General features: G+C 46.9%; 6 protein-coding genes across 16 annotated transcripts in view; 5 read left to right on the top strand and 1 right to left on the bottom strand.

The window, feature by feature from the left end:
* Positions 1–10,758: 10,758 nt before the first annotated feature.
* On the bottom strand, positions 10,759–32,614 carry LOC310683312 (CYFIP-related Rac1 interactor A-like). 7 transcript variants are annotated; one of them, XM_083453155.1, is made up of 13 exons: positions 32,236–32,612; positions 24,319–24,403; positions 21,011–21,091; positions 18,677–18,756; positions 16,535–16,656; positions 16,121–16,226; positions 15,512–15,648; positions 15,140–15,217; positions 13,644–13,760; positions 13,285–13,364; positions 12,544–12,670; positions 11,936–12,006; positions 10,759–10,989 (listed from the first exon to the last, which is right to left on the bottom strand). In XM_083453155.1, the coding sequence occupies exons 4-13, from the start codon at positions 18,747–18,749 to the stop codon at positions 10,926–10,928; spliced, it is 975 nt and encodes a 324-aa protein (XP_083309281.1). In that variant the 5' UTR covers positions 18,750–18,756; positions 21,011–21,091; positions 24,319–24,403; positions 32,236–32,612; the 3' UTR covers positions 10,759–10,925. The 7 variants fall into 7 exon arrangements, with proteins under 7 accessions (XP_083309281.1, XP_083309283.1, XP_083309285.1 ...); XM_083453157.1 differs by lacking the exon at positions 32,236–32,612 and adding an exon at positions 31,327–31,514; XM_083453159.1 differs by lacking the exon at positions 18,677–18,756 and having other exon boundaries at positions 32,236–32,614.
* On the top strand, positions 27,201–67,067 carry HPCAL4 (hippocalcin like 4). Of its 3 annotated transcripts, none has more exons than XM_083453177.1 (4): positions 27,201–27,344; positions 62,487–62,656; positions 63,155–63,370; positions 63,749–67,067. In XM_083453177.1, exons 2-4 carry the CDS (start codon positions 62,495–62,497, stop codon positions 63,944–63,946), a joined length of 576 nt encoding a protein of 191 aa, XP_083309303.1. In that variant the 5' UTR covers positions 27,201–27,344; positions 62,487–62,494; the 3' UTR covers positions 63,947–67,067. The 3 variants fall into 3 exon arrangements, with proteins under 3 accessions (XP_083309303.1, XP_083309301.1, XP_083309302.1); XM_083453175.1 differs by lacking the exon at positions 27,201–27,344 and adding an exon at positions 49,079–49,303 and having other exon boundaries at positions 63,749–64,948; XM_083453176.1 differs by lacking the exon at positions 27,201–27,344 and adding an exon at positions 56,764–56,916 and having other exon boundaries at positions 63,749–64,948.
* A 7,136-nt stretch (positions 67,068–74,203) lies between these two features.
* On the top strand, positions 74,204–90,907 carry NT5C1A (5'-nucleotidase, cytosolic IA). Of its 2 annotated transcripts, none has more exons than XM_083453148.1 (6): positions 74,204–74,754; positions 84,672–84,839; positions 85,639–85,768; positions 86,252–86,374; positions 87,188–87,372; positions 88,711–90,907. In XM_083453148.1, exons 1-6 carry the CDS (start codon positions 74,599–74,601, stop codon positions 89,074–89,076), a joined length of 1,128 nt encoding a protein of 375 aa, XP_083309274.1. In that variant the 5' UTR covers positions 74,204–74,598; the 3' UTR covers positions 89,077–90,907. The 2 variants fall into 2 exon arrangements, with proteins under 2 accessions (XP_083309274.1, XP_083309275.1); XM_083453149.1 differs by lacking the exon at positions 74,204–74,754 and adding an exon at positions 81,591–82,077.
* A 5,128-nt stretch (positions 90,908–96,035) lies between these two features.
* HEYL (hes related family bHLH transcription factor with YRPW motif like) lies at positions 96,036–106,340 on the top strand. Of its 2 annotated transcripts, XM_083453376.1 has the most exons (5): positions 96,036–98,367; positions 99,204–99,258; positions 100,191–100,274; positions 102,394–102,475; positions 103,519–106,335. In XM_083453376.1, exons 1-5 carry the CDS (start codon positions 98,258–98,260, stop codon positions 104,265–104,267), a joined length of 1,080 nt encoding a protein of 359 aa, XP_083309502.1. In that variant the 5' UTR covers positions 96,036–98,257; the 3' UTR covers positions 104,268–106,335. The 2 variants fall into 2 exon arrangements, with proteins under 2 accessions (XP_083309502.1, XP_083309503.1); XM_083453377.1 differs by lacking the exon at positions 99,204–99,258 and having other exon boundaries at positions 98,263–98,367; positions 103,519–106,340.
* A 721-nt stretch (positions 106,341–107,061) lies between these two features.
* PABPC4 (poly(A) binding protein cytoplasmic 4) lies at positions 107,062–122,089 on the top strand. The gene is made up of 15 exons (XM_083453375.1): positions 107,062–108,668; positions 111,873–112,066; positions 112,468–112,583; positions 113,022–113,161; positions 113,979–114,073; positions 114,621–114,758; positions 115,387–115,482; positions 116,412–116,684; positions 117,033–117,120; positions 117,701–117,820; positions 118,684–118,811; positions 120,090–120,183; positions 120,872–121,002; positions 121,113–121,211; positions 121,729–122,089. The coding sequence occupies exons 1-14, from the start codon at positions 108,476–108,478 to the stop codon at positions 121,197–121,199; spliced, it is 1,893 nt and encodes a 630-aa protein (XP_083309501.1). The 5' UTR covers positions 107,062–108,475; the 3' UTR covers positions 121,200–121,211; positions 121,729–122,089.
* A 3,175-nt stretch (positions 122,090–125,264) lies between these two features.
* The window catches only part of PPIE (peptidylprolyl isomerase E), a 7,595-nt gene continuing 1,695 nt past the window's right edge, over positions 125,265–131,164 (top strand). Inside the window, exons 1-7 of the mRNA XM_083453163.1 lie at positions 125,265–125,372; positions 125,477–125,575; positions 126,989–127,032; positions 127,679–127,705; positions 128,143–128,224; positions 128,371–128,471; positions 129,026–129,149. Coding sequence (XP_083309289.1) covers positions 125,291–125,372; positions 125,477–125,575; positions 126,989–127,032; positions 127,679–127,705; positions 128,143–128,224; positions 128,371–128,471; positions 129,026–129,149 — 559 coding nt within the window. The 5' untranslated portion in view covers positions 125,265–125,290. The remainder of the gene's footprint in view (positions 125,373–125,476; positions 125,576–126,988; positions 127,033–127,678; positions 127,706–128,142; positions 128,225–128,370; positions 128,472–129,025; positions 129,150–131,164) is intronic.

The following is a 131,164-nucleotide window of genomic DNA, read 5'->3' as shown; positions in this document are numbered from 1 at the left end:
TCTCCCTCCAGATGTAGCTTGACTCCAGCACCCATCATCCTTGGCCATTGGCCATGCTGGTTGCGGCTCATGGGAGTTGTAGTCCACCAATATTTGGAGGACACCAGGTTGGCAAAGGCTGACTTAAAGGGTTTGAATGTGCCCCCATGAACTGAAACAAACACAAGCATAGCTACAAGCTTCTGTAGTCAGTGTGTATTTCTCATTTAGTTGTATCTTTTTGTAGCATTGCATGTGGGAACAGCTTTCCTAAGTAACTACAAAATACTTTTTTGGGGGGACGGGACCCGTCATCTTCTTCTGTTTATCTCCTCATGCAAGTTGAACACATAAACAGAGCCTTTTTTGGGTGGTTTTTTGAAGGGTTTTCTTGATACTACTCAGGATTTTTTCATGGCTGGAAGCTTACACAGCTGATGATGTTCCTCCCACAAAGTGTATGCAGATTTTGGAGGGCATTTCATGTTTGGGCCTGACATCTGAATACCCTGTTGTGGTACTTGGCTAGTATCTGGACTGGGTTCTGGATGGACTGATGAGAATTGCTTGATCCACCTGTATCTTTAAAATGCAATCCTCTTCTTCTGGCCCTCTCCTCCAAACCCTCTGGCTGTAAAGGGAGATAAATCTCAGCCTATGATAGGATTCCTTCTATGTGGGTTTTTCTAACTTTAAAAACCATGGTTCCCAAAAAATTTTGGGCCCCTGCCCCTGTGCTTCCATAAACCCATCCCCAGTGCCTCCCTCCCAGTGCTATTTTTCTAGAAAAAGAGGTACCAGAACTCACCATGAATGCCTTCCTTGTTCTGTTTGGCAATGGTGCCCACCTGAGAGGTGCCAGAACTGAGTTCTGGTGAGTTCCAGCTGGGGAAAAACCCTGCCCCTACCCTAGAAAAGCTAAAGGACCCCTGACCGTTAGGTCAAGTCGGCGCTCATCTCGCTTTATTTTATTTTATTTTTTAAAATAATATTTATTAAAAGTTTAAAGATTACAGAAAAAAAGGAAAAAAGAATAAACAATACAAATCAATACATTACAAACATAAAAAGAAAACAAAAAACACAATACATCAAAACACAAACAAAAACAATTAAAAACACATCCAATATTTATCATTATCTTTCATTAACTTATTTCCTCAACCTCCTCACACCTCCCTTTTTTGTGTTCTAGTTATTAATTATTTCAGCAAATCCTTTCCATCTTTCACTGCTTTCTGTCATTTAATTATCTTAATTTATTTTAACCGCTCATCTCGTTTTACTGGCCGAGGGAGCCGGCGTACAGCTTCCGGGTCATGTGGCCAGCATGACTAAGCCGCTTCTGGTGAAACCAGAGCAGTGCCCAGAAATGCCGTTTACCTTCCCGCCGGAGCGGTACCTATTTATCTACTTGAACTTTGACGTGCTTTCGAACTGCTAGGTTGGCAGGAGCTTGGACCGAGCAATGGGAGCTCACCCATTCACAGGGGTTCAAACCGCTGACCTTCAGATGGGCAAGCCCTAGGCTCAGTGGTTTAGACCACAGTGCCACCCGTGTCCCCTACGCCCCTACCCTATAAAAAGCATTATTCGGGGCAGCAGTTTACACGACCCACTAAGGAAGATAATCACACAATAAAGTTCAAAACAGCAACAGTTAATTGCATATTTATTCAAAACCCAGTTAAATCTAATTGGTTTAATTAATTCAACAAAAGCAATGAGCTTGATCCAGTGATACTAGCTTTTCAAATTCTGATAGTCATTCCCACCTCCAGCACCCCCCTGTCGCCCCTTTGCCTCTTAGGGCCCCCCAGGGAATCCCCCACCCAGGGGGCAGTACTGCCCACTTTGGAGATCACTGCTTTGAAAGGTTTAGGCCTTCCTGTGGCTGCTGGAGAAATGCTTAATGGGGTCGAGAATGGAGATCTGCCCTCTTGGGAGCAGGCTTTGTTTCAAAGAGGCTTCCACCTGGGGACTGGGAGGGAGGGAGAGAGTTGTAGGTCTGTGGAGATGCAGGGAGCCCTTTGCAGAGCAGTGCTGTGTCAAGGCTGGCACAGTGGCCTGGTGAGGGTAGTTTAGGCAAGCAGCTGTGCTGCAGCAGGACAAAGCTGTGTGAAATGGGAAGCCTGTTTGTGCCCAGACCAAAGACCAGAGATGACTCTGTGCCCAGACAAGGCCTGGCCCAGAGAGGGGGCAGATTCGGGGTGCCCTTAAGAGAGAAGTGCCATGATCTGTGCAGATGTCTCCGTTGTGAGTTAAGGGGAGAGTTTGAGCTCCTTGCCTTAGGCACCCAAAGGTCTTGGAGTAGAGGAAGCTTCCTTTCACCTGTGGCCCATCCACCCCACATTTTCTACTGTGACTGACAGGCAGGGAATTTCAGCCCTTTCTGGAGATGCCACTAGGGATAGACGCTGCATGGAGAATCTGTAGGTCTGCCTACTGAGCTCACAAAGGTAATATCCTTCCCTGCCCCTTACAGAAGAAGAAACAGCAAGGATCAAAAAGCCCTCTTGCATTTACTCCCATGGGCACAATCACCAGTTGTACTTTCTCAGGTTTGGGGCTGTTATTACTTGGAGTCCGTGTGTGTGTGTGTGTGTGTGTGTGTGTAAGAGAGAGAGGGAGAGTAGCGAGGGGGTGGGGACTAGGAAGGCCACTTAGCTCCATCTGCCTACAGCTAATCCGCAGACAAATGCCAGCCTCCCATCTGGCCGCCCTGTGAGCCCCCCCTTTCTTTCCTCCAGCCACTTTAGCTAAATGGCTTGGGCCAAAGATAAGGTCATTAATTACAGTGGGATTAAAAGGCAGCACAAGCCCACCATCACTGTCCCTCCCCTCTGTCTGTATCTTTTATGCAACCCTGTTTTACACATGCACTGACCCCTCAGCCATCTTCACCGCAGCCTCCCTTGTTGCAAATTGGGGGGGGGGGGGGTTCAGTCTGAAAGTTCAACTGTACAACCTGCCTTGAATTTTTAAAAAATGTGGCGTAAAAGGAAGCAGAATGCCTCTGGGTGTGTGCAGAGTGGCCGTCCCTAAGTAGCCACTTTTAGCATGCAGAAGAAGGGAATTAAAGAGAGATGGGGGTCTCTGGCTAGCAGCAGCTATGACTTTTGTGACACTTATGCCTTGCTTTTCCTAAAAAAAAAAAAAAAAAAGGCACTCAAAGCAGCATACAGAGGCACGTCTAAAAGGTGTGGGTTGTTTGCTAAGTTGAAAGAGGCAAAAGGTACCTGAGACAGTTCCCCAGATTAAATCTCAGGATGGTGTATAGGTGGTTGGACTGAACATTTGGGTAAGCAGAACAAAAAGCTCTGAAACTGTGGAAGGAGAGGTGGATAGTGGTTGTGAGAAGGAGGCCAGTGAAGTGGTGTAGGATAGATTTGCCACCCCAAGAACCCGAACCTGGTATTTGGGGACTACTTTTCTCTATCACTGCATTACTGTCCCACTGTTTCTCCAAGGAGCTCCAAGTGGCACATACTGTTCTCTCCTCCTTTTTTACCTCTCACAACCCTGTGAGGTAGGTTAGGCAGAGACTGATGGTCTTCAAACCCCGGCTTCACTGGTCTGGACTGTTAGTAGTCCAAAGCATCTTGAGGGCACCAACTTGGAGAAGGCAGGTCTATAGGAACCTCTCAGGGATATGGGACAGGGGTTGACACTAGAATAGGAACACTTTGATTTTTTTTTTACTCATTTACAGAAATTTGGCACAATTCAGAATGACATTTCGAAAATGTTTTTAAGTGGAGGCGTACTTTTAAATCTTGCTGATTCTGCGTGCTTAGTATTAACTTCCAATGGCAGGAGTTGCCCCTGCAAACAGGTTGCAAAGTTTTGCAGCTGTGCAGCGATGGCTCACATGCTATCTAGTGCTCCTTCTCTCTCTCTCTCTCTCCCCCCCCCCCACAGCTGTTCTCCCCAAACGCTGCACTCCAGAGTGCAAAGCAAACACAGGCCCCTCCAGGAAGCATAAAGAGCAATTGTGTGCATTGTCTCAAGCCAGAAGTTTGAAAGCAAAACATTCCAGCTGGCTGACTTCAAAGCAGCTTTCTACAACCTATCTGTTTTGGACTACAACTCCCATCAGCTCCGGGGAGGGGGTCAGGTGGGTGGGAGGAATATCAGGAGAGACACAAAGGAGCTATTGCAGGGGGAGGGGCTGAGTTGCTTATCGAGGAAGCTGCTGGTTTGAATCTGACTTCTGCGATTAACTCACAAGGTGGCCTGATGCCAACATCTCTCATTTCCTTCTTTCTCCCAGCCTGCCTTTCAGGGTTAGCTGTAAGGATTCTAAGCAGGTAAAGGATATTCAAGAACGCATTATAGCCCTGCCTGGAGATGCCATTTGGGATTGAACATGGGACTTGCTGCATGCGAAACAGATACTCTCTCCCCTGAGCCACGGCCCTTCCCTGCGTGCATGTGTGGAGAATGTCCTGCCCTCCCCGGCGGCTGGCTCCAGGCCCAGCTCAACAGTTGGAGAAACCACCTGCAACAAAGAGTTCTCTCTCCCTTCTCCCTCCGCTCATGCTGGCCCACACCTGCCACGCTTTCCCGCCGTCTTCAATTTCCTATGGCTTTCCCTACCATTTGACGGAAGCTTCCCCCTAGCAGCCGTCACTCCCTCCCCCTGCCTGCCCTAACCCCCTCCACCAGTGGGGCAGGTCCAGTTCCCAATTGTTGCCAACTGACCTTCTGTCTGCTCCCAGCAGCCCAAGGGTCTAGTGAAGGACCTCATGATCTGAGGCCACCATGATCTGAGGCCGTTCTTGGGCTCTGGGTTGTTGCTTGGGCAAATGGGGCACTGCCCCGCCTAGTCCAACCTGCCCTCAGCCAGCCCCTACCTGCCTGCTTTTTGCCTTGCAACCTGGCCATGGGGAGGCTGTCAGCTTCCTTCTCCATTTCACTGCTGTCCTTGTAGAACTCAACAGGGTGGAGGGAAAGCTGGGATAAGTTGGCTCTGCCTGTCATAGGTTCTGGTGCAACCGACTGTTGGGCTCCCTGCTTTCTGCCCTACCAGGCCCAACAGGCACGAGCCACCACTGCCTTGCAGTCCTGCCCTCTGCAGCTGGAAACTTTCAGATGGTCTGCTTGGCAATACCGTCCCTTAATCCTGGGAATCTGCAGTTTGGTCTGAGTTGAGGGAAAGGCAGTCTGCAGAGGCCCAGGGTCATCCTTTGCCTTATTAGCTATACAAATTGTCCTGGAAAGAAGGGGAAAGTGCAAGTGGGTCTGTCTTTTGAGGAGGATTGGATGGTTTTGTAGTCCCAGTTCTCCAACACCAAGTTCACAGGTTAAGCCTAAGCGCTCAAGGTAGGCTCTGGAGCCAAAACCTGGCGAGACCGGGCTCAAATGCTTTAGAAAAATAAATATTGATGTTCTTGTCCTCCTGGGACTTTTAATTAAAAATAGGTTCTGGGGCTCAGCCCACACTCTGGTTCAGACTTGCATAAAGATGCCCCCAGAGATGTTGGTGGCTTTGGTTTGGGGCAGTTCCAAGGCGAGGTGCTTGTTGTGTCAAACCAACGACAAAGATGCAAGAGAGCAGCTCCCTGGCGGGAAAGCCTTGGAGGTTTGGCGGCAAAACTCACCCACTGTATTTGTTTTGCATGCACGGTAAATGCAACCTCTCGGAATTTGGACTTTTGCCCTTCTTTGAAGCGGAGCGGGAGAGTGGCGGTTAGGAGAGCAAGCCGCCTGAGACCAGGAGGCCTCGCTTTGGGCTGGCTGCCTGGAAAAGTTTGCCGTTGTACACAGTGGAGTGTGTGCACTTTAAGGGAGTATCTTGCTTAGCTTCTCAGGGGAGAGGTGCTCAGGGCTCTGGGGTCTCGGGAAACCAAGGCCTTGTTCCCTGGAAACCCTTCTCCCACATCCTGCTCATGTCCGGGAAGATGTCTGCGAGTGCCACCGATAAGTTTAGATCAGGGATTTTCCAAATACGTACTGTGGTACCCCAGAGAAGCTGAGTTATGGCAGGCAAACCTTTTGGAGAGTCAGCTCTCGTCCCCTGCACTGCACAACCACAAGGGGGGCCTTGGGTGGGTGTAATCTGTCAGTTGGCTCAAGGCAGCAGCAAGGAGCTGAGCATGACTCAAATGCATACTATGGGTGGTCATGTCCCAGAATCCTTTGCAATGGACAGAGGCCCCTCGGCAAAGAAATTGTCGTGGAAAGGTAGAAAATGTGAGAAAGATGAACATCCCTCATTGGGTGGTCCTTGAACTTTCATATGGTCCAACACAGTGGTGGGTCTTTCTCCTGGGCCTGTGTGATTGGAGAGGGGGCAGGGCACATTTTCACTTGTTTCTAGATCTGCCTACAATATGAACGAACAGTTGCACTGATTAGAATGTAATATTTTACTTTGGAGATCCATCCCACATCTTTAGTGTAGGATGTTGTTATTCTTGTTGGTGGTGGTGGTATACTGGCCTTCATCCAAAGATCTCAGGGCAGTTTGGTAGTCCAAAACAGCTGGAGGGCACCAGGTTGGGGAAAGCTGGGCTTGTTTGTAAAAATGGTCTAAGGGCCTTTTGACACATGACATGAAACCCAGGTTTGCACCAAGAATACAATACAACACCAAGTACAATACACATGTTTGTGCAGGCCTAGAGCACAGCTCCAGTTTGGGCAAGAGAGTGCCACAGTCGAAGCAATTAACCAGCTGTTTGTGGTACCCAAGTGCCCCCTTCCTGCCAAGGGAGGCAAGACAGGCAACTGGGCTGATTGAGCAAAACAGCGCTTGTAGTCATAAGCCACAAACCGGCATGGCGGCTGGTGCCCATTGGGACTGGTAGAACGGAAGGTGGGAATCCTGACAGTAGGTGGCGCCAGAGCCAATAACAAGTAGAGACCACTCATGCTAGTTTTGTCCCCATCCTCCCAGCCATGTTCTACAAGGGCAGCACTGAATCGAAGGAGGAGGAGGAAACTGGCAGGCAGGTCCACCCCCTGGACTAGTTGTAAGCAAGAAGGCAGACAGGTATGGGCTGGCTGAAGGCAAGCTGAGGTTGGTGGGGCTGCCTCTACTACACCACAGTGTTGAGTTAACCACCACAACCTGATGGGTGTGAGGGTCCATCTTCTGACATATAGATGGCTCAGGCCACTGGGTTCTGCTGGTGGGGCCATTTTGACCATACCATGACCTACGGAGTCCTATCTGTGGGGGTGTGAAGGAGAGCCTTCTTCGCTGTGGCACCTGTCATGCAAAAGGCTCTCCCTGTTGAGATCAGGCTGGCACCACCTGCAAGGTGTTTCCCCCATCCATTGGAGACATACATACTTGTTCACCCAGGTGTTCCCTGACCCTTCGTATTGTTAATACCAGGCATTGTGCCGATTATTGTTTATCAGCCATTGAGTTGCGTTCTACTAAGTTTTACTCAGAGTAGTCCCATTCAAATGAATGGCCATGCATAACTTGGACCCATTGATTTCACCGGGTCTGCTCTGAATAAAAGTTAGTTGACTGCAACCCTTTGTTGCTTTGTTATTGTGTCAATTACTTTGGCATTTCTTTCTGTAAATGAAAAGCAGTATAGAAACTTTTCAATAAATAAATAGACCACAAGGCAGGGGAAGCTTGTTGCCCTTGTGCCCGGATAACAGTGGCATGTCAGTTAGTGGCTGTGGCTAATGGTGCCCAGTTGATTTTGATCGGATTCAGTGTGATTGAGCTTTAGCCAGAAGAAAGGTTACCATCAACCAGTATTACCAAAATATTGTCACTCTTTATTGACATAAATCAAGTGTCAGTGGAACAATGTGGCTGTGTGTTTTGTATCCAGAGGAAGCATTTGGAAATCCAGAGTTTCCCCTCCCTCAAGTTGTGGCTCTAGCTTAAAACAACAAATAAATTACTTTTTTATTCATAGTCCAGTAGTCTCATGTAGCCTCCCCCAACCAGGTACCTTCCACATGCTTTGAACTACAACCCCTGTTGGTCCCAGCTGGCACAGCAAAACATCTGGAGAGCACAATCTTGTTATTGATCAGTGGGTGGAAAGGGGTCTTTAAAGCCATTCATAGGCCATGATGGGCATTGAAAGAGGTGAATGGCCTTGAGATGCTAAATCCACTAGTCAACAAAGGGACTGGTAATATTGTTTTGTTTTTTAATCAAGAGTCAGAAATTAAGGAAACGTGGACCGTGCTCTGAAAACTCTGAAGGATGAGTTTCCTGATTTGAAATAGCAGATGGTGAAGATAATATTGAAACACATCTACATTTTTAATCTTATTCAGGTGTGCGTGTATGCCCATACATTGCCCAGCTACATGAGCTATTAAGGCTTGATTTAAGTACTGACAATATTTTGATTATGTATAATATATTGATGTGAACCCTTTTTTCTGTTGCACTATTATTTTGGATAAAGGAAAGAATGTGGCTTTTGTGCTCAGATCTGTGGGTCAGATTACACAACCACTTTACATCTTGTCACTTTCTTCTCCCTATCCACCTAGATTACTCCCTACTCCTGACAAACATGGCTGAATAATGTGTTTGTGCGCACATGCACACAAATCTCACTTTTGATCACCTTTGCCCAAGCCTTGTTTGGAACATGAAATAATAATAAAAAGGGACCCCTCTGAGCATGTGCATTTTGCCAACATAGCAAAACAGACAACCAGACAAGTCTCTCACACAACAGATTATTTTTTTCTTTTTATTTTATTTGACACAAAAATGTACAAAATAACAGGTGAGTGGATTTTAATTGTTTATATTAAAAATCTAAAAGGTGTGACTGAGCCATTTTGAATGGAATCAGTGTTGAAGATTTTAATGATGATGTCCACCATCATCATCATCCTGTATCAATCATCCTAGTCATTCCTGATCAACAGTCATTTTCCAGACACATTATTTACATCTTAAACAGGAGAACATCTCTCCATCTTTCTCACTTAGCCCCCCACCCTCCTCTGGAGTCTGGGCTAGTTCAGGAGATCCATCTCTGGACCTCTCAAGAGTTTAGGAACAGACCTGGTTCCAAGATGGTGGTTCAACCTCTTACCAGCTTGGGCCAAACCCTGCCCCCTTTGTCCCTCCTGAAGCTTGGTTAGACTCGATGTCAGCCTTTCAGGGCTGAGAACTAGACATGTCACATCAACATGGGTGGGACTGGGACTGGAACGGTGAAGAGGAGCGGCCTTGCCAACATGGCACTTCTCTGGCAAAGCTGCACTTCTGCCAGAGTTGAACATGGAGTGTCTTGGGAGATGGGACAGATTGGCACTGAGCTGGAAGGATTATCTCTCATAATTTTATATATATATGTGTGTGTGTATGTATGTGTGTGCGCGCATATATATATATATTTATTTGTTTGCTTTCGTAGATTTTCACGGGTACAGGAATGCAGGTTTTGGTGTCCTCGGGTGTCTTCCCGTGTAAAAGTTGGGGTGTCTAGGCGACGTTTCGACGAGGTCTCACTCGTCATCTTCAGGCTGGTGCTTTCGGCTTCTTGTTACTGGAACAGAGCAGGATCTCAGTGTTTGAGTTCCTATAAATACTGTTGAGGAGGTGTGGTGTATAGCCTCCAATGTTCTGGGCAGAGAGGAGGTTCCCAGGCTAGTGTGCCTTTTCTTCTTTTGTTCCTTAATTACTTGAGGGATATCTTGAGTGATTTCTTGAGTGATTTCCTGAATCCCACTTAGGTGGGTCATTAGGTGTGGATTAGTTGCTAAAGCCTTCGTGTCTTGAACTCTTGAACTTTGTGAAGAGTTTTTCTGAGAAGATGGCTGTACTGCACTTGGTTGTGCTCTGGCTTGGCTTCGTGTATAGGGGCGAGCTGTGGTTTTGTGGCCTGTGCCAGCCAGATCTGTGTAGGGATTGCAGGGGGGTGCAGCATCCGGAGGTGCCACCCTGGTTTGGCTACTGGATGGTGTCTGTAATTTATCTGTGGAGAGGGTCTGGGTTTGGGTCTGGTGTGGTTGATTGGTGATGGCGTTCTGTGTGCCTCTGGATCTGGTGTCAGATTTTGTGGGGAGGGCTAATTTCCAGATGTCTGGCAAGCGGGATGTGTCGTCACGCTTGTTCAAATTAGCCCTCCCCACAAAATCTGACACCAGATCCAGAGGCACACAGAACGCCATCACCAATCAACCACACCAGACCCAAACCCAGACCCTCTCCACAGATAAATTACAGACACCATCCAGTAGCCAAACCAGGGTGGCACCTCCGGATGCTGCACCCCCCTGCAATCCCTACACAGATCTGGCTGGCACAGGCCACAAAACCACAGCTCGCCCCTATACACGAAGCCAAGCCAGAGCACAACCAAGTGCAGTACAGCCATCTTCTCAGAAAAACTCTTCACAAAGTTCAAGAGTTCAAGACACGAAGGCTTTAGCAACTAATCCACACCTAATGACCCACCTAAGTGGGATTCAGGAAATCACTCAAGAAATCACTCAAGATATCCCTCAAGTAATTAAGGAACAAAAGAAGAAAAGGCACACTAGCCTGGGAACCTCCTCTCTGCCCAGAACATTGGAGGCTATACACCACACCTCCTCAACAGTATTTATAGGAACTCAAACACTGAGATCCTGCTCTGTTCCAGTAACAAGAAGCCGAAAGCACCAGCCTGAAGATGACGAGTGAGACCTCGTCGAAACGTCGCCTAGACACCCCAACTTTTACACGGGAAGACACCCGAGGACACCAAAACCTGCATATTTATTTGTTTATATATATATATATTTATTTAAAATCTCCCCCCTTCTTTCTTCTACTTCTTCTTCTTCTTTTCTTCTTCTTCTTCTTCTTCTTCTTTTACAAAATGACGAATATGATGGCCAATGGTTATTTATAGCAATATGTCAACATTAAAATTTCTGCTGAAGGTTCCATGGAGAAATCCCCTTCTTGGGTCTCTGGTGAATGCCCCCCACCCCTCGACTGCAGGGGGTGCTCATTGCAGCAAGGCCCGGATCTGCTTGGATGTGGTGTCATCATTGAGGTGTCGGGTGGTGTACCTAGGAAGAAGAAGGGAGGCAGTGGGAAAGGGCACACCAGTAGTAGAGAAAAGAAGCCAATTGTGCTGGCCGCTGTGGGAACAAGTGCAATGCACGTCTAAGCCCCTGATCAAAGGTAAAAATGTGGGATTTCTTAGTAGGGACTAGTTTGGCAGAAAGGAAGCGTGGATATAGGGGGAGTTTGCCAGTGAGTAGAGGGTAGGAACCTGAATGCCCAGGTGTAGCCAATAGCTTAACCTCCAGGTACTGTTGGACATCAACTCCCACCAGGCCCAGCCAATATAGCCAATAGTCACGGATGATGGTAGCTGTAGTCCATCAACATCTGGATGGCCAAAGGCTGCCCACGCCTGGACTAAAAGGTAGGTTTCTGTGATGCTGGCCAAAGCAATTAAAGTGCCAGTTGTTGGGGACAGGGAAGATGCAGTATACAGTGGTCTGAGTGCTGAGAAACTGCAGCTCCCTTGATACCAAAGCACCGGCTGGTGGGCAGGAGCGAGTATGGAATCCAGGACTCAGGCCAGCCCCTCCTGTGAGATGCGCACTGGAAGGGCTGCTGGCCTCAACTCCCCAGCTGTAAAATGGGAATAATGGTCTGTCTCACAGGGTAATTGTGATGTGAGGGCAATGCACGAGGGAGTTCCTTCTGTGAAGCCAGGTCAATGGTCATTTAGTAACAGTCAACTTCTCCAGTTCCTGCCACAGCACTCCTTCAATAAGAACTGCTCATGTCTACAAAACCAATTTCAGTTTCTGAAAATCCTTCCATGCTATCTGTCTTCAACTCCAGCACCTGCCTAGGCTGCCAAAGTCAACCCAGTGCAATCCTGGTGCTTGTGCAAGGTGTGTGTGTGCATGCGCTTGCAGCTCTTTTCTGAGAGTTGCAGCAGACCTTTTCTGGCTGCCAAAGCCCATTTCCTCAAAGGTGCCTCTTGGGCTGCCTTACCTCAGTGCATTCAGAAGGCCTTCTGTGCTGTTGGAAGGCTGGTCTTTCAAGACCTTGATACATCCTTTCATCTACCACCATTAAAAAAGAAAAAGAAAAAAAAACCCTTGTTAGTCAAATTTCAAAGGGGGGAAATGTTGGAAAAGTGCACCCACTTATACTGACGACAGTCCCTTTGTCTGTGAGCAGATTCACGAGATTTGAGAAAGGCAAAATAGGGTCTTGTCTTCCAGAACATGTGGATATGGGAGGTGCAGCAAGAGAGGGGGAAAACCCCGCATTTAAACTGGAATGGAAAGTCCCACCCAGCGTTGTTCTTCTGATGCTTGGTTGCTCCGATGGATCTTTGCTCCTCCTTCCCTTTAAAAGCTAATTGAGGATCAATTGTCACTAAAAACACTGGGGGCTCCAGCGTTCCCCTACCTGGTGCCCTCCAGGGGTTTTGCACTACAACACCCATCAGCCCCAGTAGTTAAGGCTCTATTATTCTGAGGCTGCTGAGTTGTAGTCCAAAACATCAAGAAGGTCAAGGTCATCAAAGGCTGGCTTGTCAGCTCCTTGAGTTTCTCTGATTGATGTTTCTATATGAAGAGAGAAATGTCACTCACGTCAATTTTGGAGGTCTTGGCGAAAGCCCCCACAGGATGGACATGGTCATAAAGAATGATGACCCCCACCATCACCCGCATGCAGAAAAGGAGAGTTTCGGTGTTGGTGAAGCGGCTCCGATATTCCCTGGTGCAAACAAGAAAGAGGTTCATGAACAAGCCTCCTTGGACCAGCTGACATGCCCCACATTTCCTTCCCAGCTTTCCTGGGGAGCTCATACCATGGAGCTGCTAAACACAGCCTAAAGACTCTAAAAAGATGTGATTTCCGGTATGGGTTCCTTAAAGTCATCTGATGGGTGGGAGCTTGCTACAAATGCCTGGCCCAGAGGTCAAAATGCTGGTGACCAGGAACAGGGCCTTTGTAGTGGTTGCCCCTCTGATGTGGAATTCCCTCCCTAGAGAGGCTCACCAGGTAAGTAGCTTTGCGGCATGTAGAAGGCTGACCAATCCCATTGTACGATGACCCTTGGTGACTCTTTGTTTACATTTTTGCACATTCATTTGATAATAATGATAATAATAAATGTGGCCCCGGTGGCCACTCCCAGTCACCAGTCTAGCAGCCACATTCTGGATTAATTGTAGTTTCTGAGTAACCCCATATTTTTAACATGGGGTCTCAGTTTAGTCGGGTTTTAATTGCAATTGTCCATTGTGTGGCTTTTTAGACTCTGCTGTATGTGTGCAACCCTGAAGGCCACTTTTCTCAGCCTTTGGGGCCTATAATCATGTACTCACGGCGTTTCCAGCATCACCCGGCAGACACAGGCCATGGTGCTCAAACAGTCAGTCGTGTCCTCAATGGGAAGAGTTTTGTTCTGAAAGGAGACCCAGTTTGCATGCTGATTACCCCCTGTTCTTCCTCCCCAGGGAGAGAGCAAGCTGAATATCTGAAGAGAGAGGCAGCCCCAGTCCCTGTGCCACCACAGCACAGATTCCTTGGGGTGGATTCTGCCCATCAACCCACCAGCCAGTGTGCAGTGCTAACTTTGCATGAACAACCAAGCAAGCCTGGACTTTGCAGCAGGCTGTCATGTTAAGGTGGTCTTGGCAACTCTTGCCTCTGTCTTCTTTGCGCCTTGGGAGGCATCACTCACCTCTGAAACAAATTTGGTCGTGGCATTGCTGAGAGTCTTCAGCATTGGGGTGGCCTCTGCGTAGAAGAGGGACATGCGGTTGGCCATTTCGTTGTTCACCTCACTCTCAGCGTCTAACTGCAGGGCAGGAATGGAGATCAGTTGCAGCAAAATGTTGCGGCATAGAGGGCTTATAGAATCATAGAGTTGGAAGAGACCACAAGGGTCATCGAGTCCAACCCCCTGCCAAGCAGGAAACACCATCAGAGCACTCCTGACATATGGTTGTCAAGCCTCTGCTTAAAGACCTCCAAAGAAGGAGACTCCACCACACTCCTTGGCAGCAAATTCCACTGTCGAACAGCTCTTACTGTCAGGAAGTTCTTCCTAATGTTTAGGTGGAATCTTCTTTCTTGTAGTTTGGATCCATTGCTCCGTGTCCGCTTCTCTGGAGCAGCAGAAAACAACCTTTCTCCCTCCTCTAGGTGACATCCTTTTATATATTTGAACATGGCTATCATATCACCCATTAACCTCCTCTTCTCCAGGCTAAACATGCCCAGCTCCCTTAGCCGTTCCTCATAAGGCATCGTTTCCAGGCCTTTGACCATTTTGGTTGCCCTCCTCTGGACACGTTCTGTTTAAGGTCTCAGCAACTCTACTCCATCAGTTTTTCATCGCCTTCCCACCAAAATCAGCCAACATTCCATGCCCACTGGGCATGCTCAGTCCTTACTAGGTTGTTTCTGTTGTTACTTTTGTGTGTGTGTGTGTGTGTGTGTGTGTGTGTGTGTGTGTGTTGGTGGTAGAGGGTGGGCACCATGTTGCCCAACCCCAGCTACCTTAAAATGTTGAATTTCTATGTTTATTTCTATGGACAGCTCTCATTGCCATCCCTGGGGACATTTAAAAATAACTTCTCAGTGTGAAACAGGAAACCACCTATCCAGACGAGATAGTTCATTTTCCTCTTTTTATATCTATGTCTCTCTCCTTTTCCAGTCATTCCGTTCCATTCCCCCTCCCACTTGGCTTTCCATTATTCTTTTTCTTGACAGAGCTCATCCACACTTTTGCTTGACCCCTAATTTGATTGTGTTGTGTGCTGATTAATTCTCCCAGATCCGAGAGCTTTTCTCACTGTGTCTTGCGAAAATCCGATCTTGCCTGCTGAATCGGATATGCAGAAAATCCAAAGAGTGATTTTGCTTAATTGAGCTTCAGTTCAGCAGGTAAGTTTGGATTTTTGCAAGGTACAGCCATGGGAGAACAAGAAACGCTCTTGGACCTGAGGGAATTAATCAGTACACAAGGCAATCAAAATATGGGTCAAGAGGAAGTGCGGATGAGCCCTGGCTCTCAAGTGAACATACTGTTTGCTCTGGAATCTCTGCACATTTCCACTTGCATGGCAGCTTCAAGTTCCCACCATTCCTTTGCCATTAGAATTTCCATTCATTTTGCCCAGCCTGGGTTTTTACTCTGCCTCCCAGCGAAAGGAAGGAACCGTTCCTTACCTGCAGGTTGTTGATCCGGTTTCGACTGATGGTTCTTCTATAGTAGCTAAAATCATTCTGGATGGCAGGGTTGGTCATCTGGGAGACAGAGAAGGGAGACTTCATTCATGGAGAAGATGAAGGAGAAGACTTTTCTCCACATATGGGAGGGAAAGGGATGGTGATGGTGTGTGTGTGTATGTGTTTTGCAGGCTACATCTGCACCTGTGCCAACCATCCAGAGTGGGTGCTGTGCAAAGTGCCTAATATTGTTCCACAGGAGCAAGAGTCAGAAGACCCTATGGGAGGTTTTTTACTTGTTATTATGCTCAGATCAAATTCCCTGCTGCCGCTGGACCAACCACTGTTGGCGGCTGCTCCTCCCGCACGTACCTTGAGCTCGTCAAAACTGAGGGTGAAGTGTAAGATTTCTGCAAACTGTTTGGCGAGAGCCTGTTCCCTCTCCAGGTGCTGAGTCGGGGCGTAAGGTGGGCTGGTGAGAGCTTCCAGCAAGCTCCGCAAGGCATTCTCTGGGAGAGACAGGAGGAGGGAGATGGTTAAGTTGGGCAGCAGCCCCCTCACCTGGCCAATCCCTGCACAGCTTGCAGGATTAGCGCAATTTACAGTTTAATGTGAACCTGCCAAAGCTTTGCTTCTGGAACCAAAGCACAGCTTCTCCTTCGAAAATTCACACCAAAAATGTTTATAGTAATGAGAAGCGCATGCAGAAGCAAGTATTTTCGTGAAATCATCATAAAGAAATGCATTGTATTAGGGACAAATTACCTCTTAAAAATGTATATGCTAAACAAAGTCATGTACCCAGATTGGCATATTAGGAAGAAAGACATTTTCATGTGACACTGTTTCCTTATGTTAAAAAAAAAAAAAGAGAGAGAAGTTTGCAAACTAATGTGGAAGTGGGTCGAACTGGACTGAAGATGAGAAGAATGAGAAAATGAGAGAACGCCCCCTCTTGCTGGGATGTGGGAGGGCACTTACCAAGTCTAAGAGAAAACTCATAAAAACGCTTCAGCTTTGCCACAAGGGGACACACGGCGTTCCATGCCTTTTCTTGGAGCTGCAAGTCACTGGGGTTTTGGATTGCCTGTGATAAAATAACACAAGCTGCTAAGTTTTCTTCCTGAAAGGTTAGCTTTGCAAGAGTACAAAAATCATTGTGGGGAGAGGGGGAAAAAATCAGACCACTTGCTAGCATTGCTCCTAGCTCTGGGATATGAGGGTCAGCTTTGGGAAGGGCTCAGGTCATACCATGACGGTTATGCTCTGCCCTCCACAGTCCGAGGCAGCAATGCTTCTAAATACTAGTTGCTGAATAATCTGGTTGGCCACTGTGAGACCAGGATGCTGGACTGGGTGGGCCACTGGCCTGATCCAGCAGGCTCTTCCTAGTACCTCTCTGATCTCTTGCCCAGCTCCGGTGTAGGACTGCAGTTCCGCCAGAATGGTCTGCGCCTCCTCTAGGACAGCGTTCACCTGGTTCCACACAGCTGTCTCGGCTTCTGTGGGCTGTGCATCTGCAGCGAACCCCACCCAGAGAGAAAGGGAGAGGTCAGGACACTCGTGCTGCAGGACACTTTCTCAGCCCAGCCCCAGGGGGAAGGGAGGGAGGGACATTGGGATGGCTTGCTTGGAATGAGGGGGTCCAAGAGCTCCCTCGGCCTGGTCAGGGGTTGGGGGGAGCAACCCAAGGAATGTCAGGGGGACCAGGCGAGTAGCCATTTGCAACCAGAGAGTTCTGCCTCCCCCCAAACCCCTTGGCATCATGGGCAAGGCTTGTCAGGTGTACCCAGGTCACATTGTGCCTGGGGAGGGGATGAGGTCTTGGACTGCCCCCAAAGAGCACTGGGAAGCCATGGCTCGGCCTGTGAGCTGCAACAGAGCCCCTCTCTTGCATGTTTTTCTCTGGGAAGCCCACAGACCACCCTTACCATCTGTAGCCCTCCAGACATTTTGGACTACAGCTCCCATGAGCCTCAGCGAGGGCTCATCCACAAATGTCAACTGGGTTTTCCACGGATTGACGTTTGCTCTGATTCAGTGGTTAAAGAGTGGGTTTCCCCAAAGAAAGCGGCCCAGCAAACTGAAAACCACTTGGACATGTGCCTAGAAAGCAGAAAACCTCCCAGACACGTACTTCCTAGGTACAGAACAAACGTAAAAATGGACAAACCCTGACTCATATAACCATGCTGGCTGAGGCTGATGGGAACTGTAGTCCAAAATATCTTGAGGGCAACAAGCTGGGGAGGGCTGCCACAGACCTTTGGCCCTTAGCTATACCGGGAAAATATTAGAAAATAAATATACAGGAGGACCAAAAAGAAACCACAAAGTATAAAAAACAAAACTCTAGGAGGCACTAAGCCAATGGCATCCTAGGCAGTGAGCTGCCCACCACTCTCCTCCCCAAAGCAGGGCTCCAGGACTGTTGGCCTGCCTGCCTGCCTTAGCTAGCGCTAACTCGTCTTCCATGCCTCTCTCCCCAGACTGCATACCTTCAGCAGCCCTAGGGCCCACCAGTTCTCATGCACACCCTATGAGAGCTTGAGAAGGGGGAGGGGGTCAGGCACACAGAGCCCACCTACAGCAGTCCAGGTCCAGGCTGGTGTCTGCTTGTGAGGAGGTGTGGCAATGTGCCATTCAAACCCCGAAAGTTAATTGTTTGGCAACGCTGCCTGGACACCGCAGGGCTGCTAAATGCCTCTTCACTGAGATGCTAGCACAACTCTAACAAATCCTGGAAATGTGGCTGCAGCCAGGCCATCACTCTGGAGGAGATGCAGACTGCTGCCTATAGGACGTCTCCAAAGGTGGGAGCTTCTGAGCGCTTTGCTGGAGGAGAAGCCTTACTTTCTGGCCCATCACCCTCCCCTTCAGAAAACAACTGTCCACTATCCAGGGTTCTGAGAAGGTCCACCAATCTCTTCCCTTGCCCCACCTCCTTTGCTCTCAGTGTGATTGGCTACTGCCCTTTCCCACTGCTATATAATTATCATCTTGCCAGAAAGAAGGCATTGCACCTGCAACAGAAGCATATTTCTGCTGTGCACAGCCCAGCAGCCATTATCTTGTCTGGTTGCTGATTCCCTCCTCTGCCTCTCTAGGTCTCACCCTGAAGCTTCTTGGGGAATTCCACACGGCAGTTTATTGCTGACTCGGTGCTGCTCATTCAGTAATGTTTTTGCAGCATCCACATGCTGTCCCATATTATTCTCCTTTTTTATATGGAATTTTTGTTTTGTTTTTTACCATTTCCATGGGAAATCTGGCAAGTAAATAACTTGTGGAAGTGGTAAATCTGGATAGGGATATGGGATGGCATTTTGGTGAGGTCAACATTGTGTGGCTGCTGCAAAAAAACCATTTGTATGCCTGAGCGGCACTGAATCCACAAGAAACTGCCCTGAGGATACAAGCCCTTGCCTCTACACCTCCACACAAAACGAAATAAATCAATTTTAATCATGAATTAAATCAATGAAAGTAAGTCATGAATGAAAACAAAGGCAAAAAAATAAAAAAATCCCTTCTCACGTTCAAAGTCAAGGAAAAAATTAGGGCCTTGGTCAAGCTCGTTATAAGTCAACACTTTAAGAAGGTTCCCCATGTGCTACCTGCAAGAGAAGAGACAAGAGGGAGAAAAGCATGATGGGTAGTGAGGTGGGGAAGGAAGGAGAGGTCTGTGGGAGAATGTCACTGGGAAAGGTGTCCCTTTCTGGGTGGCAGGAAGAGTCATTCAGCAAACAATTTCTACATTCAAATCGGACCACTAACCAGACGTTACGGCTTATTTGGCTGCGAGTGCTTAGTGATGAGGTGAATATGCCCACAAACTTTGTAGCATTCAGAGATATGTTTTAGTCAGTTCTCAATTAATTGGACCAGTCTCTGCCAGCCTGGTTCTTTCCTGGTGTACTGGACTACAACTCCCACTAGCACAATGGAGTAGTAGCCCAAAACACCTGAAGAGAACCAGGCTGGCGAAGGCTAGACTACAGGGGAAGAAAATAAACAACTGTTGGTGGTCCACGTTTGAGTATAGAGAGGCCCACCCCACCTCTTCCTGCCCCTGAATGGAGATGTGCATTGACTGATGGGGAGGAAGACCAATGATAAGGAACAGAGGAGGACAAGAGTCACTGTTCTCCAACCAGATTTGGGGGCTAAGGGGAGTGTGGTTGTTCAACAGGACCTATGGCTGGCAAGTTTGGGAGAGTCTCATCAAAGGTTGAATTTATATGGCAGCCAAAGCATTTGCCCACATAGGGACTCCATTTAGCCATCAGGCCTTCATTCGGCCCACACATTGGCACAAGTGTCGGTCATGTTTGCTTAGCAGGACCCAATAGCCTTGGCGGCCATAGCAACAGGCCAGAAATGCTGCAGGGCCTTTGTGAATCAGTCCTTACCTCTTTGGAAAGGAAACAACAGACTAAGCCCTGCAACAGCTTTCCCCAACCTGGTGTTCTCCAGATGATCAGTCCCAGTATCACACAGATATGCTGCTGGGGCCAGTGGGAGTTGTAGTCCAAAAAATCTGGAGGCACCAGGTTGAGAACACAGAAAGGGCATAAGAACAGCTGGCACGAAATGGTTTGCTGCTGCCCAGATCAGAGGCTGCCTTTTCTTTTCCCTCTTTGATGAGTCCAAGATGTCACTGACCCTAGAGTTTGGGGATTAGACCAATGAGTTCAAGGCCCAAATCTCTCCTTGGCTATGAAGTTCCTTGAGTAGTTTTGGACAAGTCTCTCAAACCCTGCCATTCCTTGCAGGTGTATTGTTTTTAAAATGCTGTTGATTTTGTTTCTGTGTTATTGATAATTATTTTATAATGTATGCCACTTAAAGATTTTTATTATTATTAGTCAGTCTATGAATTTCTTCTGAAGAGAGAAAGAAAGATTGTGAAGACAGTCAACTGTAAAACACTTGGCACATGTTTAAAAAGTTGTGGAAATTGGCCCTCAGCTAGAGAAAGATATTTCTTTCCAACTCCTCTTGGAAACAATAAAACTTAATATAGTCCTTTTAAGTACTCAGTGTGATTCAGATACACTTTCGCAGTAATCCTTTAACTGTCTCTTTCAGATAAATTAATATCCACATATTACAGATGGAAATTCCAAGGCCAATAAATAGTGGTCTGAGTGCGGTGAACACAATTTGAAGGAGGGACTGCCCAGTTCTCAATTCACACTTTAGTTATCACACCTGACTGGGAACACCAGGGCATGATGGATGTTGGACGGGCTGGTCACAACTAATATTCATCCTATTGCTTTTAACAGGAAAAGTGCAACTTAACTTTCTATGCAAATAATAATAATAATAATAATAATAATAATAATAATAATAATGTATTCATATTTTCTTCCTAAGTGCCATTTTTGCAAGGTTAAAGTTCTTCTTAGGCTGTGTACACATGACTGTCTACTCTGGCCCTAGTGCGCTCCCACTGCTGGTGTTTGAAGCTGTGTACACATGATGTTAGCCACAATCCATATCTATTCTGAAGTTTCCTGTGAAAGACTGTGGTTTGATGCATCTCCCCTCAAACCAGCTTCCACCCCATTCACTTTATAGTTCAGCTAAGACAGCTGGGGGGGGGCAGTTCCCAGGAATCTCTGGGAGCAGCCATGGCAGCTAAATTGCAAATCTGTAGTGTAGTTATGCCCAGTCTGTTACAGTGTCTGGTTGTCACTGCCTGCTGCTTCCCAACAAAGTCTTCTTTTTAAAAAAAAGTATATTGGCACCACCTCAAATATTTATATAGTAAAGTATGACCCCCAAAATTTGTGGAGAACAGCAACTCCTTCTGCCAGTAATCACAGACACCACCCCCGTCCCTCCTTTGCGCATGGGACTTACTTTCAAAATCCAGGAAAAAATGAGGACAGTTTTCTAAATCTTTGCCCAATACCTTTATCAGGTTGCCCATGGCCAGCAGACCTGAGCGGGAGAAACAGAACAGAAGATGGAAGAAAACAACCGAGGTAGAGAGAAAGAAAGAGAGATTGAGAGAGAGAGGAAGAGAAAGGCTGCAAGAAAGCCCCTCTGAGCACAGAGTTCCTCTAGAGGAGAAGGAGCAGCTCATGTGGTACCTTCCAGGTGTGGAACTCCAACTCCCAGCAGCCCCCATAGCCAATGGTCAGTGAGGGTGGGAACTGGGAGTGCGGGAACTTCTGGAGGGCACCACACTGGCTTCCCCTGCTCAGAAACACTGGTCTTCAGTTGAGGGGTCGGAGCCCACGATTGGGTCACATGGCCTGTTCTAAGGTGGGTGGCAGCAGCACCACTTCCGCCATGTAGATGTATGGTACAAAATTCAGAAATGGGTGTTTGAGTTAAAGGTGTTTACTGAGAGCCCCTTTTCCAATGGGGTCCCTGTCCATAGCCCCTTTTTGGCCCAGTGTAGACCCTCCTCCTCCTCAATGCTTCTCACCACCACCTTTCTCCTTCCTAAACCATCCCGCCCACAGCACCCTTGGGAAAGCAGGACCTCCCAGCTTACCTGCTTCAGAGAGAGCCCTCTGTCCTCAAACAGGTCCTCTCTGAAGGGCTTGAGTGAGTGAAGAGGACACGTGTCACTGCTGCTGCAGGCAGCTCAGCTCTATCTGTATATCTCATTGCAGCCTTGTCTGTGTGGAAATCCCACAACCACTTCTATATTTTCTATTTTGGACTCCCAGAGGGAAGCAGAGTGTGCTGTGTTGCACCTCAGACTTCCTGTGAGAGCTTTCTGCGTGCTTCCAGAGCCCTCAGCCTCCACTGGACTTCCCCTTCCTCCCAGCTCAGCAGCAGAACAACCGTACCTCAGCAGCTTCAGTTCCACCACGCAATGCCTACAGCAGGGCTGAGGAGCCTGTGGCCATAGACATCTTTGCTGGACTATGACTCCCATCATCCCTGGCCATTGGCCATGCTGGCTGGGGCTGATGGGAGTTGAAATCCAACAACATATGGTGGGCTACAGATTTACCCACCCCTTGACTAGGGTATGAATGGGCATTCGTTACCAAGGAGAGACCATAATCTGATCCTGGCAGTAGCCACCCACTAGCCCAATTTGCTCTCCTAAAGCTCTCTACTGGGGCAGCTCTAGGTTTCAGGTAAGGCACTTTCAGTGGGCCCTCTCCTCCATAGCATGTCTGCCTGCTCACTTTGTCCTCTCTTTCCAGGCCCAATCCATACAATCACCCAGAGGGAAAGCACAAGGCAGCGCTGAGGGTGCTGCTGCTGCTTGCATGCTCAGAGGAGGCAGGTGACAGCAAAGAAGAGTTGCAGCAGGGCTAGGAGTCTCCAGAGAGTTGCAGTGGCTCTACCTGCAAGTGTGCGGGCCTTGGCAAGTGCCCAACAAGGTCTATCCCTGACACTGTACAGGGTGATGTGAAGCCTTTCTTGGCATTACTAACAACATTGACTCTTTTCAGTTCCTTGTGACTTTGTGTGAGTTGAGCCTGGCAGTCATCGATCAAGACCGGCCTGGGACTGGGAGAAGGGTCTGTTGTACTTGGGATAAACAGTGAGCCTCTTGGTCAATGACCTGTCCTCCTGATTGGCTCTCTGCTCTCTGCTTCCTTGCTACTGTGCACCAATGAATGCTTTGTAAGCCTGACCTAACCATACAGTGAATGAAGCAGTAAAGACTTGATGACTGCAATACACTCAATGTGGGGCTGCCCTTGGGCCTTGTCTGGAAGCTCCGGCTGGTGAAAAATGCTGCAGCTAGACTGTTGGTGGAGACAGACTATTGCCAGCACATAACTCTGATGCTTAAAAGCTTGCACTGGTTGCCCATATGCTACCAGACCAAGTTAAAGGTTATGGTGTTAATTTACAAGACCCTTAACAACTTGGGCTCAGGACACTTAAAAGAGTTATAACTTTCCCTGATCATGGAGGTCTTTGGGGGAATCACTGCTAGCAACCCAATGTAGTAATTGGTAATTACAGAGTTAAATATTGTCTCCAGTTATTATGGGTTGGTGCTAAGATTCAATCCTTCAGTTTCTTCTTGTGGTTACTTTCATTTTCCTGTGTTAGCCAGCTTGTGGATAAAAAGCCACTTGTTTTGGGCCTACAAGGTGAGTATCCTTGCTTTATCTGTCTATATACATAGAAATGTAAAGTGTTGTCACGCTCTGGAGTTTGCGTGGCTTGCCAATAGACAGCCACACCAACCAATGGGCCTGCAGCAAGGTTTAATGGAGGACAGGAAACACTTCACACAGCAGTTTAGCAAGCTGCTCTATGAAGCACTTCACTCTCCTTTAAAAGGTGGTGGGGCCTGGGGTGAGCTTGGGTGGGGGGAGGGTGTGCAGAGTGAGCTGTGAGAGGGCACAGGCAAGGGCATGGGTGAGGTGTAAAGCGAGAGGGGGTCAAGTGTGGGGAAAGGTCTGTTGGCAAAGGGGCAGGTGGAGTTGGCAAGTGGAGTGAGCAGGGGAGGCAGCCCCTAGCATTAAAGAAGAACTTAGCACCACTTTGGCTCAGATATGCATGGCTTGTGTCTCCTAAGGGCCAGGCAGTCCATATTGTGGGCCTGATTCTGTGGAACTCCCCACTAGTTGAGATCTGACAGACCCCTTCTCTACTGGACTTCAATCAAACACATCTCGAGGACCTTTCTATTTCAGCAGGTATTTAAATAATTGTACATTATTCAAGTGTAATTGTTCATTTATTCAAGTTATGTTTTTATCTGTAATTTTGGTTTGTGTTAAACTGATATACGAGGAAGTGTTTTATTGATTTTTGCGTAAACCGCTTTGTGACAATCTGTGGTGAAAGGCGGTCTGTAAATATTGCAAATAAATAATAAATAAGTTGTGATGTGGCAGAATGGATGGTCATAATTTCAGATTGCAAATTTCAAAATGCAGGTGGGGGAGGGGAGTTGTCACATTTTAGAAATACTTATTTGCACCCCCAAACTCTCATGTTTTGATTGCAAGTTCTTTACATAAGAGTATTTTTTTTATTAAAAAAATATTATGTTCCATCTGATGTGGCACAGTGCACTCCGTTCCCTCAGGATTCTGCCACCTTGTTCTGCTACATGTTTAGAGGAAGACCTGCCTTTACACTTGCTTTTCTAGGCCTTGCCCAGCGCCCTCTGAACTCTAAGACTGGATAGGTCCCTGCATCACACAAGCAGCAAAGGGGGCTGTATTTTTTACCTCAGTTTGTGATGCTTCGGTAACCTCTACAGCAAGAAGCAGGCTTCTGTAGGGTTCATAAAACACTTCATTAACTGGGAGAATCCTGCAGCATGAGAGAGAAGGGGGCGGGGGGAGAGAAAACGCACCGTTAGGCTTCCAGATTTAGACCATTCTCATGAGCTAAGCAATTCGCCTTCAAATTGCTGATCGAAGGTGCCTGAAATGAAGCTGTGTCCTTGGTGGAAACCTGGAATTGTGAAAACTGAACCCCATGCATGCGTGCCAGAGATAGAGAGAGAAAGTATTCACTTCATCAAGTGCATCGCACAAGAAGGAATGGAGAGGGTGATGACCAAAGGCCACAGTGTGGCTCTTTGACCACAGAACAGTCATTTTATTCCCTCACATTGCCACACGGGCCAAGGCAAGCATTATTCAGTAGAAGCATGAAGTACTTCTTCCATTCCTGGAGTTATTCTGCCATGGTAGTTCATCCCTCATGACTATTTGGACACAGTCCATGAGGAGGTCCCCCACATCACATGCCCCATTGAGATGAATGGCAGGTACCCAGGGGCTTGATATAAAGGGCCGAGGCCTTGTCTTTTTATCTGTTCCTAAGGGCCTGCATTGTCCATTCCAGCAGGCTAAAAGGCATTTGCTTCCCAGCAGTAGCATTCCCCTAATCTCTGATGTTTTGAAGCCAGCTCTAGCTAAGCAGGGGTCTTTATGCATTCAGAAAGGCACTGTTGTCTATATCCACATGTCTAGAGGTAAAACAGGACAAGGGGAGAGGAAGGCTGAGCAGGGTTTTAATCCACATTCACACAACAATATCCAAAATGCATACGTATCCTGTATTACAAAAGACTCTTGTTTGGTGCCCTGTTTCTCAAACTACCTTCACACTGATCAGAGCCCTTAAGGTGATCCTGATTTGTCTCTTACCAACAACTTTGTATAGGGTAAATATATCCCTGCCCCCTGCCCCCCTCGCTTTGCCCTAGTGTGTACACAAACAAAAACAAATTGAAGCCATGTTGATGTGAACAACTAGCAGGGAAATTGCTGTGAAATTCACCCCCCATCAAACTTCAGTGCATTATCACCCTCAGTCTACTGCTTCCCACCCCCCTTTGCTTCTGGCTGGCAACATTTTCCTCACCTGTTATGAAGAGCTCATTGGAACTGTTCACTGTGGACTCAAGCTGCAACTTTCCATACAACTGTTCAGCCTCAGGAAGCACAACATGGGCACAACATGTTGTAGCGAACAGTGAATGCTTGAAGAAGCCACTTGCTGTAAACTCCGGACCAATCCAGGCTGGGATCTGTGTTTGCTTTACCAGGCTAGCACCACTGCACAGCCATTTCCTCTTTCTTAACCATGTCTATTTCTCCTCTGAAGAACTTTGAGATTCCTGAGCCTCCCCTTCCCAGATTCAGTAGCCTTCTCCTATGGGAGCAGCTGTGGAGAGGGCAGGAGAGACGCACTCTGCAACCCACTTGAAGTCCTGCCCTCTCTCTTTCTCTTTGGGAAGTGCTGGAGGACAGAGGCAGAGTTTTATCAAGCTCCCCACCTGCAAGATCATGGCTTGAGTGGGAGGTTAAGCTCTGACCACCAAGCGGTCCTTCTGAAGAAGAAAGTCAAGAGCTTTGTCTACTACATGCACTGAAAGGTGCCCGTTCTCCTGATAATGTGTACAGCTACTGCTGCTGCTAACATCACCAGCAACAAACCCAGCCACCTTGCCGGGGTCCCAGCAGTTTAACAGAGCAAAACAGAGCTTTAGAAAACTACACACACATATGCAAATATTTATGCAAACACACAGAGAGAGACAATTCACAAACCATTTGTAACCACTCAAACCACTAGGATTTCAGAGGTCAATTAAGGATACTGGGCAAGTGTATCAAAAGAGAGCTGTCCTACGCACCTGGCCACCCAACTTTGTGGTACATGAGCTTGTCTTCTGCTCTGTGCACCCCCGCTTGCAGTGTGCAGAATGGTGTCTAAATCTCTCTCCTGATTAGTCTGCTCAAGAGCTCTTTGCTGCTACTTGACCTACTCAGACTGAGCCGCTGCTCCAAGGCAGTCCCTGCGAGGCCCACCTTGGAGGATTCCCAGATGATGCATGGGAATGTGTGCACAGACAGGATGGACCTGTTCACAGCATCTGAAGGTCCTTGACTGCAAAAACCCATTTTGACTGGTTCAAAAAGGCTTCCACTGTTTCATACCGCAGAGCACTTGCTTCATGAACCTCAACCCTTGAACTTTATCTGCAGCCTGGCTGAAAGTTAGCTAAGTCCTTCCTGGCCTTTCCTGAGCTTTTCTTCAGCTTTTGCAGAAAGTGGTGGTGGCAAGGGTTGGTTGCTTCTGACACCATGTTTCAGTAACTGAGCAGAGGCAGGTCTCATTTTTCAAACTGCTTTATTTCTAGGCTCACAGACAATGCTGTCCCCTTCTGATCATTTCTTTCTCTTTTCACATTCTACTCCAGACCTCTTGTTGGTGTAATGTAGTATTGATGAAGGTTACTGGCAGGCAACATCCATAGAAGTCAGTGGGTCATAGCAAATATCAGATTAAAATCTTCTTTTCTTTTTAAAAAGGGGGCAGGGAGAAAAGGACAGCTAGGCCCAGGGTAGCGCCAGGTCTTCTTCCAACACATTTTCGTAACATTCTTTTATGCAATCAGTATCAGGAGCTGCGAGGCTTGAAGCAGGTCAGGCACTGGCTCCATGGGTTGGAGGAAGGAACCAGAGGTAGCTCCAGTGGGGGCTATGCACAACGTCCCAGAATCCTCCTGGGCCAGGGAATCAGGTGACAACTGAGAGCCAATCCACTGCTATTGCTACTTATAAGTTCCCAGTTCTTCTCATTTCCCTGAGTCTGGGAAATTCATTAGCAATGTGAGCAACTTCCTTTTTCTCTGCAAGGCTGCTGGTCTTCTTCAGCCTCCCGTTTCCTGAAGGTGTGTGCCCTGCAGTTTCAGCACCTAGCAGCAAACTTGTAAGAAAGACCAGTAGATGAGGAGGTAAGCCCTGGCTGCAGGTTCTTCACAATTCTTTGTAATTTTAAAAAAGAGAGGGCTTGTCCAAGGGGCCGAGTGGTGTTCCACTTGTCACATGCTTTCTAGGCATGGCTCCGAGCAGTTTTGCCATTCCCCTGATGCTTTGCCCTGGAAAAACCTGTTCTTTAGTACTAAATCAGAGCAAATGTCAATTTCGAGAAAACCCAACCGACGTTTGCTCCAGTTCAGTGCTAATTATCAGGTTTTCCCAGGGAAGTGTGGGTGAGCCCAGAGAGTGTGGAATAAGAGGGTGGGGGAAATTCAGGCTAACACTTGGGTAAGGATGACATCTTGTGGACAATGCAAAAAGGCATGCACACCTAGGACACACAGCTTTAAGCTGCCGTGTGAACTTAGCCCTAGACGTGACTTAAGATCTATCCTAAACTGCCTCTGCTGCAGGGTGCAGTCACTGAGGCTGGTGGCTTGGCCTGCCTTTCGTTCCCCCTCCCTTCTGCACAAGCAGTGTCTCTTGTGAAAGTTGCACAGTAAACTAATGGTCAGTTTAATTGCATTGTTTTACAGTGATTTAACTGACTTCAGGGGCTTGTGAGGGGGGAGAGTGTCTTTAAACGTGCCATAAGGCCAGACATGCTCTGGTGAGTCCTTTGTGGTCCCCCTTCTGAAGGGCACAAGGAGGGCTTTCAAAATAGAAATTTGCTTTGGTTTTTCAATTTCCTGCATCAGTACAAAATGGAGGGGAGCTACACAGACCCGCATTATGCATGCTCAAATGTTAATGGTTCTGTGCTCCTAATTATGCCAACTTTTAGGGGGGGGGCTTCCGAAATGCTTCCATGGTGCAAAATGAGCCCACTGGCAATCTTGCTCATGAGAAAATGGTGTGAGTGGGAGCTGGACGTGAGAGGGAAGGAAAAGGTACTCCGAGAGAGGTGCTGGGGCTTATGCTGCTTCCTAGCCCTCAGTTCCAGTGCATGTGAGCAAGCCAAGTGGTGAGACATTTTGCACATGCTCAGAGCACTCTTGTCATCTGAAAAGCGGAAACAGAGCCAGGAGCTGCATGCTGGTGTTGTGACTTGGTCCCAGATCTCTCCAGTGGGGATGCCATTGATAATTGCTTTGATCAGGGAGAGACGTGGCTCAGTGGTAAAGCATCTGCTTTGCATCCAGAAGGTCCCAGGTTCAGTCCTCAATGGCATGTCCAGGTAGGGCTAGGAGAGAACCCTGCCTGACAATTTGGAGAGTGTAGACACTACTGAACTACATGGAGCATTGGTCTGACTCAGTATAAGGCAGCTTCCTGTGCTCCATTTTGAGTCAGGATTGACAACGTGGACGTTATTGTGACCCCTTGAATTCACTAAAATTTGGAAAGGGATATCCTGACAGCCTCCCTAGTGAGAAGGAGGACTTACTAGCTGCACCTGTGACCTTTCAGGTGAGGAGTCTGACTCAGCCTCTCACCTGTTCATCAGATTCCTGCATTGCCGCCATAATTCATGCTTCTGTGCCAGTTTGCTGTGCCTGTAAATGCTTGGTGGCTTCCTTTGCAGGGCACCATCTATGGGGATTTTGTGAAGTCTCCTTCTGTGCTGCTTGGGATGTCTCCCTTCACCTGCACTACCCAGTTCTGACCAGCTGCCTGGAACCTGCTACCTTGCTCTAGATCTTGCCCTGCTTCTGGTTTTACTCTGCGCTATGTCCACCTTCTCTAGACTTTGCCAAATACCATCTGGGCTTTGCAAGGGGTGAGGAGATGCAGGAGTCAGCCTTTGGGAGAGGAGAACCAAATGTTTTGATCCAGGTAGGTAAATTCTGGAGGAAGCAGTCTGTCCTGAGAGTTGGGTAGAGGAACACAATTCATGGTCTCTGCAGGGGCTTCTAGATGGGGACAATATTGTAAACTGGTTGTTCAAATATCACAGATGAGTGACTGGAAACAGGTTATGGTTTTGGTTTTAAAAAAACTTATCAGATTTCCCTTCAAAAGGGTGATTGTGGATTAAATGGGGTGGGGATACAGGCTGGCATTTTGATCTGACGGTGTCAGGTGGAATGCATGAGGAGCAGACATCCCACAACAAACCCTTGTCTGGAAGCACACCACATCATAGGTTTTATGCCACCCAGGTTTTTTTGGTCTGTTTTACACACACACACACACACACACACACACACACAGGCACACACCTTGCCTCTGGCAACCAGCGCTGAGATGGGAGAATGGCTTGCATTGCCTTGTCGCCCCTCTGCTTCTCCTTTCCTGCTCTGCCAGGGAGGAAGGGAGTGTTTCATCCCAGAGGCAAATAAATTCTGCAGGTTCACACCGAAGTGGTTTGGGAAGGGGGTGGGTTGGAGGAGCAAACTGGCTGCTCACAGTCTGAGACCTTCCCAGTTCACTGTCACCGTGCTCTGCAGCCAAATCAGGCAAGCCTACACTTTGCAGCCGCCACCTTCCTGCACCTGGTGCCCTCTGCAGCTGTGCTGGCTGCGTTCCTTTGCCCATTGGGGCAGCAAAACATTTGGAGGGCACCAGGATGGGGGAAGAAGACTGACCTGTGCCATAGGCAGCAGCCAAGATGGTGCCCTCCAGATGCTACAATTCCCATCATCCCTAATCATTAACCATGCATGGATTTGGACTCTGAATTGTTTGGAAGGGAACCAGCTTTGGAGAAAGACTGGTTTCGAGGGTGAAGGAGGGACCTGGCTCTGGGAAGAGGGGAAATGGCATTAGTGGCTTGGATCCTCAAACCCTGGAGATCCACTGCCAGTCAATATGGACAGTACTAAGCTAGATTGGACCCGGTTTAAGGCAGCTTCCTCTTTTTCTATTAAATCAGCCCTCCATTCAGAATCTTGAGTTCCACCTTGTTTGATACCAGGAGGCAAAGGCTCCAACTCCAGGCCCACCAAGCAAAGCCTGGCACTTTCCTCCAATGTGTCGTTGACCAGCCTTTGCTACTACCTCTTCATCCCCATCTAGGAGCACATGCTTCCTCTGGTCCAAGATGTGCAATCAGGTTTTGCTCATTGGGGCATCAAAATCCTTTGCATATGCTGTTGGGGCCATTTTGCTTCTTGTCTGGGAAAGCGCCTAGTGCCCCAGATCTCACGTAGCCAACACCAAGCCTGAATCATGCACCTTGTTCTTCTCACCATATCAAGCGAATGCATGAAGGAGACCAGAGTCTGTGATTCTGCTCTTATTTCCAGACAAAGAATGGAAGAGGGGGAAACTACAGAGGAGACCACTCACAGCCTTCAAGAGGTTGTGAGAAAGGAGACACAAAGCTGGCTGTGGAAGGAACACACTCATTCAAGTTCCATCAATGAGTGACCTAAATCAACCCCAGGCAGGCCTTGGATTTTGAGCAGATCTGTTTCCCCCCCTTTTTTCCTTAATGAGTTCTCCCAAGAGAAGCTCCCATAGTGTAGATTTCACTGCAGCATCTATAATTATCCTCCCAAACAGAATCCACTCCAGACATCCAACAATTATTGAGTGGTTACGACCTATTCCTAGGGGCAGTTGCCTGTAGCCTTCATCCAGCTGTGAGGGAGATGCACCTGGAAAGCTCTTTGCACATATGAACATGAGCATCCAAACGACCTTAGCAACCACCTGGTCCAGCCTCCGGCCTCCAACAAGGGACAGCTCAATGCTTCTAAGGGTATGGAGGCAGCTTGCCTATCCCCCACACTTCAGAGGAAGTCTTCCTTCTAGGAACTAGTAAAGAGTGCTGGGGGGGGGGGTGCAATTTGACAAGGGAGACCAAACCTGAATCTTCATTCATTATTACAGAATAGACAATAGACTCTCTATATCTATCTGCTCAGTATCCCAGGAGACTTTGACCTCTGTCTGGACCAATGTCAGTGGGAGGAAGACAGAGCTGTACAGGTGAATTTAGATGCTGACACACACTGATAAGTCCATCCCTATCCCAGGTTGCAATAGTCACCCTTGCCCATACACACTCACCAGTCAGCAGCATCACTTGCAAGGTAACCAGCACCTTGGACCACCTGGGTACCGATTTATGGGCAGAACTTCTGGACAAAAGCCCATTGCGCTCCAGCAACCAGGAGCTATACCCTTCCTTGGCCAACACACACAAAAGAATCTCACTGAGCAGACCCAGCTATTTTTTAATCTCCCCCCCCCCCCAGAAGAGGCAGAGAGAGCCATGTGCTGCCGCTGCCGCTGGCATCTCATTTCCTGCGACTGCAGGCAGGGAGGGGGGAAAGAAAATTCCGCAGGGGGCTAAGGATGAAGCAGCGATGAGTGCCGCCTTGCAGGAGAGGGGTACAGGCACAGCACATCTCCCTGCGCTCCACCCATTTCACAGATCAGAGAGAGACCGAGACCCTGGCCTTGCGCGGCACAAAATGGGGAGCGTGCTCTTGCTTCCAAAGGCAGCGGCTACCCCAGCGCCGTCCCTGCCTGCACATGGGACACGGAAGGGGACCAGAGCGCCTTTGCTCAGCGCCCGACGGCAACAGTAAACAGGGTGTGGGTCGGGAACAGAGCGCTGAGGCTGTGCAACCCTAGAGCGAGATGGTGCCCAGGTTTTCAGCATAGAAAGCCAGTGGGCGAGCAGGTGGCGACCTGCGTAAAGAGAGCTCAGAAAATCTACTGGGGAGACCCTGACCCCCACCCAACTCAGCAGTTCTTCCCCCCACCCTCCCTGTCACTGTGTAGAAAGGGTGCCCCGGCCACCAGCCAGGAAGATTCATGAGAAATCCTGTTTTGGACTGCCCTGGAAATACCAGGTGCTCATATGCATCTTTTGTTCTTGCAAAAAAAATAATTAAAATCTCTATTTCAGTTCGTCTGATTCCGTCCTCGCACCCCTCCTCCTCCCCACTTGCCAATGGAAGAGACACCCACCTTTCTGCCGAGGACGACAAGGCAAAGCCAGAGATCTCAGAAAGACACGCTGGGGAGGATGCAATAATATTTCTCCCAATCTTCTGCAGATCCTTGCTTGTGCCTGGGAAGAGTAGCCCCTTTGCAGAGAGAGCGAGAGAGATTGCAGAAGGAGCGCTGCCCTCCCTGTGTGTGTCAATCCAACGAAGGGAGCTTTGCTGGTGCAGCTGCTGCTATCAGTATAAAATGCATCACAAAGACCACCATAGACCACTACTCGGCCCCCTCCCCTCCTTCTAAAACATCTGTGACGTCTGCAGTGCAAGGAAGCCAGGGCAGATTAACCCTTGCCTTGCTGTGCCAGGCCCTCTTTTCCTCTCTCGCTCTCTCAGTCTCAAGAGCCAGGCAAGGGAAGCCTGGGTTCAGGATATGGAGAACTGGAAGGCACCCAAGAGGTCATCCAGCCTGTCCCTCCTGTCCCAGACAGGAGCTGTATGCATAACAACCCCAAATCAGAATCTTGGTTAAAGGCAGATCTGTGGCCTGTTGTCAGTGTTTCACTTGGGGTCCATGGGCATAGCCAGGGTTTTTGTTGGGGATGGGACAGCCCAAGTTGTTGAGTTTTCTAGGCACAGCTCTGGGATTTAAAGCTCCATGTCCAAACAATTTTCTTTTTTGTCCCAGTGCTTTCCCCAAGTAAAACCCATGTTTTACTGCTGAATCCAGTCTTCTGTATATTGTCATTTTCTCCTATTCAGCAGTAAAGAGCAGGTTTTCCCAGGGAAAGCACCAGGTCAAAATAATAAAAATGATCAGACACAGAGTGCGAACCTGTGCCTGGACAGTGTGGCACAAAAGGAAGCCTGGATGAGCCTATGTCTCATTCATTACTTATATTTTTTGGGAAGAACTGCAGCTCAGTTGCTTCTGACCAAAGAAGGTCCATTTAGGTCTCAGAACTTTTACTTTTCATGAGTTTGTCTAATTCTGTTCTTTAAACCACCAGAGCCTGTTCAAATGGACATGAGATAGCAAATGAAGTGAGAAATGAAGCAAAATCAAGCACAAGTCAATAAAAAGCAACTTAATTAAAACCTTGTAGGTGACCCAACAAAAGGAATAATTATGAGATCCATCTCAGCCAATGATGGGCCTGGATTAAGAATTCCGACATATTCACATCTTCAGAAAGTAACTATTAAACATATTAAAACTTGTCCAGAAGTGTCTTCACATGCCACTGCCACCTGCCATGGGTAGCACCATTGGGAATTCACGAGCTCTGAATTCCTTGTCAAAAAGAAAAATTATTGTTGGCACAATTTTTAAACAGATCCACGTGATTCCTCCCCCCCACCCCCACTCCCTTGTGTCACTGAACAATTGAACAGACAATGTCAAAGGTCCTTGACCTTGTCTCATCTGTAGTGGCAGAGGCCGCAAATTGCCATGCGCAACCTGGTGCCTTCCAGGTGTTCTGGACTGCAACTCCCATAAGCCATGCCGACTGGGACTGATGAGAGCTGTACTCCAAAGCACCTGGAAGTTAGGTAAAGGCTGTTGCAAGACGTCTTTGTTAACATTCCTTCATTCTATGGCAGCAAATTCCATATTTTCTGTTTCCTGACTAGAACCTTCAGAGCCAGTCACAAACTTTTTGCTGCCTGAAGCAAAAGACAAAATTTTGCTCCCTGCCCATCTAGGTACAGAAACCGACTGGATTGCCAGTTAGCTCTTATTTCAACACTGTTGATGGGACAGCATCCACCACAGCAGGAGGTGGGTGAAAAGAAGGTTAATTTAAGGTAGTGTAGGCAAGGCACACCTCAGCATCCCCCTGGCACTGCTGCCCTGCAGCATCTGCCGCCTGAGGCAGCTGTATTACTCTGCTTAATGGTAGGTCCGGCCCAGTGAACCTGGTGGTGGTTAAGTGTCAGTGGGTGATCCTGAGGTCTGGTTTAATGCAAGTGAGGAAAGAAGATTACTTTCTTCTCCCACATTTTTCTCCTATTTCTAAATTGCTTGAATGCATTCCCTCCCGCCAGGCTCCCAGCTGTGCAGTCTAGAGCAAGAGCCCTCTGGACACACCCTGGTGATGATGACAACAGCTGTCTCTGAAGGCAGTTAGGGATGCTCAGCTCGTGGTGGGCATCCGCTTGGAATGAAGGCAGCAGGAGGAGGAGGCCGGGTGATCTGCAGAGGCTGGAGTTTTGCTGGCTCATCCATTTGGGTTGCAAATGCCACGAGGAGGGAGGGGCACGGAAATCTGGGGCACAAAAGCTGCCTGCTGTCGCCCAGAGAGGGAAAGGGAAGCGTCTTGGCCCCATTCCCAAAGCACGATGGTCGAGGAGGGAACGTGGTGGGGAGGGGGCTGTTTCTGCTTCTCCGGGCCTGACATGAATGCATTAGCCTCCTGAACCAGATCTCTCATCTTAGGCAAGTGGCAGCCCAGGTGATGCTGATCGGCACTGACAAGCAGCCACTACTACTCTCTCTGCCTTTGAACGTAGCTGGCGATGCAGAACGCATGAGTTGCCCCACAGCGAGGAATAATTCATTTCTCTGGGTAGGACAGAAAGAAGCATGGGCTAAGCCTTACAGGGTCTGACTGTAGGATGTAGGGCCAGTGGACTGGATCCAAGATTGCAGATTCTGAGGAAGAGACAAGATGGCATACCTCCGACAGGCCAAGGAAGCAGATATCTAGGACTTGAATTCCCTTGCTGAAGCTCCAGTGCTGATTTTAATTAGATATAAGAACGTCAGAAGAGCCCTGTCAGATCAGACAAAAGGCCCATCTAGTCCAGCATCCTGTTCTCACAGTGGCCAACCAGATACCTGTGGGAAACCCACAAACAGGACTTGATGGCGGCAGCACTCTCCCCTCCTGTGATTCCCAGCAACTGGTATTCAGAGAGACGTGCTCCCTCTGACAGTGAAGGTAGAATCCAGACACTGTGGCTAGTAGGTACATATATAGCAAACTCTGCAACTGGGCATATCAGACTACCTGGCCCTTGGTCTGGATTCTATCTGAAAAATATTGAATGGTGATTGATGCAGAGTAGGGTGTAGTGAAGGACCCTTTTGGGTAGACCTGGGACAGAGACCTTATTTGCAAACAGGGCCGAGTCCCGGAGCTTGTGGCACAACCGCAAAAGTGAAGTGGGCTTTCTCCACATCACTCGGGGCTCATCCAGACGTCCTTTTGTGTAGCGGTTTCTCGGCACAGGTCCGCACTTTAAAGCTCCATGTCTGAGTAGGTTTATTGTTGTTGTCCTGGTGCTTCTCCCAGGAAAACCCACTTTTTACCACTGAATTGGGGCAAATGGCCATCCACAGAAAACCCTGGGGAGAAAGGAAACTACCTTTCCCCAGGTACAGTGACCCCGTCCACTCTGCCACTCCCAGGAGATGCACTACTGCAACCTCTCTGCAGGTGCTCCACCAGGATCCTCTCAGGGTTGCTGTGGGTGGTGGGAGCCACTGTGAGCCCTCCAGTCTGAGAGCATCCTTCCTTTGCAGCATGGCCACAAGCATCAGGCTCCTCCAGGTAACTATTTACAGAGCATCCATCCTGATCTGCTTGCGCAAAGCTTACACAGAGGTTAGGCTATGTCTGACCTTTGGTGAGCATTTATTCATGCCACATGTTTCAGTGCATTTTTCCTGTCACATTCCTCACCGCAAAAGGTCTGGGTTGTGTGTGGTGTTTTTTGGGATTTGCTGCCTATTGTCTATTTTAAACTGGAACTCCCTGCCTACTAAGATTAGCAGGCTGTACTCTTTTTGGTGCCTGCTAAAAACTCTTGTTTAGACAACCCAGATGCTTAGGAAGTTGAAGTAATTTTAATCTGCTTTAGTATTTTAACTTTTGCATGCTTTAATGGAGGGTTGTGAATTTTTCTCGCTATTATTATTTTATCTTTTTGTAAACTGCTTTGAAGTTGTTGTTTTTACTATCAGGCGGTGTATAAACTTTATGAAATGAATGAATGAATGAATGAATGAAATGCTTTGATCCTCTTTAATTGTGCAAACCTATATCTGATATATGCTTGAATTCCTCTTGCAAAATAGTGGCCGTCAGGAAGCACTCATTGATACCCTCGGGCACCTCTCTGGCACGCACTGTTTAAATCCAGATACTGTTGCCCTCAAACTGCTACTTGTATTGCTTCTGTCCATAGTCAGAGCACGCCTTCCTCAGGATGCTTCCCACACACTTTCTTGCAGGCTGCAGCATCCGACTCACCTGAACTGAGAAAGGCAACTTTCCCCTTTGCCACACCAGTCACAGACCCCCTTGCTTGGATGCCCTGATGCATCCTTGCAAAATGCATCTGCCCCCTTGGAAAGGCACCAGGCAGTCAGGCAGGGTGTGACTGGCCGTCCTCCGTGCCTTGCTCAGCATCTCTACCGGTGGCTCGGTCAGTCCTGTATCTCCATGGAGACAGCCAATCATGGGCAGACATCTTCTTTTCTCTCTCCACCCTGAAATTCATCACTGCTTGGTCCCACTGGAGTGTTTAAAGACAAAATGCAAATTGTTGCCTGTGCTGTAATTATCGATGTGAGGTGCAAAGGGCTGCATTTCTAGGGACATCCTAAGCTCAGCAGTGAAACAAACAAACAAAAAATTGGGAGGGTGTTCAGTGTGGGAATTTCAAGAGGGGATAAGGCATAAAAGATTATGCTCCTGTGCAGAGGACATTGAAGGAGATGGAGGGCAACATGATGGGCAACGTGGTCCTAAGTCAGCCTTCCTCAACCCGGTGCCTTCCAGATGCTTTGGGCTACAGCTCCCATCACTCCACAGGCTGAATGAGGTTGGGGCTGATGATGACTGTGGCAGATGGGAATCCCAGTCCAAAACATCTGGAGGGCACCAGGTTGAGAGAGGCTTCCTGGTCCTGTCTCACTTCAGTGAACAAATGTGTTACTCCTCTCTGTTTTCAGCCTCCAAAGGATGAATGCCGCTGGGCTTTCACCTGCCTGAGCCTGCTCCCTGTCCACAAGGCAGAAAGGGGTGACTTTGGGAGACCACCAAGTTCTGCCTTGCCTGCCTAGCACACTCCCTTTTCCTGATGCCCACACTGCGGGTGCCCCCTTACTTTCAGCTGTATATCTCAGACTAGGAGCCATGTGGAATGTGATACTGTGGAGGGGGAGCAATTTCAGTTTCTAGGAGGATGAACTGCATGTTATGGGCTATGAAAGGTTAACCACTCTCCATTAATGTGTTGTGATATTTGCACTGAACTGGAAAGACCGCTAGTACATGAGCATTACTGTAAGGACATAAGGTGAGCCTGTAGCAGGACCAGGCCAATGGCCCACCCAGTCCAGCAGCCTAATTTTGCAGCAGCCCACTCAATACCTGTGGGAAGCCCGCAAGCTGGACCCTGCCCACCTGCTATTCTCAGCAACTAATATTCAGAAGCATAATGCCTCTACAGTGGAGGTAGAACAGAGCCATTGCGGCTAGTAGCTGTTGATTGCCTTGCGGCTGGTGAATTAGGAAGGCTCCCCAATCAAATCTCACCCTCCCACCTGCAAACCCACAAGGTGGCCATAGGTAGGCTAGCACCTTCCATATTCAGCCTCTTAAGATAAGGATATAAGCCTGTTTTGAAGGCTTGTTGGGACGCGGGTGGCGCTGTGGGTTAAACCACAGTTCGAAACCCCGCAACGGGATGAGCTCCCATTGCTTGGTCCCTGCTCCTGCCAACCTAGCAGTTTGAAAGCACGTCAAAGTGCAAGTAGATAAATAGGTACCACTCCGGCGGGAAGGTAAACGGCGTTTCCATGCGCTGCTCTGGTTCGCCAGAAGTGGACCTAAGTCATGCTGGCCACATGTACGCCAGCTCCCTCGGCCAATAAAGCGAGATGAGCGCCGCAACCCCAGAGTCGGTCACGACTGGACCTAATGGTCAGGGGTCCTTTACCTTTACCTCTGAAGGCTTGTTAGAACTGTAGAGTTGGGAAGATCCCATGAGTCATCTAGTCCAACCCCCTGCAACTGTGGTTAAGTATGTGAAGTGTTTTAAGCACTCTAGAAGCACCCTCTAAATGCTAGCTCCTGCTTGCTATTTTTGCTGGGTCTTGTTCCGTACCCTTTCTGATTCCCTCCGTTCCCTGTACTCGGAAACGGACAGAAGTTTTCTGAGGCAGCTTTTCTCCACGAGCGCACGCAGCAAGAAGCAATCCAAGGGGGCCCTGCCCTGCCCCCCTTGGGGATACAATACTACTAAGGGGAAGGCATTGCCTTCTGCTTGGAAGGAGCTGACTGTGCGTATAAAGGAAGCTGCACAGTGACACAGAAAACTGCCCACCGGGGACCCCCTCCTCTCTCTACCTCAGATGCCGCCGCCGCTGTTGCTGCTGCTGTGAGCCAATCCTCAACTATCCCATATATGGTCATAGCTGTGCTTAGGCAGAGCCCTGCAAAAAAAGACTCATCCGTGTGCAACTGATGCTGCAACCTATCAGGAAAGAGGCTTCTAGGAAAAACCAGGTCAGATCGTGGCAGGGTCTCCTCTCTCCCACCCCCACCGACACCCTTCCCTTCCTCCTGGAGGGTCCTCTCTCAGCTCTGCAGCTTGACCCTGGAGGTTATCTGTACAACATTCCCTTCTGACTTCTGGCTCCAGGATACCTCTTGCTACTTGCCATACTCCAAAGGAGAGGAGGAGGAGGAGTGCTAAGAGACACTAGGGGCTGGTTCCATTGTGACGCTCTCTCCAGTGATAGTCCCCCCTCCCCAATATCTTTGGAATAATTCCCGGGAAGGAATGCAGGTGGGAGGGGGCTTGTCCCTCTCCCTGCTTTCAAGCCTTTAACAGCCACTTGGTGGATAAACATTTAGCAAGAGGAACTGTTCCTGGCATGGGGAGAAGTAGCAGCGAAAGATAACACTTGTTTATTTTCTGCGGCTCAGGCTACTATTGGAGGCAGAGGAACAGGGCCGGTAAAAAACGTTGGCAACCGACCATGGGAAAAAGGATACGGTTGTGTTGGGGCTGGTTCTCTCCCCCACACACTTGGGGTGCCTCCAGTATTTTTCAGGAGGGATCCAAGCGGATAATGCTCAGTTAAAGTAGATTAAAGGGTTATTATTATTATTATTATTTATTGAATTTATATACCACCCTATACCCAGAGGTTTCAGGGCAGTTCTGTAGCTCTGGTGCAACATTCCACTTTTAAAAAAGCAACAACAGACCTTTTGCTGCAAAAAAGAGGCAGGGTGAAGGAATGATCAATGGGAAGGTGTGTAAACAAGCAAATGAGGACCAATGCAGGACATTGTTGTGTAACTGCCCCAGGACAGATGCTCAGACCAGACAATAAAACCCTCCCCTCCCTTGAGCCAATCAGGAGGGATGCCCGAATCAAGCTGCCCTCCAGAGGAGGCCTTCTTCTCCCAGGGCCTGATGCTTGAAGAGACACAACACATTAGCACCCTGTTTGACGCATCCCAGTTCTTCTTCTTTTTCTTTATTTGTTCAATTTGCACCCCCTTTTCCCACCATGTGTTGCACAAGTTGGCTAAAACAACAATACAAACTCAATACAATCTAATAATTAAACAGTAATCAAATGCAAAATTAATAAAATAAAAACAAGGCAGGTTAAGCATCAATGAAAGTAACCGTTTCAAACCAAGTTGGGGGTAGATAAATCTGTCATTTTCTGCTTCTCATCCTCCCCCGTTTTCAGTTCTCCCCATTTCCCACATAAATTTGCTTTAAATAAATAAGTAAAAGACCTAACCATTCACCAATGTTTTAGTGCCTGTGTCTCCTAATCTAATAGGTAAAGGTAAATTAGTCGTGGCCGACTCTGGGGTTGTGGCGCTCATCTCGCTTTATTGGCTGAGGGAGCCGGCGTACAGCTTCCGGGTCATGTGGCCAGCATGACTAAGCTGCTTCTGGTGAACCAGAGCAGCGCACGGAACCCCATTTACCTTCCTGCCGGAGCGGTACCTATTTATCTACTTGCACTTTGACGTGCTTTCGAACTGCTAGGTTGGCTGGAGCAGGGACCGAGCAACGGGAGCTCACCCCATCATGGGGATTTGAACCAACAACCTTCTGATCAGCAAGTCCTAGGCTCTGTGGTTTAACCCACAGTGCCACCCGCATCCCTGTGTCTCCTAATAGATACATTTTAATGTAATTTTGCCTAATGTTTGCATTTTTGCAAATTATTTCCGGTAATATAATGCATTTCTGTATATTATTTTCACTAATATATGCATTTTTATGCACATTTCCCTCCAGTTCACACATTTTTGTACTCCTGTTTTGTTTGGAGAAGTGCACCACAAAATTCAGAGAAGTGTGAATTTCAAAGGATAGCCGTGTTTCCATTCACATTTTGTTTCAGGAAGTATGAATTAGATAGGTTTGCATTAACATGCAAGCGAAACCAAATTTATCTCCCATCCTTAAACAAAATGCAAAATATTTCCAAGTCAGCTTACGGGCCAAAGGCTGGTCTAAATAAAAAAATCATTTGGTTACTAGCAAAAGGCCATCGGAAATGGGACTAACCAGGTTCCCTTGGCAAGGCATTCCAGAGCCTGGGAGCAGCCACCAAGAAGACCCTCCCTTAAGTTCCACTGGATGTGCTTCAGATATCAGTGGGGCAAAAAAAGACAAGCCTCTCCTGGCAAACTTGTATGCAGTCTTTCCCTTGTGTGTGTATCTTTTTTATTATAATTTTTTAAATTTGATTTCCAAAAAAAGAGAGAGAAAGAGAAAAAAACAAAGAAGAAAGGTGGCAAAGTTACATCTAAATATCTCACACATTCACGTATTGAGATTACTCTGAATCTCCTGACTTCCCCCATCCCATCTGTGGGCCCTCTTAATTCTGTTTTCATCTGCATATCAGTACTCTCCAAAATTTTCATCTTCCTAAGTTATCTATAGTTTCTATTACATTACAAGTGTATTTAAAATCCCACTGATGTTTTAACTTGTTTATAATAATTTTGTATATCTATTATAAACATTTCCCATTCATTTATAAATTTCTTGTCTTCTTGGTTCCTAAGCTTCCCAGTTAATTTTGCCATTTTGGCATAGTCCATCAACTTGGTCTGCCATTTTTCTTTTGTCTGGGTTGTCTCTTCGTTCCTTCTCTGGGCTAGCAGTATCTGGGCAGCCGTTGTAGTACAGTGGTACCTCTAGTTACGAACTTAATTCGTTCCGGAGGTCTGTTCTTAACCTGAAACTCTTCTTAACTAGAGGAGTGCTTTTGCTAATGGGGCCTCTTGCTGCCACTGCTCTGCCGGCACACGATTTCTGTTCTCATCCTGCGGCAAAGTTCTCAACTCGAGGTAACTCTTCCAGGTTAATGGAGTTTGTAACCTGAGGCCTTTGTAACTCGAGGTACCACTGTATACATAAATAATTTGTTCTGTTCTTTTGGAATCTCGGTACCTATAATTCCTAGTAAAAAAGCTTCTGGTTTTTTAACAAAGGTTAATTTAAACATTTATTTTTCATTTAATTATATATCATTTCCCATAATTTTTTGATTACAGTGGTACCTCGAGTTAAGTACTTAATTCGTTCTGGAGGTCCATATTTAACTTGAAACTGTTCTTAATCTGAAGACCACTTTAGCTAATGGGGCCTCCCGCTGCCGCCACGCCGCCAGAGCACGATTTCTGTTCTCAACCTGAAGCAAAGTTCTTAACCTGAAGCACTATTTCTGGGTTAGCGGAGTCTGTAACCTGAAGCGTATGTAACCTTAAGTGTATGTAACCTGAGGTACCACTGTACATTACATTTACACCTCATATGATAAAAGGTAACCTCTTCTTCTTTACATTTTCAGCATATATTATTACTTGTTCTATACATTTTTGCTAGTTTTACTCAGGTTAAGTACCACTGATACATCATTTTCATGCAGTTTTCTTTCAATTAAGAGCATGCCATAAATTTCAGATCAGTTTTCTATAGCCTCTCCCAATCCGCCATTTGTATATTACGAAGTATGTCCTACATCTTTCGCCCATTTTATCATCACAGATTTTACCTGTTCATCTTTCGTATCCCATTCCAGAAGCAAATTGTACATTTTAGACAGTAGTTTAATTTTCCAAAATCTCTTTCTGAAATCTTGATAATTCATAACTAAAACCTTTCTTTTTATCTGTTTTTTGAAAATTAATTGAATTGATGATATTGTAACCAATCTGTTACCTGTTCTCTCACCTCTTCAAAATCTTTTAGTTTTACTTGGTTTTCTACCTTGGTTAACAGCTCTCTATTTGTTGGCCAATTTGTCTTCATATTTACTTTCTTCACAGATAGTGCTTTTAAAAGGGAAAGCCCACCAGGGTGTTTTTTGTTCTAGTAAATCTTTATACTTCTCCCATTCTTTAAAAATTGATTTTCTTACTATATGATTCTGAAAGCCTTTGTGTACTTTCACTTTGTCATACCATAAATATGCATGCCATCCAAATCTATTATGGTGTCCTTCTAGATCTAACACATCTCCATTTTACAAAATTATCCAGTCCCGGATCCAACAAATGCAAGATGCCTCATAGTATAATCTCAAATCCGGCAGGGCGAAACCTCTTCTTTCTCTCATATCTGATAGTAATTTATATTTTATTCTTGGTTTCTTCCCTTGCCAGATAAATCTAGAAATATATTTTTGCCATTCTTTGAAGCATCCCATGTGTGTGTATCTACTATAAATTTTGGAAAGTTGTTGGTCCATTTGGAGATATCACCAAACTCGGCACAAGGGTTCTTGGGGTGGGGGCAGTGGTCTTTGTAGACTGGTATGCCAGGCACCATTTGAATCAAGATGGTGGACTGAAATATGACTTTGGCGTGTTATCACCTGATTTTCGGTGTGATGGGCCAAACTGCACCAATTTAGATGGCTCTGAAGACATTGTTACCACATTTGCTGGGACATCACCAAATTTGGCATGATGGTCCAGACCAATGTACAGTGGTACCTCGGGTTAAGAACTTAATTCGTTCCAGAGGTCCGTTCTTAACCTGAAACTGTTCTTAACCTGAGGTACCACTTTAGCTAATGGGGCCTCCCGCTGCTGCGTGATTTCTGTTCTCATCCTGAAGCAAAGTTCTTAACCTGAGGTACTATTTCTTGGTTAGCGGAGTCTGTAACCTGAAGTGTCTGTAACCCGAGGTACAGCAATTCACACAGTTCTGAAAATATTGTTGCCCAATCTTCTGTGACGGTTCCAACCTGTGCCAGTATGGATACATTTGAAGGTATCAGGGCTCAACTTAAAACGAGGGTTCCTGAGGGGGAGACAATCTTCCTCTGTGTTTGGTGCTGGGCTCCATTTTGAATCAAGACAGCAGACTGATGCATGGCTTTGGCATGACTTTGCCCAATCTGGAATTGTGAATCCAAGCTGTGCCAACATGGACACACATGAATATTTAATCACCCAGTTTGATGTGACTTTCCCCAATTTTGATTAACAGGTCTATACTGTGCTGAACTGGATGGCTCTAAATTCAGCTTCTTCGCTGAGTGGAGATTTGAACCCTGGTCTCCCAGGTTCTAGCCCAAAACTAATCACAACACCACATTTGTTTTCCACTGTAGGATTTTGTAGGTCATGACTAGCACCTTGAATTGTGCCTGGAAAACAGATGGGTCACCAGTGATGCCATTGTTTTAATGCAGAGTGTCATATGTTCCTTATAATTTGCCTGGCTACAACATTCTGAACCTGCTGAAGTTTCCGAACAGCCCTGTGTAGAGGTTATCACTGCACTCTAAATTAGATTGTTTATTGATTACATTTGTTAGATGCCTGCTACTACTAAAAAAAAATGAGATAGTGATGGCCACCAACTTGAATGGCTTGGATTAGGCAAATTCATGGAGGGCAAGTGCCCTCTGACTTCTGGATGCCTGAAAATAGATGGATCAGAATCCCACCACTTTCTGCTTCATTCCGTAGAAATGAGCATTTAAAAAACTCATAACTACAGTATGTCCTCCTGCACCCTCTGCTGGTCTCGCCTTGGTCATGACATCCTTTCAAATATGGCTCTAGCTTGGAGGTTCTGTTTTGAAAAGAGAGGGGTATTTTGGAAAATACTGCCTCCTGCCGCTGTCGAAGGCCAGCCAGCAACTGCAGAATGTCTAGAGCAGGATGAAAACTACCTAGCTTCAAAATGTATTTGAGAACTCATCTTGTCTAGAACTGTAATCAGGTAACAGATTAGTGCATTGTATCCAATGCAGACTCTCCGGCTTCATAACTAGCCAATCTCTCTCTCTCCCCTGCCTCCCATTTACCATATAATCTGGTGAAGAGTTCTGGAGAGCTCGAAAGCTGGCATACCCTTTTGTGGCCTAATAAAAGTCACATTTTGACATTTTCTTATGGGCTCACACAGCTACTTCTACTTTTCAATTCAGTATTGATCCAGTGTCATGGCAAATCGAGTGTCTTAGGATTTAAGCATCTAATGCAGTAGATTATTTACTTTTCTTGTAGAAGGGCTGAAGGTTCAGTCTTTGGCATCTCCAAGTCAGGACCCTTGCCTGAAACCAGGGAAGCCAGCCAGGACAGTACTTAGGGAGGTGGACCAATGGCCTGACTCTGTGTAAGGCAGCTTCCCCTCCCCCCCCCTCATTTCTGTTTTAGGAAACATTCAGGGCAGATAACAAATATTTAAGAAGGCATGAAATGCTTAAGAAATGCTGGGGGTGCCAACGCCACCTGGTAATCGCAATAAATCAACCACCAATCGCATAAAAGCGCCCATCGGGGATGCAACCACCACCACCCGGGGGGTGCAAATAACGCCTGTCAGGGGTGCCAGCGGGCGGATTTTCACAACGACGATTGCTCAAATTGTGATCTGCCGGCCAGGCATGACACCCGGGCCTGACTGCACCCCCTTTGCAACACCCTTCATGACACCCTGATTCAGGGTGATTGTTTGTAGCAAAACACAATTGCAGTACCAAGTGTGGAAAAACAACGTGGGATGGAGACTTCTAAGGGCTATTGTGGCTTTAACAGAAATATTCCTCTTTGCAGATTCAGCTCATTTTATTCCTTCCTGCCCAATGCAGTTGTGGGAGGAGTGATGAATAATCCCTTAATTAGTCCTCTTCTATTGGGAGACAATTCACCACTGATCCCCCAGTTTGCACTCCACAGGAAGTGGATATAAATATTTCAAGGCTTCAGAGGATCATGGAAAGGGGGGGAATGTTGTGGGATTTTTAATTGATAGCTCTCTTCCCCCCCTCTTTCACGAACCTGTTGGTAACACCAGTCCACACTTTAAAGTGCCTTGTCTAAGTGGGTATTGTTGTTTCCCCCCACAACCTCACTCTTTGCCGCTGGATCAGAGCAAACGGCAATCCATAGAAAACCTGAATTGCTGTTTGTTCCTATTCAGTGTTACAGAGCAGGTTTTTGAAGGGGAAAGCAATGGAACTGTCTCATCGAAGCTAATGGACCAGCCAGCCCTGGGATGCACACACACTCACAGTGGTGTAATGGTAAATTTTGAAGTGCAAGAGTTCATCATGACAGCCTCCCCCCCCATAGCAGTCCAAAAATGCAGGCAGCTGGGTTAATTACACTTGATATACACCAAGAGCCTTGGTCAGTACAGCTCAGGATTGTCTACACCGATCTTCTCTGGGTCCCCAGATGTTGTTGGACTACAGTATTCATCAGGAGTGCCAACTTCAATAAAATATGGGAGAGGGAGGGGGCCAGGTAAGCCAAGCCCTTCATAATCAGCCACAAGACAATACACATGCACACCATTTGAATGGCAATGCCCATTAACTTGGGGGGGGGGAGCAGTCTCCTCAAATACTTTATTGGGGGGAGCTGGATGGACCTTGACCCCTAGGAGTTGGCTCCTGTGACTCCCAACTTCCTGGACTGCTGGCTAAGGTGGCTGGAGCTGGTGGGAGCTGCTGTCCAATAACACTTGAGGACCCTAAGCTAAAGGAGGCTTCTCCACAGGGGCCAGCACCATCTCTCCAGAGGTTTCCTGGTCCCATGCCAAGCTGCCACCAGGTGCTCTATCCCTGAGCTACGGTCCTTTCCACTAAACTCTGCATGTGCTTAGTGAACGTATGAAGCCTTCAGACACTGAGCCTTCGTGCCCCAAATTTCCTGCTTCGTCTAGGGTCTCAGGCAGGGAAGGGTCTCTTGCATCCCCTGCGATATCAGAGATGAATCTGGATGCCTTCTTCATGCAAAGCAGCTGTTCTATGCCTGAGTGATGGGCATAGACACCTATGGCTGTCCTCAGGGAGATGCCCCTTTTTGCCATTCTACTGTCTCGGTTGCTTTAATGTTTCTCTGTGACATTTCAAACAGGATTGGCTGGCTTTGGGGGGCCAGGGGAGGTAGCCCGGCCCCCTCCTTCTGTACAAAAAGGTCCCTTTTGGTTATAAAAGAAGCTCCCCCTCAAAAAATAATAATATATGTCTCTGTAACCTTCAGGATAGGCTGTTGCAGCGAAGCACTGAGGAGGAAGGGGGGGAATCTTCCATATCATGGGCAGTTGCCATGGAAATGCTTCACATTTGTTTCTGAAATCTGCTTCTCCCTCTTTTTAAAGATCATGACGACAGATTTCTCACAAAAGAAAATGTATCTCCTTCCCTCTGTCTGAGCCTTGTGTAGTGATGGAGCAGGTGAGACCTCAGTGCTGCCCAGGAGCTGAGTGGAAAGTGAAGCTGCCTGGTCTCAGAGGGCTCCTGCTGATTGTGACAACAGTGGGGCAAGGGAAGAGGTAGTTGATTTTCCTCACACTCAAAGGGTGGGAAGGACCAGTCCATCCAACTGGCATGGATTCCTTAAAGGTTCAGAGTCAAAAGGGAAGATACATTGCCCATCCAATAACGTTCAGGTCATGGGGTACCTACAGGACCTGCTTCTGTTGCCTTTGCTTGTTTATTAACAACAAAGTGGTTTATTGAATTTACTTTTTGCTTTAGAATTTCATCAACCAAAGGGCCCTTCCCCAAGGAAGTTACAGAGCAAATGCTGACACTTGAAAAGGCATTGTGGAGGGAAAGGAGAAACAAAACAAAGGTGTGTGCAGGAGCCCAGCCTTCCCAAACCAGGTGCCCTCCATATACCGTTTGACTACAACTCCTACACTGGCTGGGCAGTAGATTGGGGAAGGTTGCTCGAGATCCTGTACTGGGCATTAAATTCGTCTGCTTCCCTATACCATCATTTCCCTCAGTCTTGACACAACCACACACCCTATCTCGTGGATTCCCATCCACCTGTTCTGCTGCAGAACTCGGAATCCCAACTTCCATTTTGGAAAAAGAGTCCGGAGCTTACTTTACCCAGAACTCCTATTTGTTGCCATTCCTTGCCCAAATATTCCAGCCAGATTCAAGCAGGAGGAGGGTCTCACCTCCAAGGCTCATCTCCAAGGCTAGGTTAACTAGCCAGTGTGGTGCAGTGGTTAGAGTGTGGGACTAAGATCTGGGAGACCAGGATTCAAACTCCCACTCAGCCATGAAACTCACTTGGGCCAGTCACTCACTCTCATCCCAACCCACCTCACAGGGTTGTTGTGAGGAGAGGAGAAGTATGTACACCATTTTGAGCTTCTTTGAAGAAAGGTGGGCTATAAATGTAATGTGACTTTAGTCAGGAGTCACCCCACTGCATATCTTCAGTGCCAACACATCCTTAGACTGGAAGTCAAGAGTGCCTCTCAGCATGTGCAGAGACACTGCCTTTACTTTACTTTAAAGCAGGCATGGGGAACTTCTGCCTCTCCACGTGGGGCTGGCCTACAATTCCCATCAGCCTCGGCAAGCATGGCTAGTGGCCAGGGGTGGTGGGGTTGTAGTTCAATGACATCTGGAGGGCCAAAGGTAAAGGTACCCCTGACCATTAGGTCCAGTCATAGATGACTCTGGGGTTGCGGCACTCATCTCGCTCTGTAGGTCAAGGGAGCCGGCGTTTGTCCACAGACAGCTTCTGGGTCATGTGGCCAGCATGACTAAGCCACTTCTGGCGAACCAGAGCAGTGCACGGAAATGCCGTTTACCTTCCCACCAGAGTGGTACCTATTTATCTACTTGCACTTTGACATGCTTTCGAATTGCTAGGTTGGCAGGAGCTGGGGCCGAACAACGGGAGCTCACCCTGTGGTTGTAGGTCAGTGGGGGAGCACATGTTTTGCATGCAGGAATCAATCAATCCATGGTATCTCCCAGACAGATCTGGGAGAGACCCCTATTTGAAACCTCAGAGAGCTGCTGCCAGTCAGTGTTGGCAGTACTAAGCTAGATTGAGCAATGGACTGACTGGGGATAAAGCAGCTTGCTCTGCCCTTCTGCCCCTTTCCACAGCATGTAACTGTGACTGTATGTGAGTATCAGGCTAAAGAAGGGCTGGAACGAACCCTGATCAGGGAGAGCTGAGGCTTTTTAGAGGATGTCTTTCCAACTCTGTCTAAGGGCTTCTGGGTCCTGAAGGCAGCAACTGAGCCTCGGCACTGGGGCTGGCAGTCTGCTGCAATTACTTTCCTCCAAGCACTATGCATCTGTCTCCAGCACTGTGACTTATGAGCATCCCTCGTTGTCCAAAAACAAAAGGGTCGGGCGGGAGCGCCCTTCAGGCAAGCAGGCTGGGACTTGCCTGATGCCAGGCAGGCACCGTGCCCTGGCAGCTCTCCTTTCAGCCTTGGTCTGGGCTGAGGAATAGGAGCAAAAGGCAGAGCCCCACCTGGAGCAGTGTGCATTGACAGGCACTCGCTGCAGCCAATGAGGCTGAGAGGCAGGCCAGTGGGGCCCCTCCCTTCTCCCTGCTAGGAGGAGCACATACTGATACAAGAGGAGGCGGAGAAGCAATTCAGAAGGCAGAGCAGGTGAAGGAGGAGGAAGAAGGTGCCAAGCAGCAGCAGCAGCAGCAGCAGCAGCAGCAGCAGCAAGCGGAGCAGTCAAAACAGCAGGCAGCATCTCCTTCAGTGGATGGCTTAAGCGCTCCCTCCTGCTCTTCAAACTTCGCACCTGCGGTGGGCATCCCCTGGGGGCAGGCAGACCCACCAAGGTAAGCAACAGCCCTGGTGACCCCAGCAGTCCCATGGGTTTGGGAAGAGCAATGGGGTTTGTGTGTTTGTGTGTGTGTTGATGCTTTTACAGGGAAGACAATCCCAAGCCACTATCCTTGTGCTATCAACAGTGCTGCAGTTATAGCATCTGTTTTGTCCTCTCTTTTCTGGTCAGGGCATCTCCTTGTTGTCTATCCTTTAATTCAGGGGGATGCAGGTATCACCCAGGTGTCTAGCAAGCACACAGCTTCAAAGTGATGTCCACTCACCTGTTTCACCACAATTATGCCAGGAAAAGCTATCTTACCCCAAACCGATGGAAAATACCAGATGCTTTTAAAATATGCTTAATTCCTCGGCAGAGAAGTGAGTGGGTGGGTGGGGGGTTGGGATCAACTTTTATTGGAAGTCCTGCCACCCTAATCCCAAACAGATAGGAGTGGGATGGTTTCCCTTGCCTGGGAGGAAAAGCTCTCTGCACATGCTTAGGGATACCCATGACCTGATGCTTCTACCGTTGCATGTTCTAGGGCTGGCATGTGGAATTCAAAATGGGTTCTGCACATTGGCTCAGATGAAACCCTCCTTACAGTGCGCCCCACTGGCATACTCCCTCCATCCAAACCCCTTGATGCCCCTGTAGCAATCCCCCCTCCCCAAATTATCTCTCTTCCCCTCTCTCTTCAACACCCCCTTTGAAAAGAAAACAGACTTTGTGGATTCCGTGTCTGAGCGTATAAAATCTCAGAGTGGCTGGCACTGCAGTGGAGGGGGGGGGTGGTGGTGGTAGAGGGAGAACGTTCCTGCCTTTAGGAGCTAGCAGATGGGGAGAGGGAGGAAGGAAGCGAAGGGGGAGGTGTGTGATGTGGCCTCCTCTCTGGGCAGGAAGAGGGAACCGGCAATTCAGTTTTGCAGTTTGACTGTGCTCTCCAAAGACTGAGGGGGAATCCTTGTGCCCATTCTGCACTGATTTCCAACACTGCACAGACAAAAATAGGAATGCTTGCCTGTACTTGCAACACCCCCCATTCTCACACAGCAGAGCCTGAACACCCCACCATTCAACCCCCACAGGTTGCTGGAGGTTGTTGTGTTCCTTCACTTTGCAGTGACCTCTCCTGTGACAGCCTCTGAAGCAGGCGCTGCTAAGCAAAGTGGCCCTGGCAGTTTCTTAAGAACATGCAATAGAGCATTTAATCTTGGGGTGGATCTGCCTGGACTTGTGAAAAAGCGGGTGCTCGACACATTCACATTCAGCAATACTGGATAGGTGTTTTGAAGAACCCTTCAAAAGGAGACAGGGCCTGGGTATTTGAGGCTGTTGTGCATGTGTTGATACACCCATGTACACTCAAGTCAAAAGGTCGCCATTCTGCCTACAGAGACCTAATGACCCAAAAGAGGGCGGCTGAACCCTGAAGAGCAGAAATACGGCCAGGATTTGTTGGGAGGGAAAAGGTGAATCCTGACATTTCCCTTAAAAGGGCTAATGATTTATCTGGGAGAAGTACCAGAAGACAAGGGCACTTAAATAGGAACACTGAGTGTGCACATAATAATCTCTTGGAGCTAAAGCCTTGGCACATCAGCTGAGGCCAGTGGTTTTGTGCACACACAAACATTGTCTTACTCATTCAAGTGAACAACTGGAGAGGTCAGTAGACGGTTGCGCTTTCAGGATTCCCTCTCTGTCCTCCATAAAAATACAGGTTTTGCAAGCAAGTCTGCAAAACCTACTAGACAACGCAGGGCTGACTGAAGCCATTTACGGCACACCAATGGCCTGAGGAGAGGGAAAGCGCCAACTCTCTTTCAGAACGCAAAACACTTCTCTGCTTGGAAGCAGCCCTGGTCTCCCAGAGGTTTGTCTTATTCACCATAGGTGAGTATTTACAAGCCAGAACTAAGACCAGAGTAGCAGGCATCAAATAAAGACCAGTCCTCTGCAAAATAGAACCCAGAGTCAGAGTTGTGAGGGGTTTCGTAAGGGATCAAGCATTTTTGTGAAAGGAAGAAGTGTGGGGTTTGGAGCTCTGGGTTCAGTCCTCCAACCTTGGAAGAAATCTTGGTGTGCCTCTGAGCTCACAATTTCTCCCATTCATTTCAAATAAGCCCATGCAGGAGAACTTTCCAGTGGGTTGTGGCTCATGTTTATTATTAGCACATATGACTGGGGCTATTTGGACTTTCTACTTTCACTACTGAAAGGTTGTTGGTCTCCATTCTCCTAGAGGCAATCTTGTCCTCAGCAGGTTTGCTTGGAGGAAACTTTCATTGATTTTGTGGGACCTCTGTGCAAGAATGCTTAGGAGGGCAGCTGCCCTAGGTTGACTCCCTTCTCTGCAAATAGGGAAATAGCAGAGGCAGATTAGGAAAGTGCGACTGGTTCAGTCACAGTGGGTGCTGCAACCATGTAGAATGGAAGGTGAGAGGCGGGGTGGACCGCTGAGTTTTGGCATCGCACAGGGTGCTGCTGAATTTTAAGACCCCAAGATTTGCCACCTGGAATAGGATGGGGAAATGGGAGGTGGCCAAACAGCAGCTTCCAGAATAAAAGCCCACCACTTTGCAAAATCCACCTCCAAGGGGAGGATAGCAGGCTGGAGCAAAGTATTTTTTGCTTTAAATCTAAAGAGGAAGTGGTAGGGGTGTTGTTAGGCAAGGACCTGAGCCCTGGGCCTTTTGCACCAGGATTGTCTGACCCTGCCCACTTTAAATATAAGCTGAAAATCAGTTTATATGTGCATCCTTACATTAAAAAATTAGCATATGCATATGTTATGCAAATGTGTGTTATAGACTGGCTGAGTCCCACGTCCTTTAATGACCTAGCAACACTCCTGAGGAAGTTGCCTGAGACCAGTTAGAAAAATGAGCAAGCAAAGCAGGGATATAGAGAGATCTTGGAGGTGGGCAGGATGTGCTTGCAGATGGGGGCTCAATACTGTGAACAAGTTATTGAGATACACCTCAGGCATGGATTTCCCCCATAAAGGCTAAATAGGGTGGGGAAAGAGAGAGATGCAGGCTGGCATTTTGATGACATTGACATCATATAGATGCTGCATAAAACTTGGGTGCACGAGGGGCTCCTGTCCCATAGTAAAGAATCATCTTATAAGATGTGGTGATACCTGGCTTGCCAAGGAGTACATGTGAAAGGGATTTGGGTGCCTTAGCATGAGCCAATAGTGATGCAGCAGCAACAAAAGCTAATGCTATTTTTCGGCTGCATCAACAGAAGTATAGTGTTCTGATCAAAGGAAGTAATAGTTCCACTCTCTTGTGCCTTGATCAGGCCACACCTGGAGTAGTGTGTCCAGTTCTGGGCACCACAATTCCAGAAGGCTATTGACAAGCTGGAATGTCTGCATAGGAGGGCGGCTAAGATGATCAAGGGTCTGAAAACTAAGCCTTAAGAGGAATGGTTGAGGGAGTTGGGTATGTCTAGCCTGGATAAGAGGAGACTGAGAGGAGATATAAGAGCCATCTTCGAATATCTAAAGTGCTGCCACATGGAAGATGGTGCAATCTTGTTTTCTCTTGCTCTGGAGGCAAGGACTTCGATTCAAGTTACAAGAAAGGAGATACAGTGGTACCTCGGGTTACATACGCTTCAGGTTACATATGCTTCAGGTTACAGACTCCACTAACCCAGAAATAGTGCTTCAGGTTAAGAACTTTGCTTCAGGATGAGAACAGAAATCGTGCTCCGGCGGCACGGCAGCAGCAGGAGGCCCCATTAGCTAAACTGGTGCTTCAGGTTAAAAACAGTTTCAGGTTAAGAACGGACCTCCAGAACGAATTAAGTACTGAACCCGAGGTACCACTGTACTGACTAAACATCAGAAAGAAAGAAGTTAAGAGCTGTTCAACTGCGCAATGGTCTCCCGCAGAAGGTGGTGGCCTCGCTTTCCTTGGAGGTTTAAAAACAGGTTGGATGGCCATCTCTCATGGATGCTTTAGCTGAGATACCTGCATTATAGGGGGCTGGACGAGAGGACCTATGCGGGTCCCTTCCAATTCTACAATTTTATGATTCTGTGAAATGAGGAAGATTACTTTAAGGGCTTTTCCCAGACACAGGCACAGGGAGAGTGGAAGGACTTCAATAAATTATTTCCCTCCATGGGTGGATGTTGAGGAAGTTTCTCTTCCTATCAGAACAGGGTCCCAGCAAACAAAAGAGGCAGAAAGCATAATCTTTGGCGTTTGTATAATGCTTTAAGAGTCTCCAGTGTCCATGCGTTATCTTGTAATCCTTACAGTGACGGATGGAGGAGAAGTTTGATTCAGGCCTCATCCAAACCTCTGCTTGTCGGGTGCCTAGAAAGCACAGGTTTCAGTGGTTTGCCCCATGTCCTGCTCCTTTCCCAGGGAAAACTTGCTCTTTAGCTCTAAATCAGAGCAACTGTCAATCTGGAGAAAACACAAATGCCATTTGTTGTGATTGAGCACTAAAGAGTGGGGGAAAGCAGCAGGACAAGAGGAAGTGTGGCTAAGCCCTCAGCTCTCATTATAAAACCAAATGTATCAAATTCACACTTTCCGAAACAGCATGAGAATCAAAATACAGAACCACCCTTCAAAATTCACACATATCTGAATTTTGCAATGCAATTCTCTAACTAACCGATGATTACAAAAATGCATATATTAGGGAGAGATGGGTATACAAATGAATATAATACCAGTGAAAGCAACATACAAAATGCATTATAGTAGGAGAAATTGCTTGCAAAAAGTTAAAACTGTAGGCAAAAATGTATTTGTTGGGAGAAATTTGCACTAAAATGCTGAAGAATTTCCATGAGGATTTGAAAAAAGAAGAAATTTAAGAAATTGCTGCATAAACCAGGAGAAGTGCATGTAAGATTGGAAAAATGAGAAACTGGGAAAAGGGAAACTGACAGATCCTTCCATCCTTACTTACAACACCTCTGCAAGGCAGATCCGTGTTGTTCTACTGTTGCAGATGGGGCAGAATGCTTTCTCTAAGCCAGCCTCCCCTAAGCTGGTGCACCATAGATGTTTGGCTGGGGCAGATGAGAAATGTAGCCAAAACAGCTGGAGGACACCAGGTTGGGGATGGCCACATTCAGCTGTGTCTCGCCTCTGATCTGATGCATACTCTCCAACTCCCCCCTTGTCATTGAGGGTTGTCACTCTTGGTAGTTACCTCTGCATCTGATGTAGCAACTCTGGTACATGTAAGGAATTCATAGTCAACCTAGTTTAACTGTAGTTAACAGACCTAATGGTTTCGTGGCACTGGTGGAGAACTGTACCTTGCATCCAATTATCATCTGACATCCCGGTTAGTGTTTCCTTCTGTTTGTTGCTGTGATTGAGAGGCACAAATACAAGATGGGTGACACCTGGCTTGAGAGCAGTACATGTGAAAAGGATCTAGGAGTCTTGGTTGACCACAAACTTGACATGAGCCAACAGTGTGACGCGGCAGCTAAAAAAGCCAATGCAATTCTGGGCTGCATCAATAGGAGTATAGCATCTAGATCAAGGGAAGTAATAGTGCCACTGTATTCTGCTCTGGTCAGACCTCACCTGGAGTACTGTGTCCAGTTCTGGGCACCACAGTTCAAGAAGGACACTGACAAACTGGAACGTGTCCAGAGGAGGGCAACCAAAATGGTCAAAGGCCTGAAAACGATGCCTTATGAAGAATGGCTAAGGGAGCTGGGCATGTTTAGCCTGGAGAAGAGGAGGTTAAGGGGTGATATGATAGCCATGTTCAAATATATAAAAGGATGTCACCTAGAGGAGGGAGAAAGGTTGTTTTCTGCTGCTCCAGAGAAGCAGACACGGAGCAATGGATCCAAACTACAAGAAAGAAGATTCCACCTAAACATTAGGAAGAACTTCCTGACAGTAAGAGCTGTTCGACAGTGGAATTTGCTGCCAAGGAGTGTGGTGGAGTCTCCTTCTTTGGAGGTCTTTAAGCAGAGGCTTGACAACCATATGTCAGGAGTGCTCTGATGGTGTTTCCTGCTTGGCAGGGGGTTGGACTCGATGGCCCTTGTGGTCTCTTCCAACTCTATGATTCTATGATTAACTTACAGCTTGTTGAGGGCAATGGACATTTCTTGTCCTCTAAGGTTTCCCATAATACAACCCCATTTTCATAAGCCATCTCTGGCCCAGTTTGAGATTCTTACCCACCTATATTGGAGCTTCCTTTTTCCTGCTGGGGGTTCTGGGAAGAGAAAGGGGTTGAAACCTCACTGACCTGCCTTCTCCATCTTTGAGGTGTTGGTTTATTAGGTATGATGAAGGTGGTGGTGGTTTTAATTTATTACCCTTACTTCTCCCTAAGGTCACAGGGTGGGTTGCAATAATTTAAAATGCAATATTAAAAACAGTTTAGGGCAACTTAACACTCACAGAAATAGAGTGGGTCCCAAAAACGTAGATTTCAGGTGCATCCTTCATTAGAGGGTTTTTAAACAGAGGTTCAATGACCATCTGTCAGCGATTATTTAGCTGTGGTTTCTGCAACACAGGCGGTTGGACCTTTGGGCCCCCTTCCAACTGTGCAATTCTATTATTCTGGTTGATTGTTTCTTTGTTTTTAAGTTTCTGCCCCTCATGACTGCAGAGAAAACGTCTAACAGCTTAAGGCTTAGGATTCAGAGGAGGGCTCAGATAGGATGTACAGCGGTTAGGTGTAAAATCTCCAGACCTCACAGAGCTTTCTGCCCTGCCATAATGTGTGCGTGTGCTCCTTAGCTAGCTCTGTGCCTCTTGCCCCATCCCACTCTCCAGCATCCCATACCTCTCATCCTTACCTAATCTACACATTAGAACTGGGACAAATAATCCCTTTTTGAACAGAAGTAGATCTTCTTCAAAATGGTGCCTCACTCCTCCCGCTCCTAAAACAGCAGTAGGATATTGACTTCCAGTTGATTAGACTCATGAGGCTGTTTCCCCACCCCCCAAATCCCAGCCACCTGCCCAATAACTGGCATCAAGTGTGACATCAGGTGATGGGGCAGGTAAAGACATGGTGGGAATTCCACATCAGGAATTCCCTAGTGTAGCTAATGGGGCCAATGTCAGCGCTGACCAGCTTTGAAGGCGTGATCAGCTTTTGAGCATTAAGAGGAGCACCTTTGAAATCCATTGGTGCCGTTTCACCCTCTCCTGGGGTGGAGAACATCTGTGGCCCTCCAGATGTTGCATGACTACAACTCCCATAATCCCTGGCTGAGGCTGATGTGCGCTGGAGGGTCAGTGGGGGGGGGGCACAGGTTCCCCACCCCTGCTCTGTTTTCAAGGTAACTGAAAAAGCCACCTTTCCCAGGCTAAGTTCTGCATCTGAGAGGGTCATGCAAATGGTGCCTCCTTTACAACAGGTTTCCTGTTCTCTTATGCAAATAATTTCCCCCTGTCCCAGCCAGCATAGAAGGGCTGTGTGTCGACCAGAAAGGGAGGCAAATTTCTGCAGCTCACACACTAGACAGAGATTCCTTGAGTCCAGCCGCAAATCTGCATTCACACCCCAGCTGTTGGTTCTGCCTTCGCTTCACAGTAGAGGCTTTGGTGCATTGCGAGAAAGAAATAGACAGAGGCACGTGTGGCAATAAGCAAGGTAAGAGCATGGAAAAAATACAACCATAGTGTATAGTGGCCATTATGTGTAGCAGGACCAGAGGACTTTTTATCCTTCTCAGACTGGGTGCACCCAGGCGGTTCTAATTTGGGGGAGTGAGAGGATTTCCCTGTCTGCAGTCCAGAAATGTGGGCACTACATTCTCTGGGTCAGACCTATCATGCAACAAGGTGAAGTCTGCTTCAGGAACTGCCATGGTGGGTGTTGACAAAGGTAGGAATTGGTGTCTGACCCTGGGAAGAAGTGTGTTTGTGAGATGAGAGCGAGAGAGGGAGAGAGAGAGAGATTTGAGCATCATGACAAGGAATGAAATGTCTTCTTCTGTGGCGTCTGTAGTGTCGTTGCTGCATATGGCTGAGAGACTCTCTCTGGAGGGCCATCATGATTGGCTTCAGCTTGCACTACAGCCCCCATCAGCCCCAGCCAGCACAGTTGAATGATGCTGGGGCTGATGGTAGTTGAAGTCCAAAAACATCTGGAGAGTGCCAGGTTGGAGAAGGCTGGCTTAAAGAAGTCACCCTCCTTTCCATTTCCAACAGACGGCAAAACGCTCAGTTTGATGCCTCCTGTTCTGAAATACGCTCCCCTAAACCTATATTTTCTTTTAGCCAGTTTCACCTTTATTTTGGCTCCCAAAAATATTGGCAACATTTATATCAGCCTTTCCCCAAGCTGGTGCCCTCCAGATGTTATGGAGGACAATTCTCATCAGCCCCAGCCAGCACAGCTGTTGTTGCTAAGGGGTTCTTGCCATGGAAGCACAACTTAGCCAACAAAGCAGAAGAATTTAGAGAAACAGAGTAGAATCCTGAGTTCAAAGGGAAATGTCTTATCCTCGACCACATTTAGAAATAGAGTGAAAAATGCAGCATTTACCTCCTGAGTTTTACTGGGTACGTTTTAATCTTGGCTGATTTAATAGCGGAGAGAAGCAAAAGGGGAGAAGGGAGATAAAAATTCCCTCTTCTGAATGTTCCCATGCAGACAAGCCCAGTGACATGACCTTGAAGCAACACCAGCTATTGCAGCCTTCTGGCATTTAGTGCCGTCTGGGTGTTTTGGACTGCAACTCTTGTCTAGCTGGGGTCGCTAGGAGTGGCAGTCTTAAACATCTAGAGGGCACCAAGTTGGGGAAGGCTGCCCTGTTGAAAAAGTAAACAGGTGCTCCCTTCCATGAATTTCTTGTTTGCACTCCAATACCAAACCCTTACAGCTCACCAGTAATATCTGGCGCAAAAGTAGCCGGTGGGTTTGATTTTCCTCTTCGTCTCTTGAACTTGCTGCCTGAACAGGTTTTTGCTTTTGCTTTAAAGGACAAGAGTAGAGAACCTTTGGCCCTCCAGCTGTTGTTGGGAAATGATTCCTAGCTTCCCTGACCCTTGGTAATGCTGGCTGGGGCTAGCTGGAGGGCTGCAGGTTTCCCATCCCTGTTTGAAAGAGGGAGAATGAGAATATACTGTATGCAGCTGTTGGGCAGCCCTTTCGTGTGACACGAGCACCGAAATGCATATCAGCTGGATGCAGCTTGGTTTTAGAATGTGGGGAGACAAGCCGTGCTTGAGGGTCATAGAGAAGGCGTAACATAATAACTGCTTGCGGGGTGGGATCAGAATGCTTTTGCTCGCTTCTATTTCTGTTCTTTCTCCAAAGGAAAATGAAAAAAATGGCTTAATTGTGCGGAGGGCAGGGGGCCTTTTTTGACTGAATCAAAAAAGGTCTGTGGAAGGAAGATGGGGGAAACAAATGGGGAGATATGTAAGGATGAAAGAGTTGGCTGGTAGCTTCGGGGATGTGCTCTGCTGCTGCTGCTGCTGCTAGGAACAATTTCACTACAGTGCAGCTGTTGCCATGGCAGCCTCAGCACCCGTTGCTATGTGTAGCAAGGATGGGTATTGAAATGCTTGCCCCTTCTCTTCTCTGCCCCAAATCTCCTCCTGAACATAACACCCCAGTGAAGGAGTCGGGGGGGGGGGGGGAATCAGAAAAGCCTGAAAGGGAAGCTGTTATTCATAATCTCTTTATTGTTAATCAAAAGAGGTAGCTATTTTGGTCTGTTAGAGCAAAATCTACAGAGACGGTGGAACAGAGCCATTATTAGGGCTGGCAAAGGTTCGCAATGTAGCTGCAAGCTTTTCAGTTACACAGAGCTCTTCCTCAGTCTGGAAGTAAGGATACCCTCTTCTCGAAATATCTATTTATTCACACAAGTGCGTGCCTGTGTGCATTATACAGATATGTAACATTTTGCCTGAGGGTGGAATACAGTGCAACGCATCATGTCACCTATAGAGCTTTTCAGAGCCCTTTAAAATGCATGTCCCATTTTGTTGTGGCAAAACGGATGTGAGCTTTCAGGCTGCTTGATCTGGAAATTAAACAGTTCCTGCCCACCTCCAAACCCAGCAGTCTTTCAGCTGCACCATGAGCAAAACCTACAACATTTGGAGCATTTTTGTTTAGAAAGCAGGTGACGGGTGGAAGGGGGGGGGGAGGAATGGGACATGGCAGAGGCTCACAACTTCATAGAGGATAAGACTATCAGTGGCTGCTAGTTGTGATAACTCTATAGAATGGTGTTATGGTTCAGTGGTTAGAGCATATACTTTGCATGCAGACGTTCCCAGGTTTAATGCCCCAGGGCATCTACAGGCAGAGCTGCGAAGCCTCCCTCCCATCATCAGAGACTGAAATGCAGGGTGGGTGGGTGGGTTTGATGTGTGCTGTGACATTTCGCTAGGTGCCTACTCCCATTTTGTTTCCATCAGCCCAAAGGGAAGGATGCTGCATGTGTGACAATTTTCTTTTATTTCTGTATTATAAAAATGCAGCTCTTTCTTGCAAAACTGCTCTAGCACAAAACAGCTGTTTATTTTTATTTTTTTTTTACAAAAAACCCAAACCATAAGATTTGCTTCGTGTGTGCAAACAAGCGAGAACAGCACAGACTTAGAGTGCGGAGGTGGGGGAGGTGAGCCATCTTTCTGGTGATAAATATATAGAGATGTGACCAATTTTCAATTACTCAGTCTGCAAAGGGGCTGGAACTCAGGGAGGGTGGACAGCAGCACACAGCCCAAATACACCCCAGGATGGACCGGCTACTTCTGTGCTTATTAGGGTCCTTCAGGAGGAATAAATACAAAAAATGCAATGTGAACTGGAAACATCAAGACTGAAAGCACTCATGGGTGCATGATGGCACACAAATGTGCACATGGGGAAATTGGCCTGTGCATGCATTAATGCCCTAGTGTGGACACAGCCTCAGGATGAGGCAGCTGGTGTGTTCAGAAGGAACCTACCTCTGAATCGTAAGGCAAGGGCGGTCTCTGGCCTTCCTGGGGGGTTCTGACTGGCCACTGTCGGAAGCAGGATGCAGAACCAGGCCTTTAATCTGCTCCAGCTGGGCTCTTATGTTAACCTTTCTCTGCAGAAAATATTCCCCACTTCTCCACCTCTTGTGCGTATGCAAGGCTGCATGGATACACGATTTGTGTTGGATGTAATAGCTGGGCAGAGACAAAGAAAGAATTGGGCTTCCTGTTAGGGTCTCCGGCCATATCACCCCACTCCTCTCTGCTGGCTGGCACACCTTTTTCACCACACAGCAGTTTATTGTGTGCTTAGTGCTGCTCCTGCATGCAAGCTTTGCCGTGTCCATATCACATTTTTCTCATCAAAATGTATGTTATTTCCCCATTTGATCTGGATCTACCATTTCCATGGAAAAATTGATAAGTAAAAAAACGACAATAGCAAAATCAAACCAGTGACAACCTGGATTTGGATTAAATGGGGCCGGGGGGGGTATGGGATGGCAGTTTTATGAGGACAAGGTTGTGTGAGTGCAGCAAATAACCACAACACTGCCTGCCTCTAAACTGCTGCACGGAAGCACTTCTGATCCCAGCTGCCTTCAAGAGCAAAAACCCAACCGAATGATGGAATCTCTCCTCCCAGCCTTTGATTTCCCTGAAGGTCAACAAAATAACTATCTCTTGAAATGCAAGAGGGGAGGGTAAACATGCTTGGCACCGAGAGAGAAGTGACAGAGGGGAATTTAACTGGCAAGGGAAGGGAAGGGTTTTGCATCTCCTTTGCTTGAGCAGGTGGGGAAGGGGGATGTGGGCAAGGGGGTCACCTGCCTCCACCTTTTGACACCTTCTTCAAAACACAAACTCCAATTACGAAGTCAGGCTATTGGTTCGTGCCTATCTTTGTACTGCATCCTTGTCCAACCTGTTGCCTGCCAAGGCTGCTGGGGGCCGGGGGGGGGTGAGGGCAGCAGAGGAGGGAGACAGGTTGGAAGAAAGCCGCAATGGGAGGCGCTGGTTCAGGGCAGAACGGCATTATTGCACATGTGAACGCTAAGGGCACCATCAGGGCTGCAGTCTGATGCTTGCTTACATAAGAATCAGCCACACGGAACAGACATTCATTTAAAGAACTACCATTCCAGAACAGCCATATCTTCCCCCAAAGAACCCTATTCCCCTCACAGAGCTACAATTTCCAGTGTTACTTGTATCCCTCTTTCACAGGGAACTCTGGGAATCGTAGCTCTGTGAGGGGAATAGGGGTCTCCTAACAACTCTCAGCACCTGTAACAAGCTACAGTTCCCAGGATTCTTCGGGAGATGCCGTGACGCTTGAAAGCGGCATAATAGTGCTTTCCGTGTATGGTACATTGGATGGTGTGTGTGTCGTGTGTGTCGTGCTGTAACAGTGCACAAAAGGCCGCGTTTGTCACGAGTGAGAGAGAGACTCATCCAAGCAGGGGCTTTTTTTCTGAGCTAACTTCCAAGGGAAGAAATGGAGAGAGAGCCCCATGCAAGGATGGCAGAAGCGAGTGCCTTCCCGTCAGCCATCTGTTGTTCAGAGTGAACTAGCGAGGAAGTGCCAAGGCTGCGTGGGAGCCCTCGCTGGCGATGGAGGATTCGTCATCTCTGCCAAAATAGGCCGCCTATTAAACTGTATAGGAAGTCGGGGGGGGGGGATAGCACCCTTTTTTGAGCTGGTGACTTTCCTTGTGGTCTGGGCCGGTCCTGCTATTAGCCAAATGGAGGAAACCACCTCAGGTGTCAGTCCTGGAGGGGCAGCAATGGCAGACCCCAACTGTTCCCCTGAGGCTGTCTCTAGCTATTCCTCTTTGTTGGGGGGCAGTGCTGTATACATCACATGTCCTGCACACCCCCGCCCCCCAAAAAACTAGCCTGCTCCCTGCAGGTGCAGTTGAGAATGCTTGCGCTGAGGAAAGAATCAGTCATTCTCTGTATACAGGAAGGATGTGTAATGCCATCTTGTCCTTTGTCTCAGACGGGAAATTTTATTAGTCTGACCCTGCCTGCAATATGTGGGTTGATAGGTCAAGGGGCAGAGAAATGGAGGGGAGAGCTGTGTGACAATGTATGTTTTTCTCCAGTGGATGCTGTGAGTCCCCTGATGAAGGGAAGTGTGACAGAGGGCCAAACAAGGGAATAACACTGTTATATCCGTTGCACATAGGCCAGGGGTTTACTATCGCTGACGACATGTCGCTCTTTCTCCAGAACCAGCAATGGGCAAACACAACAGCAAACTGGCTCCAGAGATGCTGGACGACCTGGTGAGGAGCACTGAGTTCAATGAGCAAGAGCTGAAGCAGTGGTACAAGGGCTTCCTGAAGGACTGCCCCACGGGCATCCTCAATCTGGAGGAATTCCAGCAACTCTACATCAAGGTATGGTGGCGGTGGCAGGGAGTCCGTGGTCTGTGCAAGGATGCAGGGGCTGCCTTGGTGGGCCTTGTTGAGGTCCTGCTGTCTGAGCCTGGCACAGCAGCAAAGCTTGTTCCCATAGGATAGGGACCCTCAGGCCCTCCCTGACTGAATGTGTTGCACATGATGACCCTTAGGGTTCCTTCCAGCCCTACAATTCTATGGTTCTGTGATCTCCACATTGGGAAATTGCAACATGAATACAATAGGGGAAAGAGCAGAGCATGAATTCTGCAACCTGCTTGTGATATGTTCTGCAATATTGCCTTGCCATTGTCAGCTGATGCTGGTGCAGCTTGTAAGCAGAGCTTTCCCATCTAGGCTTTAAATTGGAAAAGGCTTGAATCGAATATAGGTGGCCTATGCCAAGTCTTTGCCCGGCTGTTGCCCACTGGCCTCCCAGATTGCTGCTAGCTGCTTTCCCTCTCATGGCTGCTCCTATCCCATCTTATCTCCTTGTAGTTTTTCCCCTACGGTGATGCCTCCAAGTTTGCCCAGCATGCATTTCGCACGTTTGACAAGAACGGGGATGGGACCATCGACTTCCGGGAGTTCATTTGCGCTCTCTCAGTCACCTCCAGGGGAAGCTTTGAGCAAAAGCTGAACTGGGCCTTTGAGATGTACGACTTGGATGGAGACGGCAAGATAACACGCTTGGAGATGCTGGAGATTATTGAGGTATGGGAGAATGCTAGCAATCTCTGTGGGTGTGTTTCTTCCTCAGCCTTGGTGGATTAGATTAATATAGCACAGGCTTTGGTAACCCAACACTCTCCAGATGTTAGGGCTGGCTGGGGCTGATGGGAGTTGTAGTCCAAAACCACTGGAGGGCCCTAAGTTGACAAAAACTCATTTGGGGCATGAGCACTACATAGGAAGCCTCCTGTAGACAGCCAGGTAAGCTCTTTTCCTGGGATGGCAAGACACTGATAAGAGCAATTACCTCCACCTGCCCTCTGAGACTAGTCCCAAGCAGATATCTCCTGGATGAAGAGACATCAGAGTGTCTCTGAGCCACAGAGCCATGTCCTCAGTCCTTTCTCCTTTGCCTTCCAGGCCATCTACAAGATGGTGGGCACCGTCATCATGATGAGGATGAACCAAGATGGGTTGACGCCGCAGCAGCGTGTCGACAAGATCTTCACAAAGATGGACAAAGACAAAGATGACCAGATCACCCTGGAAGAGTTCAAAGAAGCTGCCAAGAGTGACCCTTCCATTGTCCTCCTGCTGCAGTGTGACATGCAGAAGTAGAGGGAGGGTCCCAATGCACAACTCACCCCCCCCCCCGCCTCCCCTGGCCTGGCCTACCCATCCTTGCATCTTTCCCCCCTTCTCCTGGGGAGCTGCAGACTCCACTCCCTGGGACAGGAGGCGCTGTGTTTCGCACAGCCTCCTGGGCCCCAAACAAGGCCCCGCCATGCAATCCCCTGGGGCCTGCAGCTCATAATTTGCACAGTTCCTCTGGCCATTGCTCTTGTGACCTCTCCAAGGTCCTATTAGAATGAATTTCTTCCGTCTCAACCCTCTGGTCCCACCATCTCTGGGGCCCGTCATCCCTCTTGCCTCCCCCTTTGCACCCGGACATTCCCAAGAACATACAGGCCAACTTACCTTTCGATGGCTTGCCTATATATCCATGATCCTTGACAACTGCAAGGTCTTGTAATCCTCAGAAGTCTGTTATCCTTCACTTCAGTTGTAGCTTTTAGGATTAGGGCAGATCTCTTCCCTCCGGTGACCCTCTAACGTAATCTTCAGATGTGCCCCTTGAACAACAGCTCTGGGGCAGCCATTTCCCTCCCCTGCCCTGTAATTCCCCCTGCCCAACACACTCAGCTTGAAGCCCCAAATGGGGAACAGGTAATTTCTCCCCTCAACACCTTTCCTACTCCTTTGTTCACAGCCATGAATAATCAATGGCAGCAGCGAAATGTCCTAGCAATGGGTCAAAGGTATTCTTTCCCCCTCTAGACTCTCCTCCTCCTCCTTCTCCCTTCCTTGAAAATAGAGTGGCACCACCTGCCATTGAAAGGGATGCCATTGCCAGAGGTAAGAAGTGTTTCTGGGTAATCATAGGGCAGCATTCTCCAATCTGGTGCTGGCTAGTGCTGATGGTTGTTGTCCAAAACATCTGGAGGGCACTGTGTTTGGTAGCACTGTCCTAAGATGGCCATGTTGAAAATGGAGGGTGTTCTGTTTTTGCTCTTCCTGAATCCTTTGCTCTTGCCATCCCATCTACTAATGCGCAGGGGGGAAGAAACACCTGCATTTCAAAAGGGCTGAAGAATCAATGATAGGTGGGGGAAATGCTGTAGGATTCTGGGATTCTGGCATTCCATGTTTGAAGCATCTCTCCTCCTTCCACCCAACATGAGACAACGGTCAGGTTTTTTTGGGAGTAGGGGATGCTCAACTGCATTGCAAATATAGTTATTGTACATTTTATTGTACATTTTATGTACAACTCCCTTTGGGGCTGCAAAGGGAGCCCCCTTGAAACACAGAACCTGAGGCTTGCATTTTTAGGGTGCAGCTTTGAATGCTGGCAGAAACCTAATGCAGAAGATCTGTGGTTCTGCAGGTGTTGCTGGTGGTCCCCAACTCCCATCACCTCTGACAGATGGTTTTGCTGATTGAGGCTGATGGGAGTCGGAGTCCAGAAGCATCTCCAGAGCCTTCTGTTCCCTACTCTTGACCTGATCACCCCGGTCTGGAAGAGCAGGGCCAGCCCTAGACCTTTTTGGTGGCGGAGGCAAGAGACACTGCCAACACACATGTAATGTAGTAATGTAGCCAGCACCCGGTTGGGGGAATGCTCCCTTTTCACCAAGACTCTCCCTGGCTTTGGCTTTCAGCTGTGTCCTTGGTTTATCCAAAACTGAGATGAAAGCCGTTGCCACCAAGGCCAGAGAAGGGTGGCAGCTGGAAGAAAAATGGCAGCGGGGATGAGGATCTCCTGTCTCTTGCTGCCCATTGCTTCAGGTTGCCTCATTGGTGCATTGGTGGTGTAGAAGATAACACTGGGTTTGGTTTTGTTATTTTACTGTAGGCGAGGAATGCATTTTGCCCCCTGGTTGAGCGAAAACAGATTTGGTTTGGAGCCAAACAATCCTATGTCAGAATTGCTGGGGCGGGGGGTCCTGGTGGGAGGGGTCTCTACTTTTTGTTGGGACACTGCTGCGCTTCCCAGACAGCTCTCTCTTCTCCCCCCTACCCACCCCCTCTTCTCCCACCCCTCTTCCAGATTGCATTTGGCCTGTGGCAATGTGGTTGTGTGAAGCTCTTGGCCCGGAGTGAGTGGGTGGGCTGTGTGCCCTCTTGTTCACTCCTTGAAAGTTTACAATTTTGCAAACTTGCACTGTGATGGAAGCTCCGTTAGCCCATTTTTCCAGGCATGAAATGTGGGCGAAACGTAAAGAAAATGCCCCAATTTGAGCAAAGAGAAGAAGGCATTGAAGAAAGCAAGACATGAAGGGTAAAATAAATATGGGGATCCTCTGTAATGCCAACTAGAGGAATCAAGTGGAAAAAAATATTATTGTTATTCTTTTTGGGACACTCTTGGCAGGGCACCTGGTGCAGGAGAAGACCTGGGAGGTGGGAGCGGGCTGGCTATGCTGAGCTCTCCCAAAGACTCAGCTCCAAAGCAGTGCAACTGCATAGAGATGAGCCCTAAGACCAAGGTTCAGACCTAGTGCTGAGCAGTAGTTTAGCCTTAGGAGGATGAGCCACAGCAAGTCTTCTCCTTACACACTCCTCTCTCCTCTCCCCTTCCTTCACCTCCTCTAGCAATTTGCATGGAGGAGTTCAGAAGCTTCTATTTCTGGTTAACTGCAGATTCCTGTGTCATCTGAAACTGCCTAAATTAACTCTTAACGATAGTTAGCAGAAACAAGCCGATTTCAAACCATAATTTAGGAATCTGGCTTCTTTCAATTCAAACCACAGTAAGATTAACTGCACCATAAGGTTTGGATGGCACACTAAACTGTGGCTAAGCAAAATCTAAAATGGAAGCAGAAGGTTTGACTCACCTCTTCACATCTGCACCAGAGTGGAGAGTCCTTGGGCTTGAGGCTCACCTAGGCTCACTCTTGGAACACCAAGCTGTGGTTTAGCTTAGCATGACATCTGAATGCAGCCACAATATGGACCCACAGCCAATCCCCAGGTCTGCTACCTCCACCCTTCATTGTCCCCATCCTGAACTGAAGATTATTCTTAGAGATCTTGTCCTGTCTGCTTGTTGTGGTTTTTGAATATTGTAATAATTGTTTAGAAACTGTGATGTTGTTTATAAATATATACATACATAGTCTTTTTTAAAAAAAAAATTACTTGGGGGAAATAAAATGTGTCCAACACAGTGGAAGTTTAGAACTTGGCCTCTTTTTCTTAAAAAAGAAAAAGAAAAAAAGCAATATTTACTTGTTTTATTTATTTAACAAGTTTTATATATGATAATTTAATAATCCTCACAACTTATATAAAATGGTATTAAATATTTGTTAACATTTTCATTAACATATTAGACTTTTAAAACAGCAAACATAATAAAATTATCAAAATATAGATAAAATCAGCATATTTTAAAAAACAAATGTACATGGTAAAATTACATTGCCTTAGAAACGGTTTTAGGAGGTGTTGAACACAGTACAATGAAGGCACCTGCCTAATCTCAATAGGCAGGAATTTCCAGAGAATAGGTGTTGCCACATTAAAAGAGTAGTTTCTCATAAGTATGGAATGAACATTGTGTGGCTCTCGGAGCTTCTCTTGCCTGACTGGGGAAATGAAGGGGAAATTTGCAAACCTTACTTTGGACCTGGGTTATGGTTATGGTTTAAACATTGATCCTGCATTATTGCTGTCTGAGGGGCTGTAGCACAACAAAAGCAGGACAAAAATACAAAGCAAAAAAGTCAACCCCATAACATTTGCAGTATGAAAAGTGATACAGCTGCTGTTGGTAGGGAGGAAGGCAAGGAGGCCCAACAGTAGATGGCGCCAGAGCCAATGACAGGCAGAGCCAACTCATTCTGGCTTGGTCCCCATCTTCCTCTCCACTGGGTTCCGCAAAGGCAGCGGTAAAGGCAGGGGAAGCTGACAGCTGGGGCAACTCACCTGGACTGGATGTCAGTAAGAAGGCAGGCAAGGGGAGGGCTGGCTGAGAGCAATCTTAGATTGGTGGGGCATGGCCCCACTTGCTCTCAGACACCATCCTCCTCCCCTGACACGCAGGCTCCACTGTCACTTCTGCTGGCCTCCACCCTAAAACACAACATTAATACTGTAAAGCCACACTATCCTGTGGGCATGGCTTTTAACAGCCACTAGAGGGCACTGGAAACTACAGAAAAGGCTGTCTCCCGGCCTGAGGACAGGGAGCCAAGGAATTGCAACCGGGGAGAAAGCTGTTACACTCAGGACCTGCTTGCAGGCTTTGACAGAGAGGCATCTGGTTGGCCACTGTGTGAGCACAGGATGCTAGACAAGATGGGCCTTTTGGCAGGGCTCTTCAGATCTGATGCTGTCCCACGTGGGATCCTTTTCTGGCCTGGAGGCAGAACTGATTTTCCAACATGCGTTTGGGCGGCTGGAACTCAAAGAGCTGTCTGCTTTGCAACCGTGTCTGTGCTGCTGTGTGTCACCATTTAGCGCAGGGATGAGCCAGCCTTGAGAATCAATGTCTTTCGTCGTGCCTGCCTGCCTACCTGCTCAGGGTGACTCACCAGAAGCACAAATCACACTTTCCATCCCACGTTCTGCCTCCCCCTCCTGCGAGAACATTTGTGGCAATGTTGAAGGATTCCCAGGACTCTCTCCCACCCTGCACACACACACACACACACACACACACACACACACACACACTGTGGGATCTGGATTTGAGCAACAAACCCTCCAGACAGCTGTGTCAATTGTTCTTTCGTTCAGCCAACATCCCTGCCAGCAAAGATGTGTGTGTGTATATGCACTTAATGCATCATGTTTGTGGACACCCCAATCTCCAAGTGGCGAGAGACTACAGGGACGCCTGCACTTACCTGGGATTTTCTATTTCCTTGGAAAGGAGGTTAATGGAGACTGTGGTGTTCTTCGGTTGTCTGGTTTTATTGACACATATGCACAACCTGAGAATGAGATAGGTGGGCTCCCAGCATTAACACACCAACAGCTTTTATCTCCCCATTAGGGTTTCAGGGAAGCCCCTACTCACAGTTCTGGGTCCAGCACAGAGCAAGACAGTCTGTTTCCCTATTTGACAGTGAGCTGGTGCTGTCAAAACAGTTTGTTTATAGCTCTGAATACACTACAAATTACTTGACACACCTTGTTAAACACTTCTGCCCTTCTCCCTTCCTCTTCCCCTCTTTTCCCCATTGCTTTGGTGGGAGAGAACAGGGGAAGGTTTGCATCAAAATGGTCCAATCGTTCTGGTCAGCAGGAGATGATTTGATCTGGAATGTGAAAAGGGGTTGTAGTTTGTGGTTTGTGACAGAGGATCTGGTTTGCATGCAAAAGGTCCCACGTAGGGATGGAAGGAACCACCCATTTTGGTTCTCTCAGTTTTCCAATCCCAGATTCAGTTCTCCACATATAAGGCAGTTTTCTATGTTCCAACGTGCAAAGGAACAGCAAACAGAAAAGGTGCAGAATACATTTGCAGCATCGCTTGGGGGGCACTACTGAGCCCTTTGCTTCTCAGAAAAAGGTGCCATGGGTGGGAGTCAGCAAGCTTGAAGCCTTGTCACGTCTTTTGAGAAGCAAGCCACAGCTGGAAGCAGATCACCTATATTTAAAGGGAGTGAAATTGAATCAGTGGGCTCAGATAGCTGGATCTGCAAGAGGGAGAGGCACCGGGAGCTTGTTCTGAGTTCCTCCCTCTCCCTGGCAAATTCTAGGCCCATCCTTCTCACCAAAGTGGTAAACTGGCCCACTTCCAAAATGGCCCACAGCAGACTGCAGGAGCAGGGAAGGTCGCTCAACAACACATTAATTAAGCTCCTCCACTAAGAAATTAAGTAAATCCCTACAAAGAGAAAGCAAGCATGTCAAGGACAAAGGTTGAGGGTAGCTTTCTCCCTCGCATGCTCAATTTCTATGTGTGTGTGATTTATGTAGTTATTGTACAGATAAATATTCAGTTACTTGGACCCACACCTTGGCACAGCCCAAACAGAAGTTGACCAGGTAAGTCCAGAAATTCTGACTTGGGGGCAGGGAGGATAGGTTTATTTGATTTTATTTATTACATTTATATCCCACCTTTTCTCCAGAGAGCACAAGGTGGTGCACACAGTTCTTTCCCTCTCAATTTTATCTTCACAACAACCCTGTGATGTAAGTTAGGCTGAGAGACAGTGACTGGCCCAAGGTCACCTAGTGAGCTTCATGGTTGAGTGAGGATTTGAACCCTGATATCCCAGGTCCTGGGACGCGGGTGGCGCTGTGGGTAAAAGCCTCAGCGCCTAGGGCTTGCCGATCGAAAGGTCGGCGGTTCGAATCCCCGCGGCGGGGTGCGCTCCCATCGTTCGGTCCCAGCGCCTGCCAACCTAGCAGTTCGAAAGCACCCTCGGGTGCAAGTAGATAAATAGGGACCGCTTACTAGCGGGAAGGTAAACGGTGTTTCCGTGTGTGGCTCTGGCTCACCAGAGCAGCGATGTCACGCTGGCCACGTGACCCGGAAGTGTCTTCGGACAGCGCTGGCCCTTGGCCTCTTGAGTGAGATGGGCGCACAACCCTAGAGTCTGTCAAGACTGGCCCGTATGGGCAGGGGTACCTTTACCTTTACCTATCCCAGGTCCAGTGCTCTAACCATTACATCATACTAGCTCCTGTGGATGGCCCAATACATTTTAGCACCTGAGGCGAACCACAAAATGGCACACACAAACCCCTTACTTCCAGAAAAGGAAGGTTGAGTGAAAATCTACATCAGGAACAAAGGGGAGGGGTAATGCTTTACATTAGAATCCCTGTGGATCCTGCTGCCTGAGGCAGTCACCTTACCTAGTAACCTCATGGGTGGGCCAGCCATGTCTGTTGCACAACAGTGCCTGAATTTGCCAGTATGTGACTGAATCCCACTCTAAAAGAGCTGCAGTCTGGAATCGCCCTAAGGCTGGGTCATGGAAGAAATGATGAACAGCTCATCAAGAGTGGGAGCTGGCTCTTTGAAGAAAAGGATGGTTTGGGGGCTTGAACGCAGGGGTCAGAGTGGAGCGGCAACATTTCCTTCTGCGTCCCCTTGTCATCCTGGTCAAGGTGCTAACTGTACAGCCTTCCCCAACCTGATGCCCTCCATATATTTTGGACTACAGCTCCCATCAGCCCCAGCCAGCATGGCCTGAGACTCTGTCAGATTCACGGAAGGAGAAAAGATGTGTGTGTGTTTACATATGTGTATACAAACATATCAGAGAACCCATTTCTACTGTTGCTTAATGACAATATTCAACACCTCTATTAATTCTCCACTATCCATATTTTGTTCTCCTCCAAATCATGGCCTTCCCACACTTCCCCCTTCCTCAATCCAGATTGTCTCATGCTCCTTCCTTTTTGGAGTATACCTGATATGAGAAGATCCGGTCGGAAGGAGTGGAATGTGTGAGAAGGCAGCACTTTGGAGGAGAATGTCATATGGACAATAGAGAATTAAAGGAGGAACAGGAAGCACTATGGATGGCCAGACTTTGAAAAACTGGTATCACTTAATCAAGTTCATCAGTGTTGTTTAATTAATTAAACTAAACAGTTTTAATTGGATTTTGAATAAATGTGCAATGAATTGTTCCTGTTTTGAAATTTATCATGTTATTATTGTCTTCCTCAGGGAGTTGAGCAAACCTCTGTTCTGAATACAGTAGTGCTTTTTATAGGGTAGCGTAGGGGTTGTTGGAGACGAGTTTAAGGCCGGAAAATATTTGGGAACCCCTGCTTTCATTCCTTACCCCCTTCGCTTCTTGGTAGAGGCACCATGCTTTCAACAGTGGCATAGCCAGGCAGAAATGCAAGAGGTGTTGTCTCTTTCTTTCTTTCTTTCTTTCTTTCTTTCTTTCTTTCTTTCTTTCTCTCTCCCTGGCAATCACTGCACCACTAAACGTGATGCCACCCCCCTAACGCTCCTCGTGCCAACCAGGTGTTCAACGCCCAGAGCGTGTGTTAGTGAAAAAGATATTCTGCTGGGTGGGTCTGTGTGTGTGGAGGGGACAAAGAGAGAGTGACTGTGGCGAAAACTTCTTTACTGTGGTTTTATCCTAATGAGAGTGTTTTAGCCGTGGAAAATTAAGCTCCTTTTTATATCATAAACTGGACTGCATTACATAACCACATATCCTGCAGGGATTATCATTGGGCACTTGCATCAAAGCATCTGCTGGTCATTCTTCCGGGTAGAGCAGACACCAGCCTTGTGCAAAGGGGGAGAGAGAGAGAAAGCGAAAGCAGGGATTTTTGAGGGGAGGAGGGGGACTGCACCCCCACACCTGCCAAATGCTGCTATGCAAGGTTCCAAATAGACTCCTCCAGTAGAAGATATGTATGTTGCACACATCTTTTGTGGAGCGTGAAAACTATCTAGAGGTTATGGGACAGGCTCTCAGGGGACCCACCCAGATGGTGTCTGGGTGTTGAAATTGGATGCAGCAGAGGAAAGGGCTGTGGGGTCCCCAGGGCCAGCCTGACAGCACTTTGTGGGTGAAGGGATCCTGCTGGGGTGCCTCTCTGGGGAACAGCCAAGCAGGTCTGGCTGGGTTGGATTGTTATGTAGGAGAGGGAAGCATCTTGGCAAACATAGCCATCCTTGGCATCTTCAAGCAGAGGCTTGACAACCATATGTCAGGAGTGCTCTGATGGTGTTTCCTGCTTGGCAGGGGGTTGGACTCGATGACCCTTGTGGTCTCTTCCAACTCTATGATTCTATGATTCTATGATTCTGGGCAGCACCTCTTAAAGATGCAGCAGGGCTCAGTCCTCATCAGCTGCACCAGCTGTACAGTGTCTGCTTCATTTTGCATCTGTGCAGTGCACACCTGTGGGTGCCTCTGGCTGTGCTGGTCTCCAGGTGGATGGCAGGTGGCAGTAAGGGAATGGTGTGAGCTACGGAGTCCATTGAGCTGCCTGCAAGGCAGAAAATCAAGGTAGCTAGAACCAGCTAAATCGCCTTAAAGCTTTTGACAATTAAACAGTATACAATTTTGTATCAATAAACTGTGGTGTGTCTCCCAGGCATATCCTTGCGAAGGCTGTGTCTGCTATATAATGCAAAATTAAGCATCTTGAACATTTCCATTTGCACAAAGCATCCAGCTGGCAGAAAGTGGTTGTCCCATCTTTGGCAAAGAAATTAGACCCTTTAGTGCTGAGAGCTTATTCTGGCTAGATTGAAAAGAAGAGGGAGGAAAAGCGAATTCACAGAGATGTCTAATCAGCAGCAACTGGCGAGGAAATGAAAGTGGAGCCTCCTAATTCAGAGGCAGTCTACCAGATCCTGTGGGACAAATAAGAGTGTAGGGCGCTGTCTTCCATGCCCCACTTGTGAGCTGCCTGGGAGCATCTGCCTGCCTACTGACAGGAAACAGATTGCTGGACTGGTTGAACCTTTGGTCTCCTCCAGCAGACTCTTGTTACGTTGTGCCTGAGCATGTGCAGAGTACTTTCTCTTAACAATGGGTTATCCCCCACAGCCAGAGTCTGACTGGATCAGACCAAAGGCCCATCTGGCCTGACATGTCTGCTTCCACAGTGGCCCACCAGATGTCCCGAAGGGAACCTCACAGGGAACCCCCCCCAACTGATATTTCCCACAGGTGTAGAGGAACCTTTTGGGGGCTGAGGCGCACAGCATTGCTCCTGGCAACCTGTGTCAGTGGGTGGCCTCTGACATTTACACAAACACAGACCCTTCAGTACCCACTGAGACACTGGCACACGTAGCACTCAGACACCGAAATAAGATCTGACGGTGAGGGTGGGGGAGAGAATCCTGTCAATCCTAGAAGGTTGTGCAGAAAGATCAAAGTCACAGCCATACCTCAGAGTCCCTTCTCATTTTACTTGCCTGAACCCTCCTATCAGCCTTCTAGCTCACACATTCCCATTGGTAGTGGGAGGCACCAATAGCCATGCAGCTGCGTAATCCCCTTTTCAAAGCCATTCGAGTTGGTGGCCATCACTACACCTTGCGGCAGGGAGTTCCACAGTGCAAGCTGTGTGCTGATGTGTGAAGAAAAGCTTCTTCTGGTCAGTCTTGACTCCCCCAACCTTCACTGGATCATCCTGGTGCTTTCTAGCATTATTAAAGGGAGGAAACCCTCTTTCTCCAGCCTAGTTCTATATAGGCTAACTAGTTCTATTCACCTGCTCTCATGCTTACAGCATGAACGGAGCTTTTAGAGAAGTCTCTCTCTTTCTCTCAGGAATATACTATTTGCAGTGCCCAGCTCCTTTTAACTGCGATTGCATGTTGATTTGCAGTGAAACACTCCAGATTGCCGGGGGGGGGGGCACTTCCCTGCAACAGGACCAGGAACAGCTTGCCAGTACTGTAGCTGCAGCAGTTCCTGCCCTGAGGAGGTTAAGTGACTCGACCACTTGATCTGGCAACGAGGGACGCCCAGGAGGTTCATGGGATCCCTTATAAAGAGCTTTCTCTGAGGGACGGACACACACGGCAATCTGCGCACACGTGCCTGCACCCCCCCCCCCCGCCGCCGCCGCACACACACACACAGACACAGCGACTTTGCTGCTGCCTGATTCATCCTCGTTTGCTGAGCTGCAACCAAAGGGCTACCGGCTCTTGATTGCGGGCAGGCAGTCCTGTGACAAGAGGAAAACAAGCTGCTCGTTGCCATTGCCACCCTGCTCCCCTGGAAGGGCAGAGAGGAGGCAAGATGGACCCGGCAAGAGCTGGGCCCCCAGAGAGCAGAGGAGCCCCTCGAGATTCCGGCAGCAAAGCAGCCAACGGCGGAGGGCAGCCGAAGCAGGAGGGATGGGAAGATGCCCGGGCGTTTTATGAAAACCTTTCCCCCAAAAAGAAACCCAAATCAGTAAGAGATTTCTTTTTTACTGGGGTGGGAGGAAGGGTCAGCAGGTGGCCTGCCTGGCAGGGTGGTTTGTTTACTTGCATGTTTGTACATATAAAGAATATGACACTCTGGCTGGGTGCAAGGAGAAAGAGAGAAAACCCATCCTCGGGAATAGGAAATGTCAGCTGAGGAAACCTGTTGAATCTCCCTGCTTGGCTACCTCCAACTGTAGAGTGTTGGAGGGCTGGGAGACCAGGGTTCAAATCCCGCACAGTCATGAAGCTCACTGGGTGACCTTTTTGGCCAATCACTGTTTCTCGGCCTAACCGACCTCACAGGGTTGTTGTAAGAATAAAAATGGAGAAGGGGAAACCATGTATGCCACCTTGAGTTTCTTGGAGAAAGAGGTGGGATGTAATAAATAAATAAATATAATAAATATAATAAAAATAGGCGATGTATGGTGGAGGGAGGCCCACCTGCTGTGGCCACAAGGAAGGGAGAGCCCTCAGCTCAAAGGTGGAACACAGATTTTGCAGGCCCAGCCTGCAGCATGTCCCGTTAAAGGATTGCAGAGGCCTGGGAAAGTTGCCCTCCCTCAACTCCCACCAGCCTGGATCAGCAGCTGGGAGTTGTAATCGGAAGCATCTGGAAGGGACCAGGTTGGGGAAGGGTGCCTTAGACTCGAGGGGTCTACAGACAGGTCTATACTCGATCTATGATGGTTATTCATTTCACTTTTGAATTGGTTCCTATGAAGCACCTCAAAGTGAGTTCACAATACGAAGAAAACATATAAATACAATTAAACACAATCCAATACCAACTGGAATGGACTGATGATCCGACTCAGTATATGGATCAAAGGCACATGTTGTACAGCATCATCGAGATAACGGGCATTCAGCAATGTTATTTTTCCTGGAAGATGCTGTTCTCGCTTGCATGGAAGAGGCCCATGACAGCTGCAGAGATAAAGCAGGAGAAGGGAGTAAGGAGTAGATGTAGCCATGAAAACAGAGTGTGCCTTCTTCCTTCTGGGGACCAAGGTCAAAACCTTGCGGGCTGAGACACACATTCCATCTGTTAAGAACACTTTGCCAGTTCATATGCCCAGCAGGTGGATGTGTCTGTGCGCACACACACACACACACACACACACACAGCAGGCTTAAAAACTGCTACTCCCAAGTATTATTTCTGGATGATGTGGTGGATCATCACCATCTGAGGCTGGTCCTTCTGTTTACTGCAGGAGAGTGCCAGATGTCTCAGGGTAGCCTGAGTATCAGCGTTTCTTTCTAACATGACTGCTGGAGACAGCCAGTTCAACTGGCATCACCTGACAGACTAACCTGGGTGAGGACCTACCAAGGCCACCTATATAAACCTTACTGAAATGGATATGAATTGTGCCGAAGTGCTTCACAAGCCATGGGCAGAGCCATCACTCACACCTGCCCATCTCCAAAGTTCACGATGTCACCACTCCAGCCATCTGACTGTTTGGCTCAGGGCTGGCCCTATCATTAAGGTAAAGGTAAAGGTACCCCTGCCCGTACGGGCCAGTCTTGACAGACTCTAGGGTTGTGCGCCCATCTCACTTAAGAGGCCGGGGGCCAGCGCTGTCTGGAGACACTTCCGGGTCACGTGGCCAGCGTGACGAAGCTGCTCTGGTGAGTCAGCACCAGCGCAGCGCACGGAAATGCTGTTTACCTTCCCGCTATAAAGCGGTACCTATTTATCTACTTGCACTTAAGGGTGCTTTCAAACTGCTAGGTGGGCAGGAGCTGGGACCGAAAGACGGGAGCTCACCCCGCCGCGGGGATTCGAACCGCCGACCATATGATCGGCAAGTCCTAGGCACTGTGGTTTTACCCACAGCGCCACCCACAGCTTAGCCCTATCATTAGGCAGTATTAGCTGTCCATTTACTTACTTCACACATACTTTAACAGGCTGCAAAGCTCTTGCAAGGAGAGAGAGTAAGATCTGGCCCACATACATCTGCAACAGCCTGCATAGATTTTCTGCTCATCATTTGCTTCTCTGTGGTCCCATGTCTCCTCTCTAGGGTAGTGTTCGCATCCCTGTTTACTGTGCACACACAATGTTATCCAAAATGCACATGTATCCTGGACTTTGTTATACAGTACAAGACTACTGCTTGACGCCGTGGTTTCTCAAACCAGCTTGGAGTACTTAAGCCACTCTTAATTCACCTCTAGCCAAGGTGTGAGCACCTTGGCATAGGGTAAAGACAAAAACAGATATGAATCTGACATTAATGAAGCTGTGCTGATGTGAACAGCTAGTGGGAGAAAGAGCTGTGAAACACAATGGGACTCCAATCTAGTACCCACCAAATGCTTTGGATTACAACTCTCCTGAGCAGGGTTGGGTAGGGCCATTTTGCTGTTCTGCCTCCTGAGGCAACTGCCTCATCTTTCCACATGGGAGGGCAGTCGCTGTCCATGAGTCCCAGCACCATAAGGCTGTGCAGACTAGGGATGATGGGAGCTGTAGTTCAAAATATCTGGAGGGTGCCAGGCTAGGAAAGACAGTTTCCTTTTGAATCAAGCTTGAAAGGCCCAGTGCTAACAACAGTTGGCAGAAATACATGAGTTTTTATCTGAACCCATGGCCAAAAGAAAACCATGACTGCTTTTACTTTCCAGAACAGTGAATGGGTAGGGCCTTAATTTCTGATCAAAAGGAGGTAGGGGCACTGCTCCAGTCAACTCCCACCTGCAAGAGAAATGCTTCCCCTCCTGCCCTGCTCTGACCAGATTTGGACCTCCCCAACCTTTTATGGTGGCCTTTCAAACAGGGGGTTGTTTGTGGGTTTTTCACATCTAGTTTTGCCCTGTACCTGGTACTTGTCTGGGGCACTCCCTTGCAGTTTTTTTTTAATTCCACATCTCTGCAGATTTTTAAGCTTCTGGTGAGGCAGGTTCCTTCCCTTCCCCCTCTCGGTTCCCGGCCCAAATGCTGGTGGCCTTTGCCAGCTGGCTGGCCCTTGTGGCTCGCGGACTGGCTCCACTTCAGCAATGCTGAGATTGGACTGCTGAAAAACAGCCCCCCACCCAAGGGCCCCAGGCTAGCCTGAAAGCTGGCCACAGGGAGGGAGGGAGGATGTCCCAGCACCATCCAGCTCAGGTCCAAAGTGTGGTCCTTTCTTGATAGGTAAAATATACGGAGTGTAGGGCCATTGGAAAAAATGTGCATAAAATGTGCTTATGCTAATTCATGCAAACTGATGCCTTTATCTAACTGATGCAAATTTAAATGCCATAGAAGGCCAGTCAGCTAATTTCTCATCCAACTCACCCCAGATAAATTCTTAAATTAATTTTCACAGACCAACTCACCCCAGGTCAGTTCCTCTTCAATTAATTTATCCCCCATTAATTTCCCCGTAGATCCTATTCAGAATCATTTCATTCACCACCACCCCATTCACGGCTGCCAAATCATTTCGAGATGAAGTCATTTTTACTCAGTTTGGTCCCCAAATTAATATCCTACCCAGTTATCCTGATCACCCCCAGTTCAATTTGCCCCAAATTCATTGCTCTCCCATGATCACTTGTGACACTAATTAGTGGTCGATAATATTATTTCTGGACATATCCAGGATTTGTCCGTCGAAAATAGTATCTGGGCTGAATTTCTGAAAATCGGCAAAAATGTCCAGGAAAACCCGGGCATATGGAAGTGCCTCCCCCAAAAAAGAGCTCAACAACTTTTGTGTCCAGATTTTCACTTTTTGAAATATGGCAACCCTGTATTAAAAAGCTTCTGTTGATTTCTGCAGATCAAACTGCAGTTTCCTTAGGACATCCCTATTTTCATTGGAGAAATGTGGGAGGGTATGGAGATATGCGACCCTCAGCCAAGGAGATAAGTGGTAACTGTACAACCTTTAGAAGACATCTGAAGGCAGCCCTGTATAGGGAAGTTGTTTTTTTTTAAAAAAAAAAAAAGTTTAATGTTTAATTATTACCGGTATTTTTATATGTTGGAAGCCACCCAGAGTGGCTGGGGCAGCCCTGTTAGATGGGCAGGGACTAAATACTAAAATTATTATGATTATGGAATAAGATGTCCCTATTTTCACTGGAGAAATCTTGGGGTGTATGCTCCCCCCTCCCCACACCCAGCACTTTCCCCATAAACACCTGCTCTTGGAACAAAAGGCAATCTGCAGAAAACCCGGGTTGCTGTTTGTTCCATTTCAGTGTTAAAATGTGGGTTTTCCTGAGGAAAGTAACAAAACAAAGTGCTTGGACACAGAGTGGGAAAGCACTAACCGAACCTGTGGTTCAAAAGGTAAGTGTAAATGAGCTGTAAGCTTACATGGAGGTCAGACTATTATCCAGTCTTTATTGAACTGCTTTCAGGGCATTTATACTCCTTCCTGTTAACCATTGCTTCACCTCATACTTTCCAGTGCATTTCCCCTGTCCCTTTCCTAATTGCGAAAATTCACTTTCTTTTTAAACGGACTTTTAAAAAATTCTTACAACTTGAAATTCTTACAACTTGAAATCACATCCTCTTGTAAATTCCACCTGGAGCAGCTGAAAAATACGAGGTCATCTCTTTTTATGGAAAAAATCCTTTGTTGCCCTAGGGCAGCTGTGGGCAACCTCTGACCCTCCAATTATTGCTCAACTACAATTCCATCAGCCCCAGCAAGCGTGGCCAGTGGCTAGGGGTGATGGGAGTTGTAGTTCAGTAACATCTAGAGAGCCAAAGGTTGCCCACACTTGTGCTAGGGCAATGGAGCACTTCAGCTGTCCAAACATTTCTGGTATGTTCTTCCATCCCTCCTGCAAAATACAGTCTGGGTTTGACCTCCACAATCCCTATGCACCTGACACAAGGTTTTCTGGCTGGAGGCCTCCCCCCCCCCACTTCCATGCCTTTGTTTTTTACTCCCAGGGGCAAATTTCTCACTTGACTATCTCTGCACTCTATATTCCTGGAGGCTCCTGGAGTTAATAGGATTAATAGAGCACCATTTCTCTGATCTAGCACTTAAATTCTGGCTGCCTGGCAGCTTTCAGCTGTGAAATAACTTGCATTCCTTGATAGTAACTCTGCCTCCTTGTCTCTTAGTACAATGCAATGGTGTTCTGATCTCTTTTGGGATGCCAGGCTCGGATCAGAAACCCAGCAAATGTAACCAAATTGCTCCCTTCTCTGTTCCATTAATCTTTCTACTAAACTTAATCCTCCACCCCAGGTATAGAGAGTGAGGAAGAGGATGGTCTGGAAGAGAGCTGACCTCATTTTTCTCTCCACCCCAATTTCAATCTGCCAGGTTCTGTTTGCATTTATGCAACCAGCCCCTTCCCTCTCCTCCCTGCCAGCCAGGGGCTGCTTTCTAGATCCAGACATCTCATTGGCATTTCCCTGACCTTGTGCAACCTTGGCTGTTGCTAGGATAAATGGGGCTTGCTCGGAAGTATTGCCATCTCCTGCATCCTTGCAAGAGCTGAAGGTTGCTGAAGGTCACACGTGCACTGGGTCACAGGTCCTGATGTTTGTCTGCCGTAATAAGAGAGAGCCTGACAAAGAGAGATTAATGCAGGAATAAGACTTGCATGGTTTTCTTAACTAGTGAAATGCCTGTTATTACAAAAGGCAAAATGGGAATGTAGATGGAGAACCTGTACGTTACTATTAATATAGAAAAATAGGGGTGGTTGGCTTTTGCTGCCTAACTCCCCAAGGGACCAAGGCCCCTAATTCTATGATTGGTCAGAGATGAATGGATGGAGGCAGGATGCAGTGAAAGCAAGGCAGATCTTTATCTTTCTGTTGTGTTGCAACAGAGTTCCCTCCCAGTGGCGTAGCGTGGGTTGTCAGCCCCCTAACCCGGGGCAAGGCAAGTAATTTGCCCCCCCCCCGCTGCCCTGTCCCTCCCCCAGATAGTCCCTCGCTCTCTCTCCGCACCGCACGCCTGGCACCCTCCCCTCCACAGTGGGCGGCGACCCGGGGCAAGACAAGTAATTTGCGCCCCCCCGCTACACTGTCCCTCCCCCAGATAGTTCCTTGCTCTCTCTCCGCACCGCACCGCACGCCTGGCACCCTCCCCTCCACAGGGGCGGACCCGGCGGCTCGGATCGGATTCGCACAGCCAGCACTGCAGTGAGAGGGAGTGAGTGAGCCAGGTAGGGGCAGAGAGCTGCGAGTGCGAGCGCGCGCCCCCCAGATGTTGTGCCCGGTGCGGCCGGCCCCCCCTGCACCCCCCACGCTACGCCACTGTTCCCTCCCTTCGCAAGGAGGCAAGAGAGACCCAGAATCAGAAAGAAACATCTCTTTTAAGGGTTTGCATTTTGGCATGGAGAAGGAGGACATCCCCTCTACAAACAATCAGAAATTACATTGATTGTAATTTTCACGAGAACTAGTGTTTTGAGAGAGGGAGAAAAACTTTGTTTCTATCCACTTTTCCCATGCCATGTCAAATTTTATAAACTTCTATTGGGTCACTTTTATAAAGTCAAGGCTCAAAAACAGGACCTCAAAGGCAATTGGTACACTGGGGTGGGGTCATCCCAGCAACAGACACAAAGCAAGATCAGTTATTTTTCAGCTCTGCCAACTAACAGTATAACATTTGTCAGCCAGAGACAACTAAACCAAATTATAATTATTTTTTTAAAGAGCTCTCAAGGCAGCCTCAAACAAAAATAAAACAGACACAAACAAGGAAATCAAATAATTAAAAGGAAAAAAAACCAGGGGGCTAAAAACTAGAGCAACGCTAAAACCATCTGTAGTAGCAAGGAGAGGTCAGGGGAGTTATGCCTACGGCAGGGATAAGAAACAGGATTTGGTGGGTAGGCTGGATACTAACCTGTCCCAGCACCCAAGGTCATTTTGACAGGTGGGCAGGGCTGTGAGGCACTCCAGAAAAGGGCACTGCAGCAGGAAGCCATTATTATTTTTTATTATTTAATTTTATTCCTTGAATTTGTATCCCACCCTTCCTTTCCAAGGAGCTAGGGGCAGCAAGCTGATACACAGTTTGAAAACAAAGCAATCCGCCCCCCCTAAAACAGTTAAGGCATTAAAAACAACAGCAGCAATTACAACTAAAAACATTTATTTCCTGGCACTGGGAATACTCTGTGGTACAAATTGTCAACTTGGGGGCAAAATCTGGGATTTTGAGAAACTGCTATGGGTGTCAGTAACAAGATGGCTGCCGTGGGGGTGCAGCATAACACAAAATGGCTGCCACATGCAAGAGAACAGAGAAGGGGACTGGGGGAAACGGTGTCAGCGTAGTCCGTCCGGTGGATGTTGAATCCTGGCATCCAAGAAAATGTGAGCATGCTTCAGGCGAGAAGGTGTTCAGCGCTGGAGAAGCTGAGTCAGTGCAAACAGGAACTGAGCAGGAAGATGAAGGCCTCATATGAGGATCGTAAAACTTAATCGCCCTGCAACCCCTGAAGAGCTATTAAAATAATATTTTAGCTAATTAGTAACTCATGGCTCCCACATTATTGAGAATTATTGTTAGAAGGGATGTTAATAACTAGTTAATAGCTGACTACCTTGAACAACTAATGGCCCAATAATGCCTCATATTTTGCCTTTTTGAAATGTGGAGAGGTGGTCTTAGGAAGGTGTTTCTACTTTTACACAGATTTCCCAAGGTCTTTGACCTCTGTTTTGGTCTTGCAGCTCAGGTGCCGAGCGGGGTCTGAATTAAGCTTGCAAAAGAGCAGGTGGGGGTAAGAAATGGGTTGCACTGTGTGCCCCATCCATGGCTGGTTTAAAAGTCCTTCTTGCCTGTCCACATTAGCACTTGCACACCAGACAGGATCTCCCAACAAACAGGACTGCCAACTTAAGGGCTGCTCTGTCAGTCTGCCTTCAAGAGCTGCCCAGTCAGCAGCCATTCAGTAGCAGAAGCATTCGCCTCTGTCGTCATTTTGTTGCCTAGTTAAGGCTTTCCTTTTTCAGCAGGTCATTGCGGTGGATTTTAATTTTTTTTACCCCAGTCTGCATCTATGTTGCATTTAGAACTGTTTTAACTAGGACATTGTTTATATATGCTTTTTATTATTAAAGCACTTTGAGATGTTTTATAGGAAGTGGAATCCAGTGAATAAATAAAGCCATCATGCTGCTATTTCAAAGGGCAGAGACCAGCCTCATGAAATTGCAAGATCCTGCCAAAGAAAATGCGGAGTAATTTGCAGTGTTGCACATATTATCTCTCCCAGGAGTGTCCAGTTCAAACTTTTTGACCCAAAGTGCCAATTATTCTAAAGGGGGGGGGGGGGAGAGATTGTAGCTCTTGACTTTCACTTCCTGTGCTGTCTTTGGTCTCTTTCCCAGAACAGAGAGTGTGACTCCTGGAATGAGTTAATTCTGCTCATGCATGGGAGACAAGCCATATCTCTAGTATGATGTACAGACTCTTCCTCCAGCTATCAGTCAGTGGGGGTTAGAGGGGGTTGGTGGGGCTGGGAAAAATTTCTGCCTGCAGGGCCATTGTTAGGTACTTGGTTATATAGTTTGCTTTCTTCTTGTTTGTATGCTGGTTATTTATACATATCTGTATACATTTTAAGTTGTTTTAAACTGTTCTTAATATTGTGTATCATTGTGTTTTAATATTAATGTTGTGTTTTAATGGTTGTAACTCATCCTGAGACCTGAGAGTGAAGGGAGGGTAATAAACTGTAATAATATTAATGGTTTTCAGGTATAGGATACACTTGGAATTTTGCTAATTGAGCTTTTTGGCAGCTCCCCCACCCCCCAGAAGTCTTGTTTTTCATTTGGTTTCATTTGAGACATTTTTATTAATGCATTTTAAGTTATCTTCCCTATTGTTTTTACAAAAGCAACTTGATATGTTTTTATTCATTTACCATGAGATAATGAGAAAGTGTTATACATTATTATATTTTATAAACACTATTCCATTACTTTTTATGTTGTTCATATCTGTATAATGCCCCCAGGAAGGATTTTAGTTTGGCCTGAAATAAATTATATTTCAAGCCCCCCATTTTTTCTCCATGTCAGGGCTGCTGCCCTCATTTTTGTGGTTGGCTTTCAACCACAAAATTTGCATAAAATTTGCATGTGCTAATTTATATATGTGGATGCCTCTGGGAAATTATGATGTTGGGTGGTGGGGGTATCACCAATTATTACATTTATATCTCACCTTTCCTCCGAGGTGCTCAAGGTAGTGTACATGGCTCTCCACTTCCCCATTTGACCCTTACAACAACCCTGTGAGGTAGGTTAGACAGAGAGACTGTGACTGGCCAAGGTCATCTCTGAAAGTTGTAGCTGAGTGGGTCCTAGCTTTAAGTAGAAGGTGTGGGTATGACCTGAAGCTCTTGATTATATTGCTACTGAAAAATATGCAGGCAGTGTCTTTCCTCTACATGGCAAAAAGATTCCTACATTGCAGGGGGTTGGACTACATGACCCTCATAGTCCCTTCCAACTCTTTGATTCTATGACAATCAATATACTATATTATTGAATTAAATCAGGCTTCCCCTACCTGGTGCCCTCCAGATGCAACTCCCATCAGACCCAACCAGTAGGACCATGGGAAGTATAGTCACAGACATTTGGAAGTTACCAGGCTGGGTAAAGCTGAATTAGAATAATATAAAGTACGTACAATTTTATGACATCAAATTCCATCAGAATGGCCTTAATGGATCGAACTGAAGTCCATTCTGCATCCAGCAGTGGCCAGTCAGATTTTCTGGGATGTTGACAAGTTGAATATGAAGCTGATGGCCATCATCGCTTGATATTTGTCCTCAACAGGAGCACCTGGTGTTTAGAAGCTCCCTTTGGGTGCCATAGGCAATATGGCCGTGGATAGGCCTGTTGTCTTTCATGGGGCACTACCATCTCTTTCTCTTTCTCTCATGCAGCCAAAGCCCCAAAATGCCATCACGATTGCTGTGTCATCGCGAGCCCTCTTCCGTATGGAAGAGGAGCAGAAGATTTACAATGAGCAGGGTGTGGAGGCCTACGTGAAATTCCAGCTGGATCACGAGAATGAGCCCTTTCTGCCTGGAGCAGCCTTCCCCTTCGTCAAGGTCTTTTCCTTTTCTGATGATTTTGTTCACCTCCAGATGGAAACATCAGATTCTGGGTTCAATATATGGGGATGAAGCAAGTGCTGGCTGTCACTTATCAATAAATTAGCCCAGGCGGAGGTTTTATGATTGATCCAATGAAATGTGGGTCGTGGTCTGTTGCAATGCTACAATATCCTTGTGCTGGGTGTCTCCCTGAAGGTCTAATGTAAGACTCTGGGCACTGGAGAGTCTGTTGGGGTTTTTAATGCCATACTACCATCTATGTGCAAATACTACTAAACACCAATATCCTTCTTGTGACCCCCATTCCAAAGGGTACTGAAACCCAGCAAGCACTGGAACCCCTGAAACTTCTCTTTGCTTTGAGAAATGGGATCTGCTTAACAGTGCTTTAGGGAGGGACCTCAGTCGGAGAGCCCATGGTTTGCATTACGGAAAGTCCCAGGTTCAGTTCCCAGCATTGACCTGAAAGGATCAGGTGGCAGGTGAGCAGGAAAAGGGACTTTCTCTCTGCCTTTGGAGAACCACTGCCAGTCAGAATCAATATTGAGGTAGATAGAAGAACCAAACCATATAAGGCAGCTTCAGGTGCAGCACAATCAGGGCTTCCCCTGCTTTTCTTTTGCATGCTTTTGATTAAAAAAGGATGTAAAGTATCTGAAAGATGAGCTGGTCACCTGACAGTAAGTACTGTACTGATGGTTTGGGGCCTCCTTCCCCCACCTGTTTATTGTTTTATTTAAGGAAGTCCGGTTGTGTTCTTGGCCAGACTGCTCTGCCATCTTTGACTTTCTAGGCACTGGAAGCTGTTAACATGCAGCTGCGGGTGCTCTACCCAGAGAGCGAAGAGCTCTTCGACATCGTCCTCATGACTAACAACCACGCTCAGGTGGGAGTCCGCTTGATCAACAGCATCAACCATTACAGTGAGTAACCGGAAGGCACCTCCCTTGACCAGAAGCACCCAAGCAATTGATGGGTTACTTGTCACCTATTTGCAAACTACCAAGTTGTCTTGCTTCTATACCAGTCTAACTGTCTTGAGTCCCCATCCCATAAAGAACCCTGGTAAATGTATCTCAGTCATGGTGTTAGAATGGGGTGGTCCAATTCACAGCCCAAGGGACACATGCAGCCCTTCAGGCCTTTTTTGGTGGCCCTCAGCAACATTTGATGAACCCTCAAAGCCCTCACACTGGCTTTGGGAAGTAAATTAGGTAAATAAGTACATCAGAGTGCTGCCTTTGAAAGATGCCACCTGGATTTCCTGACAAACAGCTCAACAAAACTTTGACGTCAAAAGGCAACCAAGGAACCAGTGCAGGTGCTACATCCGCTGGTGGATTGCGCTTCCCAAGGCCTCTCTCTTCCTCCCCTCAATGTTTTCTTCTTCTTGCTCTCTCTTCCAGACCTGTTCATCGAGAGGTTTTGCATGACAGGTGGGAACAGCCCCATTTGCTACCTGAAGGCCTACCACACCAACCTGTACCTGTCATCTGACTGTGAGAAAGTGAGTGAAGCCATAGAAGAGGGTGAGTGAAGGTGTTTGTTGTCCTTCGCCTGCTGTTGGAAAGGGAGTAGGAAGTCACCCGTGTGTGCGAGTGTGTGGTCTGTTGGCCCGTGTGGGTTAAAACCTAAACTATTTTTTCTGTTGTGACTCTCCCCCCTCCATCCCAGAAACCCCAGGTACTCTAGTTTTGCATGTGCAGTCTTGTGGGCTCTTTGTTTCCCCTAGCAGACTGCATGAACCTGGGAGGGCTCACAATAGGTTTATGAGGATTTCCTCATTATGATAGTAGTAAGTAGGGTGACTGCCTGTGGTATGAGATGAATTTGTGGGATGGATGCCTGGGAAGCAAGAGCTTGTTTACTACATGCAGAATCAAGTTGCCTAGAAGAAATGGTTGAGGTTAGGGCTACTTCCTTTTGAGGATGGCGCTGGGTTGCTTTGCTTCCTTGACAGAATCGTAGAATTGTAGAGATGGAAGGGACCATAAGGGTCATTTCATCCAACCCCCTGCAATGCAGGAATCTTTTGCCCTAGTGGGGCTCGAACCCACAACCCTGAGATTACCAACTGAGCTATTCTCTTCAGATAAGACTGGAGAGAACTCTGCCTGACCACAGTCCGTTTGACAGGTCCCCACGCCTAACATTCATCACACACTCTGACATATACACCACATTGAGGATATTGTTTAGTTTGCTTCAATATAACTCATATAGCATTTTGGGTTTTACAGACCTTTACATATTTTTTTAAAAGCAGAAATTGAAGTGCGAGCCACCAGGAGGCTGAGCTTCTAGAAAGTGCCGCTAGATCCTTTTCTTCTTCTTTCCCCAAGGAATTGCTGCAGCCACCATCTTCAGCTCCAACAGGGACGTGCAGGTTTCAGAGAACCAGCTGCGTGTAGCCTTCGATGGAGACGCCGTGCTGTTTTCAGACGAGTCTGAGCAGATTGTGAAGGCTCATGGCCTTGACAAGTTCTTTGAGCATGAGAAGACTTATGAGAACAAGCCTCTGGCTCAGGTACGGCTGAGAATACCCAGAAATGCATTATCAGGAAATGTTGGGATGGCCACAAGCTGGCTGAGCTCAGGAGCCAGGCAGGTTGTTTGATTCCCTGTTTGCTTGCTTCTTTGGCAGTGTTTTTGGGTTGTTGTTTTTTTGCAAACCACAATGAGGAGGAAGAGGAGGTGAATTTATTTCTGAAATTTATTTTTAGTTGATTTGTAACTGTTTTTAAAACAGTTTAATCTTTCAACCTTAAGAGCAATTAGGCTATGAAAATTATATGGGGGGAAACTGCATCATTCAAACCTTGCTTAGACTGTCTCCCTACTTTAGCCAGTACTTAGCAATAGAGCAGTAGAACCTTTGGTGCTACAGATGTTGCTGAACTACAACTCCCATCATCCTTGGCCAATGGTCACACTTGCTGATGGGAGTTGTAGCTCAGCAACATCCAGAGGGCCAAAGTTTTCCCATTCCTGCCATAGAGCAGCTTCTTTCAGCTCATCCTTCTTCACAGGCTGTGCATCTTCTTGTTTCTTCTCTCCATGGAGCCCATGCTCTCTGCAGCACTCTTCATCCTGACTTTTTCTGGTTTCTACCTCTCAACTCTCCCTCTGTTTGCTTTACTTATTACATACACCATTCCAGCTCCCCATCCCAACCTCTTCACCAATGAGAAGGGCAGGAGAGTTGTTTTACTAAGTAGTTCCAGGTTCCCAGAGTCATTAGGATTCCTTTGCCACTCTCCTTGTGCTTGTACAGTGGTACCTCTGGTTACAGAACCTTCAGGTTACAGACTCCGCTAACCCAGAAATAGTACCTCGGGTTAAGAACTTTGCTTTAGGATGAGAACAGAAATCGTGTGGCAGTGGAGCAGCAGCAGCGGGCGGCCCTGTTAGCTAAAGTGGTACTTCAGGTTAAGAACAGTTTCAGGAGAAGAACGAATTAAGTTCTTAACCCGAGGTACCACTGTATTTTAGTTTTGCCTGTGAAGGAACACCCTCCAAATAACCCAGTGTCTAATCTTTAAATTAGCCATTGGCCTTTCAGATGGAGCTGTACTCAGTCTCCCATCATACCTGGCCATTGGTTCTGCTTCTTGCGGGGTTGGGAGCCCACAATATCTGGAGAATGACATGTTTACCAGCCTCTGGTCTTACCGAAAGCAGCCATTCTATACAAAAAAAAGAACAAATACAAAATGGGGACTCATCATTATTCTTTCACAGAGGTCTTATGGCAACAGTTGCACCAATTGCAGACTCTGTGTGGGTAGCCAGAGAGGTTTATTTTCCAACTGTATGGAGAGTGAAGAAGGAAGTTCTGGTTGACCTTGTCTGTTCACCTCTCCAGGGGCCACTGAAAGGTTTCTTGGAAGCTCTTGGGAAGCTCCAGAAGAAGTTCTACTCCAAGGGGCTGCGCCTGGAGTGCCCCATCCGCACGTACCTCGTCACGGCACGCAGCGCGGCCAGTTCTGGAGCCCGTGCCCTAAAGACTCTCCGGAGCTGGGGGCTGGAAACAGACGAAGCCCTCTTCCTAGCCGGCGCCCCCAAGGGACCCTTGCTGGAGAAGATTCGCCCACACATCTTCTTTGATGACCAAATGTTCCATGTGGAAGGGGCAAAGGAGATGGGTACCATCGCAGCCCACGTCCCTTACGGGGTGGCTCAGAAATCCAGGCGCTTGGCACAGGCGAAACAAAATGAGAATAGCAAGTAGCAGAAAAGAGCGGGGCCGGGCTAGGCCTGCCTTTGATACACTGAGAGCAACATCTCTATGGAGAGATGAAAAGTTTAGAACACCTTCCATGAGGACTAGATCCAAAAGGGTTGGGATGGCAGGTGTCTTGTTTGGGGTAGGTTGTTTGGGAGAAGGCTTCCTTACACCTACCTGTACACATTGCACTTTACAGAAATGCTCTTCCCTCTGCCTCACCATAACCTTGCGTGCCCATCACACCATTGCTGTCAGTATGTGCTGGTAGACTTTTGCTTCTGCCCTGCCATCCACTCACAATGCTTCAAGTTGATTGTCACCTTTTGCTCTTGAATATTCATGATATGTACTGTTTTTTCTTGCGGGCTGCCGCAAGGGGGCTGTGTTTTATTACACGCTTCAACAGTTGCATTGTGCAGAATTTGCTAATGGTGCCAATTTAAGCGTTGTGAAATTCCCAGCTTTCAACACTAGTTTTGAAAGAAAAACAGCAATTTCTAGCTCTTATGTTTGCAAGGATGAGCGCAAAGCATGTGTGCAATTCCTTGATGGAATTTATCTGGAATCAGAAGCCTCGGAGAGCAGGCATTGGTTGGGTGGTGAGGCTGGGCATGGGGTGACCTCCTGAGACTACCCCCAACAATGTGCCCAACCCACATTGAGCACCCCAAAAACGGTCAAAGGCAGTGATGACCAATGGGGCCCATCACAAATGGATTGCCCAAGGGCCCCTCAAAGAGATTGACTGAGAAGGAGGCCTGCCAACAGAAAAAAATGCACCATACAACTCTTTCCAGGAAGAACTCTTATCAGGAAGGGCCACAGCTCAGTGTTTAGAGCATCCACCTTACATGTGGAGGATCGCAGGTTCAATCTCCGGCATCTGAGAGACCTCTGCCTGAAATCCTGGAGAGCTGCTGCCAGTCAGAGTAGACAGTACTGGACTAGATGGTCCAATGGTCTGACTCAGTATAAGGCAGCTTCCTATGTCTCCCCAATCTCTCATGGCCAACAGAAGCTAAATAATTATGCAAAACACACATATTAATGCAAGTTTGCTTCATTCTTCCAATTTGCTCATCAAATGTGGCTTTTGTGAATGTCCCATGCCTGCCCCAACCTAAAATCTGCATCTGCTTCACCTCTAGCCAGCTTATGCACACTTACATTTTGCCTCGCTCTTTCCAGACAGAGGCCTGTGCTTTAATGCTCCATGTCTGAGCATTCCCCACCCCCACCCCAAGCAAAAAGGAGAGAGAGCAAGCACAGGATGATCTGTGTTTTCTTTTTATTTCTCAGTGCTTTGAGAAAAGACAGTAAATGAAAGCTGTGTTCCTGAGTCCGTGTGCTGCAGTGGATGGTGCTGGATCATGGACTATGACAACGCAGGCCCAGATCCCCACTGAGCCTTGATGGCCACTGTTAGAGACTGAAAAATCAGTCTCACTCAGCCTAACCTAACACACGTATGCACATACACCATCCTTAGAGGAAAAGCAGGCTACAAATGTGATAAATACACAGTCTGGAACCTTCCCATTCCAAGTGTGTCTGGGAGCTTTCCACCACTTACCCCCTGGTTTTTTCAGCAGGACTCCAGAGGTCTGTTGAATAATGTGGCATCTTCCATTTTTAACCAGTGTTGCATTTTCCCTGCTGTGCTCAGGGAGCCGTTCCCTGCTTGACTGCCCATTTGCCACAGTGGAAGCAGGCGGAGGCTGCGAAAGGTCATGCTTCTGTGTCTGCTGGTGGCTTTGCTTAGGAATGAAACAATGCAATCAATGGCTGTCTGTCCTTCTGGGTGTGTTATCTGTAATAAATTCTGTCTATGTTACCATTCGTCCCCCCTCCTGTTTGTGAACTCATCATTGGTATGTTGATAGCAAGCTGAAGTGCTCTTGAACATAAGGACTAGAAACTTGGAAGAGTGACAGGGAACTAAGTGACAGCAACACCCCCTCTAGCATAGTACTAATTTTCCCTTTCTTGTGAATCAAAACCTAGTTATCATACCACTTATTGGAGAATATCCACCACATCTTGCCATTGGAGGGTTATTGGGCATTAGTATTGGGTTATTGGTACACTGTAGACCAGGGTGGGGAACCTTGGCCGTGAAGTGGGGTGCAAATGCATCTCTGTCTGGCCCTTGGACTCTGCCCAAGCCACACCCCTTTCCCTTGCCCACCCTCCTTGCTGGTCTTCCTTTACTCCCCCCTTGGTTGTTTTTGGCTGCCTTGAACTCTGATCATGACTCTTGCTTGCCAGGATGAAGGACAGAGCAGTGTGTGTGAATGTGTGTCGGAACTAGTTTGCTGTATGAATGTAAAATGTACATTTCTTGTTTTGCTAGCTTTTGCCTCTGGCCCCACCCAGCACTGGCATGCGGCCCTCAGAAGGAATGTGGCCCTTGGGCAAAAAATGTCCTCCACCCCTGCAATAGGCCCAAAGTAGTTTAACAGAAGCAGTTCTACAGTCTCATTCCCCAATTTATTACAGTATTATTTTTTGAAACCTTTTCCCTCGCTTTCTAATTTCCTTATTGCTTCCTTTGGCCTCTTTCCCTCTGAGGAAGAGAAGGAGGAGGAGGACCTCTTTTTCCTCCCCCTGCCCCTCGCCAACATCTCTGTCTCCCAGCCATCTTCACTTGGCATCCAGGGAATTGCTGGTGCTGGCACCCATCCAACTGGAAAACTATTGCATGGCCACGGGTGGGGGTGCAGAGGAGTGAGGAGCCCCCGTAGGCTGTGGGACTGTTACGGGTGGTTTTTGGCCCACCATTTGAGAAGTGTATTCAAAGCCAACGTGAGCACAAATGCCACCTTTTTCTCATTGCCAGTTCTGCATTTGGGTTCCGCCCTGGGCTAAAAAAACTCCCCACTGCCTCAGGCTTCCTCCCATCCCAATGTGCATATTTGAATCCCACCCAAGCTCTGCCTATTTTTAGGCCTGTTAAATTTAGAAGGCCCACTCAGATTGCACACCCATATTTCTGAGAAGGAGCATCTGGCACCATTGCCTTTCCAGCTACTGAAACGTTTGATAAGAGGCACGCTTTGTCATACACACGAGATTCAGAGGCCGTTGTCTCTGCTCTGCTATCTGAAGACAATGGCTTTCAGGGGCAGTATCCCAGCGAAACTCACCCCAAGGTTCCTCCTCATAATCTTCACAGAGAAGACCAGCGAAGGAAGACACGCTGCCCTGAAAGACAGCCTAGCTACCATGATCCATCCCCTCTGCACTCCGGATATGCTCTAAGGCAGCTATGTCCAAAGTCTGTTTTGGGGGCCTAATCTGGCCCCTGTGGCAGTTTATTTCCTGGGGTAAAATCCTTAAAAAAAAGGTTAACTTTGGTTGGCCCTTTGGTCGGCCCTCACGGCCCTTCACTTCATCAAATCTGGCCCTCTTTGAAAAATGTTTGGCCACCACTGCTCTAAGGAACGACCACTCTCCATTAAGACCCCAAAATAGCTGGAAATAAATACTACAACAAGGGTGGCCAGACTTTTTCGCCAAAGGACTAACCCTCCAAAGTTGAGTCTGGCCAAAAGTGGGTGTGGCCAGACTAGAGATGGAGGAGAAATCCCATTCAGTGTGCATTTAATCAATATATCAAAATTTCACTTCCCAAAACCGCATGAGAACCAAAATACAGCTGTTCTTCAAGATTCACATATGAATTTTGTGATGCAGTTCTTTAAACAATATTTACAAAAATGCTTGTATTAGGGGAAACATTTTGCCTATGAAATGTTGGGCAGGATGCAAGGGGTTTGCTGAAGGTAGATGCCTGAGAACCACAGTTCTCCACAGGTTGTTCCAGTATTGTGAAGCAAGGAGACTGGCATGCCAGCAGCCCCATTGCACCAGGAAGAAGAAAAAGAGGCCTGGCTGTGCTGCTTTGGGGAAAGAGCATCTGAAGGAGACTGGCAGATGGTGGGAACTCTGCAGGATGAAAGATGGCACAGCACCAGGAAGGCAAGGGCAGCCTTGGCTTGCATCTCTTGCAAGATCACTGGAAGCCTCTGCCAGGCATCGCATTCCTGTGACAGTGCCCACTATTTATAGATGACATGATCCATGCCTTTGCCATGGGAGCATCAGAAAAGGCTTTACAACATGAGACTGCAAGGAAAGACCTCCTTTTCCAAAGCAAGGAAACGTATTTACACAGATAACTAACTTTGTCCCCATTCACCTCCCTGCAAGGGGCAAAGCTGAGAATAAGGAGGAGGAAGCCAACAGGCACTGCCACCCTCTAGACAGGTTGCAAGTGAGAAGTCAGGCCAGGTGGGCTCTGGCAGAGGGAAGACTGAGGTTAGAGGGGCAGTGCCCCATTTGCCCTCATGGGCCACCCCCCACTGGTAGGCCTTCCTGTACTTGTCTCCTGCCGCACTGCAATTTGGCTTGGAAAAATGCCTTAGATTGGCTACAACAAAAGGCTTATTTTCAGCCTAATTTCAACAGGGAGAGGTGAGGGCGATGATAGTCGCGGGCACCAGGGAAGACCTCTGCAGGTGAATGTGCGCTGGTGGGCACCACGTTGGTGACCCATGCTTCAAATCCTTCACTGGAGAGCCTCCTGTGGGTGCCCCTGCCATCTGATATTCTGTTTAAAGCTCAAGAGAGGACTCAACCTCTTCTTTTCAATACACTGCTGTTAACATTAAATTGCTTTATTGGTACAGAATGTATGATTTAAGGACTCTTCCTTTTACAGAAATGCCCAAAGTACTCTGGGCATGCAAATATTAAAAAATTAAAATCCAGGTAGTGAATAATTAACATGAAAACTGTGGAACTTAAAAAAAGAAGGCAGTTTAAAGCCACCAAAAGTTAATGCTTTATTTCCCTTCAAGGCAGGACTATTGGACTGTATAAACCCACAATAATTCTACATCCATTACAGTGGTACCTTGGGTTACAGACACTTCAGGTTACAGACGCTTCAGGTTACAGACTCCGCTAACCCAGAAATAGAACCTTGGGTTAAGAACTTTGCTTCAGGATGAGAACAGAAATCATGCAGCGGTGGCGCGGCGGCAGCAGGAGACCCCATTAGCTAAAGTGGTACCTCAGGTTAAGAACAGCTTCAGGTTAAGAACGGACCTCCAGAATGAATTAAGTTCTTAACCCGAGGTACCACTGTAGTGATTTATTCAGCTGCCTTCTTGGGGGACAACACTCTTTCTTTTAAAATGAAAGCTCAGAGTCTGCAGCACCTACCCAGGGCACCACTGGAATCCTCCATTTGGCATTTGCCCAAAGCAGCCCTACAGTGGTGAGGTCAGGCTTTTGCTGAGATTAGCAAAGGGGCCAGGGCTGTCCCAGCAGATCCATCTTTTTCAGTCTACATAAAACAGCCAAAAAGATCAGATGCAGTTGGAATGAATTCTCAGCTTGCCAGCTCTGTGTTCCTTGCTGAGACCTCTTGCCTGAGGACTCTCCTGTTCCTGAAACTGGCAGTGGAAGTCAGCCTCCCAGTTGATGGTTGAACGACTCTCAAGGGTTTAAGGCACCATATTGTATTCTGGTCCAAATGTAGTTGTAAATGTATGGAACAACTTCCTCTGAAGCAGGTGGTCCAAATATACATGTTTTTACATATGCATACCATACCTGGAGCGTAACCCCTGCAAAAGATGTGAGTTACCTGCATATGTCAGCTAAAGGTAAAGGGACCCCTGACCGTTAGGTCCAGTTGCGGACGACTCTGGGGTTGCGACACTCATCTTGTTTTATTGGCCGAGGGAGCTGGTGTACAGCTTCCGGGTCATGTGGCCAGCATGACTAAGCCGCTTCTGGCGAACCAGAGCAGCGCATGGAAACACCGTTTACCTTGCCACCGGAGCGGTACCTATTTATCTACTTGCACTTTGACGTGCTTTCAAACTGCTAGGTTAGCAGGAACAGGGACCGAGCAACGAGAGCTCACCCTGTTGTGGGGATTCAAACCACCGACCTTCTGATCAGCAAGCCCTAGGCTCAGTGGTTTAGACCACAGCACCACCCACGCTGTCAGCTAGCAGACCTGAATTAGAAAATCCAAACAGGTGCCACAAGAGGGCGCTGCTGAACCACCAGAAAGAGAGGCAGAAGGATCTGGTGCCGTTTGGTAAAGTTCAAGAAGAACGGATTTAAGTGTTATTCCTGTCCTTAAACTTTCATGAGAAAATGAAAAGAGCTAGCGATAAGGACAGGAAATGAAGGGAGGCTTCCTGTCAGGACTGTGTGTGTGTTTGCATGCAGGGGCTCATCCTCACTTTTGTGCCATGTTTCTAGGCTCTGGTCTGGGCTTTTCAGGTCCAAGCCCCAACAGTCCCCCCCCCCCCCCGCTTCTGCTGCTTTCCCCAGGTAAACCGGTGTTTTACTGCTGAATCAGAGCAAATGGCAATCAGATTTTCACAGATTGCTGTTTGTTCCAATTCAGAGGTAAAGAACGTATTTTCAGGGAAAAGCTGTGGGGCAAATGGAAAACTGTTTTCTATGCAGAAGCCCTTCAGATATTTGAAGATGGCTGTTATATATATTATATACCCAGTAGTGATGTATGGAAGTGAGAGCTGGACCATAAAGAAGGCTGAAGGCCGAAGAATTGATGCTTTTGAATTATGGTGCTGGAGGAGACGCTTGAGAGTCCCATGGACTGCAAGAAGATCAAACCTATCCATTCTGAAGGAAATCAGGACTGGGTGCTCACTAGAAGGACAGATCGTGAAGTTGAGGCTCCAATACTTTGGCTACCTCATAAGAAGAGAAGACTCCCTGGAAAAGACCCTGATGTTGGGAAAGATGGAGGGCACAAGGAGAAGGGGACGCCAGAGGACAAGATGGTTGGACAGTGTTCTTGAAGCTACCAGCATGAGTTTGACCAAGCTGCGGGAGGCAGTGGAAGACAGGAGTGCCTGGAGTGCTCTGGTTCATGAAGAGTTGGATATGACTAAATGACTAACCAACAACATTATATCTCATATTAGTTTCCTCTTTTCTGGGCTAAACATACCCAACTACCTCAACTGTTCCTCATAGGACTCAGCTTCCAGAACCTTTATCATCTTGGGGAAAATGTCAAACAGAGGTGCCAACTTGAGTAAAATATGGGGAGGGGGCAGGTAAGCCCCGTCTCGCATGATCAATCACATGACACGGTGCGCACACACACCATTTAAATGGCAATGCCCATCAACTTTGTGGGGACCCAGCCCCCTCAAATATTTTATTGAGGGGGCCGAAGCCCCCACTGCCCCCAGAAGTTGGCTCCTATGATGTAGAAAGTGTGCTTCATCTACTAGAATATCTCTGTCTCTTTCCTCTCATTTAATCCAATTGACAGCATCTTTAATTTAACCGGGCACCTCCTTATCAGGCCATTAATAATTCTCATTCATTCTCCTCTGTGGTCTCCATTGCAATTGAAGTGTGAGTAAATTCAGAGCAGTATCTGTTTCATATCATTACAAATACGAGCTAATCCAGGAGCGGGGTTGCTTGTCACATAGAGGGCTTCTGACCACATTGCAGGCTGGGAGCTCTGGCAGGCAGGAATGTGGATTTGATTATAAAGGAGTTAAGTCACTTTGCGGTCTCTGCTGCACTCATAACACAGAGTAATCCTAGAGACAACATGTAACCAATTGCGCTGTAATTGAGCTGACATGACAAAAGTTCAGAGAAAGCCCAGAAATGGGGAGGGCTGCTGGCAGTGGAGAGCAGTTCTGTTTCTGTCCAAAAAAAGGAAAATGTGCCATGATAATGGGATCAATCATATAAAGTGCACCATGTTTCTCGGGGAATGAGTTTTTGTTAGTATCCAGCTGGAGACAGGTAATGTTTTTTAAGGAAGCAGGAAGTGCTTTTGGAGAGAAGTTTTGTTTCCAGTGGTGGACACACACCTTATCCTGTTGTCCCACTGCTGCCTCTAGAGAAACACATTTTTGAAACAAAATAAAGCCTGCCATGTTTCTTTACCAAAGGCAAAAATGAAAGAGTAACAACAGAAGCTGTTTTATACTGAGACAGACCACTGACTCATTTAGTTCAGTACTGTATTGTCTATTTTGACTGTCAGTGGCTCTTCAGCGTTTCAGTTTCAGCTGCAGTTAGTTGCCAAACTGCTCCCCCCCCCCCCCCCGGTGGTACAGCCCTGCCTTGCATGCAAAAGGTCCCTTAGCATCTGCAGGTTGGGCTGGGAGGGAACACCTGGCGGGCTGCTGCCAGTCAGTGTAGACAACACTGATGGACCAGTGGGTCTGACTGGTCCAGAAGCCAGCTTCCTATGCCCCTTGCTGAAAGGTGCGTCCCAGAGTCCTTTGAAATGCTGCTGAGGATCCTGGGATACATGTTTAAGATTGTGCAGGGTTTATTTCCATTCTTGGTGCTTTGTAGCTTATGATTGTTGTGTGGGCTGCTGCTGGCCCTGAGATCCTTCGGTGTGGTTAGGAAAGTACTCTCTCCCCTTAAGCCCTAATAGCTCCACCACCTTGGGGCCTTCTGTTTGTGCTCTCTAACTGATCCTGGTCAATAGTCCTTTGAAGAAAGTGTTCTCCTGCAGCCAAGAGCCTTGAAAAATCTTTTAAAAAAATTATTCAGCCTCCAGTCCAGCAGAGTTGCAGAGACGTGATGTGCCAGGTCTCTCTCTTCCACCCCCACTCCCACCCTCACCCCACGCCCATTTCTTTCTTTCCTTCCTTTCCTGAAACAACTCAGGGCTTTATCAGTCTCGCCTCTTTCCCACGGTTTTCTGCTGCCAGGATGGTCACTGATCCTTTAAACTGCAGCTGAGACCAATCAGTGGAGGCCGAGGGAGGGATGGAGAGGCAATTCACACAGGCTGCTCTTTTACAGGAAGATTCCCCCCCCCCCCCCCCCGCCTCCTGGGATTTCCACCATCAAGAGGAGAGGGGGGAAAGCAAGAGCAAGCCAGTAATCTCTCACCCCTGGGAGGGAGCAACTTCACTTACCATGCAGGAAGGTTAAAGATGTGCTGAGAAAAGGCAGGAGAGGCGAAATCTCTGAGTGGGGGAGAAAGAAGAGCCCATTTCTTTATGTCTTGAAGAGGGAAGATCTTAGCACCTCCCTGTGCCCCTTGGAGGAGGGAAAGGGAAGTGGTGGCCTATGTCCTTCTGCCTGCTCCGGGCAGAGTAAGGAGAAGGATGTTTGTCCACTGTTCAGGTGCCTCAGTATGAAGAGACGCTGCTGGGAGGAGGAGGAGGAGGGCCAGCACTTGTTGGACACAGGCTTGGATCATGCACCCATTGTGGCGGGAAAAGAGGAGGAGGAAGAATGCAGCAGGTAAGGGGACACCTCCATGGTGAGGATGCCAAATGGATGGAACTGCATCATTTGGAGCCAGGAGGTCTGGTACCACTGAATGGTCCATGCCCAATTGCCCAGGAAGGAAGCTGGTAGAGGGAAGCCGCTAGAGGCAGCTTCAGCAAACACGCTCTCTAACACGGAGCTGTTCATAGATTTTGCTTTCCTTGTGTTATAGGATTTTTTTCCTTATAACACTTGGCACTGATGGGAAACTTATTTGCATGAGGGTCTTTCATTTCCCGTTCAGGGGCAAATGGCGAGTATTGACTTCTGAACTCAGATGGGAGTACCAAGTTTTTTCATTTCAGCTTGTGTGAGATTCCTAATTCTCCTACCATTGAGCGGAAGATATATCCTCATGCAAGCTGATTTAGGGCCACACTCCATTCAAATTTTGGACCACCAAATCAACTCTCATGGCCTAGCAGCAGCTTCCAAGTCAGGGCTGTGCATCTTTTCATACCAAGTGGGCCGCAAGAGTACTTTGACACACAACTTGCGGGCCCCACACTGAATTAAATTTCCATATCGTAAATTAAAGTTATGTAGTATATTTCATATTATTGAATATACACAATTAATACATTTAATTAAATATATGTAATTAAATACACAATATATTTAACTATTAAACAAATTTAATACACAAACAGATGTATACGCCTTCGTTAACAAAAAAGGCTGCGGGTTGGACTACCCTGTTCTAAGCAGTATTTAAGGGCAGCCCAATACAATGCATGGAATCGTAGTCTAGTCAAAAAGTGCTAAAGCCACAAATGCTTCTCACCGGATCTGTTGATGTTGTTTCTCAGTTCGCCATCCCCCACAAGGATCTTTCATGTACAAGCAAGAAAGAAGCGGAGAGGGGTGAGTGCTGTATGATCTAAAACCTGATTTATTTTTATTCTTTTTTTAGAATGGTTTTTATTTGCAAAATAACTTGCATTCCTTAGCCCTCACAGCAACCAGTGGGGTAGGCTGCTATCATTTAGATTTTACAATGAGGAAACTGGCTGAAATATAACGACTTTCTAAAAAACCTCCCAGGAGTCCACATATGGAGAAGGGGCAATTCAGACCCAGGTCCCAAGACCATCCACTGTTTGATCAGAATTGCCAGACCTCAATTTCTGTTTATGGTCCTCCATCCCTAGGACTTGCTGAAGTGGGGGAGTAAATTGCTGCCTCGGAGCTCTCTACATGGCCAGGCACCCTTTTCAGGCTCGCCTCCCACATATTTGGAATGCCCTCTCTTGAGAACTTCAACTGGCTTCCTCACTTCAGGGTTTTAAGTGGGCCCTAAGGACGATTGGCCAGAGTGATCTGGTGCTGGCGTTTATTGTGCTGCTGTTCTACTAATTAATTATGTGGCTGTACTGAATTGTTTCTACATTTCTGTCTTGGAATGGTTTGCCTTCAAAAGTGGCTTGCAAATAGTTGGGTGGTTACACACAAAGTTCTTCTGAGATTAAACATGAAACGGAGTGGATAAAGATGGATGATTTATTGATTTTTAATTTTAAAACATTTTTATATTTTTAAGTGTTTGTATTTCTTTTTTGAGTTTCAGCAACAGTGAATTTCTCTTTTTAAAAATGATGTAATTTTAAAATGAATTCTGAACTTAATGTAGACATCAAAAACTTAAGGCCTACTTAATGTCTACTCAAAAGTAAGTGTCTACTCACTTCCGTGAGGCTTACTCCTGGGTTAGTGTCCAGAGAGTTGCAGCCTCTTCAATGAAGTGCATGATGCAAATGAATGATGCAGAGTTGTCCTTTTCCATGATGCCCTTACAGATAATCGAGAAACGGCGCAGGGACCGCATTAACAGCAGCCTATCTGAACTACGGCGTTTGGTTCCCACTGCCTTTGAGAAGCAGGTAAGTGCATCTCCCTGTCAAATTCCTGCCCCTCCCCCAAGTGCTGACATCAGTCTCCTCCAGAATACATTCATTCTGATTTGCTTGCACACAGCTTATGTGGAGGTTAGACTATGTCCGGTCTTCATTGAGCATTTGTTCTGATTGGTTTGCAGGGAGGTTATACAACAATGAGCATTCATGCCGCTTTCATTCTGATTTGCTTGTGTGTTGGTTATACATATTTACATTAAAGAATTGTCCACCGCACACTTTGCAGTGCATTTCCCCATCGCTTTTGGTATGGTCATATTAGTGGCTTAAAACGCAGTGAAGTTGTCCTGCTGCAGTTCAAGCTGCATTGGCATGACGTTGTGTACTTCAGAGAGAGAGAGGGGAGATGTCTTCAACCCAATGTGCATGACCTTTTTGGTTGCATTCATTAAGCTTTCATCTGCGTATGGATGTTCAATCCATTCATAGGCAATGGCAGTCTCAAATATTCACAGCATTCCTAAGTACAAAGTGATGATCATGTATGTTTTCCTATTGGATCGAAGCTGCTTTGAGAGAGAAAAAACACATCAAACAGTGGTATTTGTCGATAAACTAAATGTTTCTTATGGATTCTGGCTAATGTTGTGGGAATGTGGTTTCGAAGCTTAGCAGTGGGAGCCCAAGGGATATGGGCAGAGTGTGGGGGTGCCAAGTTGAATAAAATATTGAAGAGGCCCAGTTAAGTCCCACCCCACATAACTGATCACAAGACGTGGTGCACGCACACTATTTGAATGACAATGCCCATCAACTTGAGGGGAGGGGTCAAATATTTGGGGGGGGGCTGAAGGGACCTCAGCCCCTTAGAGTTGGCTCTTAATGGCAGAGTAAATGGCAGTGTGAACATAACTACAGTATTAATATTCCCGAACAGCAGTAAGTCCTCTTTTTAGAAAAAAGAAAGAAATTAAGATAGCCATTGTGGTGTAGTGGTTAGAGTGGTTAGACTAGGACCTTGGAGAGACCTGGATTCAAATCCCCACTTGGCCATCATAAAGCTCATTGGGTGACTGTGGGCCGGTAGCCTAACCTTACAGGATTCTTGGGGGATAAAATAGAGAGGGAGAGAGTCAAAATTGCCACCTTGAGCTGCTCGGAGAACAAGGTGGGATATAAATGCATTAAATATATATATAAGTTGCACTAGGGCAGTGATGGCCAAACTTGGCCCTCTAGCTGTTTTGGGACTACAACTCCCATCATCCCTAGCTAACAGGACCAGTGGTCAGGGATGATGGGAATTGTAGTCCCAAAATAGCTGCAGGGCCAAGTTTGGCCATCACTGCACTAGGGCAATAGCACACTTTAATCAACTTAAGTTGTGCACCTCATGCCATGCCCCGCTCCCCCCCCCCCGCCATATGTGGTTTCCTGACACTACCCTTAGATTCTCCTCAACTACCCTGGATCACATGACCACCTGAGCTGGCTTTCTGATGGGTATTTCTATCAACTCCCTTTATTTCTGCTGCCATCACAATACCAAGTATCTGAATATTTCTCACCTCTAGCATCGCCCAGTAAAGAGACATGTGTGTATGAAGCTATAATTTATTTTTTAAAGGTATAATCAAAGGCTTTATGATCACTCAGTATATATAAATGTATGTTCAGTTTTTGGTTACTTAGGCTCATATAATACAATAAGGAATAACAATGCTGACCCTCCTTTATCAAACTAACCCAGCCATCATCCAGATACCTCCACTTCTCATACCAGCTAACAGCTGTAAACTCCCAGCTGCCAGGTACACATTTTGGAACTCCCCTTCAAGCCCTTATCCCATCACCTCTCACTTCCAATATTCCAAGCATGCTCTTTCCCCTCCCAACCAAACACATCTAATTCATCTAATATGCTTACCTACATAAATCTCACATATTAATTTTACCTTAATTACTCTGCTATACATATATGCACACAATATTATTTATGTATAACCCCAGCAAATCCCAAGGCACATCTAAATTTCTGGTATGTGCATGGATCCCTCTGCATAGTACTAGTGCTCTGGAAGCAGCCACTATCACACATTACAATCTGTGTTCATATAATGGGAGTCCTCTTTTTTCCAATGAACAGGGCTCTTCCAAAATGGAGAAAGCAGAGATCTTGCAGATGACGGTAGATCACTTAAAAATGCTTCGTGCCATTGGAGACACAGGTAAAAAAAAACACCTGACTCTGCTCAGGTCTTTGCCATCCAAGTTATGTTATGTATGGAGGCCAGTCAGATGCTGCTGCTGTAATTAGCAGTGCCAGCCCTACCATTAGGCAAAGCAGTGTAGCTGTCTCAGGTGGCAGAAGCTGGAGGGTGGCGGCAGCAGAAGCAGCTCTCCTCCCTCTCCCCATTCTGCCTAAACCTCTCCAATGATCTTTCGATTATAGGTTACAAGTAACTCCACATGGGTATATCAAATACATCAAAAAAGAGGAGATAAAGCATGTAAAAACCCAGAGGATGTATTGGGCCTCATAGCAAATATCCAACTCCAGTTTTTTGGACTTTGAAGTCCCCTATCTTTGGCCCTGCAGGAAGATGAGGCAAGCAGCATAGTAGCATGGATTATGTTCTGGCTACCTTCTGACATAAAAGAAAATGTTCCTTTAAAGCCAGTTCTGGGCATGTCTGGGAGCACTTTGCTCCTTGACTGGGGTGTGGGGCGTGTGTCTGCATTTGCTGCTCTGCCTCAGGGGCCACAAAATGTCTTCAGTCAACCATAGAAGTTAGCATGTAGAGCTATGCTTTGTGTAAATGGCTCCCCAGCACTAATCTCACTCTATTGTGGTCTGAGGTCAAACTAGACGTGACCCCAATAAGCAATTGCCTGAACAGATTTACAGAGTGTGTGTGGCAAAGGGTTAAAGTCCCCCTGCACCTCCATCCTGCTGTAGCCAGAGTCCTGATTGTACTGGGAGACCTGCTGCTGCATCTGCCTGGCCCTCTTTTTCAACATTTAATCAGATAATGGTTGCTAACTGCACAGATGATGCCACATTGTGTTTGACTTTGCCAGTCCATTTCAACTGGCATCTCCTGACAGAAAGTACCTTCAGGAGGCAACATATGTGCCTTAAACTCTCTTGCAAAGTGCATTAGCTGGTCAGGATTGCACTCCAAATCCCATTTCAGAAAGCATCAAAGTCATGTGTGTCCTGCTGAGGGAAGTAATGGCTGCGTATCTGTTTTTATTTTCAAAACACTAGATGCTCGAGTGCTGGCAGTCGATTACAGGACGATCGGTTTTCATCAGTGCTTTACAGAAGTAGTGAGATACCTGGGCACCATCAAGGAGCAGAGCGGCACCAATTCTATCCAGCTACGGCTCCTCTCCCACCTGAACAACTGTGTGGCTGAAATGGAAACTCCTCCTAGAGCAACATCCTCCCTCTTGCCCTTCCAGTCCTGGCCTTGGTGGCTTTTCCATAAATCTCTAGCTCCTTCTTCCCCCCAAGTCCATCTCCTCAGGAGGGAGAACAACCCTGGCTTGGCTGTCCTGGCTGCTTCGTCAGGAATCTATCTGGGCCCCATGCTGGGAGGAACACCCATTTGCCAAATTCCAAATTCTCTCACATCAGTCTGCTCTAACACCTTGTTTAGCAGAACTGCATCACCCCAACAGAGTAAGCATCACCCACTGATGACAAGAGCCACCCCCAGTAGTGCATCCAGTGAGAGGCCGAGGGAGGCAGCGGCCCTCAGGAGCAGCCAGTTTGCAGGCCTTCTCTTCTCTTCATCCTCCTCCTCTTTGGCTCACAGTCCAGCAGCACCAGTTTACATGCCTCCACCACGTCCAGTTCTGAACGCTTCTGCTCAAGGACCAGGAATCAAAAACGGGAAAGCTGCTAGGCTCTCCCATTCCTGGACTATGGACCTTTGTGATCCTCCCCTCACCCCCAGAGAGAGAGAGATTTTCAGCAGCCTTCTCTTGAATAAAATCAAAAAGGGAAGCTGAACTCAACCCTCAGTCCTGCTTTTTGCATACATTAGAAGAACCTTTCCTGGCAATTTGTTGATTATGTTGTGGACACAGTCTATACAGTGGTACCTCGGGTTAAGAACTTAATTTGTTCTGGAGGTCTGTTCTTAACCTGAAACTGTTCTTAACCTGTGGTTCCACTTTAGCTAATGGGGCCTCCCGCTGCCGCTGCGCCGCCACCGCACAATTTCTGTTCTTATCCTGAAGCAAAGTTCTTAACCCGAGGTACTATTTCTGGGTTAGCAGAGTCTGTAACCTGAAGCATCTGTAACCTGAAGCGTCTGTAACCCGAGGTACCACTATATAAGGAAAATGCTCTTTCCTCCTGACTACCATGCCTTCATTGCTGCTGGGACTGGGAGTGCTCTCTGGGCCATATGCATGCAAGTGTCAAGAGGACAGGAACATAGAGTGGGTAGTGCTTGGACAATCTGCACTGTTTCAGCTTTATAAACCCTTTTCCTTTTTCATGCTTGTTAGAGGCTGAGCATGCTGTTGTGGCACTGTAATAGCAAAAAGTCACCATCTGCTGCTGTACTTCCAGTAAAAAATAATACTGTTGTTTGCCTTTTGCTTGGTTCAGCTGATGTACTTCCCTCTAATTTTTTGGAGCAACACACACACAGGGGGAGAGGGAGGAAATGGTGTTCACTGCTTTCATAGCTCCCCTTCTGCATCTTCTCCCTCTTCAGCAGCGGTGGGCAAACGTTTTAAGCCCTGAGATCACTTTGGGACACCTTTCAAGGGCATGGTGGGTGGGTCCAGAGGCAAAAGTGGGTGGAGCAATGAAAGTCAATTTTACCTTTGTACAGTATGCTAGTTTCTACACATACTCGCACCCCCTTCTTTCACCTCTATACTGGTAAGCAAAAGGCATTATCAGGGTTAAGGCAGCTCCTACAATTGCCTGTGATGAGCTTGCTTTGTGGAGTGCTATTATGTCGAAGGGGAGGCTTCCTCTCTGCAGGCCTCCTACCCATTGGGCCAGGAGGCTGGCTGGCTGCTGCTTTGACTGGGATCTTGGAGCCTCCTTTGCTGCCTGCCTGGCAAATGGGTGCCCGTTACTGGGCTGCTGCATGACTGTGCAAGGAACTTGAGATGTTCTCTATAAGGGGTCACCCAGAGTGTTCTGGCTACAGGTGGTTCTTTTGTCACCCTCCCCTCTTCTTAACTAGGGAGGTTGTGTTAGGGGAAAGGCACTCCTCTGCCTGGCATCTTGGTGTGTGTTGAAGGAGTGTTCACTGGGCAAGGCAACATCATAGGCATCCTTTGCTGCTGCTGTGATTTCATTGGCACCACCTTTGCATAGGTGATATCCAGAACATCACTGGGGCGTGACATTGTGTTTGGGGGGTGTTGCCCTGCTGGGGATGCTGTGGGAATGGCTGTCAATGCTGCTCTGTCTGTTCTTGGGGGGGCAGAGGGAGCTGCTACATCTCAAGTCTAGGTCAATCTTGTCTACACAGAGTGACAGTGGGCCCATTGAGCCATGGCTTCCACTCACACAGGCTATACTTTGTTTCTGGCTTTGCCATTGTAAGTTAACAGGATGATGCCAGCTACATTATGCCTAAGTGTGATATGCACAGTGGAATCACAGGATCGTTTTGGCTCTTCGAAAAATGTACACAGCCTACAATTTGTCTCCTGTTGGCAAAGCCATGAAAGGCCTGGAAATGTTGGAGATTAAAATGAGGTTGAGCTCCTCAAGATGACCCATTTATTCAGCATTTATCCTGATTTGCTTACACAAAACCTATACAGAGGTTAGATTATGTCCAGACTTCACTGAGCATTTGTTCTGATTTGTTTGATGGGAGGTTATACAACAATGAGCATTTATTTTGAATTTATCCTGATTTATGGGATACTTCCTGTTAATCATTTGCCCAACTCATATTTATCCGTGTATTTCTCTGTCCTTTTCCTAACCCCTGACCTTTGTTTTGGTGGGTTATTTGTACTAAGCCAACACATCAGTTTAATCCACTTTAATTGTGCTAACCTAAATTTCTGATATGTGCTTGAGTCTCTCCCACAAAATACTGACAGCTTCTATTTCAATACAATAAACACAACAGATAAGAACAAATGCATTATGTCATCAGCTGCTTCAGGAAAAAATCTAGTCCTGAAATCTTTGGATAGAAAGTGGGTTATAAATATTCTGAGCAGCAATAATACTGAGATTAGTGGCACACAATTCTCCCCTCCTTGCTTGCCCCCCCCTGTCCTTTCAATGCCAAATCATGGACCATGTTTTTCTGACAGAAGGATGCATATGAATGAGGAGTGGGGTGTTTGAGTGAGAGTGAGATTAATATATGAGGAGAGAGAGGTACACCACACATCAAATTACACCACTTCCCCCAAAGAATCCTGGAGACTGTATTTCACCTCTCACAAAGCTACAATACCCAAACTACAGTTCCCAGAATTCTTTGCGGGGAAGTAACGCGCTTTAAATGTGTACTGGATGTGCATCTGTCGCAACACCATACATTTCATGCTGCACCCCGCACTCAGCCACCTGGGAACTGTAGTTTCCCCCTCACAGAGCTACAATTTTCAGCATCCTTAAGGAACTACGTGATTTGGCGCGACGAGTGTGAGGGAGAAACGGGCGTGAGGAGAGAGACTGAAAAGCAGCGTCGCCGCCGCCTCCTCCTCCGGCCAGGCGGTGGCGCTGCAGCTGGCGGCGGCCCCTCCGTTCCGCTCCGTGTTCCGCTCTTCCTTCCCCGCTTTCCTTGTCGCTGAGGCGGCCCAGAAGCCCTCGCGGCGGCGGCGCCGGCAACACGAGCAGCAGCGTCGCCCTCGGCCGGCGGCCCGCCTCGGCGCGGCCTATAAAGGGTCCTGGTCGGCCAGCGCTGCCCCCTCTCTGCTCGCAGCCTCCGAGGAGGGAAGAGGAAGGGAGGGGGGCGCGGGAAAAAAACCCTAAAAAGAAAAAAAAAAGCCTTAAAAACAGCAAAAGAGAAAAAAAAAACCAAAGGAAAAAATTGATTATAACAAACAGGAATAAGGAGGAGGGTAATTAATTTAATAATAATAATAATATAATTAAGCAATTGTTAATTGCGCGGGGGCCGCTTTTAGCTGACGCTTCTCTGCCTGCCTGCCTGTCTGTCTTTGCCTCTAATAACCCCCAAATCTGCCTCGTGATTTTTCTTCCCCCCTCAATCGTCTTTGGTGTGTCTTTTCCCCCTCAACACCCCCTCCGTATTTATTCCTATTTATTTTCACCTCGTCTCTAATATCCTTACCCCACCTTCCGCCACCCTAGAATCGCTTTCCCCCACCCGGCCCGCCCAGAGTGGGTCGGAACCCCGTTTCTTTTCTTTCCCCGTTCACCTTCCTTGAAGCCAGAGCCCAGGTTTGCCTTGCCGCCTCCCCAGTTCATTGCCGCCCCTGCGCCTCGTCTTGCCGCCGGCACCCCACTTTCCGCGCACTTTCTCCTCTCCTACCACTACCCTTCGTTCTCCCTCTTAATGACTGCAGGTCTCTCGCTTCGTCTTGATCTGCTTGGCCTTCTGTACTGTTTTCCTGCCTTTTAAAATTGCCCTTTAAAAGTTTTTTTAAAAAAGAACTAAAGCCATACCAGGCCTTGGTAGATACACATTGTTGTCTTTTTAAACCAGATTTTATCTGTGTTGCAAAGTAGTCTTATAGGGGCAACAGCTGTTAGTTATTAATTTAAAATGGCACAGGGTTATTGACCGCTGCTCCTAAAAAGTTACCCTTTTAATATTTGGAAGACAGGGAAAGAAGTTAATCCAGAAGTATTAAACTACAAATTTAAAATACAATCTACAATTGCTCATTTTGCAAGGGAAAGATATACGGGTCTTTTTAAAGGCAGAATTGGAAATTTCATTTAAAAAAATACATTTAAACAGCTTTTTGAAACATTTCAGGTCCCTTAACTTAGTTTTCTGTACAAATTTCCACCCAAATCTGATTCAGTCCTCTTATCAAGTCAAATATTAGTTATATTTTTGAAATTTGCACTGCTTTTTTCTCTTAAAGCCGCTTTCCCTTATTTTTCCAATACTTTCTAGCATTTCTTCAGCCTTTCCTCTTAGCTCTGACCCCATTCCTCTAAAATCTAGTGAAGTTTTTTTTAAAAATATATTAAAAAATACTTTTTAAAAAAGTTTAACATAAGCATCTGGGCCTCTGAGTGAAAGATGAACACAGCTGCTAGTAGCTACCCGATGGCATCTCTGTATGTGGGTGACCTGCACCCTGATGTCACAGAAGCCATGCTGTATGAGAAGTTCAGTCCTGCGGGTCCTGTGCTCTCCATCCGTGTCTGCAGAGATATGATAACTCGTCGCTCCCTAGGATATGCATATGTTAACTTTCAGCAACCAGCTGATGGTAAGTACAGTATGGGGCAAATCAAGATTATTTATTATGGTATCCCAAAGTTTGCACTCTGCACACACCACTTGCTTCTCACCATTTCCTTCCAGCCACGTGGTCTCCCAGAAACAAGCACTGGCTGAAACTAGAGTTGTCTGAGCATTGCAGTCTACAGGGGAAGGAACTAAAGGAGCCTGCAGTTAGGCAAATGGGCCCAACAGTTGTAGGAAGTTGAGAATAAACAGCAGTTGGAAGAGCTGCAGTACCCTAATGACTGATATACGGAGTTTTGGTGAGAGAGCATATTGGCTACCCTGGATGAATATTGTGTGAGAGAAGCAGCCCTAATGTAATTATTTCATGTAAGTTCACTGAGGAGCTTTATGCATTGCAAAGCTGGATATAAATCAAATAGATAAATGCATGGGTACATCACCTGGAGGTTTGTAGAGAAAATGAAAAGCATTTTTCAGTACTGTATTTTTCACTCTATAAGGCGCACCAGACCACAAGACGCAACTAGTTTTTGGAGGAGGAAAACAAGAAAAAAAAAATATTCTGAATCTCAGAAGCCAGAACAGCAAGAGGGATCGCTGCGCAGCGAAAGCAGCAATCCCTCTTGCTGTTCTGGCTTCTGGGATAGCTGCGCAGCCTGCATTCGCTCCATAAGACGCACACACATTTCCCCTTACTTTTTAGGAGGGAAAAAGTGAGTCTTATAGAGCAAAAAATACGGTAAATGTTTCAGAAGGCTGCCAGTCTATCTGCCACACTGCTGTATAAATATGACTTTGAGCATGGGGGAATGTTTATTTTACAGCAACATCTCAAAGCCCATGGTCACATGCTGCTAGGGAACCTCTGCAGGGCAAGGGGTCTAGCATATTTACGGTGCAACAAGTGCTGTGGTGGAGCCTCTTGTTGCATGCCTACTTCCAACTGTTCATCCCCTCTCAGCTGCAAGTGGTGTATTCTAAGGGTTGCTGTGCTTGCCAACACATGTCTTTGGAGCACCTCTTCTTGCTATAAATAAACGCTGCCAAATTTGACTAGCTGGGCTGAGGTGCCTCTTGAAATGGAATTCTTTTGGTTAAAGCAACACAACTGAATCTTCCTTTCAACTAAAACCATGGTGCCTCTCCCTCCCCCCCCCCCTTTGGCAAATGATTGACAGTAAGGGAATAGAATGAGGGTAGGAGTCCTTGAAAATATCAGCCATGGCTCACTCTTGGGTAGTGTTCATGTCTTGCTCAGTAGGTGCTTTCAGTACCACCTGCCTGGTAACGTGACCTGGAGTGTTGGTGGAAGCAAGCAGCCCCTTAAGCACTACTCTTGACAGCCCTGGTCTGCATCATGCTATGATGCAATGGGCAACTTGAAACACTAGGCAACAACAGCAGGTGGTCAGCCAGTGAGGGTTAATTTTTAAGGGTTCTGTGTAGTATTTTGGGCATACTTGTTGAGAACTATTTTTGGTAAAAGGGGAAACTTATTTGGGAAGGCGCTGAAATGAATTGATGGTGAAAAAGACAGCATTGTCTCCCCCTTGAGATGCAGACAGTTTAATATTAATAAGGACATGCATTTTGAGGTATAGTCAAGAATGATGAGTGATTCATTAAATTAGCTAACTTTTTCCACTCAGTCTCCCTATATTAAGAATATCCTATATCAGGGAAAAGAATCCACAGGTGTTTAGTTCAATTTGGCCAGGCAGCTTTCTAATTTTGTAGGTGAGGTCTTGGTAAAGAAGGCATATGATTAGCTTCATAAAGAGTACTTCTGGGGACATATGTGAAATCTTAAGCCTGTATTCATTCATTCTCTCTCCTGATTTCTGCTGCCCGTGCTCCCCCCTGCTTTACCTGGGCTCTTTTTTTTTAGGTGAGGCAGCCAGGAAAGCCCTGCATGGGTTCCTCCCCCACCCCCAGTTGGGACACTTTTGCCTGTTAGAGGCAAATAGGTGGGTAGCATATCAGGTAGCACATTCTCATTCTAGCCTCAGGCTTGCCTGCTCTCTCCTTCCTGCTACTCACTTGGCGTGCAACTGAGTCCCAAGCCTCTGAATTTTATGAACAGGATCCTGGTGTGTATATGTCATCATCCTTTTAATATGCTACTCAGTACAGAAATAGAATCCTGAAGGAGGATTAGTGTGAGTTAAGGGAGAGTCTACATTGCTGAAGCTTTAGAATACGATGGATGTGATGCCCTACTTAGTTTGAGTAGGACTTCTCTGATTCTGTATTGGCATAGGGTGGACATACATTATAATGCCTGAATGGCGAAGAAAGCAGTGATGCTGAAGTACACATGGTAATAACAACTTGGTTCCAAGTCTTTTGTTGCTGTTTATAAAAAAAAAAACCCTGGCACTGGCAAGTTTTGGATATGCACCAAGCATATTTCCTGCCTGTCTCACCTGGTTAGGGAAAATCTTTCCATCAGTATGCTTGCTACTACATACACTAGGTGCAGTATTTGCACTGTGCTCCTGGACCTGTCCGTATTAGTGCTGATGTACTGAATTACCTGGGACGCGGGTGGTGCTGTAGTCTAAACCACTGAGCCTTGGGCTTGCCTATCAAAAGGTCGGTGGTTCAAATCCCTGCAACGGGGTGAGCTCCCGTTGCTTGGTCCCAGCTCCTGCCAACCTAGCAGTTCAAAAGCATGCCAAAAAGTGCAAGTAGATTATTAAGTACCGCTCCGGCGGGAAAGTAAACGGCGTTTCGTGTCCTGCTCTGGCGTCGGTGTTCCGTTGCGTCAGAAGCAGCTTAGTTGTGCTGGCCACATGACCCAGAAAAACTGTCTGTGGAGCGGACAAACGCCGGCTCCCTCGGCCTGTAAAGCAAAATGAGCGCTGCAACCCCAGAGTCGTTCGCAACTGGACTTAACTGTCAGGGGTCCCTTTACCTTTACTGAATCACCTGCAGAGGTCATAGTCAGTATTGGCAATAGTCAGATGCTGAGTATTGCATAGATGTGCATGTACATAAACACACCTTTCCACCCCTTCTCTTAGTCTTCATGTGGTTTGCTGCTTAGCTGAAGGAAATACTTTATTTATTTAAAATACAAATTATCCAAAAAAAGGTTGCCTAAATGTGTGATGTGGTAGAGAATGTCCATAAGGTTGACATTATTTAGAGACACCTGCTTGTGAAGGATTGCTTCCCTTTTGCTCAAAGGACAGTCTTTTTATTGCTTCTCATCCTACAGCTGAGCGAGCTCTGGACACCATGAACTTTGATGTGATCAAAGGGAAACCCATCCGCATCATGTGGTCTCAGCGTGATCCTTCCCTGAGGAAATCAGGGGTAGGGAATGTCTTTATTAAGAACCTGGACAAATCCATAGACAACAAGGCACTTTATGACACTTTCTCGGCTTTTGGGAATATACTTTCTTGCAAGGTGAGACTTTTTATCTTCCTAGGATTCCAGGAAGATTTGCTTATATGTATTTTAACACATCATGAGGTGGTTTGGGTCTTAAATGCATGTAAAATGGAATAGGATTTTGTGTGTGTGTGTGTGTGTGTAAGTTAAGTTGTAATATGGAAATCTAGTAAAAAGATTGCTTAAATGATCTGGAGACAAGAAGTTCTTGCCAGGTATTCTAACAGCATTTCCTTTCCTTTCCTTGATTGGAAACTTTGCTTAAATATTGAACAACAGCTCTTGTGATTTCATTCACAATATTGGTGCAAAAAAACTCAGGTTTTTTGAAGCTCAGTTCAGGTGAAGAGAAGTGAGCAACCCAACACCTTGGGGTGCTGGTACATGCTATTCAGTTCTGCCCAATTGCCTTGCAGGTGGTGTGTGACGAGAACGGCTCTAAGGGCTATGCCTTTGTGCACTTTGAGACACAGGACGCTGCGGACCGGGCCATTGAGAAGATGAATGGCATGCTGCTGAACGACCGCAAAGTGTGAGTGTCTCGGCCAGAAGCAGCGGCAGCCACCGCATGAGCCGTGATGCATCTCAGTATTAACCCACAAGGCTGCTGGTTCTCCTGGCCCAGCTTTGGCCTGCTGCCTCTCTACTCCAGGGCTGGTGAGTTTCCCTGCCCGAGCCACAGCCTACTCCCCCTGGCGTAGGGGCCTGCCCCTCACTTTCTGCCTCCCCGCTGCTGGGCTTAGTTGACTCCCTTCTGGTTTTCCCTGTTGAGTAGCACTGGGTGGGTGTTTTTGTGCTGCTGCTTCCATATCAGGACTGGATTTTTCCGCTTGGTTGTTTACCCTATTTATTTCTGCCCTTCTCACACCTACCTGCTGCCTGTTTTTTGTTGTTTTTGTTTTAACCTTTCTTTTCTGTTGTTGGCAGGGGAGCGTTTTTCATCTTAGCTTTTCTTCTTTTCCCCATCCAGATTTGTTGGGAGATTTAAATCTCGTAAAGAGCGTGAGGCAGAATTGGGAGCCAAAGCAAAGGAGTTCACCAACGTCTACATTAAAAACTTTGGGGATGACATGGATGACGAACGGCTGAAGGAGCTTTTCAGCAAATATGGTAAATATTCCAGCAGCAAGTTGTTAACATTCTGAAGCCATCATAGCTGGTACCATTTTGTTCACTCATTTTTGAACTTATCATCTAGGCTCTTGGGTGCTGTGCACATGAAGCATCCTCACAGTCAAGAATTTGGTTTAAGGAAGCCACAGTGATCCCTTACGGCTATGCCAAAGGCTGAAAGAGCTGAAACGATGCCAACAAAACATCCTTGAGTGCAGGGGGGCATTCTTCCTACCTTCTTCATTGCTGTTCCTTTTAAACTATCTGAACTTGGAGGGTGTTAGATATGCTGAACTGATAGTTTTTAAAAATATGTATATATAGTTTGTCATCATATTATAATGCTTCATTAACTAAGCTTTTGTAATACATTGTTTATGACTTCACCTTTTAGTATTTACAATTTCCCCCCATTTTAAACTGACTTTATTTTTGTTGTCGTTCTGGCTCTTTGGTTATTATCCATGTACTCACTGGAGCAAACTAATATAGAGAGAATTGAGAACTTATTTTTCAGCACTTGGTGTTCTTTTTGAGAGCAAAATTGTTTAAATTCTTATGCGCGAGATTATCTAATAGTTCCTGGCAATAAAATATAATAAAGGGAAAAGGAAAGAAAGATTGCAAAGCAGAATAGAATAGGGTGTTTCTCCTAGGAGATATTGTAAACATTGGGTCTCAGCCTGGCAAATTTGAAGCATCAATGTTGACTTGGTGTAGGGAATAATCCTTAAGCTACAGGTTTTCATTTTGAAAGCTCTTCCTTGAAATTTGCTGTAAGCTACCTTTGCTAACTCTCTTCTTCTGGTAATAGGCAAGACTCTCAGCGTTAAAGTCATGACAGATCCCACTGGGAAGTCAAAAGGCTTTGGTTTTGTGAGCTTTGAGAAGCACGAAGAAGCCAACAAGGTATATGGGTTACAGAATATGCATTACCTCCTTCTGGATTGGAAAAGAGGCATTCAGCAAATGTTTATGGGTGGCACCCAAACACAGAGCCAGTCTTATGCCTTGGAACTATTTTCCACTATCTTGTCAGCTGTTTTCCTGCAACCACAAAACAAGGTGGTTTTGGACTTTAAAGGGTTTTATTTATGGTTAAAATGTGGTGGTTCTGCAATTATTTTTAGGGGCGCACATAAAAAAAAGGATCCCGCTTTAGATTGGGGGCTTGGATGGACCTTGCCCTTTGCTTTCAGCCCAAAGGGTAGCCTCACTCTGGTTTGTTTCATGTAGCTTTGCATGTCTCCCTGTTGACAGATGGGGAAATCAACACATGGCTATCCCTTTTTAATTTTTGGCAGAACTGGAAGATATCTGCCACTACTGAGTGGATGAAGCCTGCCAAATTTCAGATGGGGTTGTTAGTCCAGGAGAAGAAATAGGAGTGTTAATAAGAGTGTTTGTAACCAGTTCAGCATCTTAGAAACATTTGCTCTTTTCAAATCCCTTACAGGCAGTGGAAGAAATGAATGGAAAAGATATCAATGGGAAAATGGTGTTTGTGGGCCGGGCACAGAAGAAAGTGGAGCGCCAGGCAGAGCTGAAAAGGAAATTTGAGCAGCTAAAACAAGAGAGAATCAGCCGGTATCAGGTAAAAGGAATATGCTCCTGATTTGATTAGGTTTCTAACATCACACATTTGTGGGGTGGAACCGTTACAGTGTGTTTTGTCTTAGATTGCCATCTGGACTCTGGTCTCCTTGTACATTCTCTGTTGTGTCGAATAAGATGGACACTGTCAAATTAAACAGTGACACTTAGTGAGATTGGCCACGTGTGAAGGTTTTGGTTCCATGAGTAGCGGCTAGCAGCTGAATGTCCTGTTTGAGTAAATTCAATAATTGGATGGTAGTAACAATACGTGGGTTGTATGTAGCCCAGAAGAAAGTCAGATCCAGGGAAGGGGGCTGATGTGAGTTGCATCTGAATCTTTCCCGCTCCTTGCTGTGAGGTGCAGGCCCGGGGACATGTGATGCTAAAGCAACGCAGAGGAAATCCAGGCAAGTTTATGTTCTCTTACAAGAGACTTGCCTCTACAACTCTGTAACATTTCAGTTTTTTGTTTTTGTTTTGCCTTCAGCAGGTGATGGAACATTATTTGTTTGTAAAGATCCATCAGTACATATTGGCTTTGCTTGCAGTTTACTGCTTGTAAAGATGAATTATTGTCCCCTTCTGCATTGTTACTGTGGCATGCCAATTTCTTCTCTCTGTTTTAGGGAGTTAACTTATATATTAAGAACCTGGATGATACAATTGATGATGAGAAGCTGAGGAAGGAATTCTCTCCTTTTGGGTCTATCACAAGTGCCAAGGTAAAGACTGGATGGAATTTAACAGACACAGAGTAAGGCTTCATAACTGAAAGTCCCTCAGAAGTAGGAACTGTTGAGGAATCTGCCTAAGGGTGCATCCTAAATATATTTAGTTAAGACCTGCTGAACTTAGTGGGACTTAATTTCAGGTAACCTGCTTTGGATGCATCTTGTCCATAAAACAAACTTTGTTTGTGCTAACTTTGTTTGTGCTAAACGTCTGGGGGCAAGAGGATAGTGAAATTACCTGCAGCTTTGCCTCTGATGGTTGTATGATCCATGCTGCTGCTGTTGTGAGAGGGCTGCACCTGAATCTTTCCCGGGCCTGGCAGAATATGTGTAGGTCTGGGGACACATGGTGCTAAAGCAATGCAAAGCAAATCCAGACAAGTCACTTCTCTCTTTGTTGAGGGCTTGTCTCTACATCTTTGCAACATTGGGCTTATGCGGGGCAGTTTCCTGGGTTAAGTTCAACAGTGCTGTGTAAGTCAGATGATGAGGCATAGTGGTACCTCAGGTTCTGCCATTTGGGTGTTAAAGCCTGCAGTGGTCCTGTGGTGGTTTTCATCTGCACTGTTAATTAGCAAGTGATAGATCAGGGATAAAGTTACCATCCATGTGTGAACTAAGGGCAGGGAGAGGGCTGGCTGGGGTTATTGAGCAAGCCTGCTTCCAAAGTGCTATTCTTATATGTCCTGTTTGTGGTTACAAACTTATCCCTGACATAAAGCCAGTGGGCAGAACAGTTTGCAGAGTGCTTTTGCATGAATTCTCTTAACAATGGGGCTCCTCTAACATTGCCATCTTGAGATGTTTCCCCACCCACCCATGGCAGTGTTCCCCCAGCTTAGGCAACTTGACGCAGCATCAGTGCAGAAACCATGAGGCTTTATTTACCTGAGTTGCTTTTAAAAACTACCTTTCTTTAGGTGATGCTGGAAGACGGGCGAAGCAAAGGGTTTGGCTTTGTCTGCTTTTCCTCTCCGGAAGAAGCCACCAAAGCTGTAACGGAAATGAATGGGCGCATTGTGGGCTCCAAACCACTATATGTTGCATTGGCACAGAGAAAGGAGGAGCGGAAAGCCCACCTCACCAACCAATACATGCAGCGCATTGCTGGAATGAGAGCCCTGCCTGCCAATGCCATCATTAATCAGTTCCAGCCAGCGGCAGGAGGGTATTTCATGCCAGCTGTGCCCCAGGTAAGTCCGAGCAAAAATGGGTTGTGGCTCTTCAAGGATTATAGCTACTCTGTCCAAAATACTAGCTTTGATACATGATCTGTCTACGGCATATTAAACTACCTGAAAGAAGCAAAATTATCACCTTCTAAAATTTGTAGGTTCTTGGTCACTGAAGAATGAAGCATACAGGATATTTCCCCCCACTTTTCCTGTGAATTGGGGGTTGGAACATATGAACAGGGGCATTTAAACCTGCTTAAGAACCATTTATCAAGTTGCTTTGAGACTTTTTCTTTTGTCTAAAGCAACCGATAAATGTTAATAGTAATTTTGCAATGTGACTGCATGCCCTGCTCTGCTTTTCAGGCTCAGAACAGACCCACTTACTATGCACCTAATCAGATGACTCAGATGAGGCCTAACCCACGTTGGCAGCAAGGAGGGAGACCTCAAGGTGAGCATGAAGGAGCCACTTGGACCTTGGACGCAGAGGCAGGAAACCTTCCCCCCCCCCTCTCTCTCGGGCTACATTTACCCTTGGCCAACTCTGGGGGGTCACATTTCGGTGGTGGGTTAGTGTGGCCATCCCACATTCTCACATGTGAAGACAACACATGTATACAGGAAAAGTAGCTGTCCTGTGCAGATCAGCTGAAGAAATGAAGTCGGGAGAGGGCAGTTTGCATCACCATCAGGCTGCTGAATCCACCCACCCTGTGCTGTATCTTTTTTTTTTTTTTTTTTTGCCCCTACAGCCAAAAATAGTCCTGTGTGGCAGGCGGAAGAAACATTTGCTTGGGGCAGCCTTATCAGCCCCTGAGCCAGGAGTTGACCATCCTTGTAAAGGCAGTCATCTCCTTTTTTGATCTACCAGGATATGGTAGCCTAGCAGAAACTGTGTGTCCCAAATGTCTAATCCCTGTGGTTGTCCTTGCCACAATTTAGTTCAGTAGTATTGTCCTACTGTGATTGACCAGTAGCTTTGTGCTCTCTATCTCTCTGCCTCCCCCCCCAAAAAAAAAACCCCACTCCAGGCTTCCAAGGAATACCAAACACTATGCGCCAGTCTGGACCAAGACCAGCCCTACGCCATCTGGCTCCAGCGAGCAATGCTCAAGCCTCACGTGGCATGCCTGGTGCAACCCAAAGGGTTGGTAAGTGACTGGACTTGCAGGGTTTCCTACTGGTTTATAGAAGCTGATTTGGGATGTGGATAGAAGGTAGATCATTCTGTTTTCTGGTGTGTGCAAAGAGTGGTGGAGTTCTGCTGCCCATTCCTTCTGAGGGCACCTGATAGTGTTGCATGGCACTTGACAGTCAGTAACGTAGATGGGTCTGTCTATAGATATTTTGGTAGCAGAGAATTTTAGTCCTTGCACTTAGTACTATTTTTGACCATTAATTTTGTAACCTGCCCTTCATTCCCAAAGGAACCCAGGGTGACAAACACCTAAAAGGCAAATCTTATAAGAATTGACAGATAATAGCCCCAGTTTCAAATAAACTTGCTTAACAGGACTAGAATTGGGGACACCAGGCTCAAATTCCACACTCAGCTGTCAGTCCCAGTCCCAGCTTGCATGTCGCATGAAAGTTAAGCCATAGTTTAAAAGAGTCTGCATGTTAATGCGACTGAGCAGCGTGCACCAGCAAATCATGAACAGTGAGCCACAAACAAATCTTGATTACCACTTCTCGTTTGGAGAAACAAGCCATGAGCCCAGGTTCAGACAGCGTGACAGCTGGACTGTGGTTCGTTTTGTCAGCAGCAGGGGAGCAGCAGCACAGGAACGTGTGAGAAGCATGCATTAGCACGCTGCTCATTCCTATTAAGCCATTGTTTGCTTTACAATCTGGTCTAATGTGATCTGCAAACAGTTTATTTGTGAAGATAAAGTGATGATAGTGGGGCTATGTTGTCTTGAGCTTTTGGGAGGGAGATGTGATATTGTTGACTTTTTTTAAAAAAACACCTTCTGATTCTCCATTTTGTATCTCTTTTTAAAAAACACCCCAGGGGTTCCTGCCACAGCTCCAAATTTAGCACCTCGACCACCTGTAGCCGCGCAAGCTCCAAGGGCTGTTCCGCCATACAAATATGCCTCCAGTGTCCGCAGCCCCCACCCAGCTGTACAGCCTTTGCAGGTAGCACAAGAGGCTTCGCATGGAAACATCAGTGTTAAGACTGCAGGGAATATCTGTGTTGTGGTTTTTCCTCTCAAGCTCAGGAAAGTCATGGTCAGGTCTTTCAGTCTCAGGCTGAAACAGTGTCTGTGTTCCTATCATGCTGGTTCAGACCTGCTTTTCTTAAATTTTATGTGGCAGATTGTTTTCTGCCCTTTGTTTGCAATGCATCATGATTCTGAATCTCAACTAATCTGTGGACAGCAGGCAGTTTAGCAAGCATTCTGTATGTAAGCAATTGTTTTTTTTATATATATAAAAATGGCATATAATTCAGACAGTTTGCCATAAACATGTACAGTCTGTGCAGAAATCAACAGTCCAGCTTTGTGCAGGGAACTGAGTTAACCTAAAGAAACTCCTTCAGGTGCTTGCTCCACTAGCTTCAAGGGAACTGTGTTCTGTATTTAGCATAATAGGACAGGGTGAATAAAACAAAGTGAAGTTACCTTGGGACTGTTGGTGCAGGCAGACTACTGCCAACATATAACACCAAAGCTTAAAAGCTTGCAGTGGCTGTCCCATGTGGTTGTGGGACAAAGTCAAGGTTCTGAATTTACAAGGCCCTTAATACGTTGGGTCTAGGATATCTTAAAGACTGCCTGATTCCTGACTCATCACAGTTATTTAGGGGAGTCTCTGTTAGTGGTTGTTGATGGCTCAGATGCATGGCTTGTATCCACCAGAAGCCATTATGCAGTATTGTGGCCCTTCCAGCTGAGATTAGAAAGGCCCTCCTCCACTTGCTCTGTTGAACTTCAGGCACTTGACAAAGACCTATTCCATCAGTCATTTTATGGAAGCTCTGTTTTCCCAGCAGCCCATTCCTGCTGTTGTATTAAAGAACTTCACTGATAAGATTCAGGCATTTCCTCTTACATCCCCAGTTTCAAAGTTTGAGGATTTTGAGAGAAACTTTCTCCCCAAACTATTCAGTGTGTGTTAATATTTGATTATGTAGTTCCATTCCCTGACTTTAACAAGTTCTTTCCAAAACTAAGATAGAGTTCTTGTAAGGATGATATACTACCGTTGTGAACATTTTAGTCAAAATATGACTTTTAAAAAGAGAACTTTTGGCATATAATTCTTTGATAAGTTTATTGTTTTAAAACAAACGAAGAACCGATTCCCTTTTCACTTCTTACTGCGTTGTTTTATTTATTACATTTATATACCGCCCTTCATCTGTGGATCTCAGGGTTGTTCACAACATAAAAGTTTTCTTCTCTTTTACAGGCCCCTCAGCCTGCTGTTCATGTGCAAGGACAAGAGCCTTTAACTGCATCTATGCTAGCTGCTGCCCCTCCCCAGGAGCAAAAACAGATGCTGGGTAAGCCAATCCTTTCGATCCCTCTGAGATGTGGGGCACAAGTGCCATAGGCAAAATCTTGTAAAAGCAAGTTTCTCTACAATATGTTAAGCACATGTGTACAGAAGTGACAGGGTACGTAATAGCTTAATATCTTGCTTCTCAGATTGTAAATGATTATCTGTACTGGAAAGCCATAGATTCCAGTTTGGTGGGGTGGTGGGCAGCTCCCATGTAGAGCTTTTCCTGGGAAGCTTCATAGAGGACCAACAGAGTCTTGTGTGTTGATATCCCATGGCACTTAATGATTTAGGAAGATACCTGCTTTCTGTGTTGATTTCCAGTTGATTATATTTCTATGCTGCTTATCTGTATTTTATGTTACATAACACCTGTGGCATCAACTCACTATTGAAGGTTCCTTGGGTTGGTTGGAGGTGGGGCAGCACAGGTGAAATGGAGTCTCTCACCCTTCACAGTTCTTCCTCTGGAAACAGCTCCCTTATGAAGGGAGAATGGGACAGAGCAGGTGGAAAAAGCCATTACATGCTGGCCAACACTGTCTCTCACCCATCATCTAGCTGACTGGGTGGTACAGAAACTCAAAATACCTTCAGACTCAAGGATCTCTTCCCTCCGCATTGCCCTGGCTGTGTGAGCCTGAAGTTGACACCCTTCTTCTTGACTGGCTTAACTTTTGCTTCCCTAGGAGAACGTTTGTTCCCGCTCATCCAAGCTATGCATCTCAGCCTTGCAGGAAAGATCACAGGAATGCTGCTAGAGATTGACAATTCAGAGTTGCTGCACATGCTAGAATCCCCAGAATCCCTCCGTTCGAAGGTAATGGCTCTCCCCATTCTCTGTATTCTGCAGCATACATTCAAGGGGGAGTATCCTTCTTTTTGCTTTCTTGGGTGAGTGATAGTGAACCTGGTTTCTTCCTGCCCCAGGTGGAGGAGGCTGTGGCAGTGCTGCAAGCTCACCAAGCCAAGAAAGAAGCTGCCCAGAAAGTGGGCATAGTTGCTGCTACCTCGTAACTAGGGAGGCTGGTAAGTATTCCAGCTGGCCTGGTTCTTCTCTTTGCTCACAGCTGTCACTTGCTTTTGAGAGCGGATATGGAGAAACTGTGGATCTTTCTGTCTTGTTTGTGCCAAAAAGCTGCACCAAGAAAGCAAGTATGGTTTGGTTCTAGGCTTACCCGATAAGGATAACTTGTCTTCTGTTTGCAAAAATGAAGGTTAAAATTGTCCCAGGTTCCATGGGCTATCATTATATCCTTTAAAAGACCAAAACGTTTGCATAAAGATTCAATTGATAATCTCAAGTAATTACTTAAAATCAGTAGAGAATTTAACTTTAGCAGAATTCAGGGTTGATTCCTCCTCCCCTCTGCCTGTACTTCACCTTGATCCATAATTGTTTTGCAAAGTAACCCTAAAATGTCTATGTTCTTCTCAAAACCTGTGAGGTGCAACAACATACAGAATTACACTGTCTGAAGAGTGGGTAACTAGGAAGAAATTGAGGAACTAATTCAGCATTACGGCATTCTTTCTCTCTTTATAGGTTGTAGAAAGCCAAACGAGCCCCCTGAAGAAACCACCTGAAGCTGTTTAGAAAATAACATTATACTGCACATTTCAATATCATGCAACATAATACATTGCCAGTGTGTAAAAAAAAGTGAATATGCCTTATTTGCAAAAATAAAAATTAAAGAAAAATCCTCTACTGCTTTTGGTTTCCAAGATTTAAATATGCAAGTTTTCCTTCTTGAAGCCAGGGTTGCAGCTACCTTGTCTTCCCATGAGCAGGCACTTACATTTTTCTGACTGAACATTTTCATTTGTGGTTCTTGGTTTTGATCAAACAATCTTGTTTGCAAAGTCTGGAAAGTGTTATCAATAAAATAATTAAAATATTTCAAGTAATTGCCCGAGTCTTCTTCAAGCCTCCTGATAATGTGGCCTCCAGGTTTCAAATTATTCTGAGTGCAAACCCTTTTAGGTAGGAACCCCGGTGAAAGCTGGGTTGAAGTGAAGGAATTATATACAAACACTATTGAGGGCGAGTTCCTTTTGCTTCCCCTTATTTTCATGCTGCCACACAGCACCAACTTGACTGACACTAGCATTCTATTTTCAAGGCTGATATCTATGTCGGTAGTATAATTGTGATCACAAGCTGAACATGAGTCAACAGTGCAGTATAGCTGCTTTTTAAAAAAGCTGTGCAATATTGGACTGCGTTAACAGAAGCCTAGTGCCCAAATCTGGAGGATAAAAAGTTCCATCAGAATGCAGCAGAGGGAGAGATTAGAAGCAGGGGTATTCTGTTGGCTCTGCTGAGAAACCAGATGCATTTTGACTCTTTCTAACCTCTTACCTAGCCATAGCCATTCCACAGGCTACCTGAAATGCTTCTAGCCCACCCAGTTATTTTAAGAATTGGCAACTGCACTAACTTTTTTTCTCCTCCCTCCCCCTTTTGTGTCATGTCTTATAAACTGTAAGCTTAAGAGCAGGTACAGATGTGTTTTACTGACATAAAGCTGGTCTAGCAGTCCACTTGATTGTGTGTTAGGCCATAGGTGGAATACTATTTCTGGGCCTCCCATTTTAAGGACAGTGACATGAGTGTCTCCAGGGGAGGGTGAAGGGCCTGGGAACCAAGTCATGATTGAAAGAGCTGGGAGAATGTTACTGGAAGATGTGATAGCAATCCTCAGTGGTCTGAAGAGCTCTCATGTGACAGACTAGAACTGTTGGCTTAAACGTTACAAGAAATGTTCCTGATGAACAGTGGAACAGTCACATATTGAAGGAAGTCAATATGTGTACAGTGGTACCTCAGGTTAAGTACTTAATTCGTTCCGGAGGTCTGGTCTTCACCTGAAACTGTTCTTGACCTGAAGCACCACTTTTGGGGCCTCCCGCTGCTGCCGCACCACCACCACGCAATTTCTGTTCTCGTCCTGAAGCAAAGTTCTTAACCCGAGGTATTATTTCTGAGTTAGCGGAGTCTGTAACCTGAAGCGTATGTAACCTGAAGTGTATGTAACCCGAGGTACCACTGTATATGCATGTAAAGATTATTATGATGGTATGGTTTTCTTTGTAGGCATGTGTTTTTTTGTTTTGCTTTGTTTTTCTTTTTTGGATTTTTTGTTTGTAATTTTTGTTATAATTTTGCATTGAAAATAAAAAAAAATAAAAAAGAAAGAACAGTGGAACAGTCAGTCTCAGGAAGTGTTGGGATCTCCGTTGCTTGGATATATTTAAGCAGAGGCCATATATCTTTTAAAATGTTGCAATCTACACCCTGGATTGGGATTAGATGACTTCCTAGGTCCCCTTCCAACTATCAGCACTGCCCATGCTGCTTGGGAAGCCTCTTTCTTAGCTGTTTTGGGACTACAACTCCCATCATCCCTAGCTAACAGGACCAGTGGTCAGGGATTGTGGGAATAGTTGTCCCCAAACAGCTGGAGGACCAAGTTTGGCCATGCCAGTGTAACCTGAGAAAAGATACCCAGTCTCTGATATTTAAGATCTAAAGAACCACAGGTAGTTCTGCATGCCTTACAAATCTGTTTCTTTGTATCAGACCACTATGGAAACTGCAGGGGCCTTTCAGAATCTTGTTTGAAATATAGCTTAGGGCCCTGCTATTTTAAGAGGCAGAGGAATCTTACGGCATGCCCATGCTCTCCTGGGTGAGCTTATTAATAGCTCTTCGGATCCCCACCTATGCATTTCAACAGTGAGCAGATACTTTGGGAAAGAAATCAGTTGGCTACAGCTTAGGAAACACTAATGAAATTAACATTCTGTATCATTATAGGAGACAATTGTTCAAATGATCTAAGAAAGATACGCAAGAGGCGGCTACTGGGTCAGATGCGTCTCTAGCCCAGTGTTCTGTTCCCACAGTGGCTGATGAGATGCCTCCAGAAAGCTCCAAAACAGTTGTCCTCTGGAATCTGAAGGTAGCATATAGCCATCATTCCTAGTAGCCATTGGTAAAATTGTTTCCTGTGCATTTTATCCAATTTCATTTTAAAGCCATCTTAAGTTGGTGGCTATCATTTTCTGGTTTCCGTACTTAGCTACCCATCTTCATTGGGTACCCTGATTTCTAGTATTATGAGAGGAGGAAGCTCCATGTACTTTCTTTCCCACTTATCTCCTTCCTTAGTTGCCTTTTCCCCCTTTCTCTGAACTAGCCGCCCTGCTGTCAAAAGTTTTTAAGGTAAAGGTAAAGGTACCCCTGCCCATACGGGCCAGTCTTGACAGACTCTAGGGTTGTGCACTCATCTCACTCTAGAGGCCTGGAGCCAGCGCTGTCCGCAGACACTTCCGGGTCACGTGGCCAGCGTGACAAGCTGCATCTGGCGAGCCAGAGCCGCACACGGAAACGCCGTTTACCTTCCCGCTGGTAAGCGGTTCCTATTTATCTACTTGCACCCGAGAGTGCTTTCGAACTGCTAGGTTGGCAGGCGCTGGGACCGAACAGCGGGAGCGCACCCCGCCACGGGGATTCGAACCGCCGACCTTACGATTGGCAAGCCCTAGGCGCTGAGGCTTTAACCCACAGCACCACCCGCGTCCCCAAAAGTTTTTAGCTTTGCTTATTAAGAAGGTGCACCAATTCTGTGGTTACTTTGATTGCCTTTTTCTGCACCTTTTCCACTTAAGGGCTTCTTTGTGAAAAACGGAGTAATAGTATTTCACAGGCTGCCAATGGAAATATCTCTCACCGCAGGCATGAATGGCTACCTGTTGGGCCCCGGGTACCCCACACTCTATCTCAGTGCTGCCTACACTGATGGGCAGCGGCTGCCCAGGGTTTCAGGCAGGGCGCTTGGAGAGATTCTAGTCCTCATGGCTCTGATCAAAAGGGCCGAAGTAAATCGGAACATGGGAAGCCGCCTTATGCAGACTCTTGGGTCCCCCCAAGCGCAGTACTGTCCATACTGACTGACAGCAGTGGCTCTTCAGGATTGCAGGCGGGGGTCTTGGTCCCGTCCGCCTGGCCGCCTCTTCCCTAGGGCTGGGCACAACAGCGCCCCGCCCTGCCCGAGGAGCCCCGCTACAGAGCGACTTCCTTGGGGTGAAGGCGCGCAGCGATGACGTTTTACTTCCGGCGCGGAAAAGAGGATTGTGGGAAAAGAAAAAAGATGGCGTCTACCAAGAGGGTGCTCTATGTGGGTGAGTGAGAGCGCCGGAGGCGGGGAAAAGGGGCGGCGGCGGGGAAGGGGATGGCGACCCCCGGGACCCCCGACTTAAGCGCGTGGCCTTCGTGCGTCTTTCAGGCGGGCTGGCGGAGGAGGTGGACGAGCGCGTGCTCCACGCAGCCTTCATCCCTTTCGGCGACATCACGGATATCCAGATCCCCTTGGACTACGAAACGGGTGAGGAGGAGGAAGCGGGGGGCGCTTGGCTTCGTAGCTACAGCAGCAGCAGCCTCGGGCTGCTTTCTAGAGGCTTTGGACTACAACTCCCATCAGCCCCGGTCCAAAACTGTGAAGGGAGGAGTTCCCGGCGTTGGGGAAGGCTGAGCTGGAGGGCGGGATTCTTCTCCCGCATCTTGAGCCGAGAGAGGATTCCTGCAGGTGGTAACTTTGCCATGCATGGCGTACGGGGATCTTCTCTGCTGCAGGGCTAATGCTGAAGGTGCAGGAGCTCTATCAAGGCCACCCTCGGCATGCAGTGATTCCTGTTGCTTTGAAAGGCGTTTCCCTCTGGCGTGGGATATGTTTCTTCCCCAAATCCCTGCTTGTCCCCTGCAAGTGGGTTTGAAAATGGGCCCTGTGTGTTAGGGTGTGCAGGATGCCAGAGAGGATAGAGATCCTGCACCTCTAAAAAGAGGGGAAACCACACCTGGCATGAGAAGCCGTGCCTGTTGAAATGGCTCCATTTGCACAACTGCTCAAGATGCTGGAGCCCTGTCCTCTCTTGCATCCTCCTACTGGAGGTCTACCCATGGAGAGGAGCGATGCTTTGGATTCCTAAGGAAATACTTGAATTTTTAGGCCACCACATTACATTTGATATTGTATGCCTTAAGTGGGGACTCTTAATGGCTCAGATGCTAAGACTTTTTCCAAACTGTGACAGAGGTGAGGTATCCTTAGGTTTAGTCTTGACAGCATAACATACTGTACTTGTTCTCAAATGAGACTCATGAGCTGCAACTGTTCATCGTAACTCCTGAATGACCCGCTGAGTTCCTCCTTGGCTTTTTAGCTTCTGGTGTATGAGCTCCATAAACATTTTTTCCATAAATGAAATATGAAAAAGAGTGTACCCAATGTTTTGCACCATCTATAATAATTTCACTCCACAGTGTTTGTTAATTATTTAATTGCGTTGTTCTGTTCCAGACATTTCGATCTTAGATTAGTTCAAACCCATCCAGATGGGCAGAGTATAAATAAATTATTATTATTTATTTAGTAGTATTAGGAGTTTAGCTCTGAATTCCTACTTCAGCATGATGTAGATTGGTTTTAGATCTGTACTTACAAATTGATCCTGACAAAAACAGAACTTCTTATGGAGAACTTTTAGTCCATGATCTTTGTGGTTTCTTGCTTCCTATATTCTCTGAGAAAAAACAGCATCCAGGTGGTAGAATGAAAGTGAATTTCTGAGCACTTTACTCCTTTTCACTAAATGGTCTACTAGTAACATGCCATAAATCAATTGGATGGGGCTTCTGAAATGTCAGTGTGAGACATTTTGCTTCTCTTTGCAATCCTGTGTTGATGTTTTTTGTCTGCCTTGAGCCTTTGAGTGCTAACTTTTCTCTTGTATTTCTGCAGAAAAGCATCGAGGTTTTGCTTTCATTGAATTTGAGCTGGCTGAGGTGAGGAATAGCAGAGGGGGGAGTTTTGAGGTGGATTTTCAGATTTGTTGAACTTTTCCTCATCCATTTTCCCTCACGTTTGCCAAAGTGCTGGTGGGGTGGTGGTGGCAGTGGTTAAAAAGGGTGCTGACTTGGGTAGTGGCTGGGTTTAATCAAAGAAGGAAGGGTTGGCCATTAGATAATCAAGGCTTTTGAGGGCAGGGGAAACTTCTTGATTTTCCAAGAAAATTTTTATAGTTGCTTGAATAATTAAAATTGAATGAGCAGTAGAGAGTAAATGTAAATGTATCTTGGGTCAGAAAGCAGTGTTTGAAGGCACCCTTAGGATTACAGTGGGACAGAAGCTTGTATTGCTTAACCATGCAGAATCATGACTCTTCCTCGTTACATTCCTGTTGCTTCAGTTAAATTTCAGAGCATGCAACTGTTGAAACTGTGAATGGGCAGAATTGTAGACTGGTGTTCAAAAGTGTATTTCTGTCTTTGTAAGCCTGTAGCGATAATGTGCCTGACTATCTGCTGCTTCTTGTGGGTCTTAGGAACAATTTCTCTCTCAAACTTAATACTTCTTGGGATAGGGACACCAAGCTGGAGTGAACTAGGTGAGCAAGTAAGCACATAGTAAAATCTATATTTTTCCTTTTAGGATGCTGCAGCCGCCATTGACAACATGGTAAATTGATCTTACTTGCTTTTCTGGAAAGTTCAAATGATGCCCCTGCTCTGGATTCCATTTCATGGGAAGAAAGCAGCCCAGACACCTTGGGCCTCCCTTCTGGGGTGCTTTACACAGCCTCCTCATGCAAAAATGTTAGTTTCAGGTGGCCTTTGAGAACTAAGAATTGAAAGATCTGTTATCTCCTTGCTATTCATTGGCCTGATTCACACAACACTAATCCAGCTGTTTTTATTAATTAATTTATATACCACTTAATTGGCAAAGTGACTTATTTGTCACCCAGTGGGTGTGATCTTGGGCTTGTTGCTTCCTCTTAGCCTAGTCTACCTCACAGGGTAGTTGCGAGTATAAAAAGAAGGGGTGCTGCTCTGAACTCTGGCAGAAGGGTGGGATAAAAATATGTCATTAAATAATACTGTCCCCCCTTCTAGAATGAATCTGAGCTCTTTGGGAGGACTATTCGTGTCAACCTGGCCAAGCCGATGAGGATTAAGGAAGGATCATCCCGCCCAGGTGAGGCATGGAACTGAGATTGGTGCCACAAGCCAATAGTCTTAGCTATTGTGTGTGAGGAAACCATTGTATTTTATACCTTGATGGCAAAAAGATCAATACTAGATTCTTTTTTCTCAAGAGCACCTTCTGTTTCTCTTTGACAGTTTGGTCAGATGATGACTGGCTGAAGAAATTTTCAGGAAAGACGCTGGAGGAGAATGTGGAGGAAGAAGGGGCAGAGCCTGCCCGATCAGAGACCCAGGAGGTACATAGGCATTACCTTGGCTTGTGGTGGGAGCATGCAGCGCTCTGTAGTTGCAACATCTTTTGGGGGACATAACTATTGAGCCACATCTACACAGGGGGCTTCTTACTAATAATCTGTTTCACTTGCTGAGCACTTTCAGTCCCCCTTAAGTTGCAGAGTACCCCTGCACAGTTTAGCCTGCACAGCCTCTTTGCCTACCTGCACAATGGATGGTAGTGTTACGCCAGTGCACACCAGGTTGCCTAACAACTGAGTGCAGTTTGGAGGCATGGCATGCTCTTCTTCCACATCACACACACCTTAAGAGGGGTTTCTTTGCTTTCAGAGGTGGCAAAATTCACTTAGAGATCACAGCGGCAACAATAATAATAATACATTTATAAAGTGCTTTGAAGTATTTAGTTGCTTCCTGTACATTATCACAGTAATCCTTACAACAATCCTGTTAAGGCTGGTCACATAGAGATAGTGGCTTTGCTGTGGTCGCTTTCAAACTCATGGTTGAGGCGACTAGGGTTTTGGACTTGGAAAAAGCTCTGTTTTTCTTCTAGGGTGAACCACCAGCAAAAAAATCAAGGGCAAACCCCCAGGTTTACATGGACATCAAGATTGGAAACAAGCCTGCTGGTCGATTGAACATCCTGTTGCGATCAGATATTGTACCTATGACCACCGGTAAGAAAAGGCTCCTTTTTGTACAGTGATAGGTTGGAAACCCCAGATTTCGCCCCTAGTATTTCAGATCAGTTGCCTAGATCTGCCTCGCTCTGCTTTTTGAAGATGGAGGACAACATTTCAGCACCTCACCCTCTTTCTTAAGAATTCCTATAGATGGGAGGCACTTGCTGATATCCAATGTTCATTGCATTCAGAGTGGACCCATTGATTTCAGTGGGTCTACTCTGAGTGTGACTATCATTAGATGTCACACAGCAGCTCTGAAGTAACATCTGTAAGCTTCTTTTGGCCCTGGAGATTTGATTTCAAGTAGTTACATGTTCTCTAGCATTGTTTCTTTTTATCCTGGGCTGCAAATCCCTCTGCTTTCCCAGTTGAACATAAGACTGAGTCAAAACAGAATAATTTTGTCTTTTCCTGCTTATCCATTAATGTTCTGTCATTTCCTGAAGCAGCATACTTACTCCCTTATTTTCCTCCTTGCTCTGAAGTGAGCTAAAGAAGCCTCTCTCCTTTACTGTGTTCTGCATCCTCTGCAAACATGGGAAAAGGCCATTTTACTTGTCTCATTTTCTCCTGCAGTAGAAGTACTGACATTATTGTTTATTTCTGCATATATTAGATACCGTTGCTTTGTTTTTAATTTTTAGAATTCAGTTGGAATCATTTTTACATTATCAGTGTAGTCAGGGCTTTTTTTCCAGCCAGAACTAACCAGAACTCAGTTCTGGCCCCTATCAGGTGGGTGCCATAGCCATTATTGGAGAATAAGTGAGGTGTTCATGGTGAGTTCAGACACCTTTTTTCTAGAAAAACAGCACTGAGTATAGTAGAATTATTCTAAAGAAGACTGAAGAGGCTGAACTATTACCTCATTCAGCTACGTTTTGTTGTATGAAATGAGGCTGTCTTTGTAGCTGTCATTAGGCCTGGGCGATATATTGATATATTGCCCAGGACCAGTATGAGGGGTAGACTGCAAATGTGGTTTCACTAAGCGGTATATCGCTAGTGAAACCTCCACTGCTCCCTTGTCCCTCCAGTGCCCAGCACAGTGAGAGACAAACAAGCTGCAGCTAGCCACTGGAAGAAGTGGAACTCAGAGCTGTGGTGCGAAACTGCCATCGCGGTCTGCCCCTTATGCCAACACAGAGGGAGAACCAAGCTGCATCGGCCAGGTGCCAATACAGCTTGCTCCTCCCTCCGAGTCTTTAAACTGCTTGGCTGACAAGTGCACGGCTGCCCTCGCCACAGCCAAGCAGTTTTACAGAGCCCCCAACCTGCCAGTGGCTCGTGCGAGCCAACATCAGCGTGGGGGCTCCGTTAAACTGTAACTGCTCACAGCTGAGGAAGCCTTGATGCTTCTGCTAGAATGCAAGCGGGAGAAGGATTTGGGCTCCTTCAGTTGGGGAGTGGGAGGCTTTGCGCTCCCTAGCTGAGGTGTGCAAATAAGCCCCCACCCCTCCGGCATGCGTGCATGCCAGAAGGATGGGGATCTTGCTCAGCTGGGGGTTGAGTCTTTGCGCTCTTTGGCTGAGAGGGCCCTGCCAGTGAAGGTGAAAGGGAGCCCTGACAACGGAGTCTGTCAGGTTCTGTCACAGTGCTTCCTCCGTCTTTCGGCAAGGGAGGGTGTGAGCAAGCAGCCTCTTTCTCATAGGAAATGAAGGCTGCTTGCACACCCACCCACACTCTTGCTGGCGAAGCTGAAGGATCCCTGTGAACAGAGCCTCCATCTTTGCCGACAAGGAGAGGGCAAGCAAGCAACTTCTTTCTCCCAAGAAAAGGAGGCTGCTTGCCCGCCCCTCACACCTTGCTGGCAAAGGCGAAGGGAGCTTTGCAAACTGAGCCTGTCAGGCTCCTTCACAGGGCTCCCTCCATCTTGGGGAGTGGAGGGCTAGCTCAGCTGAGGGGACGGGAGCCTTCATGCCCTCCAGCTGAGCAGTGGGCTGGGGCCAGCTGCATTGCTGAAAGCATCTCAGTGAGAGCTGAAGTAGTCTCAACTGGGGCCTCGC

Source organism: Podarcis tiliguerta (assembly GCF_965153285.1).
Source record: "Podarcis tiliguerta genome assembly, chromosome: 8".
In the NCBI taxonomy this organism is placed as follows: domain Eukaryota; kingdom Metazoa; phylum Chordata; class Lepidosauria; order Squamata; family Lacertidae; genus Podarcis; species Podarcis tiliguerta.
Note: the sequence above shows the minus strand (reverse complement) of the source record. Positions and strands in the feature narration are given on the sequence as shown.

Bases quoted from the DNA above. Each gene is read 5' to 3' on its own strand.
- PABPC4 (XM_083453375.1), top strand. From the start codon at position 108,476: ATGAACACAGCTGCTAGTAGCTACCCGATGGCATCTCTGTATGTGGGT. The intron at 112,067-112,467 runs GTGAGACTTTTT...ATTGCCTTGCAG, and splicing joins GGAATATACTTTCTTGCAAG to GTGGTGTGTGACGAGAACGG. The intron at 113,162-113,978 runs GTAAATATTCCA...TTCTGGTAATAG, and splicing joins GGAGCTTTTCAGCAAATATG to GCAAGACTCTCAGCGTTAAA.
- HEYL (XM_083453376.1), top strand. From the start codon at position 98,258: ATGAAGAGACGCTGCTGGGAGGAGGAGGAGGAGGGCCAGCACTTGTTG. The intron at 98,368-99,203 runs GTAAGGGGACAC...GTTGTTTCTCAG, and splicing joins GAGGAGGAAGAATGCAGCAG to TTCGCCATCCCCCACAAGGA. The intron at 100,275-102,393 runs GTAAGTGCATCT...TCCAATGAACAG, and splicing joins CCACTGCCTTTGAGAAGCAG to GGCTCTTCCAAAATGGAGAA.
- HPCAL4 (XM_083453177.1), top strand. From the start codon at position 62,495: ATGGGCAAACACAACAGCAAACTGGCTCCAGAGATGCTGGACGACCTG. The intron at 62,657-63,154 runs GTATGGTGGCGG...ATCTCCTTGTAG, and splicing joins TCCAGCAACTCTACATCAAG to TTTTTCCCCTACGGTGATGC. The intron at 63,371-63,748 runs GTATGGGAGAAT...TTTGCCTTCCAG, and splicing joins AGATGCTGGAGATTATTGAG to GCCATCTACAAGATGGTGGG.
- NT5C1A (XM_083453148.1), top strand. From the start codon at position 74,599: ATGGACCCGGCAAGAGCTGGGCCCCCAGAGAGCAGAGGAGCCCCTCGA. The intron at 84,840-85,638 runs GTCTTTTCCTTT...TTGACTTTCTAG, and splicing joins CAGCCTTCCCCTTCGTCAAG to GCACTGGAAGCTGTTAACAT. The intron at 85,769-86,251 runs GTGAGTAACCGG...TCTCTCTTCCAG, and splicing joins CAACAGCATCAACCATTACA to ACCTGTTCATCGAGAGGTTT.
- LOC310683312 (XM_083453156.1), bottom strand. From the start codon at position 18,749: ATGGGGAACCTTCTTAAAGTGTTGACTTATAACGAGCTTGACCAAGGC. The intron at 16,657-18,676 runs GTGAGAAGGGAT...GGTTCGCTGCAG, and splicing joins TTTTTTCCTTGACTTTGAAC to ATGCACAGCCCACAGAAGCC. The intron at 15,649-16,120 runs GTAAGTGCCCTC...TGTCTCTCCCAG, and splicing joins TGAGTTTTCTCTTAGACTTG to AGAATGCCTTGCGGAGCTTG.